Source organism: Mixophyes fleayi, chromosome 1, assembly GCF_038048845.1.
Source record: "Mixophyes fleayi isolate aMixFle1 chromosome 1, aMixFle1.hap1, whole genome shotgun sequence".
NCBI classification, from domain to species: Eukaryota; Metazoa; Chordata; class Amphibia; order Anura; family Limnodynastidae; genus Mixophyes; species Mixophyes fleayi.
Genome location: NC_134402.1, coordinates 313901100 through 314045278, shown reverse-complemented (window position 1 = coordinate 314045278; position 144179 = coordinate 313901100). Strand labels below are relative to the sequence as shown.

The following is a 144179-nucleotide window of genomic DNA, read 5'->3' as shown; positions in this document are numbered from 1 at the left end:
ATAGTACTTTTGACAGCCAGAAATATTAATGCAAATGAATGGGGGACACCCCAAAAGCACTTTGGAGTGCTAAATTTTATATTTGAAGTCTGCTGACAGATAGTACTTTTGACAGCCAGAAATATTAATGCAAAAAAATGGGGGACACCCCAAAAGCACTTTGCTGTGCTAAATATTATATTTGAAGTCTGCTGACAGATAGTACTTTTGACAGCCAGAAATATTAATGCAAAAGAATAGGGGACACCCCAAAAGCACTTGCGAGTGCTACAAATAATTTTTTCAATCTGCTGACAGATACTGCTTTTGACAGCCAGAAATATTAGTGCAAAAGAATGGGGGACACCCCAAAAGCACTTTGGAGTGCTACAAATTATTTCTTCAATCTGCTGACAGATACTACTTTTGACAGCCAGAAATAATTATGCAAAAGAATGGGGGACACCCCAAAAGCACTTTGGAGTGCTACAAATTATTTTTTCAATCTGCTGACAGATACTACTTTTGACAGCCAGAAATATTAATGCAAAAGAATGGGGGACACCCCAAAAGCACTTTGCAGTGCTACAAATTATTTTTTCAATCTGCTGACACATACTACTTTTGACAGCCAGAAATATTAATGCAAAAGAATGGGGTACACCCCCAAAAGCACTTTGGAGTGCTACAAATTATTTTTTCAATCTGCTGACAGATACTACTTTTGACAGCCAGAAATATTAATGCAAATCCTCTATCCTCCTCTCTTCTCTATCGATTGTTAGCAGAATTGGAATCAGAATTATATTGTCTGTCACTGCTCTAATCAGCCTGTGACTACACCCTGCTCTCTCCCTCTGTCAAATGGCGATGGATTGCTGTGGAGGCAGGTATTTATAATTTCCAAGTATCGCGAGAACCGAGCCCCGAGATTCGAAGATGTCACGATGACGTTCGGCCTCGATTTGGATTCCAAGAGGGCGGCACTCAGATACCCAAAGTTCGGGTGGGTTCGGTTCTCAGGGAACCGAGCCCGCCCATCTCTAATATTAATTGTCATTTAATATTGGTTGACGGACTATGATGCTCTTAGTTGATATTGCTCTAGTATCTGGTCCACAGGATTTTTATATGTCTTTTTTATTTCAATAAAAACAAATTACAAAAAAAACTATTGACATGTAAAATGTGGACAGGGTTGTAAAGTCGACAGTCAAAATGTCAACATAAATCACTAGATTTAAAATAGCAAAACATGTAAAAAAGAAAAAAACAGCATTAAATTTAAAAGAGAAAACTCTGTGCTTCCCTCCCAAACATCTTAACCAACCCTGGTGCTGCCATTCTAGGCTGAAACTAGCAAAATTGAGGGGGACAAAAGTGTGGGGTCACCCTGATTTTACTATTAACAGCCATAGGCTTTGCCAGCTTGGGCTGCTGGCACTATAGCAAAGAAATCTGCAGCATGGGAGCCCCCTGCCATAATGCCAAACCAGCCCCAGCCTGGTCAGCACGTAGCTGGGTTCCCTAGGGAGATCAGGGGGTAAATGTATCAATCTGTGGGTTCTTCAACACTCGCGTGTTCAGCCTCTTCCGCGATTAAATTTCAAGCGGCGCTGCATTGTAAAGGGTTAACTTCCCTTTACAATGCAGCGCCGCTTGAAATTTAATCGCGGAAGAGGCTGAACACGCGGGTGTTGAAGAACCCGCAGATTGATACATTTACCCCCAGGTGCGCAAAACAAAAGGTGAACCCCCCCCTACATTTAATAAGCACCATTATGATAGTACTAGGATTCTTCCCACGCCCATGGGGCTGTAGGAGTGGGGTAAAACTCATTGTTTGATAATTAAATTCCATTTTGTTCTTGGTGCACAACAGGTCCCAGCAAACCCAGGCTGCCATTAAGTGTTTGTAAAATACAGACACCAGTGTAAAAATAATTTTCATTGAAATATAATCACCCCTACACTTCTCTCATTCACCCTGTTTATTTCTCACCTACATCCAGTAATAAATCCAAGGATCCTGGATTGGCAAAATAAAACACCCTCATACATGGCGCAATTCTAGCTCCTATGAGCTCCCGATGCAAATGAGCTCTTACGGCCGTTCAGTCATATTTCTTACATGGGCATTTCCCATGGGTAAGGTTCCTTGGATTTATTACAGATGAAGACCCTAGATGTGTGTGAGCATTAAAGAGGGTGAATAAGGGTAGTGTAGGGGTGTTTTTATTTCAATTAAATAAAATGCCATCAGGCTGCCAGGTCATGCTGGGATCTTTAGTGCACCAGGGACAAAATGGTTTTTAACATTTAATCAATTACCCAGGTTTGCGATGAACAAGCTTTTTTTTAGTTATAGATTTTTGGCTTCTGAACACGAAAATGACTCCCGATTTTACATATCACATCACGCTTTTCTGCAAAACGTATATTTATGAAGAAGTAATTTTTTTCCATATTCTTTAAAATAATAAATGTATTCTGCCTATATTTATTATAAAACATTGTCTTAAATTAATTCAGTGGGTACTATAGAACATTGCAATTCAGTTCTCGTCATAAAACTTCCCCCTGCCCAGTGCCAGATTAAGGTCCACATGGGCCTGGAGCTGAAATTCACAAAGACCCTAAACCCCATACTGTCTAAAGGAACATTGCATACACACAACAACTACAACTACAAGGTGAGCTGGAGAAGGTGGAACCAAATACAGGTGCAACAAAATTTTGCCTTTTTTTCGGCTCATTTTAACCCCTGCCTACCACCGCATACACACACACAGTACACACTACACACACAGTACATATACATTCATAGATTCTTCATAAATAAGTTGAAAAGCTGTTTTATTGCACAATGGCAACACATACGCGTCAATACCATTAGCACATTCAGTCTATCTTAAAGAAACATGAAAATTTGAAAACTTTGAACTGATTGGATATGCAAGACACAACCGGTTAATATGTGGAGATCTTAACATTTTATTTATGGTACTTGGCCAGCAACCAGGTTACACCAAATTCCTATGTTTTCTCTGTGAATGGGATGCAGAGCTAAAAATTTACATTGGCAAAAAACAATTGGCTAGCTCGAAAACTTTTAAAAATTGGAAAAAATAATGTCATCAAATCCAGTTTAGTAGATCCAAATAAAGTTTTACTCTACATAGAAATTTAGGACTGATGAAACAATTTGTAAAAGCACTGCCTAAAGATGGAGAAACTTTCAAATATCTTTGCACCAAATTAACATATTCAATGCTCAACTGAAGGAAGGCATTTTTACAGGCCATAACATTAGAAAGTTAATAAAAGATGAACATTTTGGGCGTGTAATGAATATTGTGAAACTTTCAGCATGGACTTCGTTCAAACAAGTGATTTCAAATTTTTTAGCCAATGTCAAGGATCTACAAAGAAATTGTCAGGGAAATGCTTAATAGTCACAGAAACCTGGGCTGCAATAGGAGTTTAAAGATACATTTTTGAATTTCCATATTGAGCATTTCCCGAATAATCTCGGAGACTACAGTGAAGAACAGGGTGAACGATTCCACCAATACGTTAAAGATGTAAAAAGAAGATACCAGGGTCGTTGGGACGTCAGCATGATGGCTGACTACTGCTGGATGAGACTAGAGATGCTCACTGACTCACTCACTGTTTTGGTTTTGGTTTTGGATCTGGATTACCTTCGTGTTTTGGTTTTGGTTTTGGCAAAACCGCTCTTGCGGATTTTTGTTTTGTTTGGTTTTGTTTTGCAATTTGTTAAAAAATTCAATTTTTTTGTGCTAAAATAACATAATTTAGTGCTCCACCTGTTTCTTGGATAAGTGAGGAAATTGTACAGCTAATAAATGTCAATGAACGCTGAACCCCCTTGGGATGTGTGATTTTATCAGACACACACAAATCCAGGGTGCCAGACAAGAGATAATGCACTAAAAAGAGCTATTGAAATCCATAGCAAAAAAGGCAGTTGGGTGTCTATCTGTATATTACACCCTACACTTATCGTCAAATAGAAAAAAAAAAACACCCTCAAAGACTGTACGATAAATCGAAATGCCCAAAGCAGCTTTTGTGTTTGGGTGTATATCACACCCAAACCTTATTAGAGCAAATTAGGAAAAATACAGTTTAATCCCTGCTAGGCCATCCTTAATTCTACAGCTACACACAGCAATCCAAGATGGCAGGCCTAAAAACAGCTAAAAAGAGCTATTGAAATTCATAGCAAAAAAGGCAGTTGGGTGTCTGTCTGTATTTTACACCCTACACTTATAGTTAAATAGAAATAGAAGCAGCCTGCAAAGACTGCACCATAAATATAAATGCCCAAAGTCCCTTTTCTCTTTGGGGGTAGATTACACCCTACACTTATAGTGAACGTTTTAAAAAGATGTTGTCGTCTTCATCTTCAGCATCATCCTCACCCTCATCAGTGTGTACATCATCATTACAGACTATTAATTCATATCCGCTGGAATCCGCCATTAGAGAAGTGTCAGTACTTGGATGTATTTGATGGTAAAGGCCTTCCTCGTGGAAGATGTAGTTCATTTTGATGAACATCATCTTTTCCACATTTTTCAGAAGTAACCTCCTACGTCGATCACTGACAAGGTTCCCGACTGTGCTGAATACCTTTACTGAGTACACACCTGAGGGTGGGCAGCTTAGGCCTTGCAAAGCAAGTTTTTACATGGGTTTCAAAAAGGCTTGTTTTTCTTCCCAGTATGGAAAGGGACTGTCTGACATTTCCATATCAATTAACTCTTGAAAATAATCCTCCACCATCTTTTGCATGTTAATAGTAGGATTGGTTGGAGTTATGGGCAAGGTCACACATTTTTTGGTAAAATCTTTCAAACCAGGCCAGATGTCAAACTGTTGTGGTCTGCCACCTGCGTCATCCCTGCTTCTCCTTGGAAAATGCAATTTGGTGCCAGAACTGCTGCCACTGGTGCCACACTGCTCCCACTGGACAACCTCATCAACATCCTCATTAGCACCCTCGTCGGCTACACAAATCTCCCCCTCATACTTTTCTAATTCCCAAGTGTCTTCCTCATTTGGTGTATCACCGGCTACACTCAGGCTGTTCAGGCACACATCAGCAGAAATGCTGAAAGGGCCCTTCTTTATGGGTACACTATCAGAATGGTCACAATTACACATACCACTCGTGGATGGACTCTCCTCAGGGATTGGTGTCATTTCTGATTCTGAGTATACATTTTCCTCTAATGTCTTACTGTTTTCTTGCAGCTCGGCTTTCACACGTAACAGTAGATGTGCACCACTTTTGGACTTCAAATTACTTGGTCTTGCTTGGTCACGAGTGGCCTTACAAGAAGAAAGCTCAGTAACATTTTTAAATCTCGCACTAATAGAGAAAGGCGAAGGCCTCATTCTTTCTTTGTCACTGCGTGTGTAGAATGGCATGTTGGCAATTTTTTTTTATATTGGCAGTTAACTTTTCATCATTACAGCTCTTTTTCTCTTCAACACAGTAAAAGGGTTTTTTTTGTGTTTTTTACCCTGACTTAAAAAGACTATGTACTTTTACATAGGTTTTACCAAATGGCGTACATGGAAGACTACCATCAGGACTGGTGCCAACAGCTGCTTGCTGATCCTGCTCATGTGTGGACTGCTGTGAATCCATTTTAATGAGACCCAAAACACTTGTAGTGCAAATTCAGAAAGATATAGTGCTGGTATATAATAATTTTAACACCAGAAAATAGCTTTTTTTCAAAGAGGGGAATATCTGACACCCCAAACACTTGTAGTGCAAATTCAGAAATATATAGTGCTGGTATCTAATAATTTCAGCACCAGAAAATTGTTTTTTTTAAAGAGGGAAATATCTAACACCCCAAATACTTGTAGTGCAAATTCAGAAATATATAGTGCTGGTATATTACAATTTCAGCACCAGAAAATAGCTTTTTACTACAGGGGAATATGTGACACCCAACAAATTTTGTGCAAATTCAGAAAGAAATTGTGCTGGTATATTACAATTTCTGCAGGCAGAAAATAGTTTCTTTAGGAGGGAATATGACACCCCAAACAGTTTGTAATGTTTGGAAAAATGCCTCCTCTATACTCCTCTCTTCCTGCTCTAATAACTGCTCTCTTCCTGCTCTAATAACTGCTCTAATAATTGCTCTCTCCCTGCTCTAATCCTGCTAACCCATTTCTCGCCCTCTCTCAAATGGCACTGGATGGCTGTGGAGGCGGCTATTTATGCATTTGAAACATCGCGAGAACCGAGCTCCGAGAACCAACAACGTCTCGATGACGTTTTGCCTCATTTTGAATTCCGAATCGGCGGGAGAGTACCGAGCCGAGTCAGCTCGGTACTCGGATACCTGAAGTTTGGGTGGGCTCGGTTCTCGGGGAACCGAGCCCGCCCATCTCTAGATGAGACACAGAGACGACACAGAAAAAACATATAAGCAAAAAGCGTCAAAACAAAGTTTGTGTACCAAAATGTCAAGATATTAACGATTTTTTCAATAATTATGGTTTTGTTTCTATTATTGTTTGATTTTATTGTTATTTTTTTATGCAATTAAGACAAAAACCACAGTGATATCATCTACACTTCTTCGTATTTCACAATAAATCTGTGAAGAGCAATTAAACTACTTTTTTATTCTTAAAAATGTATGGAACCCCCTTATAGGTAAATGTGATGTGGTAATTTTTTTTAATATACTATTTCTTGATGTACACAGGAATATAATTAAGAATATAAAAGTATTATTAAAAAAGCTTTCAATACCTTAAATTTCGCAGACCTGTGTTATCATTACACAACACCCACTGCCTCAGGGGTGTGGGAAGAGCCCTAGTTATATCTGCAAGGGGCTGATTAAACCTAAGGGGTGGGGGCACATTTTTTTTTGTTTATGCAGACTCAATCTCCCTAAGGAATCCAGCCCGTGCTGGAGCTGGTTTGGGATTATGGCAAGGGGACCTCACTTTGCGGGTTTGCCCAGGCTGGCAAAACATAGTGCTGATCATAGGAAAATCAGGGAGGCCCCCACGCTTTTTATCCTCCCATAATATTGCTAGTACCAGCCAAGGCTTGTAGCACTAGGTTGGTCAAGCTGCTTGGGAGGAGGGCACACATTTTTGTTTTGTTTTGTTTTGTTTTGTTTTTACATTTAATGCTGTTTTCGTTTTGTTGTAGCTTTAAATTTAGTGATTGATGTTGACATTTTGACTGTGTACACATTTTACATGTCGACATTTTATCTGTGTTCACAATTCGAACATGAAGTCATTAAGACTGTCAGCATTTTAACACATTATAAATATATATATATATATATATATATATATGTTACGAGCCGCGCAGGTACTCACAGCCGCCGCGGCTCGCTTCTGGTGTCCTCTGGCGTCCCGGCCGTAAGCTTGACGACCGGGACGTCATTTCCGCCGAGGTCGCCAAGGCAACGGTCGGACACTTCCCCCTGTAGTGCGGCGTCCCGGCAACCGAGGACAGCCGGGCGCGTGCGCAAGTCCAAGTAATAGCCTGCAGGCTATTAGGTTTTAATGAAATTAATCAACAGGGTCCTGTGGGTGTTTTCAGAGCTAGGCTCTGACTGGCTGGCTGCAGTATTTAAGGCAGTGAGGACTGAGCCTCACTGCTGGTTATAGCTTGCTGTTATAGTTTGCTGACTTGCTCCTGGTTTCCTGTTGCTGTCCTGTGGATACTCTGTTTGGATCTCCCGTGTTTTGACCCCCTGCTTGGATTTTGACGCTGTCTACTTTCTTGTGACCCTGACTCTTCTGGCTTGTACTTTGGAGCCTGCTACTTTGCCCGTGACCCCGACTTTTGTGCTTGCTATGGCTTGCCAGGCTGTTCTCTCGTTGCCTGTTGCCAGTTCCTGGTGTGTCTGGCGTTCGAAGGTGGAGGTCCTGGATGGCGTGTTGCCGGAAAATCAAATGCAGTCGACTGCCAGTGGTTCGGGTGCACATTATGGTAATCTTGGTGTAATTACCAAATTGGTTTGCAAAATAAACTCCTTTTATTATTGCCACAATTATGTCTCATGCCAATTATTCAAAGAAGTTAAATAAGTAATTGAGATGTATAAGTGCAGTGAGGGATATCAACTGTTAATCATTTTAATAATGTTTATTATCATTCACAGTGGTCAAAGTGGGGGCATATATATGACGATATACCATACCGTTACTTCTCTTACTGCTTTGATTTATAAAAACATCAAATTCCATTCACATACGTTTTCTATACCGTCACTTACAAATTTCCACTTCCATCAATGATCATACTAATATTATTGTATTTTACTAGAATATTCCATCACATAAGTATTTAATTTGGTCTGATTTTATAATGCAGGTCTCACTATTGATATTGCTGTCCATGAAAAGGGTTAGCTTATGACTAACCTATTCATATTATGAATATTAGAAGAAAACATTATATATAACCAATACAGTAAATGTATTTTTTGTAAATAATAATAATTTCTTTGTTCTGTTTTACTATATTTTACAGAAGATTAAAAATAAACATTTTAATGTTAGGTTTGTTTAAAGAAGAGCCCTTACCACTAGCATATACAATACAACATTCTTTGCCTCCAACGTGTTACTTGCAGGACAGTATAGCATCCTTTTGAAATCCTCTCTTAATGTTTTGTTATTGTTTGCTTAGCACTGTTATATATTGCAGAGCTTGGCAGGGAGTATTTATTGCATCATAACAAAGGGATAAGGAACTTGTGTCATCTCCTTGTCTTGCACAAATGTTACATTAAAAGACAGAAGACAGAGGAAGGACACAGGAGAAAGAAAGGACAGCAGACCGTTTAAAGGTAGTAAGTGTAGCAGTTGTATTACTTACATTGAATTCTGCATATTACACATTTCTCTGCATCTACAAGTATCAATTTATCTCATCGACATCTATCTATCTATCTATCTATCTATCTATCTATCTATCTATCTATCTCTGAATCTCTCCCACAGTTCTACATATTGCACATATACAGTAGCACTGCATACTCCATGTAACAAATTGCCCTGCATGCTACTTTTAGGTATGTGTTACCTACACTGTTATGCATCCCAGCAAATCTGCTGGTTAGGGACTTATCCCCATTTACCTTTATTATATATTTATACCTCAGACCAAAGAGATGGGCAATCTGCAAGGAAAGTGGGATAGGGGGTTATAGTTTAAACAAATAACTTTCCTTCAAAAAAACAAAAAATTACACTTGGGATATATGGTAAAATACATAAAATGTATTCAAGAGCAATGTTGTAAATGAAAAGTAATTTCAAATACATGCTGCAGGACAAGTCACTGAAGACTCGGTTCAGTTACAATGCCTTGGCTGATCAACTTTCTCATGGGTAAGTTACAACTAAATATTCTTTTACCCTGACTTTTTGACAAAGGAAAAGTTTTCATGCTGTCTTTCTCTGCCAAAGTGAAATGAAACACCCACCATATACAGTAATGGATAGTGTCAACAAGTGCCCAAATGATCCAGCTACTCCATAAAGGGCAACTCCACTCAAAAAAATTCTTTCCTAATTAAAATCTCTATGCTAGGCTCTACAACGGGAATATTTCTTGAACTAAAAAGTCAGCCTAAAATTGTTGGTTGTATACTAAAAATATGCTGTAGTCGCCATTTTTCAGATGTTGTAAGTAACTGACAATCATTGGTAACATCTGTAGCCATGCATCTAAGTGTGGTCTACAGTTTGATTCTATGGTTACAGATGTTAATAAGGAAGGTCATTTTTTTCACAATCTATCTGTCAAATTGCAACAACAGTGTTTCTAAGTTTTCAATAGGTAATTGTAGAAGTCTTATTTTATGTGTCAGGGGTCCTTGCAGTAAGTTGTAGTACCAGGCATAGTGATTTTAATTAGATAAAAATATATTTTAGTTAAGTTACATTTTAATGTTTTGAGAGTGACTTATATTACATTTTTTTTCTGACAAACAACAATTGAAAACTATAATATGACACAATATTTATACATTGTTCTGTGTTCATAAATTGCAGACTTAAAAAAAGCACTTTTTCAGTGTTTATAGCTTTATTTTATCAGTGGCATTCTATGTATTCACAAGTCTGCGCTGTGATACCAGTCCCTGCACTTCGCAATGACTCTAGCAGCTATGCTGTGGATGGTTAATACCTCATTATGCTTCTCTATTGAGAATCACAGTCTAAGATGTGTCCATGTCAGAGGGTGTTACCTCATATTTACTCCTAGTCCTCATCATCATCATCATCACCATCATTTATTTATATAGCGGCAACATATTCCGTAGCGCTTTACAATTGGGGACAAACATAGTAAACTAATAAACAAACTGGGTAAAACAGACAAAGAGGTGAGAAGGCCCTGCTCGCAAGCTTACAATCTATACATCTATACTTGTATACTATACATCTATAATCCTATACATCTTTACTTCGTTTTAAGATCAAAGTACATTCTATCCATATTGATCACTTTTTGCTTACCTCCGAACTGATTTTGGAGGGACATCCAGATTTTCAGACTGAAGAACGGGTGAGGCTTACAAGGAATGTGGGTGGAGTTTTACACAAATTTGCCCATTTGTGAACATCATTTGGGTGGATCGGGGAGGGGTTTATTTTGTCCCACTAGCAGGATTCAAAATGTGGGATGTATGCTTTTTGCTACAATACAAAAGGGGTATGTACATTCAGGGTCTGATGTTGAGTTAGGAGCAAAGCAAAAAAAAGGACCAAAGTTGCACCTTGGCAAAATCATGTTGCATTGAAGTGGTAGGTAAATTTAAAATGTGGGGGCAGATTTATATTTGGGATAGGGCATGTCCTAGATCAACTTTAAATTTCAGTGTACAAAAAAGATGGCCAGTATTAGTGTGCTACAGTCTTTCCCCCCTTGTATTGTAACATGGTTTGTGCAAAAGATAATGTACTCCTTTTGTTTTGCTTTGCTCCTAACTCAGCGCTAGGCCCTCAATGTATGTAATGTGGCTTAAACGGTATCCCCAACTTGTTGAATTGTGGTGGTGAAATATTTGACATTTTTACTGTTCACAGTGGTCCTCTTCAGCAGCTTCTCCTCTATCATAGCGCCAACCCAATACGGGTTGAAAATAGGGTATGGGGATGTCCCACTCTTTGGATAAGGATGTCTCAGCATTCTGTCCTGCACTGGCTTTATGCTGAATGTACGAACTTTGGCCATGTACAGTCTGGAGCCAACACAGAAAAGAATGCTAGAATATACTTACACAGAGATCAGGAACATTCCAGAGCTCAACGTTCACACTGTGTGGTGGTGACGTGCAAACTAATGCATTTCAGCCGCTAGTGTCTTCAAGCCATGACAGAGAAAGTCTCAAATTAGACGGTTTAAAGGCTGCTGTCATGAGCCAGACTTACATTGGTCGATTGAGCTACTCTTTTGTGCCTCTGCATCTCTGCCTGGTTCTCTTATCCGCGTCCGTTACAGGCTGCCATGTCAGATATGTATGCGTGGGAGTGTGTGTGCATTGTTCTCTTACAGTTCTCTCCCCCTGTCCATTCATATCCTTATTTAAACTTGTTCTTTGCACAGTTTGGGATCCAGAGCATTTATTACTGATACATTAAGTGTCTTCTAGCTCCCTACAGTTTATACTAGTATTCCTTTTGTCACATATCCAGTGCTGTATTCCATCTGCTGCTACATTCCTGGTTCTGTTTTCATGCTACAGTAGTACCAGTGGTGGCTTCCCGCTACCTTATTACCAGTGCTGAATTCATCTGCTACTACATTCTTGATTCTGTGTTCACGCTATCATATTACCAGTGCTGGCTTCCCGCTACCTTATTACCAGTGCTGCATTCATCTGCTGCTAAATTCTTGGTGTTGCCATTTGCTGTACTTTCTTCACGTGTTGCTCTATTGCTAGAGTTACTTTTATCCCCATGTATTAACCACGATCAGGACCCATACCAGGGACTATGACCTGTGTGGTGCATACAGCCAAACCCATACCTTCTAGCGTGGATTCCTGGTGAAGATCGGTGTCATGTTAGACTCCGCGCCCTGGGTTTGGGTAGCGCAAACTTGAGCTGGTTCAGGATCTTTAGCATTGTGATTTCTGATAGCTGCTAAAGAGGACACTAATGGTAGCAAGTATAACTTTTAAAAATTGTATAAATATACTATTTTATTGTTTGTGAACTTTTTATTCTTTTCTTCAAAAATATACTTAATAGATTCAAATGCTATTATTTTTAGATCCTGCTTCCCTTAATTGGTTAGATACACTCTTTAGCTCAAATTTCTAGGTGGGTTTCTTGCACCGAGCTAAGAAAAAGGAAGACTGATTATTATTTTGCAATATTAGATACATCTACTATTCTATATTCTATATGAAATATGTGTGGCTAGTCTGTGTCCAAAGTAGTTATTAAATTCTGTGTCCAGACAACTTATTCAATTCTAAGTTTTTGGGGGGTTTTGCAAGGTCACTCCTATGTGTGACTTTACGAGGTACATTTATTGAATCTTCAAAAAGGCAATGTTGCCCATAGTAACCAATCAGATTCTAGCTATATTTTTACAGAATGTACTAGATAAATGGTAGCTGGAATCTGATTGTTCGTTATGGGCAACAACCGCCTCGTTTCCTTCAATGGTTTGAGTAATTTTTTTCTTTTTTATGTGCAGTGTGCTATGTATTATATATTTTTTTTAATTCTAGTATTAACAGCTTTAGTCTTTCAGGATACAACCTGGACTTGCTGTATGTTTTGATACAAGCACTTCAATATAATTGTGTTGTAATTTTCTACATTTTAATTAGAAAAGTGTTGTCTAATTCTTGTCTTATCTCTTGCAGTGATTCTATTTGGAAACTCAGTTATGGTGTACACAGGTAATGTAAAATTTCTTACAAAAAATTAGAACCCTCACTGTATATACCACAAACGCCTGGTACAGTAGGAGTAGAGATGAGGGAAAAGTTTTGACCAATAGTGCTAACAGGACCAACAGTAAAGAAACAAGGTGATACAATTTGAATATAACTAACAAATAGACCAAAGTGGGGTTGGTACATGGTCAGGTAACATAGAAATACAGTGGCAATTAAAGAATGTCCTACTTACATTTGTGTGAACCACTTTGGTCAACAACTTATAAAGCCTTCCTGCTTTGCACATATTCCTTATACTTCAGTAGTAAATGTATCAAACCTTTTAACAACCAATACGATTATAATTACCATTTTCTAGATAAATAATAGCTAGAATCAGATTGATTGCTATGCCACACCTCCAATTTTCTTTTTCATCAGATTTGATGCATTTACACTTAAGTGTTTTAAGTGTGTCTTGAAAAAATACAGTTCTTCAGAGGTCTCAGTTCCTCTACTTATAAGCAACCATACTATTTATCACCCACATTTAATTTATTTTATTTTCACAGTATTTGTACACTCTGCACTACATCTACATCACCCTGCGCTTCTTACAACCAGTATTTGCTCCCCTGTGCAGTTGAAGTCATACACTAAATCTTCTGTAGATGATTGGCAACTCAATATAGCATTGTTGGGCTCTTCACAACCTTCATTCTCATATATATAAGGCTGGTCCACTGTACAAAATAAGAACATGAGTCTTGAATTTCCTTTAGGATAATTCGTTTTGATTGTAAGCTTTAGTTTAAGGCCCTCTCACCTTCTGATTCCATGCACCTGTATTGTTATTGTATATTTAATATGCCTATTTTATCACACAGCATTGCAAAATATGTTAGTGATATATAAGAAAGGAAGTAGTACAAAATTTCAGTCATCCTTTAAGCCTTGACCTGGAAACTGTATTATTATTAATATGTTACTTTGCAATTGATTGGGGTGCAATGGGACCCTAATATTCTACGAGTCTCTATCGCCGAGGAATTTACTGCGATCACCAGTGTCAGAAGTAGAGTATTTCAGCAGTAGCAATTATGGCCAATAATATGTACAGCAATAGTAGTAATGCCAAATAATATGCCAACCACCAGCAGCAATAATGCTTAGTAATATACCAGCAGTAACAGTAGTGCCCCCTAATAACTTACCTGTAAACATAATGGCCACGAGTTTACCATCAATAATAGTTATTGCCAGTTATATACTACTATAAGTAGCAATGCCAGGTAATAAACCACCTGTACCAGTAATATCCAGCAATATGACAGAAGACAAACTAATAGTAATATGCAATATGTAACATTCCCAAGTCAAATACCTCCAGTAGTAAGTGACAATCAGTAGTAATCTCCCATAATATATCAGTTGGATTAGTGCCCAGTAATTTGTACAGTGATCAGCAATATGATGTTATGCTAATAAGTAGGAAATATTTTTAAAAAGCGACATTAGGTGTGACACATACATAGATTATTATTGGTTATGTATTTTATTATTATTTGTTAACCAATATAAAAAATGCTTGTTTATTTCTAAAAAAAAAAAACAAATCCTTGAATAATTTAGTTAAGGCCCTATAGAATGTGAACATTTTTCTTAATATAGTATATTAGCAAATGCAACATGATGCAATGTTAGTCAAATTATACTTAATTATATTAAATTATTAGCTAAAAATCACATTGGATGATACTTATACTTAGGTAAATGAGGATTGTATATTCAATTGTAGAAGAGTAGATGGGGCCTTTTTGCTTAGTAAGGCAGACAGATTGCTGTTCTTATCATTGTCAAGAAACAACCAAAAAACTGCAAAAAAAAACCACAACTAAAGTATTATTATTATCCTTTATTTATATGGCGTCACAAAGGGTTCGCAGCGCAATACATAGCGCATGGACAAAACAGAAACATCATACAGGGCAGTACAAACAACAAAAACAAAGTACAATTAAACCAACTCAGGTGAGAACGGGTGCACAGCGAAAATGGCTGTGCTGCATTCCGCATGGCAAGAAACGAAATCTCCGCCTCTTTATCTCAGCCTCTCATAGTCTTGCTCTGCAAAAAGAAATCTAATTTGTGCTCTACTCATTAAAACAAGGCACATGGGAGAATGTTCTTACTCTAACTCCGCTATTCAAACCAACAGACTTTGTGTCTCGGCAGGTTTGCTCTTCGTAAATGAGGCCCAGCAAGTACACAGACTGGTTTCCTTTTGTGTGGTTTATGTGTGTTCTTGCTCTTTAACCCCTCTTGTTTTTCTTTTTTACGGACTTGTTTCTTGACAGCTCATTCGTGTGTGGTTTACACGGAAAAGTAATGTATCAGGCTGACACATAGTTTAAGATCAGTAAGAAATCTGAATATTCTGATGCCATGTTTCCTCTTTTGGTTCTAAGAGGAACCAAATCTAATCTATTACGAAATGTCCTAATTATCATGATGAATTTGCAAAAAGTCATAGTTAACCCTCTGTGATTCTCCTAAATCTGTTTTAAATCTGTTTTAAAAAATAACACACAATTTACAGAATAGATTCAAAGAAAATTAGACAAACTAAAACTAAATTCAAAAGTATAATTCAAATAATTATATAAGCATTAAGGTAAAATGCACTGTTCCATGTGCATTATCCTTCCACCCCATAAAATTAGAGATGAATAAATGGATCCAGCACTGATTTGTATTCCCTTTTTTGACTTCAACGACCATTAAACCTAAAAATGAAAATTTTCCGATATGAACCATGAAGGTAAAATACAATGTCCAGTGTTACACTGACTTTACTCTGTATATCTGGTATAAAGTAAAGTATTACTTCCACTCTCTATTACAGACTCTTATCATATTATTATTATTATTATTATTATTACAGATATTATTATTAGTGTTTATTCTGCAGCGCTGTACCAGGCGGTAGTACAAATAAAGTTAACAGTGCACATAAAAAGTTCAGAAGTGGAACTGAAATGCGTGGGTAAAAAATTCAAGTAGTAATGCAAGACGGGTAACAAAAATCAAGTCATATTACAACAGGCAGTTATGAGAATGGCAAGGGTAGGTGACACGGGAGGGGAAGTGAGGGTAGAAGGCTAGAAGAGGAAGGAGGGCCCTGCTTATGAGAGCTTACAATCTAATTGGGAAGGGGATGGATAGGAACAATGAGGGAGTGACACTTAGGAAGAAGGAAGGGAATGGTAGGGAGGGGTTAGGTAGCAGTCTGGTACTCTTTGGTGAACAGGTTAGGTTTTGCATTTGAAGTATTGGAGAGCCTGATAGGGGGTGTTCCAAAGATGGACAACAGCACAGGAAAAGTCTTGGAGGTGGGAGTGAGAAGTGGTTATCAGAAGGGAGGAGAGGCGGTGGGAGGAATTGTGGAGGGAGATTGGATTGGACATGTATGAGAGAGAGGAGTGGGCAAGATATCTGTAGGTGAGGGCGACACATTTGAATTGGATTCTAAAGGGGATAGGAAGCCAATTTATGTATTGGCAGAGAGTGGAGGCAAAGCAGACAGAGTGAGAGACAGATACATCTTATTGCAGCATTAAGGAGGGATTTAGAGGAGAGGGGTCGGTGAGGAGGAGGTCAGATCAGAGAAGGTTGTAATATTCACGGAGAGAGAAAGAGACTGGACTAATGTTTTGGTCGCATCAAGGGAAAGGTAAAATCCTGGCAATATTCGGGAAATGGAAGTGACAGGAGTGAGAGAGGGATTGGATGTGGGAAGTGAATGAGAGAGAGGAGTCAAAAGTGACTTGAAGAACTGAGGCAATGGTATTGTCAACAACAGTAAGGGAGAGGTGTGTGGGGGGATTGACTTGCGAAAGATGGAAGACAGTGAGCTCAGTTTTGGCCATGTTTAGCTTGAAACAGAGTAGTTACATCCAAGAGGAGATGGCAGAGAGACAGTGGAAGATAGGTAGAGTTGGGTATCATTGCTGTAGAGGTGGTACTGTAGACCGAAAGAGCTGATTAACTAAATAGTTCATTAAAGGGAAGGGGTGAAAGGGACAATCTATTGTTTCAAAAGTGCTAAGCACACCTCTGGGGTGTATCCATTTTGATTTGGTTATACATCTGTTCCGAATTCCACCACTCCAAATTTGGGAGGTATGGAATACTAATGGGGTCTGATACAATTCACAAAGTTGAGATATCACTATCTTTACCTCTATGCATTAATCAACAATCTACACAATGCATTTCTGCAAACCAACTCTGTTTTTGCTCTGTTAGACAAGGACTCATCACTTACAACATTGCAAACTGCTGCAGAGGAGTGAAATACATATTTATCTAAGTCCTAAACAAGTAAATGAGGTGTTCACATATATTTTAGTTTAGCATAAACACTCCAGCTATTCCAAGTATATATTTCAGCTCAGTAATACCAAGCCTTTAATTATATTACTGTGTATAATCTATAGTGGCTACTCATGCTTGTAATAAAGCTAGAAATATAGAAATGTATCTGTATTTATGGTTTTACATAGCTCATTAGGGCTATCAGAAGTGTAAACCCCACTGCAGGGGTAACTGCCACAGTGCTATGATGGTCAGTGCAGGCACTACGTTCCACAGCAGCCCTGAAACCTGGAAGAGGAGGAGCAAAGTTCAGGAGCTGGAGTGCAGGCCTTTGGTGCCAGAGAATCTAGTGGCACAGTGATGAGAGTGGCTGCATTAGGGTCGGAGAGTAGAGTGACAGTTATCAGACCCCCAAGGGGAGTGCTGCCTGGATACAGAGCATGCAGCATTAGCTATGGATGTGGGAAGTAAGAATTTTGTCATCATCCCACCTTCTGTTGAAGAGTAGAGACAGCCAAGACACTAAAGCTGAATAAAAGAGGGCTCTGGGGAAGCCCTGTGCGTACCTGCTACAGTGGCCTATCAAGCTAGTCCATCATCAGAAAGGAAAACTGCTGATGCTGGTGAGTGCTGTGTGAACAGAGAGGACTTCAAGTAGGAGTAGGCATGGCTAGGAAAATAGTAACAGTATTCCAGCTTTCAGGAGTCACAGAGTTGACAGATAAATGTACCCTTGTGTAACATATGAGCTGGTGTCATACAAAAGAGACTGAGCTATATAAAAGCCTATTTCATATATCTAAGTCCAACCACTCATATACACCAGCAAAAGAAATGTGATATCCTATACATAAAGTTTCCTTGGATAGGTTACTGGAGAATACAGAATGTAAACTGTCAGGTTACCTGGTATTTCCAGATTTACCTGAATAACTACAGACCATATACATGTTCGATATCTTCACATGTAACTGTCTTCTCTCTTTTGTCTTCTCTCTTCCGTTCTCTATTCGGATTTCTTCAGTGCATCTATAAAATCATTTCAGTGCAGGGAAACTAGCCTAGAGTTTGGTAGGGGAGGATGGTGGCAGGTGAGGGAATATCTGGCAGTCGGGAGCAGAAATGTGCTAGTGAGGCCAGTGCAGCATGGAGAGACTGGCAGGAAGGAGCCGGAGTGTGGCATATGGGGTGTCTGACTGTAATGACAGGGAGAACATATAGATATAAGGGGGAGCACCTCAATGTACAGTCTGTGGGGGGGGGGCATATACATATAAGGGGGAGCAGCACACTGTACAGCAGCCTGGGGAGAAAACATATAGATATAAGGGGGAGCACCTCAATGTATAGTCTGCGGGGGGAGGCATATACATATATACATATAAGGGGGAGCAGCACAATGTACAGCAGCCTGGGGAGAGAACATATAGATAATATAGATATAAGGGGGGGCAGGTCACTAGATGAGAGGCAAGGGGTCCTCAGGCACTGGGGCCAACCTACTGGTTCCATGTGCTCAACAGACTTTGTACAATAGACAAACTGTACAGTGAGCTCAAGGATACAGATGACCAAACATTTTGCAGTCCCCCCCTCACACCCCACTCCAATATCTGATCTCCTTAGTCACCAAAGCTTTTTTTTAACCAAAATTTAATGTTGCTTCAGAGTTAATGGAGCATGTTCAATAGATAGTATGCAACTGTGTATTAAAAGTTTCTAGTATTTTTTTGTTATATTTCAGATGTGATTCTTGCTAGATTTTGTTGTAAATTGCATTTAATTTTTTTTTATTGTATCCTCTGTTTTAATAGTGTATATATAAATTAAACATAATGTAAATATTTTAGCAACTGCTTGGTTTCAAACAGCTCAATTAGAAACATGAAGCCAGTTACCTCAGCCTAGGTATAGAACAAATTAGATGTTTCTTCTGCAGGCTAAATATTGAAACTTGAAGGCATTGCCGGAACATTTGGTGCACTAGATATAATAATTACTCTTTGTGCTCCAAAGTTACCCTCTAACTGTTTAAATCTAAGCACACTAACAAATTTCTCATTCAAAATAACTCACACTCTCTTTCATACACACACACTGACAAACAAACTCCCTTACACTTACCTCTTCCTGCTGTGCTGTCTCCATCTTCCTCCATGGCTCTGGCAGTGTAGGTAGAGGATGTGTCCATACTCCCATTGGCTGAGTGACTGTGTGATATCATTCAGCCAAACAGAGCACAGCAGATATTGCTGAGGAATTCTTGTCTGAGCAGGAAAGTCTCCAGTGTTAGAACACTACTCTGTTGGAGGCACTCCGACAGTGGGGCCCGCAGTGGATTTTCCCAGTATCCCAGTGGGTCAGTCTGATCCTGCGTTTAAAGTTAAAGCAATTTTGGGTTACATAAGTTATCTGAGAGGGGTGCAAGGGCATTTCATCATAAGCTCAGTTGTTGCTAGATTTTATTTCACAGAGCTTACTCCTTATTTGTAATCTGTCTGCATGGTGTACTATCAGATGTAATTCAACCTTAAAGCAATTAAAATTAAGAAAGGATGAAAAGCACAGTATTCATTTTTAGTCACTTAATTTAAGTTTTTGCTAAGAATCAAGTGATCTGACTTGTGATCTGATCAGCTGCTTTAGTTTCACATAACCACGGTCAGTTATAGACCAAGTGGTGCCCAGGATGAAAAGAGCATTTCACAACCCTTTCCAAATAAAACACAACTATCACAGGACAGTGGTTTCAGCATTCCAATTATTATGTAATGTAGGGATATATATATAGACTAGGGCATTTTCATTTTTTATCGCATTGATAAGGAATGAAAGATCGAGCATTTATTAAAAGTGTTCTCCCGAAGCAGCAGTCATGATAAAACAGCTGTCCCAGCAAACATCTATCTCCTATCTTCTTTATGGTCACTATCGTAAAGTGACCACATTTGCGATAGTAACTGGAGGGCAGAGCAGGTAAAATGTGGTGAGTGATCCGAAGATCCATCGACCGCAATGCTCTCCCCATAGGCTTCAAGGCTAACACTATCTTCAGATGCTGTTAGCCGTCGGACACAAATTCAAAATCAAAGATTTTCGGAACTTGCTAAATTATGCAAAATAGCTGTCCCCATAGAAACCTATGGGGTCTGATTTTGCATTCGAAAACAGTGGGAAAGCAGCAGATTTCTCTGATATCTGCTGCGATCCTAAAGTTATAAATAGAGGGACTACTAAAAATTGCAGTGGTTTTCAAGGGATTAGGAGCTTGTTAAATAGGCCCCTTAGTCCTTAAACCATACAATGATATTAAAATTTGCTACTCAAGATAAAGTAGCAGTGCATCCACTTAATGTTGCAACATCACTGCTAATTGAAATAGTATCAGAGCTTGAGAAGGATAGGGGTGCAATCTCATCTTGTTTGGGGAAGCCCTCGAGATTTTCCTGGGATCACTGTTGATTTCTGATAGCAACGCTTTTAGCGGTGATGATGAATCAATAAACAGAAGCGCTGGTCCTATAGTAATTGTGGGGTCTTCAGAACGTCCTTCATGCAAAGGGGAAATAGTCACTACCAATGCAGTGATTAACAACAGGGGAGGGCAAAATCACGAAGGAACACAGTCCAGCACCTGAAACAAATTCCAAAATGGCAAACAACTATTTATGCCTGTCGTGAACATAAAGAACTTACAGTTTTTTATATAACGGTTAACCTCTCAAATAATTGTGGGGAATAAGGCCTAAGTCATAACTGCAGTGTAAATATGTTATATCAAATGAATCCATTGATAAATTGAGCTACTAAATTGTAAAATGTGAAGTCAGAAAGTCTGTTGTATGTGTATTCAGTGACTCTGCACATCCCCATATTAGAAGATAGCAGTGTCACCTGTGGCAGCTTCAAAGAGCCCCTGCTGTGAGCTATATCCTGACACAAGTTATTTTTTAGACACCTTAATAGACTTTGTGGGGCCGGTCACAGCTGGACATCCTTGCAGACACAGACAGCATTAGAAGACCCATACAGGTATATAGAAATATGAGCTTCAAAGAAAAATGTCATCATAGTTCATATTTTGGGAAATCTGAGTGCCACTCCATACTGAGGAGCAGGGCTGTGAATGACAGGTGCTGGTGGTATCCGGGAACAGCTATAATCACATGTCTATAGGAAAGGTATGCCACATTGTCATAATTTCCTCATGTTTGGTATTTAAATATGCAGGACATTATGACTGGTTTATTGAAGGGGGAGTTATGTCTCTGGGATATATCTGTGAAGAATTTCCAAAGGTCAAACTTTTGGAATATTTGTAAGCAAATTATAGTGACTCACAGGGAACATCCCTGCCCCCCTATTAGCATTTAATAGTTCCCCTGTGAAGAGCATCCAATTTAATTTTGCTAAAAAAAAACTGTGTTGGGAAGGGGCAAATTGTCAGTCTTTTGGGAAAATGAATCCACATTGATAAGCTGTCAATCTTCCTAGCCAATTTCCCATGGCACAGATTATACAACTCATGTAAGTGTCACACGCCGGGGACCCGCTAGCCGGCACCCGGCTCACTTACCTCTCTGGCGCTCCGACCGAGTACTGCCAACTCCTTTCATGCCTCCCTCTTGAAACCCCTTATCATCAACCATTTCTCCACTCCTTCTTCTACGTCTTCAACTGTCCAACTCTAACAGGATGAGGGTTTTTAGATAACTCATATTTTGGACTCAAAAATTTCCAAAGGTGGCATTCGGTATTTGGTCCATTGGAAAGGACTTGGGCCCGAAGAGCGCTCCTGGATGTGCGCCGCGGATATCAACGCTCCGGGTCTTCTGAAGAAATTACATTCTAAGTTTCCCGGTAAACCTGGCCCCAAGTGTTTGGTGTCCACCATTAGAGGGGGGGTACTGCCACATGCCGGGGACCCGCTAGCCGGGACCCGGCTCACTTACCTCTCCGGCGCTCCAACCGAGTACCGCTGGCGGCCGCCATCTTAGACGGCCGCCAACAGGATGCAATACAGCAACAGTTATTACAGTGCTTCCAGCCTATTGGTTGCAGGATCTCCCTCCACTATTTAAACCTGCCTCTTCCTCTCCTCTAAGCCTGTTCTTAAGTTCACTTAGTGATACTTTCTAGTGGATGTCGCAGCTCCAGGCTGTTCTCCTGCAATCCGCAGACCATCACAGCTGCTCCATTATCCCTGCGGTCATCCTGCAGTCCGCAGATCTCCAGGCTTCACAGCTGCTCCGCTATCCCAGCGGTCACCCCTGCGGTCATCCTGCAATCCGCAGATCTCCAGGCTTCACAGCTGCTCTGCTATCCCAGCGGTCATCCCTGTGGTCATCCTGCAGTCCGCAGATCTCCAGGCTTCACAGCTGCTCCGCTATCCCAGCGGTCACCCTTGCGGTCATCCTACAATCTGCAGATCTCCAGGCTTCACAGCTGCTCCGCTATCCCAGCGGTCACCCCTGCGGTCATCCTACAATCCGCAGATCTGCCACTCACCTTGGACGCCCTAATTTCCCTTTGCAACAGAGTCGATCTGAGGTTCCGGGAGAGATCTTCAGAAAAGGAATCTTCCTTCCGTCCCTCCTCCAGAATGGCACCTCGGTTCCAACGCCCATTATCTCATGTGCAGCCCATGGAATTGGGACGGTCTCACCCAACTCCGGAGGAACGAGAGCGTAGACTGAGAAACAAGCTTTGCATCTACTGTGCTGACCCGGGCCATCTACTGAATTCATGCCCCAAGAGGCCGGGAAACGCAAAACCCTAACCTGCTCTGGGGAGATCAGGCTGGGGTCTTCCGAATCCTCTCCTATTTGTTCTGGCTCTAAAACCTGTTCCTTTCCCGTGTCCATCCTGGTCTCCGAGAACTCGTTCACTACTTCTGCATTAGTGGATTCGGGGGCAGCAGGCAACTTCATTTCTTAGTCCCTGGTTACTCGGTGCGCCCTACCCGTTATTCCTCTGGAGAGGGCCATTGTTGTTACGGCCATTGATGGTTCACGAATACCTAGGGAGATTATTACTGAACGCACTTCCCTGCTCAGCCTTCAAGTAGGAGTTCTACATCAGGAACAAATCTCCTTCTTGGGCCTACCTGTTGCTACCAGTCCACTCATCCTGGGCATACCCTGGCTCCAACTTCATTTCCCGCAAATAGACTGGTGCTCGCAACAATTTCTCGCTTGGGGTTCCGCATGCCATCAAAGATGTCTTCCTCATATTCTTCCTGTCAAAGTGGTTACCCCTCTTCCACAAGGCCTTCCTCCTCAGTATGCTGCCTACGCTGATGTTTTTGATAAGGCTCGCTCTGAACACCTTCCTCCTCATCAACCTTGGGATTGCCCGGTGGTTCTACAACCCGGGAAGGTATCACCCAAGGGTCGGGTATACCCACTTTGTTTGCCGGAGACCCAGTCGATGTCAGTCTACATCAAAGAGAATCTCCACCATGGATTCATAAGCCCCTCTACCTCTCCGGCCGGAGCAGGTATCTTCTTCGTCAAGAGGAAAGACGGTACCTTACGACCGTGTATCGACTATCGAGGCCTTAACACCATTACAGTCAAAAACCGCTATCCTATACCTCTTATCACGGAACTCTTTGATCGTATCAGGGGCGCACAGATTTTTACCAAATTAGACCTCCGCAGGGCCTACAACCGCATCAGGATCAAGGCTGGAGATGAATGGAAGACAGCGTTTAACACCCGGGATGGTCACTACGAATACCTCGTTATACCATTTGGATTGTGTAACGCCCCGGCCGGCTTCCAGAGCTTCGTGAACAAGATCTTCCGGGACCTCCTCTATGTTTGTGTGGTCTTATATCTAGACAACATTTTGATATTTTCTCAAGACCTCAATTCTCATTGGAAACATGTGGCCGAAGTTCTTCTCAGACAGAATCAACTATTCTGTAAATTGGAGAAATGCTCCTTTGAACTTCCACAAATTCCCTTTTTAGGCTACCTGGTCTCTGGATCCGGTCTCGAAATGGACCCTGAGAAAGTACGAGCTGTCTTACAATGGCCACTTCCCACGAGCCTTAAAGCTATCCAGCGCTTTCTAGGCTTTGCCAATTATTATCGGCACTTCATCCAAGGTTTCTCCACCATTGTTGCTCCCATAACTGCCCTCACCCACAAAGAGACCAATACCAAAACCTGGCCTCCCGGAGCCTTACTGGCATTCCAGTTTCTAAAGAACACTTTCTCCTCTGCTCCGGTGCTCCAGCAACCTGACACATCCCGCCCTTTCTTCCTCGAAGTCGAAGCTTCCAACATCGGTATAGGGGCCATCCTGTCCCAGAAATCCGTACAAAACAAACTCCATCCCTGCGCCTTCTATTCTAGGAGCCTCCTGCCCACCGAGAGGAATTATACCATCGGAGATAAGGAGCTATTGGCTATTAAGGTGGCGTTGGAGGAGTGGCAATACCTTCTGGAAGGAGCCCTGTATCCAGTAACTATCTTCGCTGACCACAAGAATTTGTCGTATCTACACTCTGCTCAATGTATGAACTCCCGGCAGGCCCGTTGGTCACTGTTTTTCTCCCGCTTCAAGCTCATTATCACCTTCAAACCTGCCACTAAACACAAGAAAGCTGACGCCCTATCTCGGGCCTTCATTCCTACCTCTGACTTGGAAGAGCCTGTTAAACGCCCTCTATTGGACCCTAAATGTGTGCCGTTTTAAAGGCTTTCTCAGCCTCCTATTGGTTGTAGGATCTCCCTCTACTATTTAAACCGGCCTCTTCCTCTCCTCTGAGCCTGTTCTTAGGTTCACTTAGTGATACATTATAGTGGACGTCGCAGCTCCAGGCTGTTCTCCTGCAATCCGCAGACCATCACAGCTGCTCCGTTATCCCAGCGGTCATCCTGCAATCCACAGCCTGTAACAGCTGCTCCGCTATCCCAGCGGTCATCTCTGCGGTCATCCTGCAGTCCGCAGATCTCCAGGCTTCACGCTGCTCCGCTATTCTAGCGGTCATCCTGCAATCCGCAGATCTCCATCCTTCACAGCTACTCCGCTATCCCAGCGGTCATCCCTGTGGTCATCCTGCAATCCGCAGATCTCCAGGCTTCACCACTCCATGCTGCCCGCTATCCCTGCGGTCATTCCTGGAACCCTCAGATAGCAAATTCATTTAACTCCGTGGATCCTGCTCCACTCCCAGAGAACCGCGACCTGCGTGGCAGTTGCCACAAAGTCCATACCACATTGCGCGGGTTATTGGTGAAGGCCAGCCACTGCGTTAGACTCCGCGCCTCTGGTGAGTGTTAGTATTGGCAGGTCAGGGCTCTGTATTCCACCTTACCGTGACAGTAAGTTATACTCTGAATGCAACCCTTTTTATTTTAAACTTCTTTGCTTGTGTATGTTATGTCAATTGTTTATTAATTGTTTTTTTTTATATCTGAATGCCCTGTACCTTTGTATATTAAATCTAGCCTGTGGGTAGCCAGAAGCCTTGTGTGCCAGTGTGGGACAGTATATTTTGGGTCCTATTGCCCATATTCAATAGGTGGTGGCAAAACCTGAAGTGTGTGGGGGTGTGAGAGCGCTGTTGTGGGGCAGTTCAGCAGGTCTATAACCTGTGTAATAGGTAGCGAGGGACTTGAGTGTTAGAATCGTGTGTAACCTCATACAACGAACACCCAAAGTCACGGCAGCTGGGAGCGTGCTCGTGACTCACCAAGACAATTTGCAGTTGACCACAGTAAGATTAGTCATACAGTCACAAACATGCTTTTAAAACCGAGTGGCAAGTGGCATTTTTAAACCGCTGCTTGGTAAAACTTGATGTTAAATATACACTTTTACACTACATTAGCTAGGATAAATAACAAGAAAGATAAAGAATGTTTTAAAAGAAACCTCAATCATCTTCTGTAAAAGTAAAAACAAGATTGAACAATATAAAACACTGTATAAACACAACAACCTGTAAATGCAAATGGTAAATTGAAAGCTGATAAAACTTGGATGTAAATTCCAACACAAATTGCCAAAATAGCGAAAAGTTAAATAATTCTCAATAAGATTGATTTAATAAGATTGTTCTTCCAAGGGCTATATGAATGATTATTATTATTTAGGTAATATATCTGAATGATTCATCTAGCCCTTGGAGGAACAATCTTATTGAGCATTATTGAACTTTTCACTATTTTGGCAATCTGTGTTGGAATTTACACCCAAATTTTATCAGCTTTGAATTTATCATTTGCATTTACAAGTATTTAGTATGCCCAGTGCACTACAGAAAATATTTAAATTAATATATATTTTGATTACTATATATTTATAAGGGAGCATGTTTTATTTACATTACACTAAGGGGACACAATTAATTTGTGGTGGCTTCTCTTTTGCCACAACTAGTGTAAGTATGCCACGAGAAAAGGGTTACTTAGCATTAGGCCGGGCATCTCTAGTGGCATTCATAGAGCACCTGGCCCTAAGCTGAGTAGCACAGGCTGTTACAGAAAGAAGGGGGGGAAGGTAGTTTTCCCTTTTTTAACTTTATTTATTTATTTGTTCCCATTCTGACTGGCAAGATAGCTGAAACAACATCCTATTTGAGCTATCTGGCCTATCACAACCATATTTCCTTTCCAGTGATTTTCCTGGTGGTTTATTAATATGTAAAAAATGTGGCGCTTTGAAAACCAACCATTTTTCAACAATTTGGCCTTTAGTAAATTTGGTTAAAAAGCTCAAAAAAAAACACACTTTGGAAATTTTGGTGGCTTGATGGCTTGTAAACCACCAATAAAACCACACTAGTAAATTTCCCTAAAGGGGTAAGAAATCTGTTTAGGTATTTGTGTAATTTGTACCAATAGATTTTGAAGGAAAAACAGGCAAAGTGTACTCTACATTTATGGATAAGGGTAGTTAGACAGTAGAATTCTCTGCTGAGAAGGTAGTAATGGTAGAATCACTAGATGGATTTTAAAGTGGATTGGTTGTCTTGCTTACAAGTGATGGTATCTATAGTTATAATAGGTAATAGGCAGTTGGAATGATTGATCTACAGAATGAATCTAATTGCCATATTTGGGGTGAGAAAGGATTTGTTCCCCATCTGTAGTTATATTGGCAGATTCTTCTTGGGTATTTGTTTGTTTTCCTCTGGAGCAGCACATCTCGAATAGAAAAAAAGTTGAAGTTGATGGATATTTTTGAGCCCAGAAATGCACTTTGTATGCACTTTTCTGAATCTCAGTAGCAGTTTACTTGTTTTGTATGCTTTCTAAATGCAGGCCTGTTGGAGCAGTCTGTGTGCAGTGATTGTGGCAATAAACTGCAACTCCCAGTTGCAAGCATGTATAAAATACTGTGGGGGGAACTCAATTGCCAAACATCACAGCAAATTTCATGCTTTGCTAATTTCTGGGAATTGATTTTCTTGCGCACCTCGATGTGATGCGAAGAAAAATGAGTAACGTTAGATCACCACAGATTGTTTTCATGATCATTATGGAGGTACTATATGGCACATCGCATGGAATTGAATTCCCCCCAATGTGTCACATCATCACCCAGCTGTTTGGTTGCATCAGTTTATGTATACAAAAGAGAAAAATATGAGCTGCACTTACAAGCCAACTCCTGATCATAAAGGCAACAATATTTAATTATTATTTTTTTTAAATTAACTGCAGATGTGTATACTAAATAATTTTACTTTAAATTATATATATTTCACACTTTGAAATATATATTTATTTGGAGGGGGTATCGAACTGTACGTGCCTCCTACTTCCCTCTTTGTAGCTAAAGTTATGTTTTGATCTAATTAAGGTACTGAAAAATTTGTATTGATATAGTTAATGATTTTATATATTGACTGCTGAATTTGATATACTAAGTGTTATCATCATCTGTACCATGTATCCTAATATGCTCACATCACCGGACAGGTGTTTGGTTTACATCCTTCCTGAGGCGGGTAAGCTCCACATGTTTACCAATAACTGGTGGAGTGATTATTATATCAGCCGAATTTATAACTTATACGGCGGATGAGCTCCATATGCTTATATTGTGCCACTGGTGTATAAAACAAGAGTGCTGAAAAGCATTTGTGATTTTGCATATCGATATACCTGTTTTGTGGAACATTGTCATCAGAATCAGTGACTTAATCTACCGGAATAGAACCTGGAACAGAATATATGTTTATATTACTAGGAAGTAACCATATATAACATTTATTTGGTTACAGTTCCATTCAACTTGTAGAACTATTGAGAGCTCTTCTTATACATATGATATTCGCTGGACACTATATATTATAGACAGAGTTCTGTCTGCCCACAGCCATATGTGAGAATATTTGAAGTAATTTATAATTATTTACATTTATATTCAGTTGAGAACCAGATTGTTGGAGAGCTGAATTTTCTGCCTGGTTTTTAATATATGTACCTTCATTTTTTATATAAAACATTATATGCGCAATCTGCTTTTTCGTATAGCATGTAGGAGAATGCAGCAGCTGCAAGAACAATAGGATTTAGGGTAATGTACTTTAGTCCAGCGCAGTGGAGAATACATTCCGTGTTGTGCAAAGTTCTGAAACCACTCGAAGTAGTCACCTGTTAGCTTAAGTCAAGTGATTCCCCTAATTAGACTTTTTGAAAAGCAGCTAGAGAAATTGAAGGAGGAAATGAAAAAAGCAATTCTGCTAACTATGTTGGACTTGTAGATTAAGTACTTTATTCGCTTTGCCAGGATCCAAGAGTTATCAACATTTTGAAATTGGATCAATAGATTTTGGCAACTGTGCTTGATCCTAGGTTTAAGAGATATGTCTTCTCTTTCTTTCCAACTGACCCAGATCTCAAGAGATGCAATGAGCTCCTGACAGTTCAAGTGGTATATGACACAACAACGTCTCCTCCTTCAGTTTCTCTGGAAACTGCTACTAAGAAAAAACTTAGCTTTCCCAAGACACCCAGTGGTGATGCAGATGAGTCAGCACAACATTTTAACATTTGGTCTGGTCTAAAAGAATTGCCCAAAAATCGTGACAGCTCTGCCGTAAAATGAACTACAAATTCCATGAGGAAGGCCATTACCGGCAATTACATCAAAGTACACAGACTTCTTTGACAGTGGATTCCAGCAGGGATGAATTAGTACTGTTTGAGGATGATGTACACACTGATGAGGGTGAATATGATGACAATGTAGTTTGCAGGTGCTGAGATCTAGCCGAGAGAAGGGAGCTAGCTGATACTGGTATGCTTGGTAATATTTTGGGTAGAATGGCATCTTGGCAATTTTATGTTTTTCTACAGCAAACTTTCACTTTTATTAGAGAGGTGTTTTTTTCTTTAAAAAGGTACAAGCTTTTTATTTACATTTTTGTTTCACTGACTTAAAACCACTTTGCACTTGAACATAGGCTTTCGCACATGAGGTAGAGGGAATAGTATCATCATGATTGAGCCTGAGAGTGACAAGAACAATGTGACTGAAGACTGGAGTGTGACAAGGATACTGCCACCCCTCCTGTTTCTGTATGAGCTATGGCACAGTAGAATGTCACTGGAGACTTTTAAGAACACTGACAGCCCTATTATTACAATTTTCTGTTTCAGCACTGAACCCTGCCACCTCTCCTGTTTCTGGGTGAGCTATGGCACAGTAAAATGTGACTGGAGGCTTTTAATAACACTGCCAGTCCTATTATTTCTATTTGAGCAATGACCATTAGCAATGGAGCAATGGAGCTCTCCTGTTTGTGTGTTAGCTATATAACACAGTACAATGTGATTGCAGATTTAGAACAACACTGCCAGCCCTATTATTTCTATTTGAGCAATGACCATTAGCAATGGAGCAATGGAGCTCTCCTGTTTGTGTGTTAGCTCTATAACACAGTACAATGTGACTGCAGATTTGCAACAAGACTGCTAGCCCTATTATTTCTATTTCTGCAATGACAATTAGCAATGGAGCTCCCCTGTTTGTGTGTGAGCTATAACTCAGTAGAATACAAAAAAGAGGAAAAAACCCCCTTAAAGGTTAACCGCGCTTACAGGAGGAGGGTTTTAAAATATCCAAATTAAGAAACTGATAACATAAAATATATATATATGCAAACCAATTAATAAAAGACAGATAGCACGATCCACTGCAGCAAGTCAAGGGCCGATTGCAAAGCCCAAATACTATACGAGGTATTTCTATTAAATAATGAGACTGATTAAATAACTCACCTTTATTTATTGGTATTACAAACTTAATGTTTGTCCCCTTCAATATACTCCCCATTTGCACTAATACATCGCTGTAGTCTTGTTTTCACCTGGTTGAAGGCATGGAGCAAATCAATTTCTGTTTCTTGTTTCAACATATATGCTGTTTGCTAAATCAGGCGAATATGGAGGATGTTCAAGTGTAGTAATGCGTTTATCGGTCAAAAACTGCTTCACAGAAAGTGCTGTGTGAGCAGGCGCATTGTACTGGAGAAGAAAGAAACCATTTTTCCACAGTTGTGGCCGTTTCTTTATGACTCTTTCATTAAGCTTTTGCAAAACTTACTTATAATAATGCTGATTAACTGTTATGCCTTCTGGAACCCATTCTTCCAAAATTTTACCCTTGATATCGAAAAAAACAATGATCATTGATTTGAATTTTGACTTACTTTGACAAGCTTTTTTCATTCTTGGTGATGACGGTGTTTTCCAGTGCATTGACTGTCTTTTGGTTTCAGGATCGTACTGAAAGATCCAGGTCTCATCACAAGTGATTACTTTATGAAACAGGATCTGTGTCAAGTTGCTGCAGAATGTCAACACAACATTCCTTGCAACGTTTGCTCTGGTGTAGGAACCCTTGGGACCTGCTTTGCACAAACTTTTGTCATGTTAAAATCCTCACGCAAAATTTTCCATACAGTGTCTTTGTCAATGTTCACAGATTAAGCTATCAATCGAACATTGAGTCGGCGGTCTTTTCGAACAACCTGCCTGATTTTTTCTACATTTTCTTCTGTTCTTGAAGTGCAAGGTCGTCCAGGGTGTTCATCATCTTTGACATTCTCATGTCCCACGTACGAGACAAGCAGTCATTCCCATAGTCTGTAGTAAGCATTTGAAAACATTCTGTTGGTGTTTTGTGCAATTTTACTAAAAATTTCAAATTGACACGTTGTTCAACTTTTAAACTTAGCATTTTTTTCGGCACTCAACAGAAAACACAACCAAACTAAATGGAGACTCACAATCAACTGAACGTCATAGAGTGTTGCAGCTTGTCATGCAGTTTCAGACAAGTTCTAGGTTACTACGTTTGCAGTTATAACAGGTTCTGACTGCTTTGTTTACAAGGTGGAATCACAGTCTCGTTATTCAATAGACATACTTTGTACACAGATAAAACAAAAGAGAAGACTGCACTATGGAATAGTGACTGATAAAAACTAAATATTAACTACTGGAGCAACTCTCAAATGACTTCGAGTTAATGGAAAGGTTCTTCAAACTATAAAACATTTATTAATAACATAAACTTATACATAAAAATCACATAGAAGCATACACATTAAATAAAACTTCAATCATGGAGCAAATAGCCACTAGACCAAGTTGTGTTAGAAGATGTTCTTACACCAGATGATAAAATGACCGATGATTATGGAATATAGAAGATGACAATCAGCTACTCCTCATATTGTGGATAATGATTCCGAATATTTGTATTCATAGAGGAATAAACAATTTCATAAGTATTCCAAATGCAACTGAGGCTCAACTAATATTTCTCCAGGCATCTCACATATCCCCGCCTATTGCCTCTTGATTGTTGCTAAAGTATTCCAAAGTAAGCTCCAAATGACATGTAAACAAATTTCTTCTTACCGGTACCGGCGCCACTCTCCAGAGGGAATTCAGAGAATATACCAATTGCTAATGCGGTGATTGGTAAAATGTCACTGGAGACTTTGAAGAACACTGCTACCTTTTCTCTTTCTTTTCTAGCTATGATGCTGCCCAACTGCACTAGAGATTGCCAAGAACCGTGCTACCCCTTCTGTGTTTCTCTGTGAAATGGGGCTGGATCGTCATGGAGGGCGGTACTGATAGAATCCAAAACTCATGAGATCCACCGATGTAACAATGGCGTTTTGCCTCATTTTCAAGTACCGAGCTGGCTCGGCTTGGTACTCGGATCTGCTAAGTGCGGTTGGACCAGAACCGACCAGAGAAGCGATCCTGAGCATCTCTAATATATATATATATATATATATATATATATATATATATTTATTTATATATTCCAGAATGTTTCTGCCTAAAATATTTAATGGAAACCACTTGCTTGAAGAAGAAACAGGGCACAGCCTTAATTACTTCTAGCACACTGATACACTCAATGATCTCATTACTAGACAACTGTTCTCCATATAAATCAAGGGGTCACCTCTGGCGCTAATACTGATTGGGTCTCGCCTGTGTTGGCTTCCCCAGTCTATTTAGCAAGCATTGCTGTGCTATATGGACCACCAAAATACTTGTTCTGTTATCACCATCTCAGGATGGCAATAACAGAAGAAAATGTTTTCAATGGTCAGTAGTTTTAACATGTTTTAAAATATATTTTTATCTATTTTTGCAAATTATTTAATTGTTTTATAAAGTGGAACTGAATTTCTTTGCTTTCCAACTACCAAATTTATTATAAAGTATTCAGAATTTCAAAGATATTGATACCTTTAGTAAAAATTAAAGCACTACGCGACTGATGCACACTTCTATACTCCACATAATACCACTGATCATACCACTCATTTGTGCTTGAGAAAGAGTGGGTTTATGTGGATCATATATTTTGATTTACTGAAATAATTATCTATACATTTTATATTTATTTGTTTACACATTTTTCATAAAGCGTCTGTCATTGAAAATGAAGATTTTCATTTGCATTTCTATATAATTATCAAATAAAATTTGAATGTATAACAACTCAGGTTATTCAGAACAGTCCTTGATTCTGCTCCTATGTTAAACAGAGAACTTCTTTGTTAAGTCATTAAACACCAATATATCTCACCTTAACTAGAGTCACATTCCGTCAGAGGCTTTGCCCCCAAACTCAAAAACTAAGGTCAGTCTATGATATAGCAGCCAAATTGGAACTTAGTCACTTCTTTCGAAGGGATAGTTAGACGCACGTAAACTAACATTTAAAAAAAAAAATAGAAATGGGGAATTTAAAATGATCATGGCTATATATCCCAATACTGCACAGTGTTATATAATATATAATACAGGGTAAAACAAACAGTAAAAAGGAAATGTAAGCATTAATTAATGTGTTGATCCACATGTGTAGGCAATATTTTGAGGGGACCATTTCAATATAGCACATTCCATTCTAAGTCCAAGGGACCTCTTCTCAGAAACTGCTGGATCCTTGGTTTTGTAACCAAAGTTTAGGTAGAATTACTGTTCTAGTTCTATAATAACTGATCAGTGAATATCAGGTCAGTCTGTGCAAGACTACAATTCGCTGAACTAATTCACTCTTTTATGTAAAGTTTCAGAAGCATAGACTGATGCATGTACTGAGGCAAAATTGCTAGTAATACAATGTTTCTTTTCAGAAGCTTTATCGAGTCCAACTATTCGTTTGGAACCAGAACAGCCTGTGTACTTTGTGGGAGAAACTGTAACACTGAGATGTGTGGCTGTCGCTCAGTTGACTGCCACTGGTTATACATTTTACAAAGATGGAATAGTCATCTCTGACACTTACTCTTCCACTAGTAGACTGGACATTGCTCAACTTACCAAAAGTGATTCTGGAAATTATTTCTGTACATTTTTTATGGAAGGTGCAAATATATCCCTTGAAAGCAATAAAATTGATCTTAAAGTATTCGGTGAGTGAGACCCTAGTATTATTCTTACTCCAATTATCTCATTTAATTATTTGAGCTAACAGCAATCTGTTGCTAATCTATATTTTATCTACCATGAAATAATGCACTGCTGTTGTTCTCCACTTCTTATGCATGTCTGCATTTCTCTCCCTGTGCTGTTTAAAAATTAAGCAATCAAACAAAATTCTTAATACACTTAATAATAATATAATTTTCAGTGTTTGGCTGTTTCCTATCATTATATTGACATTATCGTTTGCCATCATATTTCTATCATATTTCTCGGCAGTCTATGTAAAAAAAAAAAACAGCACCAGTCCTCAAAGATTCCAATTGAAATAAGGTTCAAATAAATGCATTAAGGAAACCTAATACAATAATGTTTCATTTTTTTTACCAAATAGTTGACCAACTCTTGTTTACATTGTAGTCTTTGAGGACTGGAACTGAGCTAAGACACCATTATGTTGTCTTATTTCACTGAGGCCTCATAAATGTACTCCAGTTACAGCCTTATCATTCACATGTACCACCTGAGGCTGAGCTGATCCATGTTCATATGTCAAAAATGATTTGGGACACTCAATAGCCAGAATAAACTCAATCCAGTTACTGATCTAGTTACCTGATCTATTCCACTTTTAATCTTTCTTTCCAGACCGTCCACCTTCCGCATCAGTGTCTGTGGAACCCCAGAGGAATGTTTTCATAAAAGAACAGTCAGTAGTATTACGCTGTCAATTGCCCATAGGACAAAGTGCCTCTGAAGTCACTCTGTATCAAAATGGAAGGCCAATCTACGAGTCTGATAATTTTGGCATCCTAACACTTGCGAAAGTCGAAACAAAGCATACAGGAAACTACACCTGTGGGTATAAGATTATTAACTCAGGACGTTCAGTGGAATCCTATCCCAGCAAAGAAGAACCATTGGTTGTGATAGGTATGGTTTTGATGCCAACAATGCACTGCGCAACATCATGACTTATTATACAAAAGATCTAGTGCAAAACATATTTGAGGCCTAAGGTTTTTGAATATTTTTTATATTTTTTATTTATTTTTAAACATTATTTAAAATTTTAACAAGTGGCATTTTGTATTGCTGTTATAGGCGGCAATAAAAATATAAAAACAGCCTTAGCAAGACAATCGAGCACCTATTTATAAATCGTCCTCTGAGTATCGAATATAGAAAAAGGAGTTGTACTATGCGGCTGCTTTCAGAGGCAAATCTCTAAATGTTCGAGAAAGATTTCAGTTATATTATTCCTCACTTTTTTAATTATTACTGATAGAGAAATCACTCTGAAACCAGAGAAGGAGTTAAACTTGGCAGCTGGTAATAGTGTATGTAAGTAGTAATTAAGTGATAACATACATGGCTAAAGTAGGATTGTTTTTATAGCATACAATTCTTTCCTTTGATTTTCAGATCAGCCTTCAACTCCAAACTTAAAATTTACATACGGCTTTCATAGTCAAAGTGGACAGGTAGAGTTGGTGTGTGAAGTACAGTATTCTTCATTCTCTCCTATCAATGGATATCGGTTTTACAGAAATGGACGAGAACTTGCAAGACAGCAAGTTAATTATTCTCTCATGAATTACTCACTGGAATTTGATGGATGCTATTATTGTCAAACTTTCGTAAAAATATTGGGACAGGAGATCGTTTCACCTAAGAGTTCTGAGCACTTCTTGGCAAGAGAAGGTGAGATATATTTATAGTCAGACGATGAAAAAATAAACATTTAAGATATAAAAGAAAAAACTTAGGTTAGGTTATAATGGTATTTATCACAGCCACTTGTAGGCAAATATAGGCATTCAAACTTCTTCTGGAAAAACAATTGACCCATGTCCATGGCACATTTCATGTAAAGAATATTTCAAGTTATTAAGAGTGTATGTGACAAAAAGAGAAAATTATCTAAGAAAAGCTGTTTGGTTATGTTGGGTACAGCTTTACATATGTTGTGAGTTTGCTGTTGGTAGCTTTTTATTGTTTACTGAATTTGCATGTTTCTCTTCCAAATTCACTTGCCAAACATCCTTCACTGAGGATTTGTTAGAATATAAAGCATATAGCATATAAGTGGCCATCCTTCTATCTCTCCTGAGATTTAGGAGTGGATTTACTGAAGTGCTTTGCCTAAACCAAATTGTTTTTGCCAGTTTTTCCTGCAGTTTCAAATCCACTGGATATACTAAAGGCCAAACCATTAGTAAAATGGTTGAAAACTATAGGTTAACAAAGCATTACTTTACAAATCGCCATCCCAATTTTTAACATGATCAAAATACCAACAGTCACATTTATTAAGCACTTGTTTGACAAACCACTGGGAAAACCGCATCCAAAACAACCAAAACAAGGTGAGAGACGTACAGTTTAAGCTATCTTGTCATTCAGTACATAAAATGAGCCACCATTGACTTATGAATTATTGGGTCAATCACTATTTATTGATTAAGTGGCAAAATTAATTTATAGTTAACCAATTGGGACAAACTTTACTTTTCATTATATTAAGGGGGCAATATTATTGTTTAATATTATGGCAATGGCCCCCGTTTTTCATAAGTCAATGGTGCAGGTGTAAAAATAATTTTTCTGGTGTTTATGACTAAACCGCTGGTAGTTTAGCTCTTTTCAATCCACCACACGTCACCAGCCATTTAACATCCTGGGCTCAATCTGCCCTACAGTAAAAGCTGTCTTTTGGATACTAAACCTCTGGCAATGTGCGGTGGTTTAAAACCTCCACCAAGCATGATTTTTAGTGAATCTACCCCCTTGGTGTTTTGTATGACTTTATACAGTAGACCAGGATAAAGTGACTATTGTACTTTGTAGACCAGACTAACAGAGTCATGACTAGATATTTTAGTGCCCTTGCAAAGACAGAGCACTAGAACCCCCATTCTCTCGTACGCATGGGAACGAACCACCAAAGGGAACATTACTAACCCTTTACAAGCACAATGCCATTTTCCAATTCTGTGCTGCACTCGTTCTTGCAACTTTGACTACCTGGTGCTGCTGCTGGTGTCTTAATCTCAGTTGCTGCTCCTTCTACCCAGTCAGCCCTAGAATTTAATTAATAGTATTCACATTTAATTAAAATACTTTTTTCCCCCCATGCAGACCCAGCATTAAATTATTAGCACTCCCTAACCAGTTCAACATTAACTAGTGTTGACATTTAATCAATCAGATTGCTTAGCCCCAACTAGACTCCACATTAAATTAATAACATTCCCATTTAATAAACAGACCTCTTTCTCCCCCAAACAGCCCTTACATTAAATTAATAGCATTTCCATTTAGGAAACAGACAAACATCCCCGCCGCCCGATCATGAGCCCCAACATTAAATTAGTTGCATTCCCATTTTAACAGGCCTATTTCACCCCTCATCAACCCCAGCATTAACTTAATAGCATCCCCATTTAATAATCAGACATATCCTCCCTCACCAACCCCGGCATTAAATTTATAACATTCACATTAAAAAACCAACAAATTTCGCCCTTCACCAGCCCTGACATTAAATCAATAGCATTCCTGTATAATGCAAACGCCTATTTACCCCACCACCACCACAATCAAATAATGGCTTACAAATTTCCACCACCGTTAATAAGAGATTATTATTATTATTATTAATAAACACATCACTGCCCCTTTTAAATATAGTACTTTTTATTTTTTTATAATTAATTACTTCATGTACTCAGAAGAACCCCACCCTCCTCTCCAACCCCCAGCCCCCTGAATATTTCTCTGTTCTTTTCAGGCTTATTATTTCAGGGCAGGGAATTACCTGGTGTTTGCATTAATGACAAATATATTAAGAAGTATAAAACATGTTTATTTTGCTTGCTAATTGTAATTTCCGACTCCTATTTTTAGAAGGAAACAGAGACAGAGTCTGTCAAGAGCAGAATGTACCAAACCGTTATGATTTATCAACACAAGGTACAAAACCCATGAGTATTTTAACCGACGATTTTTCTACAGGAGGAGCTAGCAGATCTTTAGTGACGCTCAGTTCACTTCCCAGGAAACCAACACTACATGTGTAGCCCACATCGACAGTGTATGATAGTTAACTATATGTCACTTTAGTGCAAAACTTCCCACCCAGTATGGTGCAGGACTCATAGTTAGCCATGATTACATAGATTGTTAAGGGACACCAGAGAACACAAGTACCCGACATCCCACAATTTGAGAACATATTGAGCAACTATGCTTGTCTAGAAATAAGCCAAGTTCAGAACCCCAGGTAAGTTACTCACCTTTCCTCATGCCCCCCCACCTACCCATGTGCCACGACCTAGGGTTATGATTTTCTGTATGACCTATTTTATGATCGCCAGACTTGCTCTTAGCCGGAATTTACATATCAACCTTGTTAGATTTTGTTTTTATTATTATAGCTGATCTGAACTAAATGCTCTTTTCCATTCATCTTTTGCACAGGTATAAAGTTATATGGGAGTATACTTGCTGGTAAACTCCTTGTCTTGATCTGTTTGCTGATTATTTTTGGGATCCACCATCTTATCACACGGTAAGATACATTCAACATATATTTCAGTTCTCACTAATTCCATATACCTTTGCATTAATAAAGTATTATTAAAAAAATATATTTATGTAACACCCATTTTCCTGTATGTGCCTATGGAAAAGGTGTTTGTAGTAGTATAGTAGCTCTTCTATATAGTGCCTCCACCTTAGTCAGATCACGTGACGTATTGTCCAGGAAACCTGCAATGCCAGAGTAATATTAAGGGAACCCTCTGCCCACCTCCTATCTAATGACCTCAAACACACAAGTCAAATAGCAGCACTTCAGGCTGGTCTTTAGAAGCCACACTGGCATATTTATTTCTGCTCAAACGGTGCAATACAGAAATCATGCAGTAATACGGTAATGCAGTAACAATTGTCCAAATCTTTGAATTCCGGTAGTATCAAAAGTATAGATCCTTGCTTACTTGATCCAAGGCTTTAAAAACGTATATGCAATTGAGATGAATATAGAAATAACACAGCTCGCTTGAATCCCTGGGCTTGGCAGAGCATATAAACCAACAGTAATAACACACAGTTTGCAGATTTTTTTTTATTTTTCATGAATATAACATCCAACATTCCTTCTCCCTTACTTGATACTTTTCAAAATGGAAGTTGAAACTGGTGGAAACAAAATGGTGGCAGCTCCTTCCTATTAACTGTATGATGAAACGTCACCAATTTCTTTCTTCCAGAGTATGTCACACTTTGAACTTGCAGTTTACCCACTGAATTGCTTCTTTTTTGCATTTAACAGACTATTTCTTCTAGATATCTCAGTCTCAGAATCCCTGGCTGTTTCACCCTGCACTATTACTCTTGAAACCAAAACACAGTTCTGCAAAAAGGGTTTAAAGCAACAATGTCTGTCAGTCTGATCCACTCTTCTTAAAAAAACTGTCTCCTAATACTTCTGAAATCCTTCTCCAGTCCATTCCTCTCCTTGACTGGGACTCTGATTATTGAACCAGACTCCTGGTTCCACAGTGCAGCTTTCTCCAATTCTCCCTCTGTCGATGGCTCTGTTTCCTGGCCCCCAGCTTTTCTCACACAACCAGGGGTGGGCTGGCCTGGGGGGCAGGGGGGCCGCTCAGTCAGACCGCTATTCGGGCCAGGGGGGAAGGCCGCCCGCCCGCCCGCTGGATCCAATATTACAGGCATGCGGCCGTCTGTGTGCCCCCCCGGCCATCCCTCTCCCAGCCCGCGCCTGCACACAACCTCCTCTCAGCTTTCTAGCTCCTCATCTCTCTACTTTCCCAGCTTCACACACAGATTTAATACACATAACAGTCACTGCGTGTCTATCTGAGCTCTGTCTCACCCCAAGGTAGTCTGGGGAATGTTGTTTCCAAGGAGTCTCCCTGTGTTCTGCTTCACATGCACAGTCTATCACAGGTGCCAGCTCTACATGTACATGTCAAGTTATAATACCAATGCAAGAGTCAAGCTTCAGGGTACATGATCTATAGGTTTACATATGACATTCAAACTGTGACACCTATGATATATGAAATGTCAAAAATGGCAGCTTTAGCTTCTATATGGGGGAAAGGCAGCAAAACAATGCAGTTGTCCATTCCCATCAACTCCCGTTAAATTATGAATATAAAGTGGACAATCTGATGTAAAGAATTCCACTGTCTGCAACCGTAAAATATCTGTGAGAAATTGGACTTACAGTATGTACCAATATCTACTGAAAGAAATGTAAAACGCAATATAACATAATATGCTTATGGTGCATATTTTGCTATTCTCATGCCGGTTTTTGCTTGTCATGAGTAAAGGTGAGGTACTGTAGGACAACGTTGGATAGGTGACAAAATATCACACCGGTCCTCCTTGTTCATTGCCATCTCTCATTATTGCTGATATCTCTCCCAGTACTGAGAGGGTTGTCTGTGGACGGTATTATGCTGTCTCTTCCTCCTTTATTTCCTGGAACGTCAGTAGCAATCCATCTGTGGTGCTGGTGTCAATGATGTGGGTGGATAGCTTGGGAGACCAATGAAGATAGAAGCAATTATTTCACAGACACCTTGTTGAGTTTCCCTATCAGTGAGTCTTTTGAAAGCAGGTTGTGCAGACATGCTGAGCTTTGTCAATCTATTTCCTATAGCCTCAATGACAGTGGAGTTTTAAGAAATAGTGAGTTAGCGTTTGTGCAGATAGGATGCAAGAGAGGGAATTTTGGCAAGGGTGTCTGCTTCTGGATGCATTTTAGGAAGGAATCGAGATCTCAAACTTTCCCAGTTAATACTGATAATTGCTAAGCTGCATTCCTAGTGCTTATTCACACTAGCAAACAATTTAGTCAGGATGTGCTGAATGTGGGTCTACTGCTTGTAAAACAGACAGTGACTTGAGGATTAGTAATCCCTATGCCAGTACACCTCACCTGATCACACTATAGCATATGCTAAAGCAAACCACACTCGGAATGTGTCTACTTTTTGAATCAGGCTTTCCATGTATATCTTTGCTAATAGAAACAGTCTTTGTGAATTTGTATTGGATAGTTTGCATTAGATCTGTTATTGCTGGAAATAAGGAAGACTTTTAGTGACTAATCAAGGCCACCCCTGGCTAAAAAAAAATGAAAACTAATTATGGGTTGGAAAAAAGGTGAAATATACCAAATAAAAAAAACCCCATACAATTACTCCTATAACTATAGGCCGTATAACTAACTCAACCAGTGAAAAAAGTACAAAATAATCCCCACACTAGGCAATAATATTTTTCTGTAAGTTTTTGGAGTTACCCTTATTGTATAATGCGAAATGTTGGGATTTATTTTTTAAAAAAAAAAAAAGTCTGTTTTTGTGGCTGTTACATGCTTTATCCTACCTGGTAATCATAAAATAAAATAAAAAATAATCTAATATACTACCAAATGAAGTTTCTATCTCTGCTGAATAATGTTTTATATACAATAAGCTTAGTTAGACAGGAGCACAAACAATACAATATTATTCTGGTGCAAATTACTCCAAGTCATGAAGGAGCTGTTGTAATATCTGCACACAATAAACATTATGTGTGCTGTTTTGCTAAGTATACATTTTTCTGAGCCTTTTTTTTAAATAAAAACAAATATGAACATTAAATCCATGTTTTTCTTTTTCATATTTTTTTAAAGTCCTGAAATCTAGTCCTAAACTCAGAGATGAAACAGCTTGTACTCCAGTAGCAAGTCTATGTTTTGAAGACATCAACGGCCTGAGTTGGGAGGTTCTGAATCAATTGTTATTATTATTATATTTTATTTATGAGGCGCCACAAAGGGTCCGCAGCGCCGTACAAGTTGTTCTGTGCATCTGTATCTTTTTGAGGTTGGATGTTGAATGATATGGAAATGATTAATCCAAAGCTAATATTAATTGAGAAATATATGTTTAATTATAGAGCTAAATCTTTTAACAACTTGTGTCAGCTAATTCAAGTATTTGTGTTTATTACATAATAATTTGTTTTTTATTTTTCTTGCAGAAGACAGACATCTGTGATAGAGACTCAGAGGTTCAGCAGATGATACAGAACATTTAAACCCCTGAACATCATCCATCATTAACATTTAACAAATAATTTGTATCTTATGTTTTATTGAATATTTATATAATTTTTAAACAGAAATAAAAATATATTTCCCTTTCCAGAATGTATTAAATTTTCTTATACTTGAATGTGTGCTATAGCGTGTGGTTAACATAACCACTCACCTACTTTTATTACTTCTTTAGTAGCCTGATCACCCTCAGTGCCAACATCACTCTCAATGACAGTCCAAGTGCTATTACAGATAATACTACTAGCAGGGGCAGATCGGCCATAGACCTTACAGGGAAGTTTTCCGGTAGGCCGATGCCTAACGAGGCCACCTGGAGGCCACCTCAGATTTTCCCGGGGGGTGCGTTTAGATGCGGAGGGGGGAGGCACATACAGGAAAGCAATCTAAAATATTGGTGTTCAGTGGGCAGCAACAGGCAGCCAATTGCTAGGCTCCCATGGTGTTGTTCGGCAGACAGGAAGTCTGACTTCACTTCCTGTCTTCCTGATGTGAGAAGAGACGCTGCTCAGAGCAACTGAAGGTAAGTGAGGGGGGCTTAGTATACTATACTATACTAAGGGGGACTACCTATACTATACTATTGGGGGCTAACTATACTATACTATACTAAGAGGGGGCTGCCTATAGTATACTATACATTTGCCCTGCATGGCTTTAGAGATGACCCACTGTGTGTAAAATCATCACATATAGGTTTTCCTAAACTACAACCAAATTCCTGTAGTTCTAAATCCCGCCTACTTTTGTGTTGGCCCCACCTACAGTTATTTTGGTCCCGCCGACATGAGGCCACTTCAATAATTTTTTCCAGGGCCACTTTAAGTTCCCAATCCGCCCCTGACTACTAGGATAGCCAGTTGTTGTGATAATGGCGCAATAATGAGTGGGGCTTCTTCACATCGGTAACACTGTCTCTGGGCAGGACTCTTTGGTCTGGAGACCAGGAGATGATATTTCAATTGAATGCCTGGCAGTGGTTAGGCCACAATATCTAAAGAAGAATTAAGGAAATATTAACTGTATACTGTATTTAGTCTATATCCCCCTAATGGATATTTAAGATATCCAGTCATCTAACTCTAGCTAAGTTTATTTTTCAAAATAAAAGTAAAAACCCTTTCTCAAGTAGGAAAGCCGAGGGGGCCTAAGTCAAGGAATATCAAGTTAATCTTTTCTAGTGCAGTTCCTTTTTCTGCTGGGGAAATTTGAAAGTGAGCATAACCTGAGCAGTTTGTCATAACACCTAGGAATGGACAAGCTACAGTATTATGAGACAGAACTCAGTGAAGAGAACCTCACAGTTTTACTATTTGCTGGGTGGGAATAGTAAAAATGTATTAGTAGGGGTTACATGTGCAAAACAAATCATAATGGCCCTTTGTTGTACATTTAAGCCCTGTCCTAGCGTTGTTTCCTATGAACACTATCCAGTAGAGTGTATTTAGTACTTACCTGTGCTATAGCTCATGCCATCTCCAGGGGGACAGTTGTAGTGTGTCCTCTATATATATAGCCAGTCCACTTCACTGCGTCGCCTTCATGCCAACATCGGATTTGAATAGAATACAAAGTTAAACAATATGCGGTACTTGGCTCAAACTTGATGATGTTGGTCTGTGCCACGGCAGGGGGGCCTGTCATAGTGGGCTTACTTTGTTCAGCTCCCAGAAAATAGCAAGAGTTGTTGGACAAGTAAATGCTGTATATTATATACTGGTATATTATAAAGTGGAAACTCTTGGCTAATCATTTTAAGTCACCTGGGGCCTGATTCATTAAGGATCTTAACTTGAGATACTTCTTATTTCAGTCTCCTGGACAAAACCATGTTACAATGCAAGGGGTGCAAATTAGTATTTTGTTTTGCACATAAGTTGAATACTGACTGTTTTTTCATGTAGCACACAAATACTTGATAGCTTATTTGTACACTGAAATTTAAAGTATTTATTTTAAAGATATTTATGTGCTACATGAAAAAACAATCAGTATTTAAGTTATTTGCAAAACAAAATACTAATTTGCACCCCTTGCATTGTAACATGGTTTTGTCCAGGAGACTGAAATAAAAAAAGTTTCTTAAGTTAAGTTAAGATTCTTAATGGATCAGGCCCTTGGAACTGAAATAATTTACATTTGTCCTAGGTGAATTTCTTTCTATCAGCTATCAATGCAATAATGGTGAGAAGCCAAGCAGAACAAGTCAGAAATGTGTTTTTGTTGAAGAGCCTTAAGCTCTATCAGCATAGGCAGCAGAAAGGGATGAACCAACAAGGTTTATTTACTTTAAAGGACCTACTTATCCAAAATATGCCAAATCCTGACAGTTCTTTATGTAAGAACAGCTATTTGAAAAATTGTCGCAAATTTCACGATATTGCCACGAATTTGAGCAAACTGGTAAATCACTTGGATTTATAAAACAAGGCAGATGATAAAATATATTAGCTGCTGGAAAGGGAAAATGACAAGGAATTGTTTTCCAAAATCTAGCTGTAGCAGAGCTGAACAGCAGTTGGACCTGACACAAACTGCAGTGGAACAATGAGCATTGGGAACCCAGGAAGAAAGACATTAATCTCACATCAATGAAAAGTCAAGACACACGATACTCTACCTGATGCACTGCAAGGATGAAGTAGTGGAGAAATTCAAACAGTATCTTAGTCTAATAAAAAACAACAAAATGCTATGTACAAATAATATGACTGAATGCACAAGTAAGATACAAGTCATCTCGAATAAGATTCCCAGACCGCAGCACAATACGGCCCTGACAAAGAAGGGCATAGCAGAAAACCTCAAACACATCATCTGTCTCCCATCTCTCCCAAAGTCCTTTAAATGTGCCCTATAGAATGCATGCTTTCTTTATAACAAACTTACCTCCATACACGACTTCTTCCTCTCAAACAACCTCAACCTTCTGACATTAACAGAAACATGGCTCACACAATCAGACACTGCCTCACCTGCAGCTCTTTCACATGGTGGCCTCCATTTCACCCACACCTCCAGACCTGGATGCAGACAAGAAGGTGGGTTTGGACTACTTCTCTCCCCGCAATGCACATTCACACTTCTACCAAATGTCCCATCACTCACATTTACATCTTTTTAAGTACATACTATTAGGTTTTATAACCCATTCTCTATGCGTGTTGCTGTCATCTATCGCCCCATCTGGACTACACCAACCATTTCTTAAACATTTCTCTGCATGGCTCTCTCACTTGTTATTGTCTGACATCCCCACCATCATCGTGGGTGATCCATATTGCCAAAAAACATTCCAAGCTGCTTCAAAACCACTCTCTCTAACCTCCTCACTTGGCCTCTCCCAGGGGATTAAATCCTCTACTCATCAGGATGGCCACTGTCTTGATCTTGTTTTCTCTAGACTATACACAGTTTCTGATTTCCTCAACACTCCTTTCCCCCTCTCGGATCATCAACTTATCACCTACATGTTCTCCCTAAGTTCTTTAACTTCTCTGCTGTCAAACTCTACCAAACCTCTTCATATCCGCAGAAATCTTAACTCTGTTGTTTTTCAACAGTTCAACGATTTTCCACCTCTCCAACACTTTCTTTCCCCAATTTCTACATTTTCCTCCCCTGCCCTTGATCAAGTGGCTCCAGCGACTCTTGATACATCGCATCAATTTAATTGTCAGCGGTGGTACACGAAAGTAACATGAATTCTTCAAAATCTTTTGCATGAACCAGGACGTCATAGGCGTAAATATTGAACCTCTAATGATTTCCTCACATATACTTCTATCTATCACTCCTATGGAAATGGTCTGGACACTACAGAACAAACATACTTCCAATTTCTCATCTCAGCACAAGCTTTTAACCCCAAACACCTTTTAACACATTTAAATCTCTTCTAAACCCTAACAATGTTTGACACTGCTGTTGCCTTTGACATTGTTGACCACTCTCTCCTCATACAAACGCTATAATCCCTAGGCTATCAAGATACTGTCCTTTCCTGGTTCTCATCCTACCTATGTAATTGCTCTTTCAGTATTAATTTCTCTGGATCCACCTCTGCTTCCTTAATCAATTAAAGTACCTCAAGACTCAGTCCTAGGTCTTATGCTATTCTCTATCTACACCATTTCTCTTGGAAAACAAATTTGTCTATCGTCTCCTGATCTCTCATTATCTGTGTTGTCCCGCGTTACTGACTGTCTTTGTGCCATTTCATCTTGGATGTCTCAATCTTTCAAAAACAGAGTTAATAATGTTCCTACCCACCAACACAAGCTTTCTGCCTGACATTTCCATTTTTGTTGACAACATGACCATAAACTCCACCCGCAAGCTCGTTGCCTAGGTATGATCCTTGACCCAGAACTAACCTTTGTTTACCAGATTAATATTTAAGTCGTGTTGCATACATCTAAAAAACATTTTCAGGATATGTACATATCTCACACAAGACACTGCAAAAACTTGAATTAATGCACTCATCATCTCCCACATTGACTATTGCAATTCCCTCCTTACTGGTCTTCCCAAAATCAGACTCAAACCCCTACAATCTATTTTTCACACAGCAGCTAGATTGATTTTCCTTGCAAATCGTTCTCTTTCTGCTGAGCCACTCTATCAGTCTCTACATTACATATCTACAATATAAAATTCTTCTATTAACATACAAGGCCATCAACAATATTGCACCAACATAAATCTCCTCACTTGTCTCAAAATATCTCCAAACTCGACACCTCCATCCTGCACAAGATCTGCATCTCTCTTCCACTTTCATCACATGCTCCCATTCCCGATTACAGAACTTTATTCGGACTGCACCCACTTTGTGGAATTCCTTCACTCGCACAAGAAGACTTTCCTTAAATATTCAAACCCTCAAGCGTTCTCTGAAAAGCCACCAGTTCAGGCAAGCTTACAATATTCCTCAGCTAACCTCTTAATCTCCTTAGGTTACCCTATTACCACCCTCTACACAGTTAACACAAGACAACCACCCTGTGACCAACATTGCTGTGTGAATCGATCATATAGCCAATAAGTAGTTTTAACCTTTGCATTCTGGCTGGACCAATATGAAATATGTAGCACTTACCCTTGTGTATCAAACGCCCATTGTCCCAAAGATTGAAACCTTGCGAGCAGAGCCATTTCACCTCTCTGTCTGTATGCATTAACCAGTACTCTGTTTATTCCCACATGTAAAGTGCTATGGAATTTGCTGGCGCTAGATTAATAAATGTTGATGAAGGTGATGATAAGGGTACAGGGAAAGCCATGCAACCAGCTCCAGACCTGGAAATTTAGAACAAAGATGGCACTGACATGTTACAAAGATGTCAAGTGGGGGTGTTAGAATAATGGTTTCTCTACCAATCTTCCTTGTTGAATATATTTTAGAATATTTTTCTCTTTGCAAAAGATTTGAATCCTCTGGCACCTCTGAGGTCTCGGCGATTGGGTCCCATGACTATATTTAGGGACAAATTTTGGAGCTTCCTTTTGTTTGTTTTTTTGCATTTCTACAGGGAAGCGCAGTTTGAGATACACTTCAATCAATGCAGTTAAAATGTTAAATTGTGCAAAAGCGATATGTAATAATCCTGATATCCCCTGACTTTCATGGTTAATTTAAGAAACAAATGGAGCAGTAGTTTAGGAGAAAAAAAGAAATGTTGCAATTCATAAAGGATTGGTTGGTTCTAAAATTGTAGTAGGTTGGACTTTGATGTGACATTCTCTTGATGTGAACTATGAGCGTAGATTCATCTTACAGGTGTGTGCCAAAAAGATAAGAAAAAGGGGCACACACTGATATAATACAGGCACGATCAATGAGAAAACGCGCGTGCTGGACAAATAAGATCACTTGCACACATAAAGGTGCATTGCAGGTCCTCATTTTCTTTCTGTTTATCAATAACCTTTATTGACAGCATTATTGTATCTCGAGCCTGCACGCAATTCACACATTGGGGTATATAATATGTATGGTGCCTGCAGGACCTCATATTTGTAACTGTAACTAGACTAACTGGTGCAAAATATTATTTTATAAAACAAAAGGAACATTCACATTGCAAATATCCTGACCACATAGTGAGGTATATGTGAATCCTTTCTGTATGTATCAACTCTGGGTTTCCTGTAACATTGTGTCACTTGGTCTCAAACTATTTTACCCACCCAACTTTATGCAGAGACCTTTTCTCACAGACTCTTCCTAATAACTACTTATTGTCTCTACTTGTGCTTAGCCGCTCCCTCTTCATTTTCCTATTTTCCTTCTCTTGTGATTTATTCATGAATTTTTACACTGAGCAAAATAAAGAGGAAAATGACAGTTATGATAATGTCTGGTAAGTAATTATTCATTTTTTAGCAAAAAGTGGTTTCAGATTGTCTTTTTATTTAGTGCAAAAAATAACTGTACGTCATCCTAGTTATTGGCTCCAGTAGATCTTATACATATTTTGCTGTTTAAATTTATTCTTTCCTTATGAAAAATGGCTACAGATTACCATGGTAAAACACCAAACTACCATGATTCTATCACCTGCTTCCTCACTGAAGTATCCATGAAAACGTCCATTGCCATTATTTTAATTATTAAGATATACACAGCAACAATCTATTCAATATTCATTGTTCCTTTTCTTGAAAATGTTGACTGAGGAGCTTGAAACTTCTCCCTAATATAAGTGGCAACCAGGCATTCCACTAGTTTAAAAATATCTATTATTATTATTATTATTTGATTGTTCCCTCCTTTATTCTTTTGCAACTTAGTTTTTTTGCATTTTTCGGTGTATAAATGTATGGAAAAGTAAATCGTAATTATGTTTTGTATACTTTTATTTTTATTTTAATATACTGCTATTATAATGTCTAACAAAGATATTAAACAACAAAAGATCCAGCCACTGTAGTCAAGATGAAGGGGAATGAAAAATAAGTAACAGACTGTAATTTCCTTTTGATTTGTATGCATACTGATTTTTTGAAGTTTTAAATGTGTTATTTTACTTTCTGTGCAATGTCGAATTATGTACTAATGCAGTTACAGTACATACTATGCATCTGCTGTGTGTTTTTATTCTTTTTCAATATGTTTCACTTTCATTATGAACGATAGTTTATTTCATCCCACTCACCAGTCTATTGAATCAAACCAAATATCTCTGAATCTCATTTGCATAAGAGAAAAGCACATCGCAAATCGCAGCTGGTATGTCCTGCACCTATTTTTGCACAAATGCATCCATTTTTGATGGGTAAGGGCATGGATTAATGGGTCAAGATAATGATGTCTTAAGGGGTGAAAATATTTGCATTGGATAGGAGTGGCAGCAGGGGTGAATTGGGAACTTAAAGTGGTTTCTTCCCTTCACCCTAGAACTGTGTGACCTGTTTGGCAAATACTGAGCAATAGATGAACACGGTACATAACATAATTCATACAGCATATAATACATACATTATAACACATTTATTAAACACAGTCTGTATAAGATCACAGAAACGATCTGTGTTTGCTGGATAAGTAGCAGGGGAGAGCTACTTTTGGCCTGGTGGTCAAACACACGAAAAAATGCAGGCTCTTCTGTCAATGCACCAGCAACAGGGAAATGGTCATAATGAAACCTGTGCATATGTGGTTTGTCTAATATGAGTGTGGTTATATGTAGTCATTACAATATATGAAACATTGCTATGTCAAAAAGCTATATTCAGATACAAGATCTACTAGCCCCACCTGACTAGTATTCAGCATTCTAATGACCGCTACACAATATGGGGAACTTCCTTGTGACCACCACACATTACAGAGAGCAATTTTGTGACTGCCAAACAATATAGAGAGCATCCTAGTGAAAACAAAATAATAAAGAGCGCTAACCCTCCCAGCCATTGTGCCCCCCAATCATTTGCTTGTTATATACTGTGCCTGTGAACCCTGTATTAATTTTCCTCACATCAAGGCCCCAATGTATTGATTTACCTTTATATCATGCCTTTCCTTTATGGATCCTCCCCATATCATGCATATCTTCTATTAGGCCAATTAGTATCCATTGTTCTCATCGTGACTAGTATTAATTTTGTCTAGAGCCCAGCAGGGGACCATCTGTGGAAGTGCAGCTCATCTCCAATCCCCCTCCAACCCCCTGACAGAGCGAGTGCCCACCATTTGTTAAGAAGCATAGACCCAGGGGTTTGCCCAGGGAGGGGAAAACACTTTGAAATTAGACCCTAGTTATAAGGAGCCACTCCAGGGATTAGGAGATATTCATTCTGGGATTTGATTCATGGAAGGTGTCAAGTAACTGGTTTTGAGTTTTCGTTCTCTCCAATGGACTACAGCTGGAGCTAAGAGAAGAACTCCATGGGTCTTTAAGTTAGGACATCCAAGTTACTGTAGCTCCTTAAGCTAGTGGGTAAATGGACAGATGATGTGGTAAACCTGCCTGGCATTTATTTACTGTATGTACATAAGTATATCATTGGGTAACTTAAAACAGAGGAAAACTTTTTCTTGACTTTCAGAGATAGTTCCTACATAATATAAGCAAGAGTTTGCCCTAGTCAGACTATGCATATAAGAGTGGGAAGATGATCACAGGAGAACAGTCTCATACAACGTGCACTAATAGCACGCGATACCAACATAACTTTCTGCAATGTAGTCATGAACTGTAATGCCAAAGACAGAAAAGCTACTTTAGTTTAAGGAAGCAAAATTCTAGAAGTGATAAGAGTTTTATTTTCACACTGTTAGTAAAATATTTACATACTTACTCCCATTACAGAAATATGGCTTTTGGTTACCATTTTCCAGAACATTCCCCTTTTAGCACCCAAAATCGTTACATTACAATTGCACCCAAAATTGCTATATCACACTTATTATTTCCAGAATTGAAACTCTTGATGAAACCAACTTAACATGCATCAATATTACAGATAACTGAGTCTTACAGATAATTGCTTAATATATAAATATACATTTTAAAGCTAATAGCTTTTAGAATAAAAAGTTAGTAATAACTGTTTAGTTAATTCCACCAGCCAACTTGTATGATGACTTCATGTTGATTCAATTTCCTGTTATGCTTTGCTGTTGTTGTACCTCAAAATAAATAAAACTTCATGAAAGTTTTTATTTAAGCTTTAATACAGTTCAATAATAATGTTTTCTTTTTTTTTCTTCCAGGCACATTGTTTTTTATAGCATGTTGCTCAGTGGCAGGTAAATTAATATTCTGAAGACTTATATTTCCTTATGAGATCCAAGTCTATTATACAAAATATGATATAAAATGATGTAATAGTTATCATACCCTAAGAAGATTTTAAATGCATTTGATAATGTAAGCTTTCTGTAGCTTTAGCAACAGGAAGTCTAGTGTGCATAGGAAACAAAATATCCCCCAGAAGGAAACCTTATCAGAAGCATGTATGCCTTTGAATGTCGTTAGTAACTATTGCTATAAAACATTTTAACTTTTAGGCTCAGTGATCCCTTAAAACATTTCAAATGGCCAATGAGGAAAGATTATATATATGTGATCAGATGTTTTGCTCGTATTCCAACTGTATACATACACACACTCCATAGTGGTCTTCCAGACTAGTTAAGTAAAATAATAACTTTATACACAGTAGCAAGTCCCCTGTCAATAACAGTTTAAAGTTGTGTGCAACTGTATATCTAATTTAACTTGCACATATAAATTGTGATACATCTCTGTGCAAAACTTGTGATCAGTTAGTAAGGACAAAACAGAAGTAGGGACTAATACATTGGGCAGTAAGAAGGTTCAGAATGGTGAAAACCACAGTACTTTCTCAAAATTATTTTATATACTACATATATGCTCTAATATGCTATACTATTTTCCAGGAGGCAACATAGAACGTACTATTTAATTTTTATTTAATTTTTTTATTTTAATTCTCTTTTACGTAACTTAATCTTTTTCTAGCTTGTATGTTATCAGTAGAATATAATGGAGGATGGAGTGTTGTATGGAGTTGGGTGAACATGTAAGGGGCACAATTACTATTACCATGATAGCATCAATTGTGAATACAGACATGTACATATAATTACCAATACTTCTTGGGGTAAATGTATGAATCTGAGTTTTGTTTTTGTTTTATTTTTTAAAATAAACATTTACAATCTGGAGATAAATTTTTATCGAGCTGCGGGTTGGAAAAAGTGGAGATGTTGACTATAGCAACCAATCAGATTATACTGTAGCTGTCATTTTGAAGAATTAACCAAATTAATGATAACAAGAATCTGATTTGTTGCTATAGGCAACATCTCCACTTTTCAAACCCGCAGCTTGATAAATTTACCCACTGGTGTAAATTTTGAAAATTGTATCTAGACCATACTTGCCAAGTTTTTACTTTGTTAGTTCGGGAGTTGCTGGAAGAAAATGGGCGAGGGGCTTAGAAAATGGCAACATTATGTGATTCAAAATTATCTGATTCCCTAAGAATCGGGTCATTGCGGCACTAATTCTGCCCACTTCACTAGGAAATGGGCAGGAGCGGGAGATTTCCCCCACTCTTCCGGGAGTCTCCCGGACATTCTGGGAGAGTTGTCAAGTATGATCTAGATTAAACTTTAAACCATTTATAATTGTATATTTCACCTATTTTCTCATTGTAGGCAGTCTTCAACTCGAAGTCATCCCAAACCATCCAATTTATGAGCTGAGTGAGGCTTTGACTCTCATTTGCTGCAATCCCAATCCTGTGAGCCACCAAATATTTGAGTTTTATAAAGAAGGATCAAATATTTATTCCACAGAACAGAACAAGAGCTGTGCTAGCTATATGTTTATAATAAACACAAAGCAGGATATTGGCCCATACCACTGTGTTTACAGGACACTGGAAAATGAAACGGATAGACAGTCCAATATGAGTAATACCATCACTGTGCAAATTGCAGGTGAGTTATACAACGGATAAAAATATTAAGTATATTACTAAGAAATATAGACAGTGTTTAAATAAAATAAATAAATTAAAATTCTTACATTTTCACTGTTGTCTAATGATTCTTCTTTTCTTGTTTTCTCCTTAATTGACATGCCAATGAAAAACATAAATAACATAGTGTAATTCCATTACAAAGTAAAATAGTGTCATCCATGTGATACACCTGCAACTTTATAGTGGTAATAACAAAACAATAGTGTTCAGATAGAGTAAGTGTTGGTTCTAGATATTCTTCCTGGACTCCCAAACACTCCAAGTGAGAGTGCCTGTTTTTGCGGAGGAAAGTTTTCTCTGACAATCTCCTTACCTACAATAACATCTTTGGGACTGAATGTGATTCCAGCAGCCTGGGGAACTTATCATCCTATTGAACATTGTGATATTGGGATTCCTTGTCTGGTAAGAACACTTGCACATTTATGTTGGATACTTATTTGTCCATATACTATGTGAGTGTGTTTTTTACTCATTAAAAAATTAAGATTTTTTTAAAGCAGTAGTGCACTAGATCTGTCATCAGTTCTGTTGCCTTATATGTTTACCAATTGAGGAATAAAAAGAAGCGACTAGAGGCATATTAATCTATATGATATTGAATAAGACTAATATACAAGAATATATCAAGTAAGTGCATCACCAAAAGGGGGCAGTACCTCTGTGAAACAGACACTATCACTTGGAGTGTTTGGGAGTTCGGAAAAAATATCTAACACTGGATATAGAACCAACACTGGATCTATCTGGATACTATTATTTTGTTTTTAACACTCTAAGGGTTAAGGTGTATCACACGGCTGGCACAATTTTATATTGTAATGGAATTATACTATGTTATTTATGTTTTTATTCATATGTCAAATAACATTTTGGAAGTAAGACAAAAACAAGAAAAGAGAATCACATACACATACACATTGTGGTCACTAACAGGGCTGAGATTCTCTTTATTGTTTACTTACCCAATCGTTTTTTGAAATTTTGGTGTAATTTCGAAAAAGGAATTTGGGCTGCAGTTACTTTGGGCACTGTGAGACTTATGCACATTTATTAAGAAATATAGATGATCAGGGTCAACTAAAGTGACTGCTTCTAATGATTTTATTTATGGCAGAAGACAAGCAGCTTAAACTTCAACCATAAAGCTTGTTGTCAAACAATAAGTTGCACCCTCAAACATGAAAACATACTATCCATACACTCACACACAATCCAAAAGGCAGCCTTTTGTCATTCTTAATTATAGATACAAATTCATACTAACATTACTCAATACAATGTTCAATGTTTAACAGCCATTATAGGGTCAATGATCCATGTGCATAGGAGGCTCACAAACAGTTTGCCTGCAAAAAATGTGCCCATGTGAATGAAAATTTGGGGTCTTACCTGACCCCCAGAAGCAGGTGTGTTGTCCAGACCAGCATCACTCATTACAAGCAGCTTTTATAGTAGCTAAAGAAGTCCCTTCCTCCAGCAGTAGTAATATGCCCAATAATATGCCAACCTCTCGTTTCATAAACCTTAATATGATTAATATTAGGTACAGATATAATACAAGCAATAGTTATATGGCTGGTAATATTCCCACTAACACAGTAATAGCATGCCCAGCAGTGGTAATGCTCATAGTACTGACCAGTAATATGCCCAACGGCAGAATGCTCAAAAATGCTATTTTTGAAATATTCACGAATGTCTGATTTTGATAAATTAACAGATAGAGTTGCATGGTCAAGACAGAGTATTTAGTTCTTCTGACCTAATGATGAAGATAGTCAACTTAAATCATTTGAACAATTATAAGAAAAACTGGGCTCTTTAGTGCTTCCTTCTTCAGGTTCGTACAGCTGCACTGGTTCTGGGTGCTCAACTTGAAGGTTTACCAGATTGGTTATCCTATTACCCATTGATTGGTGTTCTTGGAACACAAGGAATGCAGAGGTTTATCTCTATACCCTACACTAAACTCTTGCTGCAAAACTATGCTCCCACTCCTACCAGATATAGAAAGTTGGAAGAGTTTATTGCCTGTTAAAGAATAGGAGGAATGGAAGGAGTTTATTCACGCAAAGTAACTAGCTTCACCAGGTGCAATAAGAAAGTGATACAGATAATTGCCTCATACATCAGACTTATCTAACTCCGCTCCAGTTGTATACCACACACTTTATACCACTATTAGGTGTCCATGTTTGGAGGTATACAATTCAATAAAAGTAAAAATACACCAACCCTGGATATCAGCAAGGTGGTTTTTTTTGCCAGATAGCAAAGACTGCATTCAGTTTTCGGACACCTTAAATGAACATGCCCTGTTATTAAACAGTTTTGGGATGACGTGGTGTCTATCCTTTCAGCCTTACTCCCAACTCCTATTTTGGTAGATCCTAATCTTTGTCTCTTTGCTCTATTTCATTGGGAGATGTAGCAACACTCCCATATTTCTCACAGAGACCTTATGCTCTGCTAGAAACTCTATTGCCAGGAGGTGGATGGTGTATACCCACGGTAGCTGTGAAATGTGAAAAAAATAATTAATGAAGCCTTACTTTAAAAAATTCTTCTAGATAGGCATCACAAATGTCCAGACAGTCGCTCTAATATATGGGATATGTGGTGTGCAAAAGTACTTAGGTATTCAGAGACACTAAATCATTAATAAAACATTCCATTCAAGATGCTACTGTCCAATATAATGTTTTTGGAAACTTTGTCTTTTCAGTGTATTTAATTAATGTATATAAAAATTAAAAAGTGGCTTATATCTAATTAATTTCGTCATATATAAGTTAAGGCCCAGAATGTTATTTTTCTGACACTATAAAATGGGAACATATACTAGTATAATTTAATGAATCTAATAAACACATGCAGATAATAATTTTGTGCACAATATTTTTTTGTACCTGTAGCATTATGCAAACCCAGACTGAGAACCTCATCTATTTGCAGATATAGAAAGTACATTTTATGCATGTTTTGGAGGTATCCCAAGTTGTTCATGTATTGGAAAGATGTACTTGGTGCAATTAATGGTGTCTATGGTATTACAATAGCAATTATGATTGAGTATTTCACAGTATTATCTATTTTTCCATCTTGCGTGAGGTTGTAAAAGCTGTGTTACACTCTATGGAGGAATTAGGTATGTACTCAAAATTTGTAATAAATGGCCAACCCTTGCTAAATGTAAACCCCAATACCTGGGAGTTATCACCCTTACGGAGTTACATGACCTGTACCAGAGCCGTAACTAGGGTGGTGCGGGCGGTGCCGTCGCCCCGAGCGCAAGCCCAAGAGGGCGCAGCAGCCGCCCGCTACCTTCCCCTACCCGCCGGCATAGTAAAAAAAAAAAGTCAATAAAGTTAATACAAAAGGGGAAGAAAAAAAAAAAAAAAAAAAGAAGTCACTTGATCTCCCGGCGGTTCCCAGCAGTCTTCTCGCTCCCACTGAATGTGACGTCAACACGCCCGACGTCATATTCAGCGAGGAGCACTGCTGGGGCAGAAGCAGCAGAACACAGGACACAGGACACAGGACACAGGACACAGGACACAGGACACAGGACACAGGACACAGAACAGAGGACACAGGACACAGGAAAGGTAAGTAAAATTGTATTTATATTATGTGTGTGTGGGCAGGCTATGTATTTTTACTCAGCTTAGGAGGTCACTCAATATTCAAAACCCAGTATTTTTTTGCAAAATGCCTTTTACAACAATCCAGTAATTGTTTTACTAAACAATTGATCTGTAAGCGATCTGGAATGTACCCAAAGTGCTTATTTATTAACTTATCCAGCAAGTTAGTAGGTCAAATGTATTTTAGAAAAAAAACTAAATTAAAAAAAAAAATTGTGTTCTGCAAAATTAAATATCCTTTTTGCTTGTGGGCACTTGTGAGTGCTAAAGGAGGCACACATTTATTTTCTTTACTACCCCCTGACCTATAAGATCTGTTCTGTTACTTGACCTAATATTCCCATCTTGCCTCTTTTTAGTGTACTATATTAAAATAGCAATGTATGTCATAGGGCTTCTCCTTTCTATATAAAAAAAGCTAGGTTAATGGAATCCCACCACTGTGTGTGTGTGTGTGTGTGTATATGTGTATATGTGTATGTGTGTATATATATATATATATATATATATATATTCTTTCAGTAAAGTGCTAGCCACACCCACACATTAGGTTGACCACACCCACTTGTCAAATGCCACTCCCACTTAGATGGGGGGCGCCGGTGCCCTGTCTCGCCCAGGGCACTAAAATGTCTAGTTACGGCACTGACCTGTACACACGGAGACCCTGGGTGAGCTGACTTACATACACAGGGGGATGGCTGGGCAGCGAGAGCCGCGGGTGGGAGATCAGAGATTGTTCGATTCTGAGAGCGGCAGCACTTTCAGATGGAGTCACCAGTGACTACGCGCATTATTTTCTCCTTAAGGTAATTAGATCACCGCATTGTATAGATCGGTGGATACTGGATCACCATCACCCCTTTGTTTCTGACTACGTCGATTTCAGATACTCCTGTCTATCACGGACTGGATACCTAGGGGGTTTTCCCCTGCATTTAGGACTGGAATGTTTTTTGTTGATTCACATCTTTATTGCTATCTGTGTTGAGCACAAATTGTAATATATATATAAATATTTTATATATATTTTTATTTACAGTGTGTGGTGGGGGGAGTGGTTACCACCTTAATTGTGCTGCTCGCACGAGCGCATTTTTACATTCCTCAGTGTGTTGCGCCAACCTTTTTAATTACATAATAAATGGTCAAAGGCATTTTTATATTAACACAGCAATTACCGGGAGAGATGTTATAATTGAGAATGTATTCACTGCACTGTCCCTCCTCATATCAGATATGATATCATTTTAAAAGAAAGAAGTTACAAGGATAGAGCTTTAAGGCATGAAAACTGGATGCAGAACAGTATGTCTCTGTGGTTAATAGCGTTACAAAAACAAAATCACATGTTTAGATACAAAGTTAGAAAATAAGAATGATTTCCTGCTACCTAATTTTCTTTAAAAGCAGAATAACCACCATAGACTATCTCAGTGTCAGCATATTCTAAAGCAAATCGTCATACACTCAGTTTATCATATACACACTTCCCCTTATCCCCTTAAGGAATAGACTACAGAAATGCAGAGCCGCACATTTAGAAAAATATCAGTCTTATTCTTAAAGCACATCAGGGGCGCACGCAGGGGGGGGGGGGGGTTCTGGGTCTCCCCCACCTCCGCTAACGAAGTGCCCCACATAGCGGCACTGTGTATATAGCAGCCGCGGCACTGTCAAAGAAGCGTCCGCATGGCAGGGCGCATGCGCAGCAGCTCTCTCGCTTTTTTTATTTTTTGCATGTGTCCCTGTACATGTACAGAGGGTGATGCAATAGTAGAAGGAGAACGCGAGGAAAGAGGACCCTGCTTGCGAGAGCTTATATCCTAAAGGGAAGGGGAAGGCAAAAATAGGGTAGTACTTGTGGGGTGATAGTAGAGGATAGTAGTATAGTTTTATATCATCCCAAGCTAAATATTTTAAATAGTTCATATAGATTTAGAAATTAAATGTTTGATAGATTCTTAAGTGTTAGAATAACAATATTGGATTATAATATACAAAGAATAAATCAGTAATAAATAAAAAAAAACACTTAAAGGACATCAGAGGAGGGATGTCTTCTCCCCTTATTTTAATTTACTACACATTTTATTTCTAAATCTATATTCACTATTATTTTAAATATTTCACTTGAGATGATATAACACTAAACCTATTGTTGAAAGTTTTTAATAATTGATAAATAAACAAAACCAATTTTAATAATGATAGAAGTTATGGTATGAAAGTTTTGGATCTCAATACTTGGTAATTTATAGATGTAATGTGCCTCCGATATGAGAACACTTGTTTTTTTCTACTTTTTTTTGCCTTACTGTTCAATCAGTACCAACACCTTTGTGTACCTTAATGCATTCTACGTGCTGTTCAAACAGTGCCAACATATCCGTGTCCCTCATTACATTCTACACGCTGTTCAACTAGTGCCAACACCTCCGTGTACCTGATTGCATGCTACGTGCTATTCAAACAGTGTCAACACATCCGTGTACTTTATTGCATGCTTTGCGCTGTTCAAACAGTGCCAACACATTTATGTACCTCATTACACTCTCCACGCTGATAAACTAGTGCCAACACCTCCATGTATGTATAAAAATAGTCAGGTTCTGGGCGCTTGTAAAGGAAAGATATATCAATTTAATATGGATAGGTCCACAATACGCTCCGGCCGGAACGAGACAGCTTAGATGTGTTAAACAATTAACATGCATCAATTGACACTGCCGAAAACAATGATAATGGTAAAAAACACTATAAACTCAGTGTGATTGAAAATATGGTTAGAGTGCACTTGCAAGCTACTAAAATATGAAATGACAATTGGTATGAACCGCAAAAAGGGAATGTAAGGAAATATAATGTCCAGAGTTGTAAAATAAAAATGTTGGTGATGATGAAAAATGCAAGCAAAAATGAAATTGGTAGCCGTTACTCACATGAAGCAGGGATGTCTGGCTGTCTATAATGCAGACAGGCACTTAGTAGCGGTCCCAGAGTCTGTGCTGATGAGGTTAGATATAACGTTGATTTCAATGATAAAAAGCACCCAGCAGAATGCCAATTATTAAAACAAGAATGAGGAAGAAAGTTCTTCTAGTTCCTAAAGGGAAATCCTCTCCTTGTTGAAAGAAAAAATGATCCCGCTCAAATAGCGTGTGCACGCTGCGGGATATCTTCGTGTTGAGATTAAATGTATGGATATCAAAATGCCTCCAATAATGGACAGGTACCCAGCAGAATATAGGTGGTGATGATCCAAATGTAGTCCTCCTAATCCCCAACGTAGTCTCTCTCTTTCTCATAAAGTTGGCAATGGCCAGTGGGCTTCCTCAGGGATAGTAAATTACTATCCCTGAGGAAGCCCACTGGCCATTGCCACCGGGCGAAACGCGTTGGAGACTGTCCCTCAACTCAGTTTTATTCAACTTACTAGCATGCTAGCATCTTACATTACCTTATACAGACATCCACATCGGAGACCAGCCTGTAGCGTGTATGCGCTCATCCGTAGCGGCACTACCGCTTCCCCTGTTTAGCCTCAACTTTATGAGAAAGAGAGAGACTACGTTGGGGATTAGGAGGACTACATTTGGATCATCACCACCTATATTCTGCTGGGTACCTGTCCATTATTGGAGGCATTTTGATATCCATACATTTAATCTCAACACGAAGATATCCCGCAGCGTGCACACGCTATTTGAGCGGGATCATTTTTTCTTTCAACAAGGAGAGGATTTCCCTTTAGGAACTAGAAGAACTTTCTTCCTCATTCTTGTTTTAATAATTGGCATTCTGCTGGGTGCTTTTTATCATTGAAATCAACGTTATATCTAACCTCATCAGCACAGACTCTGGGACCGCTACTAAGTGCCTGTCTGCATTATAGACAGCCAGACATCCCTGCTTCATGTGAGTAACGGCTACCAATTTCATTTTTGCTTGCATTTTTCATCATCACCAACATTTTTATTTTACAACTCTGGACATTATATTTCCTTACATTCCCTTTTTGCGGTTCATACCAATTGTCATTTCATATTTTAGTAGCTTGCAAGTGCACTCTAACCATATTTTCAATCACACTGAGTTTATAGTGTTTTTTACCATTATCATTGTTTTCGGCAGTGTCAATTGATGCATGTTAATTGTTTAACACATCTAAGCTGTCTCGTTCCGGCCGGAGCGTATTGTGGACCTATCCATATTAAATTGATATATCTTTCCTTTACAAGCGCCCAGAACCTGACTATTTTTATACGTATCTAACATTGTTGGGAGTTTAGGGGTCCCCCACACACTCTCAGGTTCGCATTTGGCTGCTTCATATATTTGGAGGAAGCGCAGCCTATCCCTCTTTTTCAGCCAACACCTCCATGTACCTGATTGCATCCTACGTGCTGCTCAAACAGTGGCAACACATTGGTGTACCTCATTACACGCTACACACTGTTTAACTAGTGCCTAGTGCCAACACCTCCGCATACCCGATTGCATGCTACTTGCTGTTCAAACAGTGGCAACATATCCATGTACTTTATTGCATGCTACATGCTTTTTATCTAGTGCCAACACCTTTGGGTACCTTAGTATATGCTATGCACTGCCCAGGCAGTGCCTACAAACTCTATGAACTCTATTGCATGGTACCAAACCTCCACATTCGTGTACTCAGCTGTCCCCTAAGCATTTTGCCTAAAGTGGCAAACACCTCAGTGTATTCCGGTGGGATAACCTCTCTTTGTATCGCATCCATATATCTTCCAGTATGTGCCACTGTAGATCCAAAATCCCACTCTCACACCTCTATTTATTAACTATGCTTAAAAAGGATGGAGAATACCCCAAAAATGTTCAGTCCTCTGCATCACGAGGGTTATGTTAGTCTAGTCTGAGCTAAGGTATGCTACAAAATAAAACAAAAAGAGGGCATTTTTAAAACATTTTGCACACTAAGAAGACAATGGGAGGTGAGTTTATACCAAATTAGCTCTTATATAACATGACCGTAGTTAGGTGCTCCTTTATAACCCCTCTCTGTATCATTCCAGGGTACTTTGCACATGTAACACCCCCTAACTTTGCTCCTGAGTTGTGTGTTGCAGATATGCTGTGTTCACTTTAGTCACTTCCACTCTTGTTAGTGGAAGTACTCCACCCAAGTCTATGCTGCACGCGGTGGGGATATAGGTAGCTTTTCTTACCAGGGGACAGCTTGGGAGACTCCTTTGAATCCATGCAGACCTCTCAGGGATAACAGAATACAGTATATATATATATATATATATATATATATATATATATATATAAAACCAACTTAGTATGTTTATTAAATGGGAGAGGTGATTGAAAAAGGGATTTGTATCTAGCATGTGGCACAGTTTAAAAAGGTATAATATACAAACTGCAATAGACAGATTCATTTCTAATGCAACTCTCAATCACAATTAGTATGCTCTGATCAATATTTCACTACTGTGAGACACGTCTCTCTAAACAGAATGCATATACCTACATGCTTACCACACTGACAGAAAACACACTACGCCCAAATTAAACCTACTTGCCTGTCATGACTGACAATTTTCTAATAGAGCCAAATAGACAAAAACCAATCAACAAATGGAATTGACTAAAGATATAGACTTTAATGAAATAATTTGATTTAGCACAAACCTTCAAGATGAATATAAAGCAACACTGGAATAACAAAAGTACTGAGTGTCTATCACAGTTCAGGCAATAATATAATACTACCCTGCACATGTATAAAATTAAATTAGGAATCATAGCAGCACCACAATCACAGTTGCTACAATTCTCTAACTTGGGCTATCTTAAGCAGATAATATATTCACATTTATTATGTTGGATACTGTTGGATAATCCTCCATAAATTAGATAACAGCTGAGTAACCTTGTTTGTGTCTTTAGCCAATTCAGAGGTTGCAGTTCACAATTCAGGGACAATAAGAAACTATACTTTTGCCAACCACTGCTCTATGCAGTATGTGTATATGTTATTTAATGGTGAATATATCTGTCACTGTGGAGGCAGAACTCTGAGCAGTCTACAGCAGTAATCAACTGGGACCAAATTTTCTCTGGCTTGCTGTCCTCACTGCTCACTCGCAATTCACCGGTCAGGAAACTTTCTCTGCATTGTTGCCTCGATCTGCCTCTGCTCTTCTCCTTAGTTTCCTCCTCCCCCTACAGCCTAGACAGCTGGGACATACAGACAGATCAATAAACTTGGCCATTTTGTTGTAGCCAGTAGGTTGTGCCATTTTGTTGTAGACCCGTGGCAGTGGGGGTCATCCACAGACAAAAACCTGTAAGCCACACCTTCCATTGGCTTTCCTTCAAGCATACTGATTTATCCAGTATAGGAGTGCTCCCTGCTACAACCTATTAGGCAAATACAACATGAAGAAAACCATGATAGAGTTCAGTAAGTAGATAAAAAGAACACTTATTATGGCCATGTTTAATGTATCTTACTTTTCTGTTGTAGACATCCCACCGGCTCCCTCCATTTTTCTGATACCCTCATTTACTGTGTACACTAAAAAGGAATCACTGACTTTGACATGCTCATCTCCTGGAGGTACTGCAGTAAATGGAATCCAAATTTACAGAGAGGGAAAAGAAATTAATGAAGAAAAGAGTCCACACATTAAATATGTGATTTCTGCATCTGCTAAAGAGGCTCATGGGAAATATTCCTGTAGATATTGGGTACAAATTAATGGACGTAATATTAGTTCATCCCTGAGTGAATATGTAATAGTCACTGTTATAGGTAAGCTTAATCATTGTTAAATACATAAACTTGGAAAGTAATTAAATTAATGAATAGTTGCTATTATAAAATGTTGCCTATTCTATGCCAATGATACATATTGCTAGAAATATTAAACTCATCATGCTTGTTTTGTCCTAATTCAGACTGTTGATGCACTCAAGTTAACAATATGTGTGTGAATATGTTTCTATAACTGTCATTTGAGACTCAAAAGGAAGATGAATAGATTTTATGGCCTGAACTAATTTCAGGTCACATGGGTGTGCTGATTTTTCATTCCAGAAGAAGGGAGCCCCCTGTATACAAAATAACTAACATACTCATATATTAAACATGCTATATATTGGAGATCAGACAGATTTTGCTGTAAGTGATTGAACTGTAGCTTCATCTTTTCCATATTGCAAAATAAGTTTAAATAATTATTTGAATACAGTATTTTATTAATTAGCTTAAAGCAATTTTCTAAATATATTTTGTTCCTCCAGACAAAGCAGCACAATTGTATTGTATTGTATTGTATTGTATTATATTGTATTGTTTAAAGAAAACTTTGCCCAATGTATTAATCTGTATCATCTCTTCTGTTTACTACAGATGTACCAGCAGATCCTTCAATCTCTTTGAGCCCCCTTCATCCTGTTTATATCAGGGGGGAGTCTGTCACTGTAATATGCTCCCTTCCTCATGAATTTGTAGCTGGAGGGATTATATTTTACAAAGCCGGGAAAAAAATCCATACTAAAACCGTAATGGACAGAAGCATATCTGTGATAGCTACATCTACAGTAACTGATCAATACTCCTGTCAGTACTGGGAAACAATACATGGTAGAAATATTACTTCAGATTCCAGTAATAAAGTCAAAATTAACATAGTAGGTGAGTAGTTTTTGCTACAGTTTATATAATCCATAAAAACTAGAGATGCTCACTGACCCCCGTGTTTTGGTTTTGGTTTTGGATCTGGATTACCGTCGTGTTTTTGGTTTTGTTTTGGTTTTGCCAAACCGCCATTGCGTGTTTCGGTTTTGTTTTGCTATTTTGTTTAAAAATCAATGTTTTCGGGCATAAAATAACCAAATTTAGTGCTCCACCTGTTTCTTGGATAAGTAATGTAATTGTAAAGCTAATAAATTATCAAAAAAACAGTTTAATTCCTGGTAGGCCTTCATTAATTCTACACACAAACCCGATTGCCTTCCTCTCCATCTATGCATTTTGGCAATGCAGCCATCGTCTTTGGATGTATATTACACCCTACACTTACAATAAAATATGTAAAGAAATGGACAAAGGCAGTTTGGTTTCTGTCTCTCTAGGCCCCCCTCCATTTGTAGAAAATACTCAAAAATTCAGCCGTTATAGACTGTACAATATTAATAGAAATGGATAAAGGCAGTTTGGTTTCTGTCTCTATAGGCCACCCTCCACTTGTAGAAAATACTCAAAAATTCAGCCGTTATAGACTGTGCAATATTAATAGAAATGGACAAAGGCAGTTTGGTTTCTGCCTCTATAGGCCCACCTCCACTTGTATAAAATACCTAAAAATTCAGCCGTTATAGACTGTACAATATTAATTGAAATGGACAGTTTGGGGTCAGTCTGAGTATGACACCCTACCCTTAATGAGAAATTGCCCAAACAGCAGCCTTTCAAGACGGTACGTGATATAGAAATGCCCCAAGTCCCTTTCCTCTTTGGGGGTAGATTGCACCCTACACTTAAATAGAAAGTTTTAAAAAGATGTTATCATCATCATTTTCAGCTTCATCCTCACCCTCATCAGTGTGTACGTCATGATCACAGACTATCAATTCATCGCCGCTTGAATCCGCCATTAGAGAACAGTCAGTGCTTGGATGTCTTTGATGGTGAAGGCCTTCCTCGTGGAAGATGTAGTTCATTTTTATAAACATAATTTTCTCAACATTTTTGGGAAGTAACCTTCTACTGCGATCACTGACTAAGTTCCCGGCTGTGCTGAACACTCGTTCAGAGTACATACTGGAGGGTGGGCAGCTTAGGTATTGCAAAGCAAGTTTGTACATGGGTTTCCAAATGGCCTGCTTTTCTTCCCAGTAAGGAAAGGAACTGTCTGACATTTCCATATCAATTACATCTTAAAAATAATCATCCACCATCCTTTGCATGTTAATACTCATATTAGATGGAGTTATGGGAGTTTTTGAAAAATCCTTCAAACCAGCCCAGATGTTAAACTGTTCTGGTCTGCCCTCTGCGTCTTCCCTGCTTCTTTTTTGAAACTTTATTTTTTTGCGAGCAGCAGCTGCTTGAGAAACTGAAGGAGGACACGTCGTCAAGCCTAGGCCCAGTTCAGCGGACAACTTGCTGAGCAATAGCTCCTTGCAAAAGTTCACATCTCGTTCATTTTGAAGCAAAGACTCAATGTAGGTCTTAAACCTTGGATCAAGCACAATGGCCAAAACATACTGATCCGAGTTCAAGATCTTAATAACTCGAGGATCATTGTGAAGTGAATTAAGCACTTGATCTACAAGGCCAACATACTTGGCTTTCATCTCCTCCTTCAGTTTCTCAAGCTGCTTTTCCAATAGTCTTATTACAGGAATGACTTGGCTCAAGCTAGCAAAATATTCATTCACTTCACACGTCACAACTTCAAATGGTTTCAGCACCTTGCACAGCACTGAAAGGATTCCCCACTGTGCAAGAGTGAAATACATCCCCCCTCCTTTCCCAATGTCATGGCTTGTGCAATACGCTTGGATGGCTTTGCGCTGTTCCTCCATCCTCTGAAGCATGTACAGGGTGGAATTCCACCTAGTTACCACCTCTTGCTTAAGTTGGTGGCAGGGCAAGTTAAACTGTTCTTGGAGCTGCTGCAATCTCCTACATGCTGTGGCAGAATGCCTGAAATGGCCTGAAATTTTACGGGCCACCGAAAGCATCTCCTACACCTCACGGTTATTTCGTAGGAAGCTCTGAACCACCAAGTTGATGGTGTGAGCAAAACAGGGAATGTGATGGAATTCACCCAGCTGTAATGCTCGCACTATATTGTTGGTGTTATCAGAAATGACATATCCTGGGGAGAGTCCAAGTGGTATAAGCCATGTATCAATCACATCTCTTAGTTTGCGTAACAAATTGTCAGCTGTATGCCTGTTAGTGAAGCCGGTGATAAAAGAGTGGCCTGCCTGTGACAAATGTTACGTAGTGGTGTACATGCTGCTGCTGTTCCTGCTGGTGAAGGTGAATGACCAACCCAGTGGGCTGTCACAGTCATATAGTCTTTGGTTTGACCACTTCCACTTGTCCACATATCTGTTGTTAAGTGGACAGTGGGCAGAATGACATTTTTCAGCGCAATCTCTACATTTGTATACACTTTTTGGTATAGTTGTGGAATAGCTTTACGGGAAAAATGATGTTGCGATGGAATTCTGTAACGCGGACACAAAACCTCAATTAATTGTGAAAAACCAGCTGCGTTTATTGTGGATATTGGACGCAGCCATGGGGTCTGTGATTCGCTTGGCGACTGGGTGACTGCTGTCATATTTGCTTTCCCTAGCAAATGATTGTTTCACAGTTAATTGTTGAAATGTAGGACTGCACTTTTTGTTGGCCTTCCTCTGTGCTGACGGTTCACCCTCAGCAGCAGCCGTGGGACTAACGCTTTCTTCAGAGGAATCAATTATAGTTCAGGAGTCATACAGCCTTAATAAGTGGGATGCAGGGCTAACTCCGAGCGCTACTGAGGATATTGATGAGGATGGTGTTGTGGGTGTATTTTGTAGCCGTCGGGATGTCGGTGATCGGAGGGTCCTAGCTGATGATGGAGTGCTTGTAATTTTTTTGGAAGAACTTTCAGCTTTTCCCAACACTTTGCCATGAACTCTCATTAAATGGCGTAACATAGACGAGGTTCCAAGATGGTTAAGGTCCCTACCTCGACTGACTGTGGCTTGACATACACTACAAATGGCTATACAATTGTTGTCTGGATTTGGTTAGAAATAATTCCACAAATAAGAAGTGGATTTATTTGTTTTATGGCCAGGCAATACAATGGCCTTTTTCTTGTCACGTGCCAGAACTGCTGCCACTGGTGCAGGACTTACACAAACAACCTCATCCTCATCAACATCCTCATTAGCGCCCTCGTCGCCTACACAAATCACCACCTCATCCTCTTCTAATTCCAAAGTGGCATCTTCAATTTGTGTATCACTGGCTACACTCGGGCTGTTCAGGCACACATCAGCAGAACTGCTGAAAGGGCCCTTCTTTTTGGGTACACTAACAGAATGCTCACGATTACACATACCACTGTTGGATGGACTCTCCACAGGGATTGGTGTTATAGACTGAACAATATAAAAAATAAATGGACCAAGGTAGTTTGGTGGCTGTCTATGACCCCCCCCCCCACCCTCCACTTGTAGTTGAATAGAAAAAAGCAGCCTGCATAGACTGTAGAATTAGAATATAAAAACAAATGGACAAAGGCAGTTTGGTATCTGTCTGCATCAGACCCCCTCTCCACTAGGAGTAAAATAGAAAACTATTCAGCCGTTATAGAGTCTAGAATATAAATAAAAATTGAGAAAGGCAATTTGGTATCTGTCTGCATCATAATCATCAACATCATCATTAGTGCCCTCGTCGCCTACACAAATCTCCCCTTTACCCCACCAATTGAGGATGCCATCCAAAGTGGCATCCTCAATTGGTGTATCACCGGCTACACTCTGGCTGTTAAGGCACACATCAGCAGAACTGCTAAAAGGACCCTTCTTTATGGGTACACTGTCACTAACAGAATGCTCACGATAAGACATACCACTGGTGAATGGACTCTCCACAGGAATTGGTGTAATTTCTGATTCAGAGCATACATTATTCTCTAATGCCTTACTGTTTTCTTGCAGCTCGGCTTTGATGTGTAACAGTAGTTGTGTACCACTTTTAGACTCCAAATTACTTGGTCTTGCTTGGTCACAAGTGACCGTACAAGAAGAAGGCTCGGTAACATTTTTTGATCTGCCACTAATAGAGAAAGGCGAAGGCCTTATTCTTTCTTTGCCACTGCGTGTGTAGAATTGCATGTTGGCAAATTTTTTTTTATCGGCACTTAACTTTTCCTCAGTTACACTTCTTTTTCGCTTCAACACGGTATATTTTTTTGGGTGTGTGTTTTTTTTCCCTGATTTAAAAAGACTATGTACTTTTACATCGCCTTTCCCAGATGACATACTGGTAACATTCAACATTTTTTCCCCCAGCACACTGCTATAGCCAGCAACAGATCTGCCATTTCTACTGTAGATAAAAATGCAAAAGTCTTTGTTGCACACATTTGCAAATGTATGTTTAAGCCATCCGCCACGCGTGGCGGATGGCTTAAACATACATTTGCAAATGTGTGCAACAAAGACTTTTGCATTTTTATCTACAGTAGAAATGGCAGATCTGTTGCTGGCTATAGCAGTGTGCTGGGGGAAAAAATGTTGTGTGTATGTTCCTTGCAGGATAACCCCACCCTTTCAAGCACCTGTTATGGCCTATAAATTGATTTGAGCAGCTTTCACTTTTGTATTATACTGGTAACATTACCATCAGGACTGGTGACAGAACCTGGTTACTGATTCTGCTCATATGTGGACTGCTTTGAATCCATTATAATGAGCCCAAAGCATTTGTATTGCCAAAAATTGTATTAGATAGATACTGCTGACAAATATGACTTTTTGTGACAGCCAGAAAAATTTGTGTAAAACACTGGGGAATATTGAATACCCCAAAGCACTTGTAATGCAAAATATTGTATAAATACTGCTGCTAATTATGACTTTGGGCAGCCAGAAAAATTGGTGTTTCACATTCGGGAATATGGGACACCCCAAAGCACTTGTAGTGCAAAAAATTGTATTAGATAGATACTGCTGACAAATATGACTTTTTTGGACAGCCAGAAAAATTAGTGTAAAACCCTGGGGAATATTGAATACCCCAAAGCACTTTTAATGCAAAATATTGTATTAGATAGATACTGCTGACAAATATGACTTTTTGTGACAGCCAGAAAAATTAGTGTAAAACACTGGGGAATATTGAACACCCCAAAGCACTTGTAGTGCAAAAAATTGAAAAATAAGCCTCCTCTATCCTCCTGTCTTCCTGCTCTAACAATTGCTAATAGAATTTGAATTAATAATAGAATTGAATAGATTGAAATGAAAGAATAATAGAAAGAATAAGGTGTACAATTATTGTTCTGTCCCTGCGCTAATACAGCCTGTGACCTAACCCTGCTCTCTCCCTCTGTGAAATGGCGATGGATTGCTGTGGAGGCTGGTATTTATGCTTTTCAAATCTCGCTAGAACCGAGCTCAGAAATACGAATACGTCACTATGACGTTTTGCCTCGATTTAGATTCTGAATGGGTGGGAGAGTTCGGTACTCGGATAGGCAAAATTCGGATGGATTCGGATCTCGGGGAACCGAGCCCGCCCATCTCTAATAAAAACAGAGGTTTTGAGAATAACATCAAATTTTAGAGTCAAGCACATTGGTGCGTAAAGTAATCCATAAAGAATGAAACATCCAGTGTACAATGTTAGGCACCTATTTTCCTTACCTCACCCTTGCAGCAATGTTTCTTACCTCCCCCCCAGGGCCGGATTAACCATAGGGCTAACTGGGCTACAGCCCAGGGGCCTATGGCATCCAGCGTGCCCTTGAAAGTGCTCAGCAGCAGTATTGATCGGTTGGGGGCGGGGGCGCCCCCGGCGCGATCAGTGCTGCTGAGCACTTTCCCTGCAGTCCATCCCCGGCGCGCTGTAGTCACCTTACTGAGGAGATCTCATGAGTCCCACTCTCACGAGATCTCCTCAGTAAAGAGCATACAGCGCGCCGGAGAAGGAGGTAAGTGCCGGGGGAGTGCCGTGCTCGGATCAAGGGGGGGGCCCTCACGGGGGAATGGAGGCCCCCTTAGCCCAGGGGCCTCCATTCCCTTAATCTGGCACTGCTCCCCCCACAGCCATTTTGCTTCCCTCCCCACCTGCAGTCACCCCCCTTTCCCCCTTTCATCCACCCTCCCCAGACTCACTAACCTCCTAACCTTGGTCACAGCAGTATTCCTCTTCTACATGATAGGCAGACTGGCAGAAAATCTGCTTGCTGTTAGCTGCCTGTCAGTGGGGGCAGAGAGCACTTAGTCCAGTCTCGTGAGATGTGGTAATCTCACAAAACCAGAGAACCGGACAGGAAGCTAACAGGATTGGATTTGCGGTTAGGCTGCATAAGTGTCTGTCGGGGCCGCCCTCTTTAGACCAGGGGCGGCCCCAATGATGCCAAATAGCCCCGGGAGAGTGTAATTTTAAAAAAATGGCAAAACAACATTAAATCCCGGCTGAGATGCGCCGCTGTGCTCCACCAGGAACCAATGCCCCAGGATGCAGCCGGATCAGCCTATTTGTTGATCAGACCCTGGGTCTCGCACATGCTCAAAAAGGCCTCCACTCCTCAGAGGAAGGCAAATCATGTCGATCCCATAGGGGACTCACGCACTGTAGTGGTGGTAGTTTCACCACTGGTGTACATAGACTCTTCTTGTAGAGGGCAAGAATGAAAGCTACCATCCACTTCCTTGGTCCCAGTATCTGCAACAAGATGCAGCAAAAATTGAGTTATTGAAGCTGATTGATCAAAATGAATATGAGCAAATGCACAATATATATATATATATATATCTATAATATAAATGCTTAGTGGCGTGTGTGTGTGTGTGTAAAAAATAAAACCAAGCTGCAGCGCCACCTGCTGTGCGGAGTTATACACTGACCTACTAAATTCTTTGTGTGTGGAAAAAAAAATTCAGAAAGGGCTGAAATTTGGTATACTAAGATGTTTTTCATTTGTTAATTTAATTTGTTAATTGTTAAAAGTATTTATAAAGATTTAAAAAAAATATATATATATATTTCTTGAAGGAGAAGTGACAGTTGGGAGTGGTTGGTGGTTGCCGGGGGTGACAGTGGGGAGTGGTTGGTGGTTGCCGGGGGTGACAGAGTGAGAGGAGTGTGATTCTCAGCACCGCTGAGAGAGATCCCTGTGTCTGGATAGACATCTAGATAGATGTGGCGATGAAAATGAAGGATGAGGAGATGGAGAAGAATGATGAGGTGGTGACATGTGGACAAAACCACGTTAAAAAAGGGCGCTTACGTCGGGAAGTAACGCTCTTCCCCTGAGGAGGCCTGGGCTATGGCCCAAATGCATGACAAGAACCTTTTTTACACCTTAAGTAGCTTGATTTGACTAGAATGCATGAGTATCATGCACGGGTTAACTTGTATATATATATATATATATATATATATATATATATATATATATATATATATATAAATAAATATATATATATATATATATATATACAATGTTAATAAAGCTTGTGTGTAAAATGATACCACCAACATATATATTATTATACATATACACATGCATATATAGATTTAAAGATTGACTCACTAACATAGAAAAATCAATTTGTTATAGTTTAAAGTAGTAAACCCACATCCACTTGTTTTTAACTAGCATGTTAAGTACCTTTTAATCATGTGCCTGCTGTCATTTTTCTAACGTGATTTCCTACAATTCATTACCTCCTTTTCAATATCTCTCAAGGAGGGGGGGACAAGTATGGCTGCCAGTCACACTCACAGACCCTCAGCTGGAACATACTTCTGAACTAACTTCAGTGTTTTGTACAGAATGGTCTATGCATCAATAAGATGCGGTGCCACTAAGTATGCCATAGCTTGGCTATAGCTTGGCCATAGCTGTCTGAACATATGCAGATAATATTGTTATCATTTATTTATGTATCGTTATCATATTATGCAGCACAGTACAGAGAATATTTATCATTCACATCACTTTCTCATTGGAGCTTACGGTCTAAACTTCATAAAACATATATACCTACAACTCCTGGGACGTCTTGATGCCCTCTGCATCCGTATGATATAGAATATTCACTTACTTAAGCTAATTTTAGGCTTTGCACTAGTATTAATTATATATTGTATTATCATATGCCTCTATGGTTGAAATTTCAGAAATTGGTTGTGATCATTCAGTCCCTTTATAAATCTTTCTTGCCAGAGTCCCTACTTTCAGAGCGTAATGGTGATTTGTGCTTTAATTTTTCCACGACCACTTGTCTACATTATCTATAATGCCGGAAGCACACAACAGGTTTATTATTGGCTTCATCATTAAGATAGCTTCTCAATAAAAAAAAAAAAAAGATCTGGATGCCTTAATTAACCAAGTAGCAAAAATGATCTAGTAGGCAATTAATTTAGCTAGAAATCGTAGACAAACCTTAAGGGCAATATCTAAAGCTGCAAAAATGAAGATGTGCAAAATGTTTTCACAACTTCTACAATTTATCCTTTACAGCTCAGAGTCCACTACTTTGCATATTATATTATGCTCACTTCTTCATTTTTACTGACAGTGTGGTTAGAAATGTTACATTTTTAGTAGGAGCTGCCCTTTCATGTGGGCACTCTGCAGGACCAGATGAATGAAGTTAAAGGGGTGAAAGGGTCATTGGTGTGGTGGATAGGGGGCGGGGTGATTTTCTTTTAACAACCTTATCTTTGTTTGACATTAAAGGTGCCAATGATTGGGTGCTAAGCAGTACTTTCAATGGGATACCATTTCATTATCATCATCATCATCATCATCTCTTTATTTATAAAGGACCACTAATTCCACAGCATTCACACCATCTAGGAGAAATGTATGCAGACATGTTCAGATGTCTGAGACTTTCTTTCTTAATGTAATTAAAACATCAATGACTCTCAAGTCAGCTTAATTCTAGGAGGAAAAAATGAAAGTCTGTCATTAATTAAGGGGGTGGTAGAAAAGTGCTAGTAGTTAGTAGGACTTTCAAGTGCAGTTTTTGCATTTTACAAAATGGACAATCTATTTATTGTTGGAAAACTTGTAAATGTTGCTCAAAATTTCTGTACAAATGGAAGTCAAAAAGAGGACTTAGGTAAACCAGTTGTCCCTTGTCATGTTATATGCTGATGTCTATTTTTTTCAGTTTTGTGTATGATTATTGATCTCATAGTCAAAAAGATAATTGATACAGTTGAAATATGCTATCATGTCACTGCTCTCAATCTCTCATCTCCAATAAACTACAAGTCTGTTTGATACACCTTTCTTTTCAAACTCTCCAAACTGTTTACAAATAAGTTACCACAGGGCTGGTTTTCTGCCACCGCTTATCACAGTAATAAAAAACCTATGTATGCGAAATAGTTATGGGAGAGTAAGATCAAACAAAGGACTAAGCATAATTAATTACGTATTTTCCAATAAATTTTTTATACAATGAGCAAGGCTGTAGAGAGAAATCTCAGGCCCCTTTATTGCTGCTTCTTGGGTTGTGACTGTGCTAACCACATCCAGAGGCTGAACATGCAGCTTCAGGTATAGCCAGTTCTATGAGTGCAAGCTAGGAGTGGTGTAACCGTGCTGACCAATAGCTATTAGTCCACGCAGTCACTTTTCTGCTAATCCAGCTCAGTTGAAGCCATCTATGGGCAAATGTGGCTGGAGCCCCATCTACACTCACCATAATCGTGAGTAATTATTAAGGTAGCCCCTTTGTGTTTTTTCTGTCCTTCAGCTGCGTTTTTAACACTATTTCATATTTGACTTGTGTTTGTCTGAATTAATTTTATGACTTACTTTTACACAGCACATATAATAGTTTAGCTTATTCAACTTTAAATCTTAAAAAACTTTGTTTAAATGTGCATTATTTGTAATTCTGTCATGTTTATATTATATTGTCACTTTTAATTCCTTACAGAAATACCACCTGCACCATCCATTTCCTTAAAGCCTGAATTTCCTGTGTACATAAAGGGGGAGGCTATAACGGTCCTCTGTTCCCCTCCTAATAATGCAAAAGAAATCCGGTATTTCAAGGATGGACATGTAATGACAACAGATGGAATTATATCCACATACACAATACCTAAGTCTACCCAAGAGACTACTGGGAAATATTCATGCTTATACTGGTTAATGTATTCTGGGAGGAAGATAAAATCACAAAGGAGTTTGAATGTCACTGTCAATGTCATTGGTAAGTGGACTTTTGGAATATATATGGCATACAGACAGGGTAGACTACTTTAGTTCACATTCTGCAGTGCATCATGGTGAATATGTCATAGAATGCCACAGACATTCATTTCAAATGAACATATTACTCATCAAATGCTGAAAGAGCCAGATGGCCAGTAAACTAAAAATGGAATGGCATATATAAATAAATTCTTATTCTGTGTGTGTATACATCATAGTGGACACTTTGTGGTGTTCCAATATTATCGTTTTTATATGTTTTTATCCATATTTGCAGATGAGTATAAAGTTATATATTTTCATACTAATATAAGAAATAATTATTATAAAGAAATATTATAATCAATGTATAATCAATGTATTACCAGGTACTGTAATAACCGCCATTGGTGAAAGTATAGCTGAAGAGACTACAGATGAACTAAATGCTAATTCACTCTCTTGGTATATTACCCTGGGTTGTGAGTGTTTTTTTCTGGTTTCTGTGATCCATGTGTCACATATATACCAACAGTCCAATTTTCGTTTGACCATCCCAATTTTCGATGGGTTGAATGCATGCAGCGAATGGGGTGCAGTATTATAAAAAATTGGTGTAGACTGTGTAGATCTGGGCATGGTTTGGCGCATTTTGGAGTGCTTTGGTGGATCGGTGCATGACCTATTTTACCCCTAATTTAAAATCGGGTATGATGGCATGTAAGTTGTATTTAAATTTGAAATGTACGTGTCCAAGGATCAAATTTCACATGCACGTTAATACATTTTTCATTTTTTTTCCTGTATTTATCAGGACTCTATTCAATTGATCATCACTGAGTCTTCAATTGGTGCAGTAGCAAATAGCAATGCCAACTGATGTCTGTAGATACTGCTTAAAATGTGATATAAAGAAGGTTTTGCCTAGCATAATATATCAGCTCTACATTTACTGACTAGTGCAAGCAAGCTGATGCTTCAACAATTACTGTCACAGAGTAGCCTTACTCATCACAGCCAGATTAATCTGTCAAATGTCACTTAATCTAACGGACTGGCGTTAATTATGATATTTTAAAAAAAGAACTTATTTGCATTAGGGATGTGCACCGGGATTTGCTTGAGGTTTTGGGTTCGGATTTGTTTTGCAAAACACCTGACGAAAGGTTTTGGTTCGGATTTAAGGTTTTGGATTCGGATTTATTTTGAAAGAAACATAAAAAGTGTTAAAATCAAGTTTTTTTTGTTTATTTTCACTCCTACGATATTATTAACCTCAATAACATTCATTAGCAATCATTTCCACTAATTCCCAGTCTATTCTGAACACCTCGCACCTCACAATATTGTTTTTAGTCCAAAATGTTTCACCGAGGTAGCTTTCTGGACTGCATAGTGCAGTGGTCTCGGTACACAATTTGGTATCGGGGCCACAATATATCACCCTCAACTGGTCTCAATTCCACCAAAAAAGTATCTGGACTGCGTAGTGGAGTGGTCCCTACAAAATAATAAAGAAACCCTCAACTGGTCTGAATTCCACCAAAAAAGTATCTGGACTGCGTAGTGGAGTGGTCCCCACAATATAATAAAAAAAAAACTCAACTGGTCTGAATTCCAGGGAACAGATGGCGGACACCGGATGGACGTCTAAAACCAACATAGCAGTTAAGGGCGCAGTTACTCTTTTTTGTGACTGCACAAACAATTAACGTAGTAATAGAAATGACAGGTTTTTTTTTGTTTTAAATATAGAAAGAAAGAAGGTAGTACTAGAAATGGCAGTTATTTTTTTTTTTTTAAATAGAGAAAGAAAGAAGGTAGTACTAGAAATGGCAGTTATTTAGTTTCTTTTAAATAGAGAAAGAAAGAAGGTAGTAATAGAAATGGCAGTTATTCGAATCCCCAGGAGAGTCTAAGTGGGGTGAGCCACAGAGAGATTATTTCCCTCAGTTTCTCTAACAGGTTGTCAGTGTTGTGCCTCTTCTTAAAACCTGTGATACATAACTACACACACTTGGCAAAGCTTTTACAAATTATCTGCGGCACAGGAGAGTACCACTGGACTGTACTTTAATAGCAGTACCTATTATTTTTGGGTACAGCAACAGTGAATGATCGTTGTTAGACTTTTAAATAACAGTACAAGCTAGATTTTTTCAAATTTTGTAATATTTTTTTCCAATTAATTTTGGAACATTTTTTATTTTTATTTTTTTAATTAATTTTTTATAATTTTTTTTCTAAAAATAAATAATTTTTTTTTTACTTTTGGATAACTTGGAAATAACAATGCCCTTAGCAGAACAGACCACAGGACACAGGAAATACAGAAATAAAGAAGGTAGCAATAGAAATGGCAGTTCCTCTTTTTTGGAACTGCACAAACAGTGATGAAAATGAAGGTGGAGCTGGTGGCATGTCACGGTCCTCTTCAGAGGACAATCTCCTGACCAGCAGGTCTTTGCACCGCATTAGACTTGTGTCCACCGGAAACAGAGACACAACATACGCTTTAAACCGAGGATCGAGAACGGTGGGCAGAATGTATTCCTCTGACTTTAAAAGACTGACCACCCTCGGATCCTGGCAAAGCGTACGAAGGGCTTCATCCACAAGAGCTACATGCTTGGTGGAATCGCAATGGTGTACCAGCTTCTCCCTCACTTTCTCCAGCTGCTTCTGCAAAAGCCTGATCAGGGGAATCACCTGACTCAAGCTGGCAGTGTCGGAACTGACTTCTCGTGTGGCAAGTTCAAATGGCTGCAGAGCCTTTCACAACACGGAAATCATTCTCCAGTGCGCTTGACTCAGGCGCATCCCCACTCCTTTTCCTATGTCGTAGGTGGCTGTGTAGGCTTGAATAGCCTTTTGATGCTCCTCCATCCTCTGCAGCATATAGAGGGTGGAGTTCTAGCACGTCACTACCTCTAGTTAATTTAGATTGCAAGGCTTGTAAATACTTTAAAGATAAAAAAAAGCAGGCTGCACAGACTGTGGAGCTAGAAAGTGAAATTAAATGGACCACGTTACTTTGGTGGCTATCTATGCCCCGCCCTACACTTGTAGTTGAATATAAAAAAAGCAGCCTGCATAGACTGTAGAACTAGAAATTCAAATATACAAAGAAATGGACAAAGTCAGTCTGCATCAGATCCTCTCTCCACTAGGAGTAAAATAGAAAACTATTCAGCCGTTATATAATCTAGAATATAAATAGAAATTGAGAAAGGCAATTTGGTATCTGTCTGCATCATAATCATCAACATCCTCCTCAGCGCCAGCTACATCAATATCCTCCTCCCGGTGTACAACATTCACACCTTCATTAGCCAAATCTTTAACTGGACTGTGGGTGATCCTTCCAGCATATGCAGAGGGCGTGCTGCAAATGCTGGATGGAGTCACCTCTTCCCGTACAGTGATGGGAAGGTCAGGCTTCACAACCACCAACACCCTTGGACTCGCCTTGGGGATTTGTGATGTCATCTGTTTAGAAGGCAGAGTTCTTTGCTGTTTTGTTGTTGTTGCTGACAGCATAACTCTCTTAAATTTTTTGTAGGGGGGGGAGGAGGAGGGCTTAGATCCTTGGGTGAAGCTGGACCACTAGTCATGAACACGGGCCAGGGCCTAAGCCGTTCCTTGCCACTATGTGTCGTAAATGGCATATTGCCAACTTTACGTTTCTCCTCAGATGATTTTAAGTTTCTCTTTTTGCTACTTTTTGAGAACTTGGGCTTTTTGGATTTTACATGCCCTGTACTAGGAGATTGGGCATCGGGCTTGCCAGACGACGTTGATGGCATTTCATTGTCTATGTCATGACTAGTGGCAGCAGCTTCAGCATTAGGAGGAAGTGGGTCTTGATCTTTCCCTACTTTATCCTCCAAATTTTTGTTTTCCATTATATGTAGCACAAGAGAGCGTACCACTAAGCCACACACACTCGGCAAAGCCTTTAAAAATTATATGCGGCACAGGAGAGTACCACTGGACTTATACTGCTGAATCAGTGAACTTTGTAATAGCAGTACCACTGGATTTATACTGCTGAATCTGTGAACTTTGTAATAAAGCAGTACCACTGGACTTATACTGCTGAATTAGTGAACTTTGTAATAGCAGTACCACTGGACTTATACTGCTGAATCTGTGAACTTTGTAATATAGCAGTACCACTGGACTTATACTGCTGAATCAGTGAACTTTGTAATATAGCAGTACCACTGGACTTATACTGCTGAATCAGTGAACTTTGTAATAGCAGTACCACTGGACTTATACTGCTGAATCAGTGAACTTTGTAATATATCAGTACCACTGGGCTTATACTGCTGAATCAGTGAACTTTGTAATATAGCAGTACCACTTGACTTATACTGCTGAATCAGTGAACTTTGTAATAGCAGTACCACTGGACTTATACTGCTGAATCAGTGAACTTTGTAATATATCAGTACCACTTGACTTATACTGCTGAATCAGTGAACTTTATAATATAGCAGTACCACTGGACTTATACTGCTGAATCAGTGAACTTTATAATATAGCAGTACCACTGGACTTATACTGCTGAATCAGTGAACTTTGTAATATAGCAGTACCACTGGACTTATACTGCTGAATCAGTGAACTTTGTAATATAGCAGTACCACTGGACTTATACTGCAGAATCAGTGAACTTTGTAATATAGCAGTACCAATGGACTTATACTGCAGGATTGTTTTGGGATATTTCTTTTTTTTTTTTTATAATTACTTTTTTTGTATTTTTTTTTATAACTTTTTTTGAATTTTTTTATAATTTGGGAATAATGGGGAAATAACAATGCCCTTAGAAGGACAGAGCACAGGACACAGCACCACTGGACTGAATAGGACACAGCACAGGACCCAGCAGCACCACTGAACTCAAAAGGACAGAGCACAGGACACAGCACCACTGGACTGAACAGGACACAGCACAGGACCCAGCAGCACCACTGAACTCAGAAGGACAGAGCACAGGACACAGCACCACTGGACTGAGCAGAACACAGCACAGCACAGCACAGAACTGAACAGCACAACACAGCACAGCACAGAACTGAACAGCACAGCACAGCACAGCACGAGATATAGCAGGACAGAGAACCACCTAACACAACCTCCCTCTACCCTGATCAATGCCCGAGTGAAGATGGCGGCGACTAGCGGGGAATTTATAGGATCCGAGTATCGCGAGATCCGACAGCGGGATTATGACTCAGAGACTCGGTTTCAGTTTTGCAATTGGCGGGAATACCCGGATCTGTCTCGAATCCGGCTCGGATCGGCAACGTTCGGGTGGGCTCGGATTTCAGATATCCGAGCCCGCTCATCTCTAATTTGCATGATACGCTTTATTAGCTAATGGCAACTTGCTAAAGTATAACATTGTCTAATTTAAACATTGCACTCTTGCCAATTCCACTAAGGGATTTAACATTTGTAACTGTAGTTATGCTGGACTACTGATAAAGTGCACTGACTTTTGGCAGCAGCTCAGAAGAAAATGTAAGGTGACAAGTGATGTTACTGGTGTATAATAATCTGCTGATTTACCACCAGCCATTTCATTTAAGAGTATAGATATGTACTTACAAATTCAGGTACAGGTGGTTCTTTTCTATTGCAACTGACTTCTATGAGGAAGACCTGCTATAATTCAACATCTCTATTTCTCCTAACATGACAACGTGTCTTTATTAATAAAACTCCCCTGGAAAGTAAGGAGACACTGTCTTGTTTTTCTTTATTTCCTCTTTTACCCCTTTAGAATTATAATGCAAAGTCAAACTAACCGGAAAGACTGAGAATATCAGGCTGTAATGTGCCATTTCCTATGGAGAGTATGGTACAATATCAGCAGGGAAAGTGTAAAGATGGTGTCAACTGCGAGGGGGCAAAATGTAGCTATTTCAGATGGCAGAGGCTGGGCAGGTCAGGACTCTCCTTGCTGAATGTGTGCTCGTAAGTGCAAGATCTTTACATGTCCTAGGGACACCTTTTGCACCAACCAGGCACAATTTCTTATGTTTGTTACGGTGTATGGTAAAATGAAGGAGTGAATAGGGTTTAATTCTAGGAGAAAAAAAGGAAAGTCTGTCATTAATTAAGGGGATGGTAGAATAGTGATAGTAGGTAGTAGGACTTTCAAGTGCATTTTTTGCATTTTACAGAATGGACAATCTTTTATGGTTGGCAAAATTGTAAATGTTGCTCAAAATGTCTGTACAAATGGAAATCAAAAAGAGGACTTAGGTAAACCAGTTGTCCCTTGTAGTGTTATGAGCTGATGTCTATTTTTTTCAGTTTTGTGTATGATTATTGATCTCATAGTCAAAAAGATAATTGATACAGTTGAAAGATGCTATCATGTCACTGCACTCAATCTCTCATCTCCAATAAACTAGAAGTCTTTTTGATACATCTTTCTTCTCAAACTCTCCAAACTGTTTACGAATAAGTGACCACAGGGCTGGTTTTCTGCCACCGCTTATCACAGTAATAAAGAAAAAACCTCCTATCACTATGATGTACCAAGAAAATATTTCCGGAACATGAGTGATACTCAGCTGCCCAGTGAGCCAGTCTTGGTGCATCTGTGCAGGCATGACTTTGGTTCAGGGGTGGACCTAGACATTTTTTTAAGAGGGGCAGGGCATTTAGCATAGAACCATCCCGCCCCATTCTGATTGGTTGTTCCGCCCCCTCCTTCACTTTTATTGGACCTGGCAGCTGAGAAGCAAGCAGAGGATGGTACTCGGCTGCCTCGATTGTGGTTAAAAAAAAAATCAAAGTGTGATGCTGGGGGGGGATCCTCCACTGCCTCTCTTTGCTGGAGGTAGGCTTGCAAAGAGAAACACTATCTCTAGCAAGAACACCAGGAGATAGGGCTTTTCTGAGTTTTGTAGGTAGAGCTGTATGGCCTTAGCAAGTTTTTCTCTTAATATAGCCTAAATAATTTATTATTAAATAATAAATAATAAATAATGGATAGAAAGCATTACATATTTGATTTACTAATTTTTAGAGAAGGATTTAATGAATTTATTGATTTACTTGTGGAGGTTACTTTATTTATTTAATTCTACTCATCTACTATTATGTATGCAAAATAGTTATGGGAGAGTAAGACCAAACAAAGTACTAAGCATAATTAATTACATATTTTCAAACATTTTTTTTATACAATGAGCAAGGCAGCAGAGTGAAATCTCAGGCCCCATTATTACTGCTTCTTGGGTTGTGACTGTGCTAACCACATCCAGAGGCTGAACATGCAGCTTCAGGTATAGCCAGTTCTATGAGTGCAAGCTAGGAGTGGTGTAACCGTGCTGACCAATAGGAACCTTTTGGTCCACGCAGTCTGCTAATCCAGCTCAGCTGAAGCCATCTATGGGCAAATGTGGCTGGAGCCCCATCTACACTCACCATAATCGTGAGTAATTATTAAGGTAGCCCCTTTGTGTTTTTTCTGTCCTTCAGCTGCGTTTTTAACACTATTTCATATTTGAATTGTGTTTGTCTGAATTACTTTTATGAATTACTTTTACACAACACGTATAATAGTTTAGCTTACTCAAATTTAAATCTTAAACATTATTTGTAATTCTGTCATGTTTATATTATATTGTCACTTTTAATTCCTTACAGAAATCCCACCTGCACCATCCATTTCCTTAAAGCCTGAATTTCCCGTGTACATAAAGGGGGAGGCTATAACGGTCCTCTGTTCCCCTCCTAATAATGCGAAAGAAATCCGGTATTTCAAGGATGGACATGTAATGACAACAGATGGAATTATATCCACATATACAATACCTAAGTCTACCCAAGAGACTACTGGGAAATATTCATGCTTATACTGGTTAATGTATTCTGGGAGAAAGATAAAATCGCAAAGGAGTTTGAATGTCACTGTCAATGTCATTGGTAAGTGGACTTTTGGAATAGTTACATTCTGCAGTGCATCATGGTGAATATGTCATAGAATGCCACAGACATTGATTTCAAATGAACATATTACTCATCAAATGCTGGAAGAGCCAGATGGCCAGTAAACTAAAAATGGAATGGCATAAATATCATTATTATACGTTTTTATCCATATTTGCAGATGAGTATAAAGTTATATATTTTCATACTAATATAAGAAATAATTATTATAAAGAAATATTATAATCAATGTATAATCAATGTATTACCAGGTACTGTAATAACAGCCATTGGTGAAAGTATAGCTGAAGAGACTACAGATGAACTAAATGCTAATTCACTCTCTTGGTATATTACACTGGGTTGTGAGTGTTTTTTTTCAGTTTCTGTGATCCATGTGTCACATATATACCAACAGTCCAATTTTCGTTTGGCCATCCCATTTTTCGATGGGTTGAATGCATGCAGCGAATGGGGTGCAGTATTATAAAAATTGGTGTAGACCGTGTAGATCCGGACCTGGTTTGGCGCATCTTGGAGTGCTTTGATGGATTGGTGCATGACCTATTTTACCCCTAATTTAAAATCGTATGATGGCATGTAAGTTGTATTTAAATTTGAAGTGTACATGTCCAAGGATCAAATTTCACATGCACGTTAATACATTTTTCATTTTTTTTCCTGTATTTATCAGGACTCTATTCAATTGATCATCACTGAGTCTTCAATTGCTGCAGTAGCGAATAGCAATGTCAACTTTTGTCTGTAGATACTGCTTATAATGTGATATAAAGAAGGTTTTGTCTAGCATAATATATCCAATTCCACTAAGAGATTCAACATTGTAACAGCAGGTATGCTGGACTATTGATAAAGTGCACTTACTTTTGGCAGCAGCTCAGAAGAAAATGTAAGGTGATAAGGGATGTTACTGGTGTATAATAATCTGCTGATTTACCACCAGCCATTTCATTTAAGAGTATAGATATGTACTACAAAGTTCTTTTCTATTGTAACTGACTTCTACGAGGAAGACCTATTATAATTCAATATCTCTATTTCTCCTAACATGACAACGTGTCTTTATTAATAGAACTCCCCTGGAAAGTAAGGAAACCCTGTATTGCCCTTCTTTCTTTATTTCCTCTTTTACCTCTTTAGAATTATAATGCAAAGTCAAACTAACTGGAGAGAGTGAGAATATCAGGCTGTAATGTGCCATTTCCTATGGAGAGTGTGGTACAAAATCAGCAGGGAAAGTGTAAAGATGGTGTCAACTGCGAGGGGGCAAAATGTAGCAATTTCAGGTGGCAGAGGCTGGGCAGGTCAGGTCAGGTCATGGTGTATGGTAAAATGAAGGAGTGAATAGGGTTTGAAATGTGATTGAATGCAATCTGTGGAAATGATTCTAAGTATAATCAACTGGCATTGTACCTTGAGGGGATCATGAGGCAAACAAATTTCATACAATTAACAGAAGATAAAGATAGCCCTGCCCCAATGAGCTTACAATCTAAGAGGCGTGGGGTTAACAATTGTAGTTGTAGTTGCTGTTACATTTTCATGGATTTACTTTTGCTATTTCGTAGTTCCACGTTGTTGATGATAACTGGTACAGCACTAGTTCCTGACTTTGGGTTGTTGGTGATTACAGGCACTGGGGTAGTTCCAGGCACTGGGCAGTTGGTGGGTACAGGCACTGTGCTGGTACCTGGCTCCAAGCAGATGGTGAATACAGGTATAGTGCTAGCTCCTGGCCCCAGGATGTTGGTGACTAATGCCTCTGTGCTGGATTCTGGTTCCAAGAAGTTGATGCTACTGCCACTTTGCTAGTTCCAGGCTCCAGGCAATTGGCAATTACTGGCACAGAGCAATTTCCTGACTATTAACAGTTAGGGATTACAGGCACGGTGCTAGTTCCTGTCTCCTAGCAGTTGGTGATTACTGGCACTGTGCAACTGCAATTGCATATAATACTCCTCACAATATAATTGCTTACAATATCTCTTATCTCACACTCACACTGACCTTTAGTAGCATAATTTCCCTATCCAGTAATACAGGCAGTCTATGACAGTGCAGCTGTTCTTTTCATGGTGCACTTTACTGGTGGTAACTTGGTATGTCTGAATTGTATGTACTTGATGCAGTATGCAAGCAATCCATTTTTTACACAGTCTCTCCCGTGGTAATATGTAGCTACTACTGCTTATAAGTCTCCCTAGCAGTTTACCTCATCCCCCAGTAACTGTTGTTGTTACACTCTATGTAGTAAATGTAAGTATCATCTTTATTCACTACCCTGGCATGTAGCATTATATTTCTGGATTCTGTGAGTCCTCTGATTGCTCGAGAGTTCCAGAGCCTTCCTCTTGGAACGCACTTGACACATTTTATGGTCTCTTATTGACATCCACTGAGATCCAAAGTCTTCCTCTCAGAACACAGGCTTGCTTGGCTTTTGATGTCGGTTAATGTTACTGGATATTTTTGACTGCCCAGACCTCTACTCCTACAAGGCATTTATTCTGTCTCGCTGGTCCCAACAGAGAGAGCAAAAGCTGCTCCCTGGGGTAATATTCCACCAATCAGTCTTTGCACCTGGAGATGCCAGGAAATGTAGTTCCCCCAGTATCCAAACACATATAATCTCCTCAAGAATCCCAGGGTTGCCCTTTGAAGAATTTTGTTTGTTTTTAACATGTGCATTCCAACCTTGGCCTGCAATCCTACAAATAGGCAATGCGGCACTTCTCAAAAGTAGAAAGGGGAAATTCACTTACAATATGTTTATAAATGGTTGTCAAATAGATGCATTTGCACAGATATGTATGCACTATGGGTCAATGTTCTTGCAGCTTTATAAATCACTTTTAATATCTCATCTATTTTATAATATTTATGCAAGCCTTAAATTAAATAAATATATCTGTTACATGAAATAAGAACTTCTCAAAACTACTACATTTTACCAAAGCAACAAGAGCAAGGGAAACTGATCGACAATATTGTGCAGTGTCCAAAAGACTACAACATACCAGAATGCCCTAGGTCTACATAATAATTAAGCAAGCAACTTATAGATTAAATAGTTCACTGTGTATGCCCTTCATCACCTTCACCATACCTTGAATAAGATAACCAACTTATATAAGAATAAAGACACGGAGACCTGAGTAAAGTGGCAAACTGACGTATTTTATTATAACCTAATTAAACCTGGTGGCGGAGAAAGAGCACTGCGGATCAGCTCCAGCGATACCCAACCAAGCGTGGACATGGCAATATAGCCTTAAGTCCACCCACTTCTCTCATAACCCCACTGCTTGGCCGGCCCTAACCTGGCGTCAGAGTAAACTGCACTCACCTCACTACTCACTCCCCCTCCCTCATTGAGCCGGACGAGGCCCCTCCCCACGGAAGGGACAAGAGTTATCGATTGCCTTGTAAGGGGACAGATACCTGCGGCCAATCATGATAGAGCCGTATATATCAGCCGCTGATTGCCGTGCCTTCCTCCCATGCTGCTGCCCTAGGGGCAAAGCAGCCCGCCACCATCCAAACCGAGCACTCTCCTCAACTCCAACCAAATGCTCTCCATAAAAATAAGCAACCCCTCGTCCCAGAGGTGCACACCGTCTCTCCTATAGAGACTCACCCTGTCTGCTGTTATCACTGGGTGATCCAACACAAATCCACCGAGGGACTTAATTACCTTCCGAAGTGCACTATTAAGCTTCTGCACCATAATAAGGATATTTTTTAACGGTATTGTAGATCTCCAAGACAGCCTTGGGATCATAGCGGACCAGCCAAGTATGATTTTCGGCCATGTAGTGTTAATATAATGCAAGTCCTCTCTCATTTGAATAATTAGGTCTAGGGATTTACCTTTACCTAAATCGTTCCCTCCTAGGTGTAAAACTAGAACATCGGGGGCTCCCCACCGCTCTATCAGCATCCTTAACCAAGGCAATAGATTGCTCCAAACCAAACCCCGTTTACCTAACCAATAAACCCAGCTATCCCCCACACTGGTAAACCTCGTCTGAACCCCCGTCTGGTTAGCTGCCCAGAATATGTAAGAGTGTCCGATGATCCAAATATTTCTCGCAGTTACCACAGCATCTAAAAAAGAGATAAGTGTTAAGTACTGCAATATTTACATGACCATCACACACAGCACCACGGTGCACATCGGGATTGACAAAGGCAGCCCATCAGACGAGCATGGAGCATAGCTGGCAAAAGGAAAAGGAAAACGGGGAAGAAATGGATTTGGGTAAGGGTAAGTTACTCACACGAAGGTAAAACCCGATCAAACCCCAGAGGCACACCACTAATCAGGCCTCCGGAGAAAAAAAACAGGAGAAATCCCTTCGCACCCTCGCTCAACGCGACGAGCAGATAAGCCTTGAGAAACCGGGATGGGAGTAGAAGGAACAAACACAAGGTAATGTAAAAATAGGTCTAGATGTACTTGACAGTGACAAAACAATACTGAGAAACAGCCAAACGGAGAAATGAAAAGACAAAAGAAAAACAACCACAAGCCAATAATAACATATTCACAATACAATTGGTCACACTTTAAACAATAGACCTAATGTAACCTTGGTAGGCCGCAGATTTCCATCTACCAAGTGATTTTATAGCCTCCACTGATGACCCCGCCAAAGCCGTGAAGGTGGCTGCTCCAATTCTATAAGAATGAGAACTGTAAACATAAGGGTTTAATCCTAGCAATTTAACTGCCTGCTTCAGAACCGCGTTAAATTGATATCTTGTTAGCTGCGCCCCATTTTTGTGTACTAGAAAAACTGGATTAACGGGCCTGATTTGAATAAAATGGGTGGTTAATTTTACCGGACATATCTCTTTATCATTTTGGGCCTGCATCTGTAACCAGCAACCATTTCCTCCCTGATCCGTTTTAGAACTGGTTATTTTGCAGCTTAGATGATCCTCACATATGACCACGTTTTCAGTAAGCAACACTGCGGGGACATGAGCCTTCGCTTGCCCAACCAACTCGGAAACCCTGAAAGCCCCAAAAAATGCCAGGCAAAAAGCAGTACAAAAAAGCAGGACCTCATACCCATCCCTTGCTACGTCCGCCAGGGGCCGCATAAGTTGAGATAATGTCTGGATAGTGATCAGGTGCCGCGTGTTTGTTGTGATCGGCCTCGCTTCCGGCCAACCTTTAAGCGCTTTAGATATCAAAAAACCCTTAGTGACATCTACCACACCATTCAGCCATGACATAAACAAAATACCTGCCAGGGCAGATGACATACTAGCCTTAGAAGCGCCCTCATTATACCTCAACCACATGAATTCCATTACCGCATCCCGCTGACCCGCCTCTGACTGGTCCTTGGTGCTGCTGAACTGGATCCACTGCAGCCACGCTGCTCGATACACCCGAAACGTAGATTGTGCTAGGCCGCGTTCCGCCAGACCTCTTATGCCGGCGTGATGATCTGCCAAATACAAGAGTGACAGGGAATGCCTATACTATTGGCCTGAGGGGCCAGCTCACGAAATCTCCTCCACTGAAAATGAGATAAGGCATCCGCTATTTCGTTTTTAATCCCGGGGACATGACGTGCATTGAATGTTATTTCGTGCTCTAGGCAGCAAAGTATCAGGTGACGCAGCAGAGCTATAGCCTGCGGGGAGGACGCGCTCTGTTTATTTATGGACTGGACTACCTCTAGGTTATCACACCAAACAACCACATGCTTGCCCCGTAAGGCAACAGCCCACAGCTCAATGGCAACAATAATAGGATAATAGGGACTAGCTCCAACACGACCGTGTTCTTTAACCAACCACTTCTACGCCATGACTCTGGCCACGCCTACGCACACCACTGTCCACCCAGATAAGCTCCAAAACCCTGCGCCCCCAAAGCATCAGTGTAAAGGTCCAGTGTGGAATTGTTTACCGGAGGGGTGGGCCATATCCTTTTACCGTTAAATTCCTTCGAAAACCTCTGCCATATTAGAAGATCATCTTTTATTTCTTGCAACAGACGTACCGCCGCATGGGGCCTACTCTTTCCCGCTATGGCTCTTTGAAGCTTACGACAGAAAACCCTACCCATTGGAATCACCCTGCACGCGAAGTTAAAAAGCCCCAGGAGCGACTGAACTTTCTTTAATGAGATATAAGGGGAAACCAACATGGAACCAATCGCCTCCTCTAATTTCTTCAACTTATCCTCCGGGGGCCTACAACAACCTGCTACCGAGTCAATTTCAATTTTCAAGAAATGATAAACACTGTGTGGGGCCTTCTGTTTTATCGTGGGCAATGGGCACCCCCATCACCATAAATAGGGCCTGTGCTGATTGTAACACGTCTAAGCATGCGCAGGAATTATCTGGACCTATGATCAAAAAATCATCTAAGTAGTGAGCTATCCCCCTGTGTCCGGTTCCAGCCTGAATGCACCAGTGGAGAAAGCTGCTAAACTTCTCGAACAAGGCACATGATATCGAGCAGCCCATGGGTAGGCAGCGGTCCACAAAGAAACCGCTGCTGTGTCTAAAGCCCATAAACTGGAATGATTCAGGGTGGAGCGGCAACAGGCGAAAAGCTGACTCTATGTCAATTTTTGCCATCAGGGCCCCCTCACCACACTCCTGCACTAGGGAAAGAGTGTCCTCAGATGACTGGTATTGAACAGTACTAACCGCCGGGTCTATGGCGTCATTCACTGAATCGCCTAAAGAATAAGAAGGGTGCTGAATAAGTCTAAACTTACCCTCTGCCTTCTTGGGCACTACACCTACCGGGGACACTACTAAGTTGGGGATAGGTATATTTGTAAAAGGCCCTAACATCCGCCCCAGCCAAACTTCTTTGGCTATCTTTTCGTCTAAAACTTCTGGGAATGTAAGGGCTGATTTAAGATTCTGGGGCCATGGCAAATCTAATTTTTTTAATACAGGGATTCTGAAACCAAGATGAAAACCTTCCCTAATCGTGGCTGCAGCATCGTTGTCACCATAAAGTTTAAGCCACTTGTCTAGTTCATCAAGCCTTATTGGGGATTTGGCCTTGACCTGGAGCTGCCTGCGCAATTCCGCATCCTCTCCCCACCATGTCTGGCTTTACCACATTCTGTGGAGGGGTGGAATCTGTTACAGGTAGAACAGGAGTGCCAGAATCTGCAGGCCGACCCCCTCTGACACCTCCCTGCGTTAAAAGCAAAACACTTTCCTTTGCCAGGGAGGTGTTGCTGCGCCCTCCCCGCCCCAGGAAATCACCGCGCTTGGGTCACCACATGCCACTGACTACTGGGCCTCATGAGGTCCATCCATGTATCAATATCTTTGAAACCGAGGGGTAACCTCTCCCCACCAGTCATCTTTTTCCTGAACATTTCATCATACGCCCTCCAAATCACTGGCCCATTCTTCAAGTAAACATCTGAAATCAGGTGTATTTCCAGACTTCTACCTGTTCCTCCGGCCTATAGTCCTCGTAGATTGTGGCAAAAACACAAAACCCCTTTACCCATCTGGGGAATGTTTTATACTTCTCCTCCCCCACTCCGTTCCTATCCACCGCCGCCTCTAAACCTTTCTTTCCTTCGTCTGTCAAGGTGAACATGTCAACGTAAATGTCACTCACCGGACCGTGAGTGCCTCTTCCCGGACATTTAGGAACCGTGGCCGTCCACCATCCTGAGGGTCTGCGCATGCGCAGCCCTTTTCTATACTTCAGTGTATACCCCTTTAACTTAATTGGCAGATCAGGCAACCTCCCTATATTAAGCACCTGTGGTCACTACCACGTTGCCTGATCTTGGAGTCTCATTCCTCATGAGTCTCTGAAGGTGTTCCTGTATTACTTGTGTATTCAGTGCTGCTGATTCCTGTGGTTTCCAAACCACTTCTACTACTGTGGTTCCATACCACTTCTACCATCTACTTTATCATCATGACTGTTTGCTGATTCCTATCCGCTGCCTCCGTGCACTACAGTCTTCTACACCACTTCAACGTTATTTTATATCTATGTGACTGTTTGCTCATTGCTATCCGCTGCCTCCGTGCACTCCAGCTTTTACCTCACTCACCTGCTTCTCATCAAGTCTGTTTGCTGATTTCTATCCGCTGCCTCTGTGCACTACAGTCTCCTGCTTGCAACTCGCCTGTGTTCAACATCGTGACTGCCAGCTGACTACTATCCGCTGCCTCTGTGCACTACAGTCTCCTGCTTGCAACTCGCCTGTGTTCAACATCGTGACTGCCAGCTGACTACTATCCGCTGCCTCTGTGCACTACAGTCTCCTGCTTGCAACTCGCCTGTGTTCAACATCGTGACTGCCAGCTGATTACTATCCGCTGCCTCCGTGCACTACACTCTCATCTCATCTTTGCTGTGACTTCCTCGAGACTGCCGCTTTTCATTACCATCTGCTACACTTCGTGATCTACAGCTCCTGCCCTGCGCTGCACTCCTGTTTCCCATCGCTGTTGGTTCCTGTGGTTGCTACTGGTTACCTCCGTGTGCCGCTGAGTCCTGCCGCTGTGGTCAGCGCTATCGTCCTTCTCCTGCTGATCCACTCTCCACGCCTTCACGTGTTCCACTGGCCTCTACCCTCCTGTCAGCATTGGATTTGTATCTCTTCTACTACCCTCTGCTGGATCATCTCCATTCTCCTGGGTTTCCTATGAGTCCAGTTCCACGTGTTGCTGACTCCTGTGGATTCGTGTCCCTGTCGGTCTACTCACCTGTGCGCTGCACCTGCTAGACCGCTGCTTCTTCTATCCAGGGACTTCCTATCCAGTCGGCCTCCAGCCGCTCAGGTACCGCTGCAATCCCATCTGACTGCTACTGCTGAACCACGGTATGCATACTTCTCATTGACTGTGCTGTGTATTGCATATCTTGCTGGACTGTGTTTGGTTCTCTCTGGAGTCTGCTATCCGCTGAGTCTATTGCCATCATTGACTGTGTTATCATTGTGCTGGACTACTTCAAGAGACTTTCTAGATTGCAGACCTGATCAGTCATTTACATATATATATACCTATATTGTGCATATTACTGTGGATCGTGTATAAGGTGCCTGTGTATATCCTGTGTTGCAGTCTTCCCCCGTGCACCTCCTCACATAGCAGTGGTACAACTTGCTACCGCAGACCACTGACTACCTGGATACCTCCACTTGGATTCCATTCCTTCACTCAGACAGCGGTACAACTTGCTACCCGCAGACCGCTGACTCTCATCACCTCCTTGTTTCTGTTGGACATTCCTCCTCACTATAGCAGTGGTACAACTTGCTATCGCAGACCACTGACTACCTTCACGTGTCCTTGTCCATACAGTTCCTTGTGTATCATTACCTCATTATTACCAGTGTTGCTAGTCATAGACTTTCCTGAGCATCTCATCGGCCATCATTTCATGTTCCGTGATCACCCAGCTACCAGAGTACCCTATTACCATCTACATTGCTCTGGTAAGCCTACCATCTGGTGATCCCTGGGTAAAGACTCCTAGTGCCCGTGACAGTAAGATCAGGCCATGACAGACCCAGATGTGGAACCTACCGCCAAAGAGATGCTGCAACATCTGGTTAGCCGTGTGGAGCAACAGGATGCCCGCCAACAGCTGTTACTTCAGTGTTATCAGTCATTAACCTCCCAAGGAACATCTGGACAGACTGTGACAGCTACTACTGAAGCTCCTGTGCTTTCCTCCGTTTCCCCATTGCCATCCCAGGTGTCTATAGCTTCCACGCTTCACCTGCCTACTCCGTCAAAGTACGATGGAGACCCCAAAACTTGTAGGGGTTTCCTTAACCAATGTTCAGTCCATTTTGAGCTCCAACCTCAAAATTTTTCTACCCATCGTTCCAGAGTGGCCTATCTTATCTCTTTGTTTTCAGGACAAGCCCTGGCTTGGGCCTCCCCTCTGTGGGAGAGGAACGATCCAATATTACAAGATAGCGCCAAATTCATTTCTACATTCCGAAGTGTGTTCGATGAACCAGGTCGTGTGACCTCCGCTGCTTCCAGCATCCTCCGTCTGCGACAAGGATCTCATACTGTAGGCCAGTACGTCATTCAATTTAGGATCTTAGCCTCTGAACTTCAGTGGAACACTGAAGCCCTAGTTGCCGCCTTCTGGCAGGGGCTTTCTGATAAAATTAAAGATGCACTGACTACCCAAGAGCTTCCTTCGTCACTTGAAGATTTGATCTCTCTATGCCATCGTGTTGATATGAGATTTCGTGAAAGAGAGGCTGAGAAAACGACTTCTGCTAAAGCACCTTTTCACTCTAACCCTCAATTTCGTCCAGTGTCACCCGCTGTGATTCCCATGGAGATTGGACGTTCCAAGTTATCTTCTGAGGAGAGGAAACGAAGAGTCAAGAATAGACTCTGTATCTATTGTGCTGATTCCACTCATGTCCTCAGCTCCTGCCCTAAGAGATCGGGAAATGCCAGGCCCTAACTAGTTCTGGAGAGGTGAAGTTAGGGTCCCTGGAGTCCTCTCCATCGTCTATGAAATCTAAAGTCTGCGCTTTTGATGTGACTATTTCCTTTGCTACCAAGACCTTTGAGTCACAGGCATTGATTGATTCCGGAGCAGCAGGAAATTTTATTTCCAAATCGTTAGTTAATCAATGGTCTCTACCAATGATTACCTTAAAAACTCCCATTACTGTGACGGCTATCGATGGATCACGTCTCATCAACGGTCTCATCACCCAGAGTACGTCTCCAGTAACCCTTCAGATTGGTGCTCTGCATCATGAAGAGATATCGTTTTTAATTCTTCCTGTTACGACAAGTCCGATTGTCCTAGGCCTTCCATGGCTTCAGTGTCACTCTCCCCAGATTGACTGGCGCACCCCTCAAGTCACGTCTTGGGGGCCTGAATGTCACCATCATTGCCTTTCCCAAGTCATTCCTCTCAAGGTACAGCAAGCTTCCATTTCAGCTATTTCACCGGGACTCCCTCCTCAATATGCTTCATTTACCGATGTTTTTGATAAAGCTCAGTCTGAACGTCTTCCTCCTCATCGTTCTTGGGATTGTCCGATTGATCTTCTTCCTGGCAAGACTCCTCCCAGAGGCCGGGTCTATCCACTCTCGTTACCTGAAACTCAAGCTACATCTGAATATATACGGGAGAACCTCCAGCGTGGGTTCATTCGACCTTCCACCTCGCCCGCTGGAGCTGGGTTCTTCTTTGTCAAAAAGAAGGATGGATCATTACGCCCTTGTATAGATTGTCGTGGACTCAATGCCATTACTATCAAGAACCGGTATCCCATTCCGTTGATCACTGAGCTATTTGACCGCATTAAGGGAGCCCGTATTTTTACTAAGTTGGATCTTCGTGGTGCTTACAATTTAATCAGAATCCGTTCCGGTGACGAATGGAAGACGGCGTTTAACACCAGAGACGGGCATTACGAATATCTGGTAATGCCTTTCGGGCTATGTAATGCCCCCGCTGTTTTTCAGGGCTTCATCAATGAGATTTTTCGGGACTTATTATATGTATGTGTCGTCGTCTACCTGGACGACATATTGATTTTTTCACAGGACCTGCCTTCTCACCACCAACATGTGGCAGAAGTCCTCTCCAGGCTACGGAAAAATTCATTGTTCTGTAAATTAGAAAAATGTTCATTCGAATTACCCCAGATTCCATTCTTGGGGTATATTGTTTCCGGAGTTGGTCTGAAGATGGATCCTGACAAAGTAAATGCTGTACTACATTGGCCCCAGCCAACTACTCTTCGTGCCATCCAGCGTTTTTTAGGTTTTGCCAATTACTATAGACGCTTCATTCAAGACTTTTCTTCCATTGCATCTCCTATTGTGGCCCTGACTCGTAAAGGGGCTAATCCTAAGCAATGGTCTACTGAGGCTATTCAAGCCTTTCAAACATTAAAAGAGTCCTTCTCTTCGGCTCCAATCCTTCGTCAGCCTGATGTGACACTCCCTTTTTTCCTAGAAGTAGATGCCTCTAATGTGGGCTTAGGAGCTATTCTCTCCCAACGCTCGGAACAGCAAAAATTCCACCCTTGTGCCTTCTATTCTCGGGGTCTCCTACCCGCAGAGAAGAATTATACCATCGGAGACAAGGAATTACTGGCTATCAAAGCCGCATTAGAGGAATGGAGATACTTGTTGGAGGGAGCTCGCCATCCGGTGACGATCTTCACGGATCATAAGAACTTGTCATATCTCCAGTCTGCCCAATGCTTGAACCCTCGTCAAGCAAGATGGTCTCTTTTCTTTTCCCGTTTTGAATTAATAATTACCTTCAAACCAGCTGCCAAGAACAAAAAAGCTGATGCCTTATCTAGAGCCTTTGCTACGTCCTCTGATATAGAAGAGGTTTCCAACCATACCATTCTAGACCCCAAATGTATCTCACTGGCTGCTTCATCCACCAAAACGCTACCATTTGGGAAGACCCTCGTGCCTCCTACTCTAAGGAGGAAAATCCTTTCGTGGTTCCATGCCTCTCGTTTTTCTGGACACGCCGGTGAACACAAGACTTTTGAGATCCTCTCTCGAAGTTACTGGTGGCCTTCAATGAGGAGAGACGTCAAAGAGTTCATTGCTTCCTGTGAATTATGTTCGCAATTCAAATCCTCCCGCAGAACCCCAGCAGGGTTGCTGCGACCACTACCCATTCCGTCCAAACCATGGACCCATATTAGTATGGATTTCGTTACTGACTTACCACCTAGTAAGAACCATAACACTATTTGGGTCGTAGTGGACAGATTTTCGAAGATGGCTCATTTCATCCCTCTGTCTGGTTTGCCTTCCTCGTCTATCCTGGCTGAACATTTCATTAAAGAGATCTTCCGTATCCATGGATGTCCATCTGAGATTGTGTCTGATAGAGGAGTACAATTCGTGTCCAGATTCTGGCGAGCCCTTTGTAAAACCTTGGGCATACGATTAGCACTCTCATCTTCTTACCATCCACAATCCAATGGACAAACCGAACGTGTCAATCAAGATCTTGAGACTTTTATAAGGATATTTTCATCAGCCAATCAAGACAACTGGGTAGAGTTACTCCCTTGGGCTGAGTTCGCCCATAACAACATGTACCATGAGTCATCATCCAAAACTCCATTCTTTGTGGTCTACGGTCACCATCCGTCTTTTCCGGAATTTCCTGCCCTCCCGCCCACCCAAGTTCCTGCGGTGGAGACTGTTTGTCAGACCTTTAAAAATATCTGGTCTCAGGTTAGAACCTGTTTGAAGAAGACATCTGTCAAATATAAATCTTTCGCTGATAAGAAGAGGCGGGCTATTCCACCACTAAAAATTGGAGATCGTGTCTGGTTATCCACAAAAAATATTCGTTTGAAGGTTCCATCCATGAAATTCGCCCCTCGTTTTATTGGTCCATATAGGATCATTCAAGTTATCAATCCAGTATGTGTGAAACTTCTTCTTCCTAAGAGTCTTCGGATTTCTAATGCCTTCCATGTATCTTTGCTCAAACCTCTTATTATCAACCGTTTTTCAACTCCTCCCTCAGCTCCGCAGCCAGTTCAAGTCCATCAGGAGGAGGATTTTGAGATTACCGAGGTACTAGATGCAAAAATTTCGCGAGGAGTCCTCCACTTCCTCGTTCATTGGAAGGGCTTTGGTCCTGAGGAGCGCTCTTGGATCAAAGCTGAAGATCTTAATGCTCCTGCCCTTTTGAAGAAGTTTTACTCCAAAAATCCGGACAAGCCCGGTTCCAGGCGTTCTGTGCCCACCTTTAAAAGGGGGGGTACTGTCACTCACCGGACCGTGAGTGCCTCTTCCCGGACATTTAGGAACCGTGGCCGTCCACCATCCTGAGGGTCTGCGCATGCGCAGCCCTTTTCTATACTTCAGTGTATACCCCTTTAACTTAATTGGCAGATCAGGCAACCTCCCTATATTAAGCACCTGTGGTCACTACCACGTTGCCTGATCTTGGAGTCTCATTCCTCATGAGTCTCTGAAGGTGTTCCTGTATTACTTGTGTATTCAGTGCTGCTGATTCCTGTGGTTTCCAAACCACTTCTACTACTGTGGTTCCATACCACTTCTACCATCTACTTTATCATCATGACTGTTTGCTGATTCCTATCCGCTGCCTCCGTGCACTACAGTCTTCTACACCACTTCAACGTTATTTTATATCTATGTGACTGTTTGCTCATTGCTATCCGCTGCCTCCGTGCACTCCAGCTTTTACCTCACTCACCTGCTTCTCATCAAGTCTGTTTGCTGATTTCTATCCGCTGCCTCTGTGCACTACAGTCTCCTGCTTGCAACTCGCCTGTGTTCAACATCGTGACTGCCAGCTGACTACTATCCGCTGCCTCTGTGCACTACAGTCTCCTGCTTGCAACTCGCCTGTGTTCAACATCGTGACTGCCAGCTGACTACTATCCGCTGCCTCTGTGCACTACAGTCTCCTGCTTGCAACTCGCCTGTGTTCAACATCGTGACTGCCAGCTGATTACTATCCGCTGCCTCCGTGCACTACACTCTCATCTCATCTTTGCTGTGACTTCCTCGAGACTGCCGCTTTTCATTACCATCTGCTACACTTCGTGATCTACAGCTCCTGCCCTGCGCTGCACTCCTGTTTCCCATCGCTGTTGGTTCCTGTGGTTGCTACTGGTTACCTCCGTGTGCCGCTGAGTCCTGCCGCTGTGGTCAGCGCTATCGTCCTTCTCCTGCTGATCCACTCTCCACGCCTTCACGTGTTCCACTGGCCTCTACCCTCCTGTCAGCATTGGATTTGTATCTCTTCTACTACCCTCTGCTGGATCATCTCCATTCTCCTGGGTTTCCTATGAGTCCAGTTCCACGTGTTGCTGACTCCTGTGGATTCGTGTCCCTGTCGGTCTACTCACCTGTGCGCTGCACCTGCTAGACCGCTGCTTCTTCTATCCAGGGACTTCCTATCCAGTCGGCCTCCAGCCGCTCAGGTACCGCTGCAATCCCATCTGACTGCTACTGCTGAACCACGGTATGCATACTTCTCATTGACTGTGCTGTGTATTGCATATCTTGCTGGACTGTGTTTGGTTCTCTCTGGAGTCTGCTATCCGCTGAGTCTATTGCCATCATTGACTGTGTTATCATTGTGCTGGACTACTTCAAGAGACTTTCTAGATTGCAGACCTGATCAGTCATTTACATATATATATACCTATATTGTGCATATTACTGTGGATCGTGTATAAGGTGCCTGTGTATATCCTGTGTTGCAGTCTTCCCCCGTGCACCTCCTCACATAGCAGTGGTACAACTTGCTACCGCAGACCACTGACTACCTGGATACCTCCACTTGGATTCCATTCCTTCACTCAGACAGCGGTACAACTTGCTACCCGCAGACCGCTGACTCTCATCACCTCCTTGTTTCTGTTGGACATTCCTCCTCACTATAGCAGTGGTACAACTTGCTATCGCAGACCACTGACTACCTTCACGTGTCCTTGTCCATACAGTTCCTTGTGTATCATTACCTCATTATTACCAGTGTTGCTAGTCATAGACTTTCCTGAGCATCTCATCGGCCATCATTTCATGTTCCGTGATCACCCAGCTACCAGAGTACCCTATTACCATCTACATTGCTCTGGTAAGCCTACCATCTGGTGATCCCTGGGTAAAGACTCCTAGTGCCCGTGACAGTAAATTGCTCTTTTAATTTTATCCCTGACACTTGGCCTAAGGCCGTATAGCAACGCCTCGTTCTCTTCTCTCCTGGAATCTCCAGCTTGCGCAACTATATCGGGACCTAAAGCCTGCAGGGGCCTGGTGGTTCGCTTTCCTATTAGCTGCATCTGTAATAGTTTAATCAGCTTGCGGGCCTGTGCCCCGACCCAGAGGATTCTTCACTCGTTGTGGACACCGGGATTCTAACATCACGGTTTTTGTGTGTAACAGAAGGAATGCTCTAACCTCTCTCCCCAGTGGTTTCAACCTCCCTGCCGGCGCCCGCTCCCGGGCCGACCCCTGGACGCTCATCAGACACTTCAGACATTGCCCCTAGTGAGTGTGAGTGATCCGCTATGCTTGCCGAGAACACATCAGCTGCCGTTCCCAGCTCCTCCTGCCATGCTCCCTGTCCTTGAGGCACCAGAACCTGACTCTGCGAAACTGAAAATAAAACATTGTGAGTTTCCGGCACCCCACGGTTGACATTCCCAGCCACCCCTGTGTCTGGCGATGTTACGATGGTTGGCACGAATGTTGAGGAGGCGGCGGGCCTACCTCCAGCGTCTGCACGGTATCTGGGCTCACAACCCTCGGGCCAGAAGCCTCACCCCCCAGTTGCTGCTGGAGTGGTGCCCCTTCACGTGCTATCCCCACTACTCCATTGGCCACACGACTCGCTGCCAACTGCCGGCTGAAACCGCTGCGCTCTTCTGTCAATGTCCCCATGGTAATAGTCAAACACTCTGTCGCTTACCCGCTCAGCGCGATAGCCGTCCCCCTTGTCTCCCTGTCTCGGGGGCATACAGAAATTGCTCTCCCTTGCCTGTTCAGAAAGCGGGGGTGGGGGGGTAATTGGTGCCGCTGAACCCGACCTTAACTCTGCCCTGCCGAGCCTCCAGAGAAAAATCCCCCCTCAGACCTGAGCCCGGGGTAGTCTGAAGCGCCTAAATTCCTTTCTGCGCCAAGGTCCTGACTCCGACCCCCAGAGGCGTTGTCCCTGTTTTGGGCAAAAAAGGCCCTTCTTTCTATGGCCGCGTCCTCACTGCCCGCCATAGACGGGTACAGTGACCTACGAGCGGACAAGGGATGTGGCTGTAACTGTGCCCCCCATGCCGATCCTCTCACACTACTAGGCAAAAAGGGTCTGGGGGGGAAATGTAACTGGTGTGGAGCTGGGCAAAAAATGTCCCTAACCCTTTCCCTAACAGCCAGCACAGGAGGGGTTAACGACAATACTATCCCTGTGCTGCTGGAAAATCTCTCCCCTGCTCCCCCTGGTGGCCTGGGCACTCTGATTGCTGCTGAGGGGGAGAGGTCCATCCCCACCGCGCCCCTGCCGCCTGTCCCAACCTCCCTGTGCCGCCCTGGTGACATGCAGCTAGTCTGCGCCCCCTCCCTGGCGCAGACCCGGCTCCAGCGCTGGGGCCCGGGATCTGCGCATGCTCACGCCGCCCGGCGGTTCAGACTGAACCGCTGAGCCGCGCCCGACAAACCTCCTCCTACCCCGGGTCACCGGGGAGGCTGGAGGTGCACTGGCCACCAATGAATTGATCCTCCGGCAGGGGGCACTGCCCATGACCCCCCCATAGGCCGCCGCACTTGCCCCCGACCGCGCCCCCATCCCCAAGATGGCGACGGGAATCGCCTGAGGAGGGGGACTGAAGCTGAGCCGGCCTCACCACGGCCCTTTTTGGACGGGGCATAACCCGGAATGAAGTGCTAACTAAAAGGGGAAAAGAAAAGGGGAGAGGGAAAAAAGAGACAAGAAAATGAGACAGATAAGAGAAAGAAAACAAAAATAAAAACAGACACAAAGCAATAAAGATACAGGAGAGAAAGTTAAATATAAGAAAGCAAACAATTTAAGGTCAATAAGAAAGAAGACAAAAGTTATACACAGCAAAAACAGTTAAGTAATAAAAGTAATCCTTATCTGTCTCCACGTGCACTCCCAAAGGATTTTGCCAGCCGAGTGACTCAGACCAGGAAGTGCAGCATACTATACAAAGACACAAGACCCTCCCCTCAACATCATTGGTCGGGTCTACCTCCTATGTTAACCCCTTCAGGTAAGTGCAAGCTCGAATGCAACATTGTCACTATTTAATTGCGTTCGTCTATAGAGGACTCTCTTGTAAAAAATGATGATTATGATTGATTTTTTATTTTTCTGCCAATTGTGCCTGTTTGGTCAAGATGTTATTGGTGCCCTGTATTGATGGGCATTGTCTTTGGATAGTGTACAGCTTAGTCAGTGGATATGATCAGATTTAGCAAAGTTGGTAAGTGGTTTGGGAGGTTAGAGGCTCCTGTGGTGTCCATTCATTTGTATTTATGCCTCTAAGGCTATTAAAATCTCCCATAAAGAACAAAATGTTATGTTTATATCTTCAGTTTTCCTTGTCTACATTACAGAAATCCCCCAGGCACCATCCATCATTCTGAACCCTGTACTACCTGTGTATATAAGTGGGGAGTCTATCAACATGACATGTTCTCCTCCCGATGGACCTGCAGTGATCAGCATCCAATACTACAAATATGATAAGGAAATCCATGAGTCAGAGACACTGGGGAGAATGTCCACATATTTAATCACCAGCTCCTCACCAGATTCTACAGGAAACTATTCATGTCGCTACTGCTTTAACCACTCTGATAGATATATTTATTCCCAAAACAGTTTATCTGTTGCCATCAGAGTCATGGGTAAGTGTTTTCCAAAGGATCTAAACTTGAATTTTATATGTGCAGTGGAAGTGAGCAAAAACATACTTAATATAAAAACTGTACTAAACATCGTAAAATGTAAATATAGCAACAAAATCGCAAGCATTTTATCAAAGCAGTTGTCTGATTAGCTTTCATAAATACATATTGGGTGTCATAAGTATTAAAGCTACTATTACTAATATTTGTTCCTTGCACCGGTCTATGCACCAACTCTATGCCCCTACTCATGTGAATATTCCCACTTTGCTTGCAAATATGGCAGTACTTGAGGAAACAGACAGAATTTACATAGTCAAAGGGCAAATCACGATGGGCCATAGGTGCACTTCATTATCCAAATGGATGTCTGTACATGCCTTCAGAACAAATACATAAAAATGCCACACACACAGTGGTGCACATGTGAAAAAATTGTACTTTTAAAATTAACAGACAACGCACATGAATGACATAAGGGTGCTTCAGATTTAACCACAAACGTAAAAGAAATTAAACAACATTAACAGTGGCAGAGGTGCACCCATCTTTCACTTGATGGGTGCACCCATCGGGGCCAGCTGGAATAATGCTGTAATAAGAGAGACACAGATAGGCAGTGCTTACACATGACAGATATGTGGTATGCAAATGGTTATTTCCAACACAACTAGGAGCTAAGCATACAAAGAGAAATGCTGCTCTGACAATTTTATGCTTAGCAAAAATGTCAAAAACTTTTACAAATTCAATTATGTATTTAGGAAAAATTAAACAGTTACTAAAGAACAGCATGCTATACAAGGTAATGCATGTATTTTGCACAATTTACAGCAGAAAATGTTGCATTTATAAATAAATAATAAACTGGGGACTGCATCTCGGACCAGCAGGGTTCTGCTGATCAGGCCATTGGAGGTCATACATTAAAAAAAAAAACATTAAAGAAAGTTCATAATTCTGTTCAACTTAGCTCAGTAATATGAATGCTGTATCAATTAATGTCCATTAATGGGTTCACCTGATCTTCAAGTGAACATGGTCTGCAGTCAGTTTCATTGTCTATCCAACTTTTGCACCTACTTACATGCACACTGTCATTTGTCTTTCAGATATACCTCCTGCTCCTGTTCTTAAAAACCAGAGTGGCCATTCTGTGTTTCTAATGGGTGACAGTCTACAGCTTCTTTGTTCTGTACCCTCTATATCATCACAATACATGGTCACTCAAATGTACATTTACCTGGGGAATGAGGAGGTGAAATCTGATAGTCCTAATTCCCAGCTCAGCACTCCTTATGCTGTATCCAACCTGGACAGATCATCTTTTGGTGTTTATAGCTGTCAATTCAAGGCCAATGTGTCTAGCAGAGAGATCATTTCACAAAGGAGCAACACCTTGAAGATCACATTGATTGGTAAAGTTTTACAATATCAAACCAGTTTCAAAAGCAAATACATTTACGTATTACGGGCCTGATTCATTAAGACACACAAAAGGAATGTATTGCGTGTTTTTTTAAACACACGTAAATCGACATGTGCATGTTCGTATTCACCAATTAGCGGATTAAAGATACGTCTGTGGATGAATACAGGTCTAGGTGTACACTGCATTAATAGACAATGCACTGCAGGATATGTCCAATACATATGGAAAATATAAAGTCCCAAAAGAACATACTGAAGAAAGAAAAAAAGCACTATTAATGTCACCTGTTAATAATATAGTAATTATTACCCCCTACTTCCATAAAATATATTACATAGAATGGTCTAAATGTTTACTGCACATAAAACACGTACATTTCAGAGGCCCAAAACGGACACTGCTGTGTTAGCTCGAGCTTGGCACGCCCTTACTGTACATTGACTACGTGCATACTCCTAGTCTTTTCCCTGTTCCACCCATGAAATCATTGGCTGTAGTAAGAGTCGTTTAGCACTTCAATTGGATGTTGCTATATTAACTGGTATGTGGTCCGGTTCTGGGCATGCACAGAGCGATTTCTTTTTTACGCAAAATACGTCAGGATTCGGTAATTAGGTTCCTTATTGAATCAGGCCCGACTTGTTTTCATAGTTCACTCCGACTAAAATATGTACTGACGTTAAATAGCACTGTAGCCATAATATATGTGCCCATCAAACCACTCATCATCAGTGATATCTTCTGATCTGGAATGCATATGAGAAAAGAGTCTTAGGAAACAAAAGCAGCCATCATAAATGCTCTAAGGTTGTATTAGCATTTGGAGGTAAATGTATGAAATCGACGACTTTACAGGTGAAATTTAATGCAGCGATGGCTTGTAAAGGCAAACTTGCCTTTACAAGCCATCGCTGCTTTAAATTTTCCCTGCAAAGTCGTCGATTTCTGGCAACTTGCAGAAATCGGAGCTTCATATCTCTCAGTGTGATCAAGCATCTCTGGGATGTGCTGGAAAAACAAGTCTGAGCCATGGAGGCCTCACCTTGCATCTTACAGAGCTAAAAAGAATCTGCTGCTAAAGTCTTGATGCCAGATACCACAGGTCATCTTTAAAGGTCTTGTGGAGTCCATGCTTCGATGGGTCAGAGCTGGTGTGGCATCATGCGGGGGACCTACACAAAATTAGGCAGGTGGTTGTAATGTTGTGTCTAATCGGTGTATAGATATTGTTTACAGGGTATAATATAGTATTAATACAATTACATTTTTATAGTTGGTTATTGAAAAGGTGCCTAAAGGACAGCCTACAAACATTCCAATGTGTAACTGTCACTTTCATTGCCAGTGGTATTTCCCCCAAAAAAAAAGAAAATACATTAATATTCATTAAAGAAAATCTCCATTTTTGGACTAGACTTGCCTATCTTACTTTAAACCATATGTAGCAGTTAGGCCTGGTTCCACTGTTAGCTGTCATCGCATGGAGAGCGTGTCCATCAATGCCTTTCCCATAGCGCTATATAGAAGCATGTCATTAAGCTCTGTGAGAGAGGCAAGGGCAGACTCTTTTTCTCTATATTGACAGTGCTTCAGGTCATGGGGTGGGTGATTCCTGGGGGAGAAACCCTGGGTAGATAAGGTAAGCAGGACTTGTCCTTTACAGTCCTAAAAGTAGAAGACCATATAATTATAGATGACTCCCACACAAATATTGTTGGTTATCTAGGTGTCAGAACTTCAACACTTGGAATTTGTTTGTATAAATCTCAGTATCTTGCTGGTATTTAAAACTAATGTTTATATTGTACAGCAACCTAAATGAAACAGTAGTTTTTATCATAACAACATCAAGTTTTGTGCAAAGTTAAAATTATGGCTGCAGATAACAATGAAGAATTAAGTTAAATAATCAGTGCTTATGTGGTCCACCTTTGGCCTTAATAAGGTCTGATAATTAGCAATGCATGCTATTTACCAGCTGTGTATTAGAGATGTTCACTGACCCCCGTGTTCTGGTTTTGGTTTTGATTTTGGATCTGGATTAACTTCGTGTTTTGGTTTTGGCAAAACCGCCCTTGCGTGTTTTGGTTTTGGTTTTGATCCCAATGTTTTTCTAAAATCCCTATTTTTTTTTGTTAAAATCACATATTTTTGCTTTTTTTCCCCCTACATTATTATTAACCTCAATAACACTAATTTCAAGTCATTTACAGTCAATTTTGACCACCTCACAGGTCACAATATTATTTTCATACACTTTCAAATAAAGTCTGCAGATTTAGAAGACCAATTATTTCTATTTCAGCAATGACAATTAGCAATGGAGCTCTCCTGAATGTCACTGGAGACTTTGAAAAACACTGCTACCCCTCCTCTTTCTATTCTACCTATGATGCTGCCCAACTGCTCTACAGATTACCAAGATCTGTGCTACCCATTCTGTGTCCCTCTGTGAAATGATGCTGGATCGCAATGGAGGACGGTACTTATAGAATCCAAAAATTGCGAGATCAGATGACATAACGATGACGTTTTGCCTCGTTTTCAATTCCGAGGGTGCATGAAAGCTCAGTACTCAGATCTGCTAAGTTCGGGTGTGTTTGGTTCTCAGGGAACCGAGCCTGAGCATCTCGACTGTGTATCAGCTTCTGGGTAGTTTCAAAAAACATTTTGTGCCAAATTTCACACAAGAGACTTGAATTCAATGTTAAATTCAATATTGTTGGGTTTTTCACCTTCTCGTTGCACAAAATATTAATGGAATTAAAAGACTTAGACAGCCATTTTAATATTCCAATTGTTGAAGGTTGATGGTTTTCCAATTATTTTCTCACAAAATGTGTACAGATCATTGGATAAAAAAAATTAAATATTTTGTCAAGGGATGTTTTTTCACTGATGGCATAACATTGTATATCAAAATACATGTATACATCTTTTATCATTATTCACTTAGAAAACTCTAAATTTAGTCTATCGGCCTCTTGATTTCCTTGATTTTTATGGTGATAATTATCAATAACATGGAAAATGCCAAATAACTGGCACAAATTGGTTATGCTAATTAGATAAGCTGATTGATTTTAATAATTTGTTTGAAAGTTAAACTAAATGTAGCTTTTACATAGTTAACAGCATTTGGCAAATATTAATTTAATGAAAACTACTGTTCTTCACTAGGTTTTCTTTAGAATTTGACAAAAAAGGGAAATATGGGTAAGATACTCAGTTTTATTTGCACACATTTTCTGTCAAATGTGTTAAATTATATTAATAAGTTAATTAAAATATTAGAAAAGGCATCCAATATCTTGTAATTGAATCTTCCTCAATATGTGTTACACAGTGATAAAATATTCCGATTAAATGATCCACAAATTAAGTAAAATATCAATGTGTACTGACTTATGTCCAAGTTTCTGAAGTACAAGGATCGGTTTAAATAATCATCTTAATATATTTTTCTCTCATAAAATATTCGTGTATGATGTTATTTATAAGCTTATGTCCATTGTACATTGTTTCATTTTATTTTATTTTATATGCTTGTTGTGTCAACTTTATAAAAATAGTGGGGAGCAGGGAGTTACTTAGGTTTTTGGACTATAAGCACCATAAATTTCCATGTATGTTTTCCTTTACATGTTGTCCTTTACATGGTATCTAAGTTATTATAATGGAAATGTTCTCTTACATTATGTGATGTCTTGGCTGTGAATGACTGTCGAGCTCAAAAATCATTATTTCTACTATGCAATTATTGTTTTATTGTTTCAGATACACCTCTTGCTCCAGTTCTGCAGGTGGTTCCAAATCACCAAGTCTATATTGCAGGAGAAACTCTCAATTTGCAGTGTTTTGGGTCTTTCACAGGTCGACATAATGTGTATAAGGATGGACAGTTGCTGCTAAATTCTGGTTCTCCATTAATATTGTTCAGTCATTCAACAGATATACAACAAAATGACAATGGAAACTATACTTGTACATACCACAAGGATATACAGGGACGTATGGTGGAGTCACTCACCAGCCAGCCTGTTAATATATATGTGATTGGTAAGTTTTGTCTGTATCTAATGCATGTTTCACTATCAGTTTATAGCTTGTTCCCACCAAGACTTTCTTAGCGTTGACTGTGGAGTTTCATGCAGCTTTTTATAAGCAATATTTATATTTACATTGTAAGTATAGAGCAATTAAAGCTCTGCACAAAATGTCTAAATAATGCTTAAACTTTGATATGAACAAGCCGTTAGGTATAGCCTTACAAACAGCAGTATTTACCGCTATTGTCATTCATTGTTGGTAATATACAGATGGACAGTGCTATGTTGTCACATAACTGTTTTTGGGCTAGTTGTAGTTTTTTTAGTTGAAGCACACAAATGTATGGTCTAAGATGGTATTTTGCTGTGGAACAGCTGATATTTGCTCTAGGTGATCTGAGTATTCCTTATGATTAACCATATGCTACATGGCACTTTCAATAAAGTCTATCTTGCCATCCTCTTATTTTCATGAGTTATGTAATAGTTAAATTATATCCAAACTTTGACAGTAAAGGAGACGTTACAACAACATATTTGATTCTACAAATAGAAAAGACCCACAAATGACTGCAACTCCTTCTAAGAATATATTACTTTGGTCAACTCTCACTTTATAGCCAATAATAATAGAGTGATTGTTGGGTAAATTTGTGGTGCTGATTCCAAATATGACATTATTTTAGATAGATTGGCTCTATTTTTTTAGATAATTGGTACCCGGGAGGCTCCCGAATTTTGGGGAGTCCTCCCGGACTCCCAGAAGAGTAGGCGTCCTCTCAGAATGTTGTGGGAACGGAGCTTAATGGTACAATCCCACCATTAAGCCCTGCCCCCTGTTATGTAATGCAATGAATATAGGCATTTCATAGCAGGGGGCGTGGCCAAAAATTATGTGATTTGTCAAGCCTGCTCCCACACGCCCGTCTCTCCCCACGAGTTCCCTGAAGCCAATTTGAAAAGGTTGACATGTATGACTAATACCGATTTCATACTGCCGCCCCGGCAATATCCCGGGTTTTTCAAGCCGGGTTTTTGCCAGGGCTCGGAGCGTCCCAGCTCAGAAACACCATTTATACTGCACCTCGGACCCGGGAATTTCCCGGGTTGACCCCATTCATACTGCACAAGTCTGCGCCCTGGCAATTTGTGGGAGTCATCACCAGAGCAGTTTTCATTGGCTGAAAAATGGTGATGTCATTGAAAGGTGACTGGTTTTTTGATGCATAAAGATGATGCAAAAGTGGGCGGTGATTGTTTACCACATTACTTTTCATCATGGTCCAGAGACAGGCAGACAGCCAATCAGCTTGTTTTCTGTGCAACCCGGGTTGAAAAACCTGGGTTGCACCATTCATAGTGCAGACAACCCGGGTCCGACCCGGGAATTACGCCTAGATAAATCCCGGGTTGAAGACCCGGGTTTTTAGACCCGGGATTTTTGACTTGTACCATTCATACTGCACCAAGACCCGGGTCGTTTGAGCTCGCCCCGGCAAAAACCCAGGATTTTGGTGCAGTATGAATGGGGTATTAGCTAAATTTTCCTGGGTTATTTGTTGTTTCACTCAGTGGGTTTAAGATGTTATCTAATAATGTATATTCCAATGCATTCGTTAACACAGCAACCAAGGGCTTTATTATCAATAGTAGATATTTAATGTTAAAAAACCTTAAGGTGTACCCCATTGCGCTATAACTTGTGTTAAATTCTCAACTGACAGGCTTTGTTTAATGGCTTTTAGAAGGCCATTACAGTCTCAGTAATGTATTATTGTTTTATTACTATTTGTAAAAATATATTTTCTTATCTTCATGTGTTCACGGGTAAAGAAATCACTTTTCTACTATTTATTATTCCAGTACGTTTGAAACAGGGCCTTACTATCCAATAGGCTGACTATACTTCAGCAGGGGGAACAATGTTTTGTGAGGGCACAAAATTGTGACAGAGAGAGGCATAAACTGAAATTAATTTTAAAATGTAATAGAATATTTGTTCTCCAAAGTTACAAAAAAAAAAAAATTGGAAAGAAAAATTTAGTACGGTTTTAATCTTGACATGTTCCTGTAGTAAAGGCTGAAGACAGTGAATCATCCTTGGACAGGAGCTGTATGATAAGCGAGTAGGAGAGACAAGCTCAGTGACAGATGCAAGCGTGCAGGGCTGCCAAGAGGAATTCAGGGCCCGGGTACAACAAATTCATGGGGCCCCCCCTCATAGTCGAGTAAGCCCCCAAAAATTTTTGGTTTGTAGTAATACATTCAGGGGCGTGGCAATGCGCCGTTGGGGCGTGGCTAGCCTAACGGCGGTGCAAAATTTTTCGGAGGTGTGGTCATGCATTTGGGGGCGTGGCAAATGCGCCATTGGGGCGTGGCTAGCATCAAAATCACTAGACTCTCAATTCGCCGGAGCGTCACATATGTTCAAGCACTCCTGACTTTCAGGACATCTACCACCACAGTGTAGTATACAAAGAATGCAGTGTGTACACAAACAGTTCAGTCTTGGCCTACACCTTACATTGGGCACAACATTCACCAAAAATTGCCATTGTCCCTACTAGAATCACAACATTTCACACACTGTGCTGCTCTCTCCTACCTGTTCTTCTCACTTTCTCCACCTGTGGCTGCTGGTTTCTTTAGTTGTGGCTTGTCCGGATCCAGGAATGTTGAAGGACCTATTTTGAAAAAAAATGGCTACATTTAGAAAATTACAGCCAGCCCCGGCGTTAAATCAATAGCACTCACGATTAATAATTAGGCCTTCCTCCAGCCCCAACATTAAAATAATACTATTTACATTTAATAAATAAACCTATTTCCCTTCCTGCAAACAGCCCCAGCAATACCTATTTCTTGCAACCATCACTGCCATTAAATAATTCATAGTCACATTTAATAAATAGACCTCATTCTCCCTAAACTCACCCCAACATTCAATAGCCCCCAAACCTTTTTTTCCTCCACTGTTCCTCTTTCCCACTTTTTTTCCTCCTCTGTTCCTCTCCCACTTTTTTTCCTCCACTGTTCCTCTTTCCCACTTTTTTTTCTCCTCTGTTCCTCTCTCCCACTTTTTTTTCCTCCTCTGTTCCTCTTTCCCACTTTTTTTCCTCCTCTGTTCCTCTTTCCCACTTTTTTTTCTCCTTTGTTCCTCTCTCCCACTTTTTTTCCTCCTCTGTTCCTCTTTCCCACTTTTTTTCTCCTCTGTTCCTCTCTCCCACTTTTTTTCCTCCTCTGTTCCTCTTTCCCACTTTTTTTTCCTCCTCTGTTCCTCTTTCCCACTTTTTTTTCCTCCACTGTTCCTCTTTCCCACTTTTTTTCCTCCACTGTTCCTCTTTCCCACTTTTTTTTTCTCCTCTGTTCCTCTCTCCCACTTTTTTTTCCTCCTCTGTTCCTCTTTCCCACTTTTTTTCCTCCTCTGTTCCTCTTTCCCACTTTTTTTTCTCCTCTGTTCCTCTCTCCCACTTTTTTTTCCTCCTCTGTTCCTCTTTCCCACTTTTTTTTCTCTTCTGTTCCTCGCTCCCACCTTTTTTTCCTCCTCTGTTCCTCTCTCCTTTTTTTTCTCCTCTGTTCCTCTTTCCCACTTTTTTTTTTATTCCTCTGTTGCTTTCTGCTTTTTTTCCTCCTCTGTTTCTCTCTCCCCTTTCTCTATAGTACTGTTCATCTCTGTTTTCCTCCCCTTGCCTCTCCGTTTCTTTACTTACCTTTTGTCAACTTCTTTCCTTTCTTTTCTTCTCTTCTGTCTCCTCTTCTGTCTTCTTTCTGCCTGCTGGCTGCGGCGCTCCTCACTGACTGACGGGCGTGACTTGATAACGTCACGCCCGGCAGTCAGTGTGAATGGAGAAGAGGAGAGGGACACGGCGCCGCGCGATCACGTGAGTACCTTTTTTTTTTTTTTTTTTTTATTCCAGCTCCCCCCCCCCTCCCCCTCCCGCGGGGAAAACAAAAAAAAAATATTGCAAAAAAGAAAATAAAAAAAAATAAATTAATTAAATTAGCGGAGATGGCATGGCCGGGCCCGGGAAAAATGTACCCGCTCCCCCCCCCCTCTCGGCGGCCCTGCATGCGTGACAGCCCCACTCCCCTACACCTTCACACCTTTACCCTTTTACCCTCAGTAATGATCGTTTATGCCTCCATTCCAGTATACAGTTATGATTTTAATGAAAATTAAATGAGTGACAAAGATTTCTCTGACATATTTAAAAAGTGAAGTGGAGTTAAAGTGAAGGAAATCAAATATAATATAAGGATGAATTTACTAATACTGTCCCTGATGGAACCATCTTTAAGAACCTTGACATATCTGGCCCTGGAGTTCAGTTCCATTTGGGTAAAGCATTTTAGTCAGCTACAGGGACTGAATTAGTAACATATACAAGTGCTACAGCACTACATAGCCCTGGAACTTCTCTGGTTAGACTGCTGGGTACAATGTAGGCACTGTTGCATGTGCAATTTTATACCAAAATGTTGAGTCACCTATTCTGCATCAGCATTTTTTCCTATCCCCGGAGTAAGAAAATCACTGAGTTGATGGAAGTCTTTATGTCTATTCCAGGAAAATCCTTCTTTATTATTAGGTAGTGATCACAACTGCCTTAAGGCAAGTCACAACATCCAGCCAATGTGTGGAAACTGAGAGCACTAGTCTGTTCTTTGACGCTTGATGGATAATTCTATCAGTGGTGGCATATACTATCCACTAGGATAACTTATAAATCACAGAATTCACAAGACTCTGTTGAGGACAGCGTCACACTAGACAGACATCATGAATGTCATTCCCATAATGAAGAATTGGCTCAATGACTGGAAGATGATATAACAATAGCATGGTCAGGCCTAGAATAGGTAGCCCACATGGTATCTTGACATTCACAGAACAGTATTGTGTTCTACATGTATGGGACTCTACACCATGGCTGTTTCATGCTGTTGAATGACTAGTTATACAACAGGATCTACCATAGCAAGGTCCCCTCTTTCAAGTTGCAAACTTTAAAAGAATGAATCCAACATTCTTGGTGTCCAATATTTCTCTTGTAAGACTGTGCTTACGATTGTGTCTAGCTTAGTATTGTAAGCTAGAAAAAGGGTATAGAGCTTTTCTTTGTTAATGATTAAGGGGGTCATTTAATTTAACCCTTTCTTTTAAAAAAAAATATTAATATGTATAAAGAGTCAATAATTATATGTTTTTGTTTCAAAAGCTGTGGTCTGGTTCTCATGCTTCTCTTGCTGTTTAGATCCATTGCCATGTCCAAACATTACGTTGGAGAGCCCAGTACAAAAGACAGATGATGGTTTCCAAGTGACATTGAAATGTTCAGCACCGGATGTTGACCTGCTCAGAACTTTCTACTATTTCAAGGCAACTGAAGAAAACGACATGAGAAACTCAACAGATGTTTCAGGCTCTCTGGTGTGGGAACTGGAGCCTGTCAGCCATGTTGTCTTCTCTTGTGAGTATGAGGAAGTGCTAAGAGGTCGAAAGATCAGGTCGATAAGGAGTCGGAGTCTTAACATACCACTGTCAGGTAAGGGTTTATTGTTTCAGATTGTTAACGTGACATTTTGCAGGCAAACACGGTAACAAGATTCACTCCCTTCAGAATGACACAATCCCTCTGAATAGTAATCAAAATATTAAGTTCACTTGGGGAAACATTAAATTCTCGTTTGTGCTCAGTACTGAAGGAAAAGCGGTAGCAGTGTTAACCAATGACAGCACACGCTGCTGGCAATTAAATGCTATGTCCTCGTAACTAGAGCCCCAGGAGAAGTGATGAAAGCGAAGGAAAGCATGTGAGGGGTATAATTGGAGAAATGCCGAGTATCCCACCAATAATAATAATAATAATAATAATAATAATAATAATAAAAAAAATAATAATAATAAAAATAAAAATAATAATAATAAAAATAATAATAATAAAAATAATTATTATTATTATTATTATTATTATTTTGTGAATTTTAATGCAAGCAAATTTTAAAGTTTTAGCATTTAAATAGTGTTGTTACCCCAAAATCAGCCATGATCATAGGAGGGAGACCAAATGAACATTTTGAGTTATGTACTTGTGATATATAATTATTGCATCATATGATGGGATTGGATCTGGCTCCTGTCCAATCAGACATAGCAATAATTACACACATTCTGCATGAATTACCTACCTTCCAACATTACCTCTTCCATCTTATACATATAGTCTGCTCCAGAATTATGCACTTACTTTCCTATTGCAGAAACCTGGGCTGAATTAATTGATATAAAAAAACACCCATCTAATCACTTAGGGGCCTATTTATCAAAGATCTCTCCCCTCTAATTTAGAGGTAAATCCCCGAAAACAGCAGTTTTCGGGGACTTACCACTAAATTACTATGTATTATTGCAGCATCGCAGCAGATATCTCAGATATCTGCTGCTTTGCTTCTCTCATCGGTTTACTGAGCACTCCCCATAACAGTGTATGGGAAGTGCTCAGTAACGCTATGTATCAATGACTGATACTTAGTTTTCAATCATGGTAATGTACGCCATCTGAAGCTGGCGTACATTACCATAATTGAAAAGTTTCACTGAAAACAGCGCTGCTCTGACGAGCAGGGCTGCACAGCGCATGTGTGGAGGGATCATGCGATTCCTCCACACTTTCTTTAGGTTCCGTCAGACAGGGATCTCTGTGCGCATGCCCGAGTTTACTGGTCGGCGCATGCGCACAGGGATTGAAATAGGGGCGAGCAGCACCGCAGAGGGAGGAGAAGAGAAGACTTCAGTGACAGGTAAGTGTTAATCTTCACAGGAGCAGCCGTTTTTCGGAACGGCTGTTCCTGTGTTGATTTTTTAATGCATATGAGAAACTTTTCAATCCGCATCTATGCGATGAGGATTGAAAAGTTTCATTCAAATTATGCGGTCATTGGTAAATAGACCCCTTAATGAATTCAGCCCACATAATTGCATTAGGAAAATAAGTGAGATGTTGAGAAACAGCACTTTTGTATAGGGTGGTTATATTGGAGGGTCTGAAAATACCCACCTAGACTTTCCTCTATCTGTAGGGCTAGACACTAATTGGGGAGGGGGGGGTCCATTGTTAACTCATTTAGCACTTTAACTTAGAGAATGAACAGTTTAAAATAATAGTTATAGCTTTTTTCATTGCATATAAATAACAATTCTTGTCTGCTTCCCACTCTATAGCCCCCGACACCTCCTGTCCCGTCTTTTTTTCTGTACCCCTTTACAGCTTACGTACAAAACTCTAATAAAAACTATGATGTTAACTAAATAAATAATTATTTGGACACTAAATTACAATTGTTCATATCTTGTGTTTCAGAAGCCTCTTTGTTAACCCCTCCTATGATAGCTGGTATTATAGGAGTAGTGTCACTTCTTCTCTGCTTGACATTGGTAATTTGGTTCTATGTGAGGAATAAAAGGCGTAAGTATGTACAATTATATGTGTTATTGATAGATATTTTCAAGGAAACTCTAAACAATGAACCATGGTCCAATTGTCATATACAGATACAAAGGGTAATTTACCAGCCGCAGAATATGCACATGTAGGTGCACTCCCAGATCATGATTTTAGCAAGTGCTCTCCGTAAAAATGCTCTGTGCAGTCTTTTCAGGTTCCAGAGGGAAAGGTAAAAACCTTCAAAATACTTTCACTCTAGGTACATCCATTAATTGCATGCAATGTTTCAGTTTTTACTGAAACATTGGGATTAAAATCAAGTTCTTAAGAGCTTGATTTTAATCCCGATAAGGCCATTTTATTTCACGTGTGACCTTTGTCTAATGCTCTTATTACATTATAATTTGCGAGCAATACAATGTGCTTTCCCTCAATAAATAAATCATATTTGACAACCTTCCCATCGGGAGAGGCAGGAAGAGGAGGTGACATGGTGATACTAGTGTGACACCATGGCCCTGCCCCCTGCATTGCAATGCACTAATTTGCTGCATCATGCTATGAAGCTATGATGTGAAGTGTTTGTGATCCGGGAGGGAGGCCTACTCTTCCAGGAGTCCGGAAGACTCTCCAAAATTCAGGATAGTAGGCAAGTATGCAATAAATAAAGATGCAAAGGGCAACCAACAGACAGTATAGAAAGACTCCTGGCATCTCTGGAGAACTGCATCTTTTGAAGCGGATTTAAATGTCTTGTCCCAAAACATAAAATATTGTTCTTGCATACAAGTACAGTACGAAACATGAGTGTTCCTCACCTACATTTAGATAAGGATACCCTGATGCTCATAGCTACTTCCATTAAAAGGAGCAAACTTTTGTGCCCACCAAGTTGATGCCTTTTTGACCTTCTAGTTCATGCTCTTTCCACAAAACCGCCACTTATTTGTAAAAGTAATGTAGTTAAATAAAAAACAGCACACTGTCATGAGTTCAGCAATATCTTGAGAGATCAACAGTGATTGTCCCAAAATGTCTGATTAATCACTACAACTTGCTGAAATTGTGACAGTATTTCAAGGGTAGCCAGAACACTCATACAAATATACAGAGGGACTGATGGCTGAATATATTAGGTAAGCATGAAAATAGATACATTGTGTACAATTTTTGCGCTGAAGTATTTTTGCAGCTTAAAAAATAACCCTCACAGACTGATACAAAAGGTACAAATGTCCAATGTTGTGGCAGCTAAAATACTCACTGCTTATATTGGTAATAAACATATCATCCAAAACCAACAGTAGAATGCAATCATCCAGTGGTCATTTTATTTTGGAAACTGGTAAAGATCATGCTTGGAAATATCTTTGTGTATCATTACACAAGTCTTCAGTAGTTATAACTCTAACTGTCTCATCTACACTTAATCTGTGTGATTAGGTAAGTGATGGTTTTTAGCTAAATCATGCACTACTATTGAAAATGTATAAAAAAAAATCATAAATCCACATATTTTGTGCAATGTAATTTTAAATATAGGATCATGTAATCATTATTACAACAATATTATTATAAATCTCTGATTTACTGAATATGTGTGTAGGTGTCTCTACAAGAACCTTTCACAGACTTCATGACTAACATAGATATATAGCTTGCTTAAAAATAGCAATCTGCTAGCTTCTATTCAAGGCAATCATCATCATCATCTATTTGTTTATATAGCGCCACTAATTCCACAGCAATGCCTCACCTATTGAACCCTCTCTAGCCAGTCACTACATCAAATACTCTCTCCTGCAGCCTCTCTGCAGGTCAAATTCTGGCTTCACCCTGAGCCCTCTGCTCAATTCCTCTGAGCTTCTTCAAGCTGCTCCATGGCCGCTCACTTGGCTGTTTCCTCAGCTGTCTCTACACAGCCGTCTTCTCATGGCTCTCTCTGCCCTCTATAATGGTCTGCTGAACCTCTCTCCAGTACTGCCTAAAAGACACACACCTGGATCCTTACTAGTCTCTTACAAGGAGCTTCAAGGATAAGTCCACCCAAAAATGAAAATTCAGTTTTGAGTGAAATTTTATAAATAAAACTTACTCCCATAAGACTACTTACACGTGGTCTGCCATTCATGTGATCCTGCAGTTACCTCTTTATGGTGTGCAAACCCAGCACTGCTCAGCTCCCCATGCCTTTGTGTTGTTGGTGGACAGCACGCTGCCTGTTTGAAAAAGGATCGGGTTGGCAGGTAAGGAGAGTGTGGCAAACACCACTGGACACTTCTCGCACATCAAGGGACTCTCCTCATTCCTGATGACCCGGTCTTTTTAAGACAGCGCTTTGCCAGCTGGTGTAGCTGAGCAAGACATTGGGGAATTGACATAGTGCATGACCGTAGGACCGCAAATAAGTAAGCTTTCAGGACCTGCTTAAAATATTCCAATGACAGCTGAAAACTATCCTTTGAAAGGCATGATAAAAAATAACATTTAATTAAGTGAAGTGCTGAGAAGACTTTCCCCCCTTTTCTCAACTACAAATATGCAAATAATAAATAGTGATTTTTATTTTTTTTATATTTTTTTTCTCCATTATAGAGAACAAAAATAAGAGATTACGTTTCAGGTATGTGGATAAGATCACTTAATATGAACCATTGTCTGTGCCAAATCAAGACTCTCTCTTGTGTAACATACCGGACTACAGGGAACCAACCACCATACAGTTCTATTACCCAAATAAACACAAAATACAAGTGCAAGGGTGAAGCGTCAATAAACATAAAACATATTCTTGCCTTCAACATAAATATATGTTACCATGCTGCATTACATATGTACAACCATTCATATTAGTATTTCCAGCTTCTGAGATATTATTGGGCATGTAAATAATCAAACATACAGCTTTACATTCTAATCAGCCAAATAGCAAGCTGTGACCAGGAGTGTTGGAGGGAGCTACATTATGTAATATCTGCTAACAGTCATGATTTTCCCTGGACAGTAACAATTTTTGGTGACCGATGAAAAAAGCATAAAAGTGGTGGTCTAATTTATCCTGGTTTTCCAATATAGAATGTTGGGAAGTATGTTAGCTCATATACCCCACTGTAGCTCCAGCTAGTCAATACACTGGCCCTAAAAGCTATTCCCAACTTGTATTAGCTTTCCTGTATCTAGATGCACTTTCTCTATATTCGAATGGAGCATATTTTAGTCTTACAAACAGTCTGTGCCTTAATTAATTGCCAACTATGTTAAGATTACAAAATATATGCCATTACTGTGATTGGTAAACATAAAATATGGTTTTGCCAAACTGTATTGATTTTATGTAAATGTTGGCATACTATAAATGTGCGTATTAAGGGATATAACACAATTTTTGAGGTAATATTTATTGTTCTTTTATGCATTTCAGTAGCCAATTTTATGGGTTTAGGGGTAGTTTATGAAGAGCTAGTACATTTCAAATGTGTGCATATTCTTTTGTGCTATATTTTCCCATAGTTGCTGCTCGTCTGAGTATTTGTTGGCCTCCAGTGCCATGAATATATATACTACCATGTATCAGTCAATGGGCCTGATTCATTAAGTACATCAAAAATTTTTAGTAAGTTTTCTCCTGAACAAAACCATGTTACAATGCAAGGGGTGCATATTAGTTTATTATTTTGCACATAAGTTAAATACTAGCTGTTTTTTTATGTAGCACACAAATACTTGATAGCTTTATGTTTACACTTAAATTTAAAGTTGATCTAGGACATGCCCTATCCCAACTATAAATCTGTCCCCACATTTTAAATTTACCTCCCCCTCTAATTCAACATGGTCTTGCCAAAGTGCAAAGTTACTCATTTTTTTTTGCTTTACTTTCCTTAATGAATCAGGCCCAATTTGTCTACATTATTATTCCTAAACCTGGATGTAATTGGTTGATGTGCCACAAAATGACTATATCTGTTAATAAAACATAAAACTATTGCTGTTAGAACATTTTGGAAGCTACAAAACATATATTTTTAAATCACAAACTATATATGAAAAGCTACATCAGAATAAATAATAAAATACATTTTGCATGATCTTGTGTTGCTGAAATAATTTTGTGCTGCACAGTAATTAGTGTTACAAAATAATGCTTTCCTTCGAGAAAACTGATTTGTAACAGAAAATACAAATTCGATACATATGTGTAGATATCTAAAATGCATGTGTACAATACATATATTTTACATTGTATCAAACTTTGCAGTGGTTAAATAAACTAGATTGGCAACTGCAATAACCACAACTGTTCATTGTTGACAGATGTTGCATCAAATTTATATCAAAATATAGATGTAAGAAATAAAAGATACAAATAATTTAAGGTAAATAGCCCAGATTTGTAGCAATTATTACATTATGAGCTTTTTGACCTGTATGATGTCCTATTAGGAAATGGTTCTAAAGATGTCGGAGATGCTTTGGCTATAACTTTACTTTTTAACAGAGATGCAGTGCCAAACCCCCCAATTTTTTCTTTTAGATAAAAACCATTAAGGTAAAATACATTGTTCAGTGTAAGATTACTTATATTGCTAGATTTACATTATTTAGATAACTAGGATACAGTAGAATACACTCCATAAAAGTGATTATGATTATGTTTGCCACTGTTGAGCAGATGACAACTAGTGTCAAATTATTAAAATTCATAAAATATTGCTTTATAATATCTGCGGCTCCAAATATATTTAACATAAATTATTTTGTGACTACAAAATTTAGTTTGTGTTGCAAAATCATGCTATATATCTTTTCATGACATCAGTTTGGCAAAACTGATTTTGAAACACAAATAAATTTTGACGCAAAACAATTGATTCTGTGTTATAAGCTATCACTTTTACTTGTCAAAATGAATTTTGTGCTACAAAATGTATTTTGTAGTCTGACACCAAATTATGTGCAGCCAATTACCAAGATGATTTATGAGATTATACCAAGTGAATTGTATTGCCAGACTCAAATTTGGGCCTAATTCCTTGAGGAAAGCAAAGCAGAAAAAATGAGTAACTTTGCACATTGGCAAAACCATGTTGCATTGGAGGGGGAGGTAAATTTAAAATGTGAGGACAGAATTATAGTTGGGGTAGGGCATGTCCTAGATCAACTTTAAAATTTCAGTGTAAACATAAAGCTACCAAGTATTTGTGTGCTACATGTAAAAACAGTCAGTATTTAACTTATGTTAAAAATAATAAACTAAAATGCACCCCTTGCATTGTAACATGGTTTTGTTCAGGAGAAAAATTACTCATTTTATTGCCTTACTTTCCTTAATGAATCAGGCCCAAAATGTTTAGCTCACATATTGAATTTATTTTGTAGATAGAATAAACTGTTGACAAACGGCACCACGTAGACTACATCACATGCATACTTATGGGCTAGATGTAAAGCCTTGTTTAACTGTATTTTTTTTGCCGGCCCTTTCATTAAATCTCATTTAATAAGTGTTGATGCTCAACTGCTTGCCTTCTTTTCATTTTACTATTAAACAGCTCAGGGGAAAAGGGAAAAGAATGGCATGTGTTTAATTTATGCGCATTTTTTTTTTTCAGCTTCAATATTTTAGTTACCTTGCAATTCAATGCATTGAAGTTAGTCATAATCTATGTTCTTGACTATGCACACAACTTCCTCTTGAAATTCAACCCGTACACCACCTCAAGACCAGGCTATTAACTACACATTATGTACATCTGAAAATGAATGGAATCCTTAAATCTTTAAACTATGTCTGGTCGCATCTGATTTTGGTTTAGGTACTTGGTCTTTACACCAGGCATACAGAACGCAATTGTCTAGTTATGCCTAGGTACTACCCTGATAAGCCATTGTTCAGCTGTTTTCTGTGCATGTGTGCACGCCCCCATTACTGTATGCAAAACATGGCACAATGGGAGGTGAAATTAAAACACAATCTTGGCTCTGCACTGGTCTGGGCCATAATGAATAACTCACATTCTAACTCTATCACTCTCACGAATTAATTTGTAATTCAGACCTAAATTTAAACAATAATAAATATGCTCTAAGTGCTTGCAAATTCATCAAATACAGAAAAATGCAGAACTAAATTACATATACATCATAGTTTCCATATAGGGACTGTTGTTTAAACGTTGTGGTAATGCTGTATAAATAGCACTCTGGGGTGTTAAGAGATTAAGCAATCTTGCTTCCTTGTGCTGTTCACTGTGTTGCTTTATTATACCATGTTCTTTTTGTATCATCCTGAATCCCTATATTTTTTTATTTACAAAGCTGGTACTGGAAGGAAAACAAGATGCCTAATAAGGTCCCTTCTTCATGGTAAGATCTGTGTAACAGTTGTGTATATTTTTTTATTGATAATCTTATTAAATTATATAAAACATAACGATTTAACAGAAAAATATTGTACAATATTTATATTTTGCTTAGACATAAAGAAAATAACAGTATAGTTGAATATAAATATTTCTTCGTAACCCCTTCTTGACATTCTGTTGTTAATATATGACACATTTGCAAATTCCACACTGCAAACACTCCGCATAGATAGCCAATGTCACTGTAAGGGTTTATGCACCCAGCCAACCCTTCACCATTGCTTTTAACATATGCTTAACTGAGTATGATTGGACGCTAACATTATTTTTCCCTGTATAAAGCACAGTGTATTTCTAGACTGGGATTTTAACAAAACAAAAATAGACCATATTCTACATTTATCTAACCCCTGGTTCTTCATCCCTTTTGTTAAAATATTTGGCTCCAGTGCAGAGCTGGAACTGACGTCTCTGGAGTCTCTTTATAGAAACCCTTCACTTATAATATCCTGTGAATGGTCAAGGTCCATACATATTAGAGATGGTCACTGACCCCCGTGTTTTGGTTTTGGATTCGGTTTTGGATCTGGATTACCGTCGTGTTTTGGTTTTGGTTTTGGTTTTGCAAAACCGCCATTGCGTGTTTTGGTTTTGGTTTTGGTTTTGTTTGGTTTTGTTTTGCAATTTGTTATAAAAATTACATTTATTGGTGCTAAAATAACATAATTTAGGTATTATTTTGTAGCTACATTATTATTAACCTCAGTAACACTAATTTCCAGTCATTTTTTATTCAATTTTGAACACCTCCTATGTCACAATATGATTTTCATACACTTGAAAAGAAAAATTGCTGCAGTTCTTGCCAGTGATAACAAAAAGGCCATTGTCATGCCTGGGCATAAGACCAAAAATCCACCTCTTAAGTGTGGAATTATTTTTACACGAATCCTGGCAAGAGTTGTCTATCCATTTGTAACATTTTGAAAGCCACACTCAGTAGAGGTAGGGACCTTAACCATCTGGGATCCTCATCCATGTTTCGTCATTTTTCAGCGAGTTATTGGCAAACTGTTGGGAAAATCAGAAACTTTGGTTAAAAAAAAATTAACAACAAGCATTCCAGCATAATCTACCTCCCTTCTCTCATCTACATCCCAGCACCTGCAATCTTCCCCCCCAACAATTGGCAAGTAAACAATCCTCTGCAAGAGGAAGCAAGAATGAAACCTGTCACCCAGTCGCAAAGCGGATCACAGACGCCCTGGGTACTATGCTAGCGTTAGATCTGTGTCCAATGTCCACTATTAATACAGTTGGTTTAAGACATTTAATTGAGGTGTTATGTCCCTGTTAGCAAATGTCATCACTATACCATTTTACTAGAAAAGCTTATTCTCTCCTGTACCGGAAAGTTCCTAAAAATGTCATTATTGGGTGACAAAATGGTATTCTACCCACTGTACACTTAACCACAGATATGTGTACAAGCGGAACTGGGCAAACAAAAGATTATATGACTGTGAAAGCCCACTGGGTTGGTCTTTCGCCTTCCCCAGCATGGACAGCAGCAGCATGTACCCAGGTGCATCACATTTTTGAGAAGTAGGCTACTCTGTGTATCAGCAGCTTCACTAAGAGGCATACAGCTGACAAACTGTTCCAAAAACTAAGGGATGTCATTGAAAGATGGCTAATCCTGCTTGGAGTCTCCTGAGGATATGTCATTTCTGATTACGACCCCAATATTGGTCCAGCATTACAGCGGGGCTGAATTCCATCACATTTCCTGTTTTGCACACACTATCAACTTGGTGTTACAGAACTTTTGAAAAATGACATGCAGGAGATGCTGTTTGTGTCCATAAACATTTAGGGTCAATTTGTGGTTTCTGCAACAGCATGTAGGAGAATACAGCAGCTGCAAGAAGACTAGCATTTGAGGGGAATATACTTTAGTCCAGCGAAGTAGTTACCTGTGAAGAAAGTGCAGACACAGTTAGCTTGAGTCAAGTGATTGCCTTAATAATAGATTTTGAAAAGGTGCTACATAAAATTATAGTGTGCAATAAAACAAAGTAAATGTGCTAACTATATTTTAATTGTAGATGAAATACTTAATTTTCTTTGCAAGGATCCCAGACTTATCAACATCTTGTTGGGACGTCTTCTCCTTCAGTTTCTCTGGCAACTGCTTGTAATAAAAGAAATTGCTTTCCCAAGACACCCAGTGGTGATGCAGATGAGTCCGCTAAACATTTTGATATTTGCTGTGCTGTAAAAGAATTGCCCAAAAACCGTGACAGCTCTGCCCTAAAATCAACTAGTCATTCCCTTTGGAAGGCCATTATCAGCAATTACATCATACTACACAGACTTCTATGATATTGGGATATTGGGATGAATTAGTATTGTTGGAGGAAGATTATCACTAAACCCTGCCACCTCTCCAGTTTCGCAATGAGCTATGGTACAATAAAATGTAACTGCAGATTTAGACCAAGACTGTCAGCCCTATTATTTCTATTTCAGCAATTACAATTAGCAATGGAGCAATGGAGCTCTTCTCTTTGGGTGTTACCTATATAACGCAGCACAATTTGCCTGCAAATTCTACAGACAAGCCTGCTTGTCTTCCTCTCCATCAATGACTCTTAGCAATTGAGCACTCGTCTTTGGGTGTATATTACACCCAAACATTATTAGTGAAAATTATGAAAAATACAGTTTAATCCCTGATAGGCCCTCCACCATCCTTTGCATGTTAATAGTAGGATTGGTTGGAATTATGGTCAAGGTCACACATTTTTTTGACAAATCCTTCAAACCAGCCCAGATGTCAAACTGTTGTGGTCTGCCCCCTGCGTCATCCCTGCTTGTGTTTGGAAAGTGCATATTGGTGCCAGAACCTCACATGCCAGAACTGCTCCCACTGGTGCCACACTGCTGCAGGACTTACACAATCAACCGCATCCTCATCGTCGGATACCCAAATCTCCCCCACATCCTCTTCTAAAGACAAAGTGTCATCCTCACTTGGTGTATCACCGGCTACACTCGGGCTGTTCAGGCACACATCAGCAGAACTGCTGAAAGGGCCCTTCTTTATGGGTAGACTAACAGAATGGTCACGATTAGACATCCCACTGTTGGATGGACTCTCCACAGGGATTGTTGTCATTTGTGAATCAGAGCAAATATTCTCCTGTAATGCCTCACTGTTATCTTGCAGCTCGGCTTTGACGCGTAACAGTAGTTGTGCACCAATTGTAGGCTGGGTAACTTTTTGGGATCTGCCACTAATAGCCAAAGGTGAAGGCCTCATTCTCTCTTTGCCACTGCGTGTGTAGAATGGCATGCTTGCAATTTTTTTTTTATCGTCACTTAACTTTTGCTCAGTTACACTTCTTTTTCGCTTCAATACAGTAAAATTTTTTTGGGTTTTTGTTTTTTGCACTAATTTGAAAACACTCTGTTGTTTGACATCGCCTTGGCCAGATGACGTACTGGGAACACTAACATCAGGACTGGTGACAGAACCTGGTTGCTCATTTAGATCATATGTGGACTGCTTTGAATCCATTCTGAGCGCAAACCACTGGGGAGTGCTAAAAATTATTTAGTAGATTCTGCTGACAGTTATGACTTTTGACAGCCAGAAATATTAATGCACAATTAGGGAGGACACCCCAAAAACACTGAGGAGTGCTAAAAATTATTGAGTAGATACTGCTGACAGATATGACTTTTGACAGCCAGAAATATTAATGCACAATTAGGGAGGACACCCCAAAAACACTGAGGTGTGCTACAAATTATTGAGTAGATACTGCTGACAGATATGACTTTTGACAGCCAGAAATATTAATGCACAATTAGGGAGGACACCCCAAAAACACTGAGGAGTGCTACAAATTATTGAGTAGATACTGCTGACAGATATGACTTTTGACAGCCAGAAATATTAATGCACAATTAGGGAGGACACCCCAAAAACACTGAGGAGTGCTAAAAATTATTGAGTAGATACTGCTGACAGATATGACTTTTGACAGCCAGAAATATTAATGCACAATTAGGGAGGACACCCCAAAAACACTGAGGAGTGCTAAAAATTATTGAGTAGATACTGCTGACAGATATGACTTTTGACAGCCAGAAATATTAATGCACAATTAGGGAGGACACCCCAAAAACACTGAGGAGTGCTAAAAATTATTGAGTAGATACTGCTGACAGATATGACTTTTGACAGCCAGAAATATTAATGCACAATTAGGGAGGACACCCCAAAAACACTGAGGAGTGCTAAAAATTATTGAGTAGATACTGCTGACAGATATGACTTTTGACAGCCAGAAATATTAATGCACAATTAGGGAGGACACCCCAAAAACACTGAGGAGTGCTACAAATTATTGAGTAGATACTGCTGACAGATATGACTTTTGACAGCCAGAAATATTAATGCACAATTAGGGAGGACACCCCAAAAACACTGAGGAGTGCTAAAAATTATTGAGTAGATACTGCTGACAGATATGACTTTTGACAGCCAGAAATATTAATGCACAATTAGGGAGGACACCCCAAAAACACTGAGGAGTGCTAAAAATTATTGAGTAGATACTGCTGACAGATATGACTTTTGACAGCCAGAAATATTAATGCACAATTAGGGAGGACACCCCAAAAACACTGAGGAGTGCTACAAATTATTGAGTAGATACTGCTGACAGATATGACTTTTGACAGCCAGAAATATTAATGCACAATTAGGGAGGACACCCCAAAAACACTGAGGAGTGCTAAAAATTATTGAGTAGATACTGCTGACAGATATGACTTTTGACAGCCAGAAATATTAATGCACAATTAGGGAGGACACCCCAAAAACACTGAGGAGTGCTACAAATTATTGAGTAGATACTGCTGACAGATATGACTTTTGACAGCCAGAAATATTAATGCACAATTAGGGAGGACACCCCAAAAACACTGAGGAGTGCTAAAAATTATTGAGTAGATACTGCTGACAGATATGACTTTTGACAGCCAGAAATATTAATGCACAATTAGGGAGGACACCCCAAAAACACTGAGGAGTGCTACAAATTATTGAGTAGATACTGCTGACAGATATGACTTTTGACAGCCAGAAATATTAATGCACAATTAGGGAGGACACCCCAAAAACACTGAGGAGTGCTAAAAATTATTGAGTAGATACTGCTGACAGATATGACTTTTGACAGCCAGAAATATTAATGCACAATTAGGGAGGACACCCCAAAAACACTGAGGAGTGCTAAAAATTATTGAGTAGATACTGCTGACAGATATGACTTTTGACAGCCAGAAATATTAATGCACAATTAGGGAGGACACCCCAAAAACACTGAGGAGTGCTACAAATTATTGAGTAGATACTGCTGACAGATATGACTTTTGACAGCCAGAAATATTAATGCACAATTAGGGAGGACACCCCAAAAACACTGAGGAGTGCTAAAAATTATTGAGTAGATACTGCTGACAGATATGACTTTTGACAGCCAGAAATATTAATGCACAATTAGGGAGGACACCCCAAAAACACTGAGGAGTGCTACAAATTATTGAGTAGATACTGCTGACAGATATGACTTTTGACAGCCAGAAATATTAATGCACAATTAGGGAGGACACCCCAAAAACACTGAGGAGTGCTAAAAATTATTGAGTAGATACTGCTGACAGATATGACTTTTGACAGCCAGAAATATTAATGCACAATTAGGGAGGACACCCCAAAAACACTGAGGTGTGCTACAAATTATTTAGTAGATACTGCTGACAGATATGACTTTTGACAGCCAGAAATATTAATGCACAATTATGGGGGACACCCCAAAAGCGCTGGGGAGTGCCAAATATGAAGAAAATATAATAAACCTCTATCCTCCTCTCTGCACTAGCGATTTTGGTTAGAGCAATTGCAAGAACAATATGGTATTCTCTGTCCCTGCTCTAATTAGCCTATGACTACACCCTGCTCTCTCCCTCTGTCAAATGGCGATGGATTGCTGTGGAGGCGTGTATTTATAAAGTTGAAGTATCGCGAGAACCGAGTCCCGAGATCCGACGACGTCACAATGACGTTCGGCCTCGATTTGGATTCGGAATGGGCGGGAGAGTACCGAGCTGCTCAGCTCGGTACTCGGATACCCAAAGTTCGGGTGGGTTCGGTTCTCGGAGAACCGGACCCGCCCATCTCTAATACATATATACATACATACATACATACATACATACATACCAGAGTAATCTTTCATGACTCCTGGTTCTAACAATTGTTATCTATATCACTGCTACAATTTTTTGCCACCTGGTGTAACTTACACCTCTACATCAACTACTATCATTGCCTATGTCTTTTACGGCCTGTGTTCATAATTATCTTTTACAACCTGCAGTTTCCAGTTCTTTTTGATTAATTCCAAACTTGACTAGGCTTGAGCTCAACCTGTAGTGAAGTGGTGAAAGGTCAAAACCAGACCTAGGCTGTAAGTTTCTCACTGAGTGCCAGTTCTTCTGCTTAACATGATAGTCAAACTTACTGATATCAACTATAACAATTCCCATTATACTTACTGTTTGCTTCAACATGTTGGTTTTCTCTTGGTACTAAGCAGCTGACAACAATGATAAATGAGTGACTGTTAAGTTGGTGAGATCTATTATGTAAATTCAGAGAAGAGGTTTCGTGCTCCCCAGAAGAGTAACTACAGGGAGGTAGTAGGTAGACCAGAGCACAGGCAGAGTCATCGCCACCTCATTCACTGAAGGTGGTGAGGAGACTATTGTCACATCAAAAAGATCAAGTGGGGAATTGGGCATTATTACAAAGAAAAAATGGATTTAAACAATGTTAATAGGGTCTGTGCAATGTCACCAACAATGACAATGTGGCAATGTCACTGTACAATTGGGGAGCAATTCTGTTTTCCTGTTTGTATGGTTAACTGTACAGGGCTACAGCTAGTACTTCCAAAAAGGTTATAGTAATACCAAAGGTGCTGCTGTCATCGGGTGGCGTGGCGTGTGGCGTGGCATGACATGATGATATTGGGCCATGGTCTGGCAAAAAAATGGGGTTTCCTCTAAAATTTTGCAAAGGGGGGTAATTGCAAACCAAAGTGTGTATATTTATAAAGCTACTGATTCTTTTACTGATCTCCTCAGGACTACCTTGCTGTGGGTCATTGCTGTCATAAGTAGATCATTTCTATTTGTTTCCTGTTTTAGCCCTGTAAATCCAGTCAGAAGCAATAAGGACACGAGTCAAGATCTGGAAATGTCTAGAAGAGGTAATTATGTGACAAATGTGTGGCACATTTAGGAAAGTGTTTTTACTAGGTAGAGAAGTTGTTGCTACCCATTTCAACCAATCATAAGTTAGCACCACATTTGATTTAGTGTTAAAATAAGTTGGAATATCCTGCGAGCTCAACAAAATCTATTTCTTGTGATTTTGCACAAATGAAGTTGTTAAACAAAAGAAAGGAAAGAAATATATTATTTACCCATCATCTAAAGCAAACATTTGCATTTCTGCACATTATGTTATCTTACAGCACAAACATGTGCGCAGCAACATTTAACACACCTCAAACAGTGCGAAAGCAGTTGTATTAATATTGTGTGCCTGTGCATGACAATTCAGTTATTGTATTATATTGTGTTTTATTATAGCATTGGAACTATGTTATTATTAATATTGTGCTGTATTTATTTCCACAGGCTCAATAAATCTGTCACGTTTATCAATTACCACAGAAAAGGTAATATATTTAAGATCTCCATGAATTTCAGGCTTATAGGTTCATAACTAGTTCATTCAATCAACTTTTAAGGAACTTTAAAATGTAAACTGTTCTGAAAGGTCAGCCCATGTAGTCAACCACAGACAGCAATCAGTAATAGTCAAAGGAAACAGTGGAAAGATTCTCCAGCAACAAATTTTGTTTTGTTTTGTCCATGTCAGGCCCGGACTTGCAGTCTGCCCATTGCCAGAAGAGTTGAAGTACTTGAGAATATAAGTGTTCTGCTCTGATTTCCCAAATATGTCTAAACATGGTCAACATCAAATCCAAATACTGTAGTCTTGAGTAATAGACATTTTGTACGTTATCCAGCTGCACTTGGTCAGTACTGATGGCAATAGATATATCAACATTATCATTTATTTATATAGCGCCACTGATTCCGCAGCGCTGTACAGAGAACTCATTCACATCAGTCCCTGCCCCATTGGAGCTTACAATCTAAATCCCCTAACACACACACACAGAGACCGAGAGAGACTAAGGGCAATTTAATAACAGCCAATTAACCTACCAGTATGTTTTTGGAGTGTGGGAGGAAACCGGAGCACCCGGAGGAAACCCACGCAAACACGGGGAGAACATACAAACTCCACACAGATAAGGCCATGGTCGGGAATTGAACTCATGACCCAGTGCTGTGAGGCAGAAGTGCTAACCACTAAGCCACCGTGGAATTGCAAGCCAACCAGTGGATGATGAAATGGGCTAAGATCACCAATGTGAGCTGTTGTGGGTTTTATTCCAGGGCCCTGGTCCACATCCAGAGATGGAGGTATGAGGGAGCAGTTCTATCTCTACCATCTTTCAACCTGATAAAAGACTAAACAATAGTGAATACTCTGCGATTGCTCCAGACTTATGTCCCAGGATGGCAAATTTAGAAAAACAATTTGTAAGGCACTCTGTCAATGAAGCAAAAGTAAAATATGCCCACTATCTTGTATATGCTTACACTATTTTCCTACAATAAATAAACTGTATTGCTGCATAAACTGTATGCAGCAATATGCTCATTTTTGTGACTGGTATAGCTCTTTCAGCTTTTCTAGCATTACACCGCAAGAAACATATCATGAATGGGAATGCAATGCCTGTGCTTTCAAGAGAATGCTCAAATATCTCTGAAAATGGTTTTAAAATAATGCACCAATGCTTCATGCCTTGCTACTGTCTTTTCTCTATAGGAATATTGAACTATTGGCTAATTTGGACTGAATTTAATTTGTCACTTTTTTTTCCATACTGTCCATTTTTAAATCATACTTGTCCACTTTTCCTAACTTGTGTCTGGGAAATCTGGAGGCGAGATAGGAAAAGAAGTGGATAGTGCATAATGATACAAATCACATCTTCAATTGGGTGAAGCTCTGCCCACCTCAGTAAAACATAGAGTAGCAAGTGTGTCACGACGCCACCCTATTATCATACCCCTGGCCAATCAGTGCTTGCTGAGGAGGGCATGTCCCCCGCACACCTTCTGGTAGTTAAGTGCTCTCTGGGAGAATTGCCTGTTCTCTCAGGAGTCCAGGAGGTCTCCCTATAATTTGTGAGTTTCTCGGATATTACATAAGAGTAGGCAACTATGCCTTCAATTATTTAATATGAGCTATATATCAAAAATATATTATTATACTTGCTGTGTTCTGAGTTCAGAGCATGCATGATTTCATGTTATTCCGATTCCTTGCATCTATCTCTCCTCTACTAATACATGGATAGAAATTTTGCTTAGTATTTATTTATCAGTCGTGACAATGCAAGTCAACAGCTTTGGGCATTTTCACTGCTGGTTGTAAGTGATTGAAGGACATTTCTGTTTATGGACTAGTATACAGATGACCAGAATGAACAAGTAGTAATCACCTTGATGCTAAATTGCACTATATAATTATGTATGTCTATTGTGCTTTGTGGCGCTTGTTGTGGCTTGGCTGAAAGACATATAGGATATGTCGATGAGTAATACAAGTATGGAGAAATACACTTTTCTAAGAGATCTGCAGGATGAGGTCAGTTATAAATAACTTGCTAAAAAAATATTTTATAAAGTTGTCAGGGATATGCGAAAGCAGGTGATACAGATTATCTGACAGGAAAAAAATATTTAACTAATAATGATAATAATAATCAACAAGTATTGTGCATATAAGTTCCTCAACTCTGGTCCGCAAAGAGCACCAACAGGTATCTAAGTACCATAGTTGAGAAACCATTTAGTATATAATCTAATAATAGGCCTCTGAAGAAGGTTGCATTGTAAATATTTTCTAGGCTGTTAATCTATACCATAATATAGAATTATACTCTGATGTTTCCTTTTCTTTTCCCATCACAGGAGGACAATGCACTAGACAACACTGTCAACTTCTCTACATTTCAACGTCATTCTACATTTCAACATCAATCTGTTTTCAGAGACTCTGCCAGGAGTTCCTCATAACTTTATGAAAATGTTACTGGAGTATGACTTAGATGCATAAAGGGAATGAAGGTTTATGCACTGCAGGTTTCAGTTGTCACATACTGTAGATGGAAAACAAGTGTGTCTCTCATCTCATATAATGTTACACATGAGTAAGTTTACAAAGACAAAGGAGCTTTTTGTCCCAAATTTCATTCATGACAGTGATAACACATAAGCACAACATTGAAAATCAATGGATTTAATTGACAGTCAAGGCTTGATGTAGTTGGATGCAATTTATGTAAAACTCGCAGGCATAAATTGCGTAATATGTCAATCCAGATGCATCTGCAGATGTGTCCAGGTCAGCTTCAAGCACATATGCACTAGTTTTATATCATCATAATCATCAATACTTATTTTGCAGTAGCCTTCTAGCAAGCGCAGGTAATATGCGTCTGTGTCCATGTCAGACATACCCTTACTGTACTTGGGCTATGGCTGCCCAACCCTTCTATCCCTCTGTCTGCCTTTCTAAACGTTATTAGTCGTACATGCTCCTGAGTCTACATAGGACTCATTTAACATTTAAGGCTTCTCTTACATCGCAAAATGCTCATTACATGCCTTCTACACAGTGGTGTTGCTAGGAGTCATGGCAAGCGGAGCAAGGGCATGCTGCAACGGCAAACCCCTCCATTTTGGGAGAGGCCAACATGTGAAGGCAAGTCAAGGTTGAAAAATAACTCAAATATAAATCTCTCATTTATATTCTATTATAATATTATACCATGTTTACTATTATACCATGTTTACTGCACAAATATAACTTCTGATGGACCTACAGAGATATGATTCAAATGACAGCAAATTAATGATCTATAATAGAATAACAGAATTTTCTATTAGAAATATTAGAATAGAATTGGTACAAAAAAATCTCTCGTCTGTGACAGGCACCTGGAGATGTGTCTGTTGTGTAAGCAGCAGTCTGCCAACAACGGTTTTTGTCTCACATTTTGCCTCGTTTAGAGATCCGAATTTAGTGCAAGAAACAGAGTCACGATTCAGTTCAACTTGATACCTAAAAATTTGATTCTGTCAGATTTCTCAGAATCCTTCTACATGTAGCCCTCCCCCCTGTTCTCAGCTGACATTTTAGAATTGATAGCATGTGGGTAGGACTTTTGCTGCAAATCTGTGCTCATAAAATGGCTTGCAATGTATATTGAAATAGCTGTGATTTACTGAACAAATCTTAACAGTATATTTACAGTTATTCTATTAGTACATTCTAATAGTATATTTGTAAACTAATGAGGAGTGGACAATAATATTCTTTCCTTTAAAATCCAAGTGTTTCAATCTGAAGGCAGTTGTGCAAGAGTCAGTACCAGTGACATCTGATCTATTTAGTGGAGAAAAAGCAGAGTGCTGTTTAACTGTGAGCAGCTTACCCCACAAAAAAATATTAAATATATTTATTGCTTTTGAAATCCAAGTGTTTGACTGTGACGGCAATTGTGTGAGGGGCGGTATCACCTTTGTATGAGTAAGGGGCCAAAAGACAGGGTGCCGTGAATGACCTATCATTGTGTGATAGCACTACTATGCTGAAGGGATGAGGAGGAGGAGGATGATGATGATGGTGGCACAGGTGCTGCTGCAGCTGCTGAAGGCTATACACCTACCCAGTGGGCTGTCATGGTCATGTTGGCTTTTGTTTGACCAATACCGCTTGTCCACATATCCGTAGTTATGTGGATAGTCAGTACAATGGCATTTTCTGGGGACTGAGTGATTTTTTGTTTAACCTCCCAATACAGCTGAGGAATTGCTGCTTGGGAGAAATGGAATTGAAATGGAATTTGATAGTGTTGACACATAATCTCAAGGAATCCGCTAAAACCTGATCCTTTGATGGTGTAAATTGGATGCACATCCAATTCTAACATAGCTGTCATGGCTTTAGTGATCCGCTGTGCAACAGGATGCTGGCTGTCGTACTTGGTTCCTCTTGCAAACGCTTGCTTCACAGATAATTGTTGTTTAACAATATCCAATTGAAAATTGGATGCCAGAGTACGTATTAATAATATTAAGGTTGATGATGAAGATGTTGATGATGTAGTTTGCATAAGGTGCATATCCATTCTTCTGCTAGCTGATTGCTGGACTGCTTGTTATTATACATGATATTCCACCTTTTGATAAACTACTTGAATGAACTTGCTACAAATAACGTAACCTCTCTGTCTGTCTGTATTACGCAGTATTGTTTTATTACTGTGTTTGTTCCCAAATGTAAAGTGCTAAGGAATTTGCTGGCGTTGTATAAATAATAATGATGATGATGATGATGAAGGTAGGAGGTGCCTATCTGTACTTATTGTGGCATCACAAAGGCTACAGATGCCATGACAAATGTTGTCTGGGTTGGGATAAAAATATTTCCACAAGCAAGAGGTGGATTTTTTGGTCTTTTGCCGAGGCGTGTCGAGACACTTATGGGCATCAGGTGGTAATACTGGTCGTTGACTTACTTGGACACAGTCATCATTCTCATCATTAATTTGTTCAAGTACAGCACATTGCAACATTTTCTAATCGACAATTATCCACCTCATCCTGTTGCACAGGAGCAAGTTCGAAAGCAGCATCCTCAATTTCTATGTCTAAATCATTGTCATTATAACTCATTCTCACATTTCCAAAGGATTGCAGTCAATGGATAGACATTCATTTGGTCGACAGTCAGAAAGTTGACAGCATTAGGTTGACAATTCATATATCAACAATATTATTTGGTCGACAGTATTAGGTCGACAATTGAAATGTAGACATTATTATTAGGTCAACAATTTGAATTTATACAGTAATATATGGTTAAGGCTAGTGAGGGTTAGAGTTATGGTGAGAGATATTATTGTCGACTTAATACTGTGTACATTTCAATTGTCGACCTAATAATACTGTTAATGTCATTGTTGTCGACTTTCAAACCCTGTCTATATTATGGGGTTGACAATATAAATGTCAATCATGTAACTGTCAAACATATGTATCAAACACTCACCAAATGGCTGGGAAATTTTGGAAGGAGGCTGCTCTATAATTACAGTGCCAGAATCTGAAATCTCAGACTCTTATATATTACTCATGGACACCTTTAGCTTATGCTCAGTGCCCAATTTGATCTTCAGCCTCAGTGTTCTTTTCATGCACTGATGTGGTTGTTTTGGAGGTGATATACCTACATTCAGAGTGAGAAGGTGGTGCAGGTGAAGTTACAGAGGATACATTACCATGTTGGGCACTTGCTTTTGCAATGGGCATTCTAGTATGTTTAAGAGCATTAGCAGGACCACTGCTAGCAAAGGCTGGGCATGGTTTGCATCTTTTCTTGCCACTGCGTGTGATATATGGAATGAAAGCTATTTTCATTTTTTCAAACAAATCACCACATTCATCAGTAACCTTTCCCTTAATATTTATGACAAAAGCTGATGTTTTCTTTGAGATTGACAAACGTTGTTTGGATTTGGAGCATGATTTCTTACACTTTATTCCCACATGACCTTTATTACTCAGAGAGGTTGAAAAAGTATTACTTCTTACAGAGCTAGTACTGGAATGCTCCTGATCTATAGACTGATCAATGATTAGCAACAGGACTAAAGCTACTTGTAGTGGAAGCTATTTGTAGCTGCCACCACTACATGAATGCCTAATGAGATAGGGAAAGTACGGACTGGTACCTTGCAATGCAAACACTGCTCCACAATATCATTCAAATTAATAAAATTGTTTTGTTGAAGAAATGCTTTGTTTTATTTGGGTTGTGCTTTCAAACACAGTCCCGGTTTTCCGAAAACAAACCCCCCAAACATCGCCAATCCGAGTACAAAGCCGAGCTAGCTTCCTCGGATCTGAATCGAGGCAAAATGTCATTGTTGTCATCGTCGGATCTCGCTGGTTTTGGATTCTATATGTACCTCCCTCCACAGGAGATCCAGCATCATTGCTCACACAGAAACAGGGGTAGCAGTGTTCTTGTCACTCTTCAGTCTCCAGTGCCATTGCTCAAAGCCATTGCACATACAGAAACATGAGGTATAGCAGTGCTCTTGTCACTTGAAAAAATTGACTGGAAATGACTGGAAATTAATGTTATTGAGGTTAATAATAATGTAGGAACAATAAAACTAGCCAAATTATGTGATTTTAGCATTTTTTAGCAGTTTTTTTTAAGAAAAAAAAAACAGATCCAAAATCAAAACACGTGAGGGCGGTTTTGCCAACATCAAAACCAAAACACGGGGGTCAGTGAACATCCCTATTACTAATACAGATGTGATACTACCCCTCACACAATTGCCTTCACAGTCAAGAACACAGTCAAGAGCTCAATCAAGAAATAGTTTTACTGGGTGGGGAATGCTACTCAAATTCAAACACAGGCAAGCTACTCTGCTCGCTGGCTACACTGAGGAGCATACTGGTGTCAATCTGTTTTAAAAAATCAGGAATGTTATAGCAAAATGGCTCACCCCGCTAAGACTCTCCCCAGGATTCCTCATTGCTGATAATGAAGGGAACATAGTGCGTGCATTATGACTGGGTGAATTTCAACACCATACCATACTTTGAACACAAAACTTAGTTGTTCACAATCTCTTAAAGAAATAAAGCTCTGTGCAGGAGATGCTGTCTGTGGCCCGTAATATTTCTGGACATTTTCGGCATTCAACGGCCACAAGTAGATCATTGCATTAGATTAAAAAAAATGACCTGACATGTCACCAACTGAAGCAAGAGGTTTTAACAAGGTGAAATTTCACACTTTATGTCCACTGCTGTGCCACTATGTTTAACAGGGATTGTATATTTTCTTAAACTGCAATTTAAATGTGCCACTGCTCTGCAACTAATATTAGAGCCAGCTCCCTGCAGCCTTTGGCCAATATTGGTGAAACATTTGACAGTTGTGAAGAGGTGATTAGACAATAGTAAATGAATGTTAATGATATAAATAATTGTAACAAAGGGAGGCATTTAGCTGGCCATATGCAGAGAAAGCTTGCAAGCAGAGTAAAACATTTTGTGAGGATACCAGGTTTATCTGACCCAATGCTACCCACTTCAAGCTGACTGGCCACACATGGGTGCCTTCCTATGCCAGGGAAGTCTACCCAGTACCTTCTAGGATTTGTATAGTCACTCAGGCAAATGCAATTAGAAAGTAAAGCAATACATTTATTGTAATAAAAACAATCACTTATTATATACACACAGTAAATAAATGCCAGGCAGATTTACCACATCATCTGTCCCTTACCCCACTAGTTTAAGGTGTTACAGTCACCTGGCTGTCCAGACTTGATGACCCATGGATATTTCTCAGCTGCATATGTAGAATCTGGTAGAGAACAACAACTCCAAAACCAGATCTTGCACCTTTCAGCAATCAAAACACAGAATGAACATTCCCTCCCCCCTGGAGTGGCTCCTTATATCTATGGTCTAATTTCCATAGAGCTTTCCCCTCTCTGGGCAAACCCCTGGGTCTCTCCTTGTTAAACATTGATCAGTGCTGGACTAGGGGGGGTTGGAGAGGGGAGTGAAGATGAGCTGTGCTTCTCCTTCTACAGAACCTTCCCCTGCTAGATGGCCTGTCTGGACTAGTCTAGTGAGAACAATGGACACTAATTAGTTTTCTCCCTCTAGTATCTTGCAACCTGATCCCTACCCATTACCACTTGGCTTCACTTTAAGGACAATGAATAACAACCTCACTGCAACATCACCAATATACAATATACATATTTACAATGAGCTACAATGTCCCCATATCCACATGTAATTAGACACTGCAGTTGTCGTCTGTTGAGCTGGGGAACAAAAGCAAGAGCTATAAAAAGTACTTGCTATAATCCACATTATGTGAGAAATGAGGAAAAGGATGGTTACAGTGTTATCACACTTGTTTCATCACACATTTGTGCAGCAGTGTACAAATTTTTAGACATATGTGTGACAAATAATAGTTTAAAGTTTAATTAAACTTGCATAGTTTTCCCACAGCAGACCAACAGGCTGTGTCTGAAGTCAGAGCAGCTGGTAGGAGTTCCCTTTTAAAGGGATGGTGGGTGTGTCACCTGTCCATCAAGGTAGGGCTGTGGGAGGAGTGTCAGGTATAAAAAACTGTCAGTTTCACTGTTCAGTGTGACCAACGCTGGGGAAGCTGGCAGGTCTTTGTGGAGTGAGTTTTTGGGAACACAAGAAACTGTATGCAATCTGAATGGTGTCAAACACCTTTACCATCCTGACATTAAAACTAAGTAAAAAGCAAGAAGTTGTTTATGTGTTTCACCAGAAGTATGTTTGTGCCACATAATGTAGAGACAAAAATAACTAAAAACTACATGATTTTACATGTTTTCACATTTTTTAATAATTTCCAAAACCAAGACCATCAGGGGGATCAAGCCTTCCTGAATGGGGGGAGGGGGTCAACAAACCCCATGTATGCTGAGTATTATTTTATTTATTGTATGTGGATCTTCAGTTGCAACACCTAGCCATTGTCACTTTTAAAATAATGGATGCATATTTGTCAACCAGAAACCAGGTTTAGTCTTATTGTTCTCCCCTATTTATAATGATTATGTTAAATGTGCATTGGTAGCTGATATCATATTCATGTCACACCATTGTTATATATTATTTTTTCATTATAGTCATGTTTATGTATTATGTGTAAACATTTTGATAACTTTGTGTTCAATTTCAAATGTTCTTATGTAACATCACCCTCTCCTAGGGTGTGTGTAACAATCTTTGTGTGACCTGTCTGGGAATGGACTCTTTACCGAGTATTCAGTGTCGCTGAGGGCCTCCTCCTTAGTCTACATATAGTGGGTTCTTCGTGGGGTAGCATCCTGAAGTTAGCTACACTAGAGGGAGACTAAGGAACCCTTCTCCCTCCTACTCTGCTTCGGGCCACCAGCACACACAAAGAAACTATAACTACACCAGGTTGGTCTTTAGAAGCCACACTGCTACATTTATTAATGAAGCATGAGCTCCTAAAAAGGTTTGGTAAATTTTGTATCAAAAATAGAATTTAGCAGTTCAAACAAAACACTTGCATAAAACTGGTGAACAGTAATAACTAGTATCTATTATATTATATATAAACAAGTCTCTCTGGTATACAGTGACTAAGCGGTACCTTTTTACCCTCTAACTCAGTTCTACAATATCTATCTAGCAAAGATATCTAACCACAAAAATATCTATTGTGTTCTATCACAGTCACTTTAACGTTAGCAACACACAAGGCATAGAAAACATTTGAAAACAAAACAACATAAGTAAATATGCATTTTCTGCTATGAGGTAGTATCAACTCAATCCACTCCTTTCTTTCCTCATTTGGATTAACCATTTATCAGGCAGTAGTACAAAACAATCTCCCGGCTCCATAGACTAGACTCCTCGTTATGGTTTTAATGTCATATTGTCACAATCAACAGCATTTTGCTATATTATTCTCCACGGATAACACAGGATTCAGTAGGCGATCCTTGCTCCACAATAAGGATGGCATACACTTTTCACTTTTACATCCGCTCTCTCCGTGACATAACCATGTAGTTGCTTCAATAACATAGACTCCCAACCCAGCACGTACATGAACTTCTCTTACATGTGGTAAAGAATAGAGAAGTTGAAGTTGCTCAATCAATTTATAGGTTCCTGGCAGGTTCTTAAAAGGGTGGGGTTATCCAGTAAGGAACAAATTCAGAGAAAAATTCCCCAGCACACTGCTACAACCAGCAAAGGAGTTGCTACTTATATTTGTGCATAAAAATGCAGAAATCTCAGTTGCACACATTTGCAAATGTATAGAAATTCACCCGCCACTTCACAGTGCTTCTGCTAATAGGGTGGACCTAACTCTAAACAATAAGAGTCCCTATTATTGGGCCATATATATATATATATATATATATATATATATATATATATATATATATATATGTTTTTAAATTGAGAGCTACCATAGCAAGAGGTACCCCAAATTCCTTCAAATGGCAATATGGCGCCAGCACTCCCTATCAGCTACTAACACATGCCTAACGCATGCCTCTCAACATCCTCTCTCTCCTTGACATAAATATGTAGTTTCTTCTATAACATAGACTCGTAACCCAGCAGGTACATGAACTTCTCTTACATGTGGTAAAGAATAGTAATGCAATTGGTGTTGTTTCTCATAAATTAAATTAGGCCTCTGTCCCATAACTAACAATTCATCCTAGTTATCATATCTCAATTCAGCAAAAGGGTATTATACAATATTCTTCAGACCTCCCCACCTGTTCCCTACGTGACCAGTGCACAGTCCAATAAATCAACAGTAAATAAACAGGGGTTACATATCCCCACTGATCGATCACCATCTATATCTAAGATGGCTCCTCTCAGTTCAGGTTGCTGGTAAGGTACCTCACTCTCCACTGTGAAGTTTTATCCAATCTCTCAGGGTGTCTCTCTCTCTCTCTCTCTCTCTCTCTCTCTATTTAATCCCTCTGTCTCTCAGATCTCTTTTAAGTGAAAATAGCATGTGTAGTATCTGTCTTTCTCCTAAACCACAATTTATTATTATTATTATTATTATTATTATTATTATTAATTTTTATTTATAAGGCGCCACAAAGTATCCGTAGCGCCGTACAAGGACAAACAATGGCACAGTACAAGGTGAAACAGCACAGTACAAATAACAGTAAGCACTATAACTCTGGGGCTCAGGCTCAGCTAACGAGAGGGAGGGGAGAAGTCAGTACCGGCAGGTAACTTTGGCCCAAGAGGATGGGCACGGATGACAGGTTAAGAGCCACTGAGGAGAGCGGAGAGAAGGGAGAGGAGACAGAGGGCAGAAGGACCAAGAGGAGGCGAGCTGAGTAGCTGAAGAGCGCAGTTAAAAGTGATGGAAACAGGAGGTAGGAGAGCCCTGCTCAAAGGAGCGTACAATCTAAAGGGAGGGGAAGACAGACAGACACAAGGATGAGACAGAGAGATGGGAGAAACGGAGATGCAGTCGAGGAAGGGGGAGAAGGGAAGAAGGGATGAGAGAGAGAGGTAGCCGACCGGTGGGAGGTTAGGCATGAGACTGGAAGGTGGGTTTTTAGTGTTCGTTTGAAAGAGGACAGATTGGGGAAGTTCTGATGGAGCGGGGGAGCATGTTCCAATGGAGGGGAGCGGCGCAGGAGAAGTCTTGGATACGTGCATGAGAAGAGGTAATCAGAGGGGAAGAGAGGCGACGATCGTTGGATGATCGCAGAGGGCGGGATGGAGTATGAATAGAGATAAGTTTAGAGATGTAGGGAGCAGTGGAGTCAGGGAGGGCCCTGTAAGTAAGAGTAAGGAGCTTGAAAAGGATTCTGTAGGGGAAGGGGAGCCAGTGAAAGGCTTGGTAGAGTGGGGAGACGGAGGTGGAACGTCGAGAGAGGAAAATAAGCCTAGCAGCGGCATTAAGTACAGATCGAAGAGGAGCAAGATGAGAGAGGGGGAGACCGATAAGGAGAAGGTTGCAGTAGTCCAAGCGGGAGATAATTAGAGCATGGACGAGAGATTTGGTGGCATCCTGGGAGAGGAAGGGCCGAATGCGGGCAATGTTGCGGAGCTGGAAGCGGCAGGATTTGGCGAGAGAGTGAATGTGAGGGGCAAAGGAGAGAGAGGAGTCGAGGATGACACATAGGCAGCGGAGTTGGGGAACAAGGGAGATGGAGGAGTTGGCAACAGTGATAGAGAGGTCAGAGGAGAAGGAGGTACGAGAGGGAGGAAAGACAATGAGTTCAGTTTTAGCAAGATTGAGTTTAAGAAATCTAGAGGACATCCAGGAGGAGATGGTGGAGAGGCATGTGGATACCTTGGAGAGAAGGGAGGGAGAGAGATCAGGAGAAGAAAGGTAGAGTTGAGTGTCATCAGCATAAAGGTGGTACTTGAGGCCGAAGGAGCTGATGAGTTCACCCAGAGAAGAGGTGTATAGTGAAATTAGTAGAGGTCCAAGGACAGAGCCCTGGGGGACTCTGACTGGAAGGGAGGAAGAGGGGGAGAGAGAGAGTAGCTATGGCAGCTAACTACAAGCATACACATAGATATATAGTATTAGACTTTTGTAAGCTTTTCCATAGCACACAATTGCTGATTTCATTACGCCTTTGTCCATGTCCCATGTTACTATATGGTTGAAAAATATAAATATGTGTGAACACTAGAGGAAGCAGCATGAAAGGGACATAGACACATCAAATGTGGTATGATAAGGTCTTCCACCATTCACCTTTTGTGAGCATCTTCGGACTGATTTATGTAGCATAAAACATACTGGAAGCTGTAACACTGGAATTTAGATGCACCCTCCTCAAACTCCCAATTCTGCACATGTTCAATTTGCACCCCTGTAACTCAATATGGTTTTGCCAGGGTGCAAAATTGCACCTTGTCACTGGATTTACTCTTAACTCTCAATCAGTCCCATTGTGTTTATTATTAGATATTTATATTGGCTGCTTCTCCATGGAATTGTAACACTCAAGGGCATTGACAAGGGCATTGAAATTCATCTCCCTGCCAAGTAATTTTTACAGACACAAGAGAAAGACTCCTATTCATAGTTATTTATTGCATCATGCACTATTGCATACATTTTGTCAACATATGAATTATGTACTGTCACCAGTCCGGGCTGTTTCTAAACTTTTACTGGTGTATTAATGTCTTTACATATGTAATACATTTTAATCCTTTTTTAAGTGTGTGTCCATAATGGTTAAGTTAAGTAGTAAAATCACTTCTATTTTTTCTTTTTTACTGGTTAGGTTTTTATTGACGTTTTATACATAACAAAATAAGTAAAACAACAACATAATTTAAGGGACTAAGGAAAGTATGGAAGGGGATTAGAGGGAGAATAACCATTTTAATTTTTGTGTGGAATACTGGCGGAGCACTGATTGTGCTCCTTTTTTGCTTTATATTGCATAGATGTTTACAAAATGACTAGAATTTAACTTTTAGTTATATTTATGTTTTAGTTATATTAGAAATCCCTTCTCTATGTTTTCTTTAAAGATTTGTTATATTTGTTAAGTTACCTTTGCCAGAGCTGATTCAAGTTGGAAATGGTTATGTAATATTTAGGGTCACATTTAGGGAAAAGCCATAACATGTCAAGGACTGACAAAGGATGGCCTAGTGACAGAGTGTTATTTGTCTGGGGCCCCAAAATGCTTGACTCTAGATGTCAGTTGGAAAGAAGAAGAGTGAGTCACATGTTAACTACAGGAAGTGTACAAAAATATGTAAACACCTAGGTAAATGAGGGACAGCTTTTACACAATTGTGGCTTCATTTAATTAAGCAAGACAAGACTGTCCTGCTGGTCTGCTCAGTGACGCTGAAAGAGGGATGATTAATGGGGAGTGTTTTACAGTAGCTTCACTGACCAAGACAGCTCAAGCTTCTAATGTTTCACAAGAAACAACTTTTAATGAAAACATCATCAACAAAGGGCTACTGTGGGCGTAAGTGCATACTCTGGCTGTAATTCAAGTGGTGCCACATGTGCTACTATTCAGGGTGCAAAGCTAAGGGTGTTGTCAGCTCAGATGAGAGTGAGGAGTGACTCTGGGCCCCTCTAACTGTCACACTGATTACTGACAATGACAATTAATGTGGCTCTCAGCCACTCATTATTCAAATTATCACGGTGCCCCCTGAGCTCTGAATGCAGGGGTGCCAACCAGTGAATGCTTTGTTTTTCACTATTATTGCTGTACTGCTGTTGGATGACCCCCATGTTGGGTCCAGCCACCTTATTCTATGTGCTGCAGATCAGAGACCAGCTTCTCTCCTCCCCTTCCTTCTTTCCCAACAAAACCCTTTCTCTCCACCACTCACTATTATTCTATCCCACTCTCTACTCCCTTCTCACTTCAGAGAACATAGCGAGCTGGTGGGAGAAGGGTTTGTTTCTGAATAAATTGAAAGCAAGTGTTTTTTGGGGGGTATTAATGTTATGTGGAGCCTGTTGGGGGTATTATTGCTATGTGGGTGCTCGTAGAGATATTAATGTGTAGGCTTATGGAAGTATTAATGTAATGTGGAATTGGGGGGACTTTTAATGCAATGTGAGTTCTCTATTAAATGTGGGGGTTAATTAATGACAGTGCTCATTGAGGGAATTTCCAATGCTATTAACTTCAAACTGGGACAGGATGGGGCAATTAGCCCTATTTATTAAATGGCAATGCTATTAATTTAAAGTTGAGGCTGGTGGAGGGGAAAATGTGTCTGTTTATTTCATTTGAAAGACAATAATTAAATGTTAGGATTGGGGCTTGGATGGAGGCTAATAATGCAATGTGGAGCACTTTGTTAAATGTGTGGGCTAATAAATATCAGGACTCAATTAACTTGATATTGGGGTTGGTTGGGGAAGCAGACCTATTTATTACATGGGAATACTATTGCTTTAATGTCGGGGCTGATGGGGGAAATACATCTGTTTATTAAATTGGAATGCTATTAGTTTGATGTTAGTGCTGGATAGGGGGGACAGATCAGCTCTTTAAACTGAAATTATATTAATCTAATATTAGGGCTTGAGGGGGAGAAGAATAAGTCTGTTTATTAAATTAAATTGTTAAATTACAATGCTATTAATTTAATATCGAGACTGGTGGGGAATGGAATATGTTAATTTATTAAATAAAAAAGATATTCATTTCAATTTGGGGCTTGTTGTGGGGGGGGACGGGGGGACTTATGTCTAGGCTTTCCAGTAGGTGAATAGTGCATATCTCTTCCAAAGTGGGCTTCAGCATTCTAGGATCCTGCCAAGCAGCAACTGAACTTAAGACACCAGCAGCAGCACCAGGTAGTCACAGCTGTGCTAACAGGTTGGAGTGCGTAGCACAGTCTGACAACTGTTCTGAATCTGTTGGGAGAGTTCTGATGTTGCTGGACTGCCTCATGCTGCAAGAATTTTGTCCTGACTGACCCGGTTCATGCTGTACTGCTCAGGAAGGGGGAGCTGTGCACAGCTAACAGATGAATGTGGTATTTCTAGTGTGCTTGAAGGGGAATGGTAGGGTCTGGGCGGCGGCCTAGCACAAAGATAGCTACGCCCTGCCATG

General features: G+C 39.9%; 2 protein-coding genes across 3 annotated transcripts; both read left to right on the top strand.

Moving 5' to 3' along the window:
* Positions 1-8753: 8753 nt before the first annotated feature.
* Positions 8754-42464, top strand: LOC142158322 (Fc receptor-like protein 5). Of its 2 annotated transcripts, none has more exons than XM_075212196.1 (9): positions 8754-8858; positions 9344-9402; positions 12900-12935; positions 33934-34212; positions 34871-35155; positions 35648-35926; positions 38132-38197; positions 38705-38795; positions 42296-42464. In XM_075212196.1, the coding sequence occupies exons 2-9, from the start codon at positions 9375-9377 to the stop codon at positions 42336-42338; spliced, it is 1107 nt and encodes a 368-aa protein (XP_075068297.1). In that variant the 5' UTR covers positions 8754-8858; positions 9344-9374; the 3' UTR covers positions 42339-42464. The 2 variants fall into 2 exon arrangements, with proteins under 2 accessions (XP_075068297.1, XP_075068307.1); XM_075212206.1 differs by having other exon boundaries at positions 8800-8861.
* Positions 42465-48608: 6144 nt separating this feature from the next.
* On the top strand, positions 48609-137323 carry LOC142158314 (immunoglobulin superfamily member 1-like). The gene is made up of 17 exons (XM_075212185.1): positions 48609-48739; positions 51595-51630; positions 53068-53352; positions 63567-63854; positions 64455-64739; positions 74756-75034; positions 82693-82971; positions 101112-101405; positions 102518-102823; positions 106615-106896; positions 112142-112432; positions 114248-114352; positions 116927-116954; positions 120650-120697; positions 127984-128045; positions 128479-128519; positions 130900-137323. Exons 1-17 carry the CDS (start codon positions 48718-48720, stop codon positions 131002-131004), a joined length of 3036 nt encoding a protein of 1011 aa, XP_075068286.1. The 5' UTR covers positions 48609-48717; the 3' UTR covers positions 131005-137323.
* The last annotated feature ends 6856 nt before the right edge of the window (positions 137324-144179 follow it).

What these genes read in the sequence shown, in the direction of transcription:
- LOC142158322 (XM_075212196.1), top strand. Translation starts at nt 9,375, where the DNA reads ATGCCTTGGCTGATCAACTTTCTCATGG. An exon ending in AATTGATCTTAAAGTATTCG is followed by an intron (nt 34,213 to 34,870) that starts GTGAGTGAGACC and finishes CTTTCTTTCCAG; the next exon opens with ACCGTCCACCTTCCGCATCA. An exon ending in TTATGATTTATCAACACAAG is followed by an intron (nt 38,198 to 38,704) that starts GTACAAAACCCA and finishes TCTTTTGCACAG; the next exon opens with GTATAAAGTTATATGGGAGT.
- LOC142158314 (XM_075212185.1), top strand. Translation starts at nt 48,718, where the DNA reads ATGACAGTTATGATAATGTCTG. An exon ending in CATCACTGTGCAAATTGCAG is followed by an intron (nt 53,353 to 63,566) that starts GTGAGTTATACA and finishes TTTCTGTTGTAG; the next exon opens with ACATCCCACCGGCTCCCTCC. An exon ending in TGTCACTGTCAATGTCATTG is followed by an intron (nt 82,972 to 101,111) that starts GTAAGTGGACTT and finishes TCTACATTACAG; the next exon opens with AAATCCCCCAGGCACCATCC.